Source organism: Mytilus trossulus, chromosome 11 (genome assembly GCF_036588685.1).
Source record: "Mytilus trossulus isolate FHL-02 chromosome 11, PNRI_Mtr1.1.1.hap1, whole genome shotgun sequence".
NCBI lineage: Eukaryota > Metazoa > Mollusca > Bivalvia > Mytilida > Mytilidae > Mytilus > Mytilus trossulus.
The window spans coordinates 66,658,201-66,802,379 of NC_086383.1; the positions used below are offsets into that span (position 1 = coordinate 66,658,201).

General features: G+C 32.3%; 7 protein-coding genes and 1 long non-coding RNA gene across 10 annotated transcripts; 4 read left to right on the forward strand and 4 right to left on the reverse strand.

Annotated features, from left to right (window-relative positions):
• Positions 1-3,343: 3,343 nt before the first annotated feature.
• On the forward strand, positions 3,344-7,159 carry LOC134690251 (uncharacterized). Its single transcript, XM_063550228.1, has 4 exons — positions 3,344-3,741; positions 5,466-5,509; positions 6,122-6,581; positions 7,033-7,159. Exons 1-4 carry the CDS (start codon positions 3,371-3,373, stop codon positions 7,157-7,159), a joined length of 1,002 nt encoding a protein of 333 aa, XP_063406298.1. The 5' UTR covers positions 3,344-3,370.
• A 1,151-nt stretch (positions 7,160-8,310) lies between these two features.
• Positions 8,311-14,923, forward strand: LOC134690561 (uncharacterized). The gene is made up of 5 exons (XM_063550516.1): positions 8,311-8,479; positions 8,977-9,064; positions 10,593-11,031; positions 12,872-13,050; positions 13,452-14,923. Exons 1-5 carry the CDS (start codon positions 8,331-8,333, stop codon positions 14,829-14,831), a joined length of 2,235 nt encoding a protein of 744 aa, XP_063406586.1. The 5' UTR covers positions 8,311-8,330; the 3' UTR covers positions 14,832-14,923.
• A 6,087-nt stretch (positions 14,924-21,010) lies between these two features.
• On the reverse strand, positions 21,011-70,005 carry LOC134691447 (probable serine/threonine-protein kinase yakA). 3 transcript variants are annotated; one of them, XM_063551980.1, is made up of 15 exons: positions 69,884-70,005; positions 65,424-65,524; positions 56,259-56,514; positions 48,958-49,054; positions 48,249-48,315; positions 41,515-41,631; positions 41,062-41,152; positions 40,159-40,234; positions 39,412-39,506; positions 36,453-36,582; positions 35,655-35,737; positions 31,706-31,785; positions 29,969-30,059; positions 23,377-25,301; positions 21,011-21,222 (listed from the first exon to the last, which is right to left on the reverse strand). In XM_063551980.1, the coding sequence occupies exons 1-14, from the start codon at positions 69,974-69,976 to the stop codon at positions 23,388-23,390; spliced, it is 3,291 nt and encodes a 1,096-aa protein (XP_063408050.1). In that variant the 5' UTR covers positions 69,977-70,005; the 3' UTR covers positions 21,011-21,222; positions 23,377-23,387. The 3 variants fall into 3 exon arrangements, with proteins under 3 accessions (XP_063408050.1, XP_063408052.1, XP_063408051.1); XM_063551981.1 differs by having other exon boundaries at positions 21,046-21,222; positions 23,373-25,301; XM_063551982.1 differs by lacking the exons at positions 56,259-56,514; positions 65,424-65,524; positions 69,884-70,005 and adding an exon at positions 51,784-53,991.
• Positions 70,006-73,900: 3,895 nt separating this feature from the next.
• On the forward strand, positions 73,901-77,252 carry LOC134690562 (large ribosomal subunit protein mL53-like). Its single transcript, XM_063550517.1, has 3 exons — positions 73,901-74,087; positions 76,440-76,552; positions 77,031-77,252. Exons 1-3 carry the CDS (start codon positions 73,951-73,953, stop codon positions 77,174-77,176), a joined length of 396 nt encoding a protein of 131 aa, XP_063406587.1. The 5' UTR covers positions 73,901-73,950; the 3' UTR covers positions 77,177-77,252.
• Positions 77,253-80,322: 3,070 nt separating this feature from the next.
• On the reverse strand, positions 80,323-106,931 carry LOC134691449 (tetratricopeptide repeat protein 39C-like). Its single transcript, XM_063551983.1, has 14 exons — positions 106,687-106,931; positions 105,882-105,930; positions 105,141-105,278; positions 103,813-104,368; positions 103,189-103,286; positions 101,674-101,767; positions 99,353-99,407; positions 98,533-98,585; positions 97,231-97,340; positions 95,984-96,107; positions 93,923-94,020; positions 93,268-93,372; positions 86,076-86,114; positions 80,323-85,595 (listed from the first exon to the last, which is right to left on the reverse strand). The coding sequence occupies exons 1-14, from the start codon at positions 106,842-106,844 to the stop codon at positions 85,512-85,514; spliced, it is 1,761 nt and encodes a 586-aa protein (XP_063408053.1). The 5' UTR covers positions 106,845-106,931; the 3' UTR covers positions 80,323-85,511.
• Positions 106,932-106,986: 55 nt separating this feature from the next.
• Positions 106,987-113,921, forward strand: LOC134691450 (uncharacterized). Its single transcript, XR_010102139.1, has 2 exons — positions 106,987-107,306; positions 113,329-113,921. It is a non-coding gene; the product is annotated as an uncharacterized LOC134691450 (long non-coding RNA).
• A 12,629-nt stretch (positions 113,922-126,550) lies between these two features.
• Positions 126,551-128,309, reverse strand: LOC134691451 (neuropeptide Y receptor type 4-like). Its single transcript, XM_063551984.1, has 2 exons — positions 128,038-128,309; positions 126,551-127,699 (listed from the first exon to the last, which is right to left on the reverse strand). Exon 2 carries the CDS (start codon positions 127,696-127,698, stop codon positions 126,562-126,564), a length of 1,137 nt encoding a protein of 378 aa, XP_063408054.1. The 5' UTR covers position 127,699; positions 128,038-128,309; the 3' UTR covers positions 126,551-126,561.
• Positions 128,310-131,248: 2,939 nt separating this feature from the next.
• LOC134690252 (zinc finger MYM-type protein 1-like) lies at positions 131,249-132,178 on the reverse strand. The gene has a single exon (XM_063550229.1). The coding sequence runs from the start codon at positions 132,176-132,178 to the stop codon at positions 131,249-131,251; it is 930 nt and encodes a 309-aa protein (XP_063406299.1).
• Between the last annotated feature and the right edge of the window lie 12,001 nt (positions 132,179-144,179).

Consider the following 144,179-nt stretch of genomic DNA (forward strand, 5'->3'; position numbering starts at 1 on the left):
CTTCAATTTGAAGCTTATGAGTAGAAATACGTAATTTGCATATAGATCTTCTAAAATCAAAGTCCTTAATTAAAGAAAGATAATTTTCATAACCAAAATTCTGCTTTAATTTCACATAATTAAACAGTTTTCCATCAGAAGCTTTATTTTGGCTAGCATACCAATTGCTTATATATTTAGTTTGAATTAATTTGCTAGATATGTTAAAAAATTTATATTGTCCGAAATGTTTTACTTCTTGTTTAATTTCAAAAACTTCTAATACTTTTTTAGCAAATGAGAACCAAGAAGTTATGTTAGATTTGTGAAGCTCTTGGCTGCATTTATAAGCATCTTTCAATAGACTGAATTCAGTTGTAAGATTTTCACAATTTTATAATTGACTTTACAATATCATAATGTAAGGGGAAACGCCCCAGTTCTGACAATACAGCAAAATTGACACTCCTTTTGTGTACACCAAGTACAAATTAAGAAAATTTAAGATGGAGATTCTCACACTTAAGATATGATCTGCTAATTAAACAACAAAAATGCGAAAAGAAAAACAATCTTTCGTGAGGGGTGTATATTAAATAACATGTGACATTATGCTGTTGATCAGGATGGGAAAACTCCACAGGAATCATTCAGTTGCAATCAAATAGACAGTTAAATAAACCTTAATAGATTTTGGTTATTATACATGGGTGCATACAGATCAAAATTAAAGATAATTTTTTTTCTTTTTATTGTCAAATCAAATATTAAATATACATAACGGTGGCATTACAAAAAAGTCACTTTTTACCGATATTTTACTGTGTATTCATAATTGGATTTGACATTCATTGTGTATTATAACATTGTGTGAAGGAGGATTACATATTCAACTCGATCCTTTGGAGGTGTGCCTACATTGACAGAATTTATATTGATACAGATACAGTTACACACAGAATGACATCATCATGACCGAAAGACAGGACCAAATGAAAAATGCTAATAAGTTTTTCATTTCTCAAAGGATTAATCTCAAATTTGAAAGATAATAAGATTTTATCATTTGATATATAGATTAAGGAATATTTAATAAATTTTTTTTCAAGAAACGTGAAAAAAAACGTGACAAGACCAACGCTGATAATGACAGGACCAACATCTACAATGACAGAACCATGCAAATACACAAGACATACAAATAGATTTTTTTAAATGAATTTACACTTTTATTGAATAAAAAAGTGTAATATCTTTAATTAATATTCTTTAATATTGTTATAAGTAGTATATAACACTATAAAAAGTAGCAAAACACCATAAAAATCTTTTTCTCAGGATATATCAGTTTGTTTTGGGGATATAATGTTTTTTTCGTATTTCTCGAGAAATCGTGGTACCGTATTAAGATGATAACACAATATTGACTGGTGTACCCCTATTTTTGAAATTTTTAATCTTTGAGTATGTTTGTTTTGTTGATGCATCGTTGACAATGTAATGGAATTTGATGCGACTGTCATACAAGTGAGAGGTTTAGCTAGCTATAAAACCAGGTTCAATCCACAATTTTCTACATTAGAAAATGCCTGTACCAAGTCAGGAATATGACAGTTGTTATCCATTCGTTTGATGTGCTTGGACTTTTGATTTTGCCTTTTGATTTTGGACTTTCCTTTTTGAATTTTCCTCGGAGTTCAATATTTTTGTGTTTTTACTTTTTATTGAATAAATTGTGTGGTTATAAAATACCTGAATTTTGTTTGTTTGTTTGAAATAAAAACAAAAATTCTGATTCCTGCATATATGTTAAAGATCAATAAAACATATTTGCCCGAAACACATGCTCTGAACCCCTAATCTACAAAACCCTCAAAACAAGAATGATTATTACAAACGTCTTTGAAAATGGGTTTTACGCAATCGTTTAATATTCTTTAAAATTTCCATGAGCTTAGTATAGATTGTGTACAAATATTGATTTCAGATTTCCATTCCGATTTTCACAAAATGATCACACGTTCAAATCATGATATGAAAAAAATGATTGCATAATCTTTCCATGGCGGAGTCGGTAGCAAAGAAAGTTTAAAGATTTCTATACGGGTAAGAAAATTAAAACTGTAGACAGAAACACATACATTTCATTGCAAAGAACTATACCAATATTAGTTTTGATATAAAGAACAATTTAGCAAGAAAATATGTATTACGACCCTCTCCCACCTTGATGAGGGAATATCTGTATGTCTGCTTGAATTGTAAAACAAAAACAAGTTTCGTCATCTGATCTGCACACGTGAATTCAGAATCACTCAAGTAGGACTTTTTAACATCTAAATACATATTTTGAACTTCAACAATTGCCATTCTGAAGCGATCTAGATGGGTTCACAGAGTACGGAATAATAATAAAATCAAATAGAAAATAGAAAAAATACTTATACCTAAATAAGATGAATCTTTGAATAATGTATCTAATGAACCTGTTTCAAAAAGTTATATTAATCAAACAAAGTAAAAAAAGGTTGTAGATAATAATCCACAATTTTCCAGAAATTCAAAACTTGGACATACATCGGAATTTCCATATGCTTAATTTAGATTTTTAAATAAAAATAGAATTTAAATTTCCATTTACCTTTTTTTAGAAATTATCCCTTCATGTCAAAGTGATCTTGAAAGGTAGGCCTTTTATTAGTTAAAGAATGGAGCAACGAAGATTTTACAGGTAAGAAGAATAAAAAAATAGACAGAAACACAAACTATTTAAATTGATTTAACTTTATATAGCAGTAACATTGTATAGTTTATTTTTATTTTTAATATGTTTTATGAATACCTTTTTTTTCTTCTTAAATTATTTGTTTTCTTTTTTCTAAAATATTTGATTTTCTCTCTATATTTTGTCTTTTCTCTTGAAGACTTGCTTGTAATCTCACTTCTATAATAACACGTGTTTTTCTTCTTTTTTCTTCTAAAATAATTCGTTTAGTTATGTTTTCTTCTTCTACAATTTCTTACAGTCTTTGGTTTGAAATAAGATATTTTATGTCTTTGAGGATAAATTCAATCTTGTGAAATTTCTTGTAAAATTACTTATATTTTTCTTCCAAACTTACTTGTATTACCTTAATCTCTTCTAAGTTACTTGTATTACTCCTTTTAATATCTCAAAAGATTTGTTTTATTCTTTTTCTTTTGATTTTACTTTTGTTCTCTTTATTCTTGGATTACCTGGTAATTATAGAAAGTGATGGAAAATACAAATGTTTTTACTGATTGAAACTTGGGGGCAAAAATGTAAAAATAAAAAAATTGTTTCTTAATTAGTTCGTTTATATGGCTTTTGCTATTGCAGAAACTGATTTACAAGGACGACTATTGGATCATGTCAAAGAGAACTAAGAATTTGAACGTGGACCCTAATAATACAGAAAAGAAATGCGAACCATGTATATATTTCGAAAAGAACGTAGCTGCCACCTGCATATGTTTTCAATGCAAAGAGTACATGTGCAGTGATTGTAGAAGTCATCACCTGTCCCAAAAACAAAGCAAATCTCATCAAATTAAATCCTTTGAAGACATGTTGATGTGTGGACCTTGCCATAAGAATGGAAGAAAGGCTGTGGCCTCTTCATTTTGTCAGGATTGTGCTGATCCAGAGGCTCTGTGTACCTCATGTGCAGATCATCATAAAGCATCCAAGATGACAAAAGAACACCGAATATCTTCTGATATGGATACCTATCTTATTCGGTAAAATATTGATAATTAAAAAAACCTTAAACAGATCAATTTGATACACCAAGTGTCAAAAGAAGACGACAAAATATGACCTGTAACACGTGTAAAAATTAGATAACGAAAATACCCAACAACTCCAAGGAAAATCAAAATTTCTTTAACAAATGCTAAATCAAAATCTCAGACATCAAACTACTGTCATATTCCTGATTTGGTACAGACATATATTATTGTCAGTTTCAAAACGAGTTTTAAAAGATAATTAAAATTAAAACTAAATGATATCATCAAATATTGAAAAATAGAAACCAAACAATCTTTTCGTTTCAAATTTGATTTATGTAGCAAAACAATAATTTCTATTTAAAGCTGGGGTCACACATTCACGATTTTTACTACCGTTCTTGATAGGACCATTCCCGATTAAAATTTATTAAAAGTCTGATCAAGATCCTGTGAATCGTGGATGGAAATTCAAACTTAAATTAAAATTTGTAAAAAAAATAATTTGATCACGACAACAATCAGATAGTATTCAGGAAGCACCGATATTCAACCGTTTCTAAGCGAATTAGTCCCGATAATACCGTTCTGAATCCGCTTCTAATCCGATTTGTATTTTTCGCCAGGTAAAATTCGACCGAGTCTGTCACGACTGCGTCCCGACTCTACCGAATGTTATCCGACTGAGATCAGACAGTGACCGGACAGTGAACCGACGCTGACGGAAGTTATCCGTTCGAAAACTGTCGGCATATTCGGGATGATCAAGTACTGTCGGAACGTAATCCTATCATAGTCCGCTCTATCGCATTGCAAACGGCTTTGTCTGGTCTCAGTCGTATTGTATTCTGTAATTGTCGGGACTCTGACGTGGGTATCATTGACGAATTTCGTATTAATAACGGGACTGTTTCGGAACGGTTTCGGCAAAAAACGGTTCGCAATCGACAAGATCTGGATGCAATCTGGACTCAATCGGCAGAAAAACAACTATGAAAAATTACTCCGGACCATTCCCGTTCCACAGGACACCGTCCAGAATACACAAGACATTGTTCGGAATTCGATCCGATACAGCAGAATCTGTCACGACATAGCCACGATTGTAATCCGACTAGACAAAATCGGCTGAGTTGCCCCGAATGTTACGGGACGCACCTAACTGTCGGGATGCTTTGCCGAACTATTCGGACCCTTCCCGATCCGTAGGAATCTGTTACGAACTAAAACGAATGCGTTCAGACAATGATAGGACATTCCAGATAATTGAGGATACTAATCCGACTTTTTCACTTTTCGTGTCGTATTGCTGTCTGATCTCAATCGGGAGCAATAATCGGCAATGTGTGAACCCCGCATTACAATGGACATATGTCAGTTGATTATACATAAGAGACTCATTAAAAATTAAACTAATGCATATTTATCTAATATTATTATACGTAAAACGAAAATACCCTTATTTTAAGATTTTGAAACGACAATATTACAGAACTACCGGAGCAAAACTAACAGCATATTCTTCCTATAGAAATACACCCTACTATACTTTATTATGGTCGTTTCAACTTTATATTCGAACACGTCACCGCTGAGTATTTTGTAGACAGTTAGCCTATCTGGCGTGCATAATTTAAATCCTGACATCTTTGATGAGTTTATATTTACTCTCCCCGATGACATGGATAAAATTCGACTTTTGGTATATATATATATTATTTGCTTTAAAATAGATTTCATCTACAAGAGGACCACACCAGAGATGTTATATTATCAGGTATGCTACTGATCTATATGATATCTAAGCAAAAACAAAAAATATTTACTTTAAGGCTCGGTTGTCTCTGCCTTTGTACTGACATAACTCAAGTGATCCGAAATGCACCATTGAATACTAATTAGGAGTCTAAAATACATAAGATTCTAACTCCCTCAGGCATAGTTATATTTCGTTTACTGTTATATTTACGTTCCCTTTCGTCATGTAGCTCCTCGAGTATTCAAATATTTGTACATTATTCGCTTCAACGTGTTTGGATAGATTTCACAAACATGCAATATCAATTATGAAAGTTATGCAACCTTCTACATGAATCAAAGGAATATGTATCATAAAACTATAATATTTATGCAATTTCTATGATAAAATTAATCAAATTGATATGTTGATCAAGCTCGTATCAATGAAATAAAAACATTGCAACATATTAGAATCATTAAGAACATAGATAGGTAATATTCAAATCAACACCTTATTAAAAATCCCTTTAAAAAATATAACTGAAAATTACAACAAGCGATTGTTTTATGCTTGTCTCTACCAATGAGCATTTTACAAAGTGAAAATGATTGGTAAATAATGATACTATGGCAATTTTTTCTGTTACAGATGGAGATGTAAACCAATCACTTTGTGAGCCATGTGGAAGAAAAAATGAAACGAAACAAACTACAAATGAATGTAAAAGATGCAGTACTAAGTTATGTCAGGTCTGTTATGAACTTCACGAGTCGCTTAAAAAGTGTCCAAACGATGGCAGTAAAGACACACAGGAGTCATTGAAACGCAAACGTGACAATGAATCTGATAAAACAGATATAAAGCAGGACGAGCAAGATAATAAAAAATCCAAAATATCAGGCGATACCACAATTATTACACAACAAAGTAAGCGCCACAGTGGTTTACCATGCAAACGTTGCAGAGATGAAGATAAAACACAAGAAGCAACTTTTTATTGCACTGACTGCGAAATTCCTCTTTGCTCAGAATGTTCTGATATCCACAAGACTAACAACAAGACGAAACATCATTCAATATCCAATGATGTAATAAGTTGCATACTTATGTAAGTTTATATAACAATCTATATGAAAACAAAAATGCTTTTCTCCACATTTTAGTAATGCAATGGAATTATATGCAACTGTCATAAAAATGAGAGGTATATATAACTTTAAAGTAGGTTTAATCCACCATTTTCTACATAAGGAAATGCACGAAGCACGTCAGGATACTGACAGTTGTTTTCCATTCTATTGATGCGTTTGAGCTTTGATTTTGACAAATGATTTTTAGGGACTTTTGTTTTGAATTTTCCTTCGAGACGAGTTTGGTTTTTGTGTTATTTTACTATATATCAAAATAATTAATCATTTATACGTATTTATGACATTAAAAAAATACACAATTGTTAATTTTGTTACCCGTATTACAATCTGAAATCTCAAATAATTCCGATAATTTTTTTAAACAAGTATTCTTTGTCACGGTTAATGAAATCTATTGTTATATTGTAGGTCAGAAAAACGCAGAAACGAAGGTGAACAGTCGAAAGCTATAGAAGTAATTCCGATGGAAATAGAAAGTGATGCATGTACCATCACAAGTAATGGCATATCCTTATGTCTTTTATTTCTTTACTAAAAATAAACCTACAACTTCGAACTTTCAATGTGTTTTAATAAAATACAGTATCATTTTTTTCATATTTAAAGCACATGAATTTTGTTTGTTTATCTTAATTTTAATTCACCTTGGTTTTTTAATTATGAATGAAATGTTGAGGTGAGTTTAAAGAAATTATGATTTGTACATATCTTGGATTCCACACGTTTTTCTGGATTTACCTTCACCAGGAACGCTCAAACCTAAAAAATACTTTTAAGATTGTATGGGTGTCTTTCGCCATTATGGATTGTAAAAAGCAGAGAATCTAAGGTCCAGATTTTCAATCAAGTAAGCAAAATTTGCTACAAGAATATATAAAAAATGTGAAAGAAAAAAATTATAAGATTAAAATTCATAAATATTAATATTTTTACAAGTGTAGACTTTTTTGATTGATTTTCAATGTTTTTAAATTGACTTTTAAGGGGAGGTAACTTTAAAATAGTGCATTTCTGAAGGAATCTACATGGAATTTTGCTATTTTGTATTTTAGCTAGGAAAAAAAACACACGTCTTTTCTTTTGATATTCTCAAAGCATTTTTTTTAAAGCTATCTTCTAGTATAAAGTAAAATCTTCTAGTATTTTATTTTACAATTTTATCATTTAGTTTAGCTTCTAATCAAATAATGATGTTTTTTTTTTTTTAATTTCCTGTTGAATCCATACATAATGTGTCAATTTATCACAACCTTGAGTAAATGTGCGGTGACCTATCATTTGTATTATATTTTTTAACATATATCAACTTGAACTACGTTTTGGAAAAGTATAATCAAATTCAATCATTTTTTTATTATACCACCTTAAACCAGGGGTATGTATACTCGTAGAAACGTTAGGAGCTATATGACATAAGAAGACATATAGTTCTTTTATAATTTGTTAATGTATCAATAAACGATGAATATTTCATTAATACGATATCTTAATTTTAAGGTGCAGAAGGTGTGAGTATTGAAAAATCAAGCGATTTGTGTGATCCTTGCTTTTACCAAAAGAAAGAAATCAAAGGCTCATATTTCTGCGCAGATTGTGACGAAAGGTTTTGCGAAGATTGTATGAAATTTCACCAGGTAGAAAAGAATAATGCCAACCATAAAGTCACGAGTATATCTAAAGTTATAATATATTGCGTCACATGCCGAATGCTTGAAAAGAATATCGAAGCTTCAGTTTGTTGCTTAGATTGCAAAGATTCCAAGCCATTATGTAGTCCATGTGCACAAAGGCACACAGCGATGAAAACAACAAGAGGTCATAATATATCATCGGATTTGGACCATCTTCGTTTAAGGTAATTTAAAAAGTATTTAAAAAATCGTATTGTCTGTTTCTCTAAGTAATGGAAACATACCAGTTCAGAGAATGTAAAAATATAACGGTGTACTAAATAAATTATTACATAAATTACGCACATCACCACGAATTCAGGGTTTCAACATGATAAAAGAGGGACGAAAGATACCAATCAAACTCATAAATCGTTTACTCATAAATTCAGCATACATCTGTTCATCTTCTATAAAACAGAGACGAAAAAAAAAGGATATTCCAAGTTGAAAACATACTGACAGTGTTTTGGAAGGCGAATAGAAGCGAGGTTGCATTTGCATTTGGGTAATTTGGTATGTTCGAAAACAACATAACAGATTGTTAAACATGAATAAAAATGCATGTTTGTAAATGTAGTGAACGTTTCATTTTCATTATGAACAGTTAATGAATATAAATCAAACGGAGCATGGATTTAATTTGAAACGTTGTAAAATGATTTTGATTTTTTTTTTTAAGTCTAAGGCAGATGGCAAACCCACCAGAATGGATGGACGTCGTGAAAATGGCATTAGACTCAAGCCTTATCATACAGACAACTCAACCGGTAATGGAAATATATCATAGATACAATGACGATTTTTTAGAAAATATGAACAAAATGATACTGTCAGTTCGAATACTATTCGTTTATTACATTATTAATTACGAAGAGGTTCATTGCAAGGCTTTAAAAACAAGTCACATAGAGCTTCATATTTGACGAATACATTGAATAATTATGTAAATATAAATATAACGAAGCAATGCTACGAAATTACATACATGTTGACAGCATCTTCCTCGGTTATGTTAATCAAAGTCGTAGCCGGTTAAACTTCACCACTAAAAGATTATTAGCAGTTGAAGGCATGCATTGGTTGAGTTTCTTGATTAGATTATACATTTAAAATACTCATTTGCATGCGGCTGTCATACAAGTGGGAGGTTAAGTTGGATATAAAATTAATTTTGGTTTAATCAACCGTTTCCTGTACATTTGAAATGTCTGTACCAAGCCAGAAAACGACAGTTGTTATCCATTCGACTTGTGTGTTTAAGCTTTTGATTTGCCATTTGCTTACTAGGGACTTTCCGTTTAGAACTCTCCACGGAGTTCGGTATTTTTGTTATTTTACTTTTTTCATATAACATATATAACTATCGAAATCTATAACAAAGTAGTTTCGATTTAACATTGTTTTTAAACAACAACAACAACAACAACAACAACAACATCAACTTCTACATAGACAATAGTTACTGTTTAGTGTCTTTAAATATTAGCTGTAATTGTACGAGGCTAAGAAACAGGTGTAATGCGAGCTTTAGCGAGCTACTACTCCTGTTTCGAGCCGAGTACAAATACAGCTGATATTTAAAGACACTAACTAGCTAGTGTCTCTATCCTGCAATTAATTCTGTATATTGTTTGTGATTTGAAAGACACAAACACTCACATTTTTGACATTTATTTTCGATTTAAAATCCCTTGATGCTTGCGTAGTAATATTAAAATCACACATTCAGCTGAAGACGGGTTCGCAAAAAAAAAAGAATCTCGAATGGTCAACAATAAAACATTTGCATATGATATGATTTCAACAGTAAAAACAAATAAGAGAACATTGTCCAATTTGAAACAGAAATGTACAATGTGTCCTACGTTTCAGAATTTTGAACTAAATTTGACATTCACTTAACATGCATGCTGAAATCGACATGATTGAATTTGTTACACATGTAAACTTTCAAGTTTTGAAATCGATGATTGTCATCTTAAAAAATACTGCTGTTCAAGTTAGTCTGTGATCAGAAAATTAGTTTAATTCTGATTGCTGTAAAAAAAGTTTGAAAACAAACAGAATGTATAAAAGTAAACCTTTATAGTTCGCATTAGAATGCTAATGCAATATACATTCTGAGGTCACGCAGGTTCATTCAACACTAGTTCGGCAGTGGGCGGAGCTTTAAAGCGATATCTGTATAGTATGCAGATACAGCATAGCGATATCTGTAGGGCTGTATCTGTATAGTAGGACACCCAATTGCAGGATAATATAATTTATTAGAGTCTCACCTCTTTATAATTTTAGGTAAAACCAACAAAAATTAACAAACCACCATATTCAACAGAATGCAGATCAAACAGAATATCACTTCAGTGGCTAATGACTGGGTCATTGTTGGACCACGAGACGTTTCAAATAATTTTTAAAGAATCCCCCGAGACCCAAAGCGCTATATGGAAAACTTACAACACTGAATCATGCTTCCAACCACACATCGAAATACTCGGGCTTACTCCAAAAACGTCGTATATATTCAAAGTAAGGATAGTTAACAAAAGAACAGGAGAGGAATTCCCATTCACAGACGAAAGTGAACTTATAAAAACCCAAGAATCTCCAGCTAAGCATGTTTTAAAGAAGGCAAGAAAAACGAAAGCAGGTTCACCTGCAGTTTACACACTACCGATAAAGGAAAACCGTTCTGCAAGGAATGTGAAAGCGAAAACAAGAAAATTTTATTTAGGTAATCATTGCTTTTTATTTATTGTAAAATATTTTGACTCAGAAACGACTCAAATTGCTCGTGAATATTTGATTACTGCAACAGAATAAACAATGCTTTAACTACTGTAAAATGTTTAACCATGTTTAGTTCAAAGTCAAATTAGAAGCTAGATTCATTTTTGACGTTTGGGGACATACTTTCTATCCCGTTGATATCGCTTCCCTTGTCTTGTCACAGCATGGTTTTTCCTAGCCATACTTCGGGTCAGATCTATAACGCGAAGATGTCAAGTCATAAAGATGGCATATTTTTGTATTGATATTGATCACTCCATTGGGTCTTTTCATCGGAAATGAACACATTTATACTAAAACCAGTTGTTTGCATAAAATGGGTTCAGTTCTTCTCACATATTTCATGATGGTATGTTACTAATCACATAACGGGAGGGATTGTGCTTGATTTGCATATGATGAAGACACAATCTTTCAATCGGTTTGATTGAGGTCTGGGGATGGCTTGTTAGTAACTGCTTGTAGTCCTTTGTTAATTTGTGTATCATTGCAATTTAGCTTAGCTTCTTTTGTTACTTATTTTGACATTGGAGTCGGAATTTTCTACATAGCTAGATGTATAAGTTGATATCTCACTTAACCTGTTTAACCCGCCACATTTTGGCGCTTGTCCCAAGCAGGAGCCTCTGGCCTTTGTTAGTCTTGTATGATTTTTTTTTAAGTTTTAGTTCATTTATATCTTTATGAGTTTAGTATGACGTTCATTTTCACTTAACAAACTCACATTTCTATTTAGGGGCAAGCTGAAGCCCATCTCCAGGTGCGGGATTTTCTCGCTTTTTGAAGACTCTTTGATGGCCTTTTAATTTTATGATTTGTGATCGGGTTGTTGTCTCTTTAACACATTCCATTCCCCATGTCCATTCTCAAATGGAACACATCGTGACGTCATGTAGATAAAAGCTTCATTTCATATGACGTCGTTTAAAGATAGTTGTTTTATAGTCAAGTACGCTAGACTTCCTTTTTTCTAACTACGGCTCATCAATGGTGCTCAAAATATACAAGATTGAAAGGCCAAATTAATAACGAGCTTTCAGAGAACTAAAAACAAAACAATAAATCATTAATGGCTGCCAAACATGGTTCAAGCGGTCAATTAATTGAGGATAAACACCCTATATATCACAAATCATATGAGCCTGTAAAAAACATGGTATAAGTAATTGTATGTCAGCATATAAGTATTATTTTTTTGTACTTGAAAGATAAAGTCCACCTGCAGTTGCATGGACCCAGTGGTTGCAAAAATTCCATCAGGCATGTCAGGAGACTGTGATTAAGTGGTTGTCGATTTAGCTGAGTTGCATGTTTGATTTTCGTTCATTTTGTTGAACATTTATTAGACAGTTAATTAGTTCTCTCGTTTGAATTGTTTTTACATATATGATTTAGGGTCCTTTTATAACTGACTATGCGGTATATGCTTTCCTCATTGTTGAAGTCCGTACGATGCCCAGTAGCTGATAATTTCTGCTTCATTTGGTCACTTGTGGGAGTTGTCTAATAGGCAATTATACCAGATCCTCTTTTTTATGTATAATTTTAGATTGTAATTAAGTATGAGAGTAACACGATGTTCAAACTATGTGCATGGGTATGTTTCTATGATAAAAGTAGAGGAGGGAAAATAGATAGAGAGTGCATGCGCTAGCTAGTATATTTCACGTTTCATATTTTCTACCTGATGCTTTGCATAAATTATAAACGAATACAAACTTGCAATGCAAGTTTATATTTTGTAATTGTTGGTTTCCTTAAAAGCTTATAAAGTATAATTGCAGGTACAGAAAGCGTTGGTGTTGCTGAAAAAACGTTAATGATTGTGGGCGCTACTGGGTCTGGTAAAAGTACTCTTATAAATGCAATTGCTAACTATATCATTGGTGTGGAATGGGAAGATAATTTTAGATTCAATCTAGTTGATTTAGAACCTGAAGAAGAGAAAAGGTCAAGAAACGAGGTATTAGATCAAATTTGTTATTGATTTTGATATGATGATTATTAATAACGAATGATTAAAATTTTTTAGTCCGCTACTACACTTGATACACATTAAATCCTTCTTACGTAAATAAATGAACATATGATACATATAGATACTGCAATTGGACTTTTTTCAAGAGTAAAAACTTATTCATTGTATCTATAATTCAACTTTGTACTGGTTTGGCCTTATAAATATTTTGATATGAGCGTCACTGATGAGTCTTATGTAGACGAAACACGGGTCTGGCGTACTAAATCATAACCCTGATACCTTTGATAACTATGTACAAAATATACCCAAAATGGAAACTTCACTATGATTCTAACTAAATAAACGTACTTAAAAAATATGATTAAAGTTTTGTTTATTTGCAGGCCCAGTCACTCACTCAATGGGTCACATGTTATACATTGTATAGCAGTGTTTCTGATCGAATCAATTATACAGTTAATTTAATTGATACTCCGGGATTTGGTGACACCAGGGGCTTAGACCAAGATGCAAAAATTGTAGATCAAATACGCGAGCTTTTTACAGCAAAAGACCAAAAAGGAATTTCAACACTTGACGCTGTATGCTTCATCGTAAAGGCACCAGATGCAAGACTTACACCAACGCAAACATATATATTTGAGTCCATCTTATGCTTATTTGGAAATGATATCAAAGATAACATATGTACCCTCATCACATTTGCCGATGGACAAACACCACCAGTTTTATCAGGTATAAAAGCTTTGGGTGGAATACCATTGCCATGTGACATTTATTTTACTTTCAACAATTCTGCTTTGTATGCTGAAAATTCCGTGGGAGCAAATAACCAGATGTCATCCTTTTTCTGGCAAATGGGAATGAAAAGCTACCAAACTTTCTTCAGCCATGTAACAAACATGCAAACAAGAAGTTTATGGTTGACGGCAGAAGTACTCGAAAAGAGGCAAAAGCTTGAGAATACAATACATAATCTTCACCAGGAAATTGATGTTGGCCTTTCCAAAATAAATCTGCTGGAAGGAGAGGTAAAGCTGTTTTCAGAACATTCAAGGGACATTCTGGCAAACAAAAATTTTGAGTATACCGTGGAGGAGGATTATCAAGAAAAAATAGACTTGCAAGGTACCGGACAACATACAACCAATTGTCTAACTTGCAATTTCACCTGTCATGAATACTGCAGAATTCCAAACGATGATAAAAAGGCAGGATGTATAGCAATGAATAGCGAAGGGTCGTGCATGGAATGTCCAAAGGGATGCCATTGGTCAGAACATCATAACACACCTTTTGTCATCAAATGGTTTAAAAGGAAAGTAACAAAGCGTTATGAAGACATGAAAAGAAAGTACGAAGAAGCAACACAGAAAACATTGACCCAGGAACAAGTTTTAGATGAAATGAATCAAGACATCACAAAACAGGAGCAAGGAATACAAGTTATGCTAGTATTTATTTCAAAACTAACCAACAGACTGAAGGAAATTGCTCTACGGCCGGATCCGTTCAGCACTGTGGAGTATATAGATATCATGATTTCAAGTGAGGAAATGGAAAAGAAAAGTGGATTTGAAGGCCGAATAAATGCACTGAAAAAGTGCAGACAACGTGCACAATATGGGGATTCCGTACAAATATTTAGAGACAGAATTCAAAACACAAGGCAGTCGATTGCAGCGAGCGATATCGCAGAAGAATTGTTAGAAAGCGATACGTCGATTATAGGAAGAATCAAGCGTTTTTTTAGGCAGCAGTAAATGGCTGGTAGATACAATATAGTTAAAATACATTCCTGTTAATATATTTCTATTCGATTTCAGTACTTGTATACATGTTTTACGTATCTGTAATAATCGGTATATAGTTCTGCACCAGTGTGGTTAGAATGATAAATTGTAACACTTGTAAATATAAATGCTTAGTTGTTTAATTATGTGATGTTTACATATCATTTCATCAAAAATATGTTGTTATTTCGCTAGCTTTGGTTTTTGTAGCACACAGGTGTTGATGTGTTTTAGTTTTCTGTTTTAAGATGTAAGTAGACCAAATAAGGGTTGTACCAGTAACACGTGGCATGCTTACTAATCGCTTTATCGCTATTTACTACTTTTATGACATTAAGTGATGTAAGAGAATAAGAGTTGTTTGATTAACAACAAACGTTCGAACTTTAACTATAAAAAATTCATACCGGCCGTAAGGCACCTGTATAAAAAGCACCGACATGACAACTAGTTCATACCTATCCAAACGAAAAAAAAACACCCTGATTAATGACAATGCATAAACAAATAACAAGTAACACTTTAAGTTTGGTATCTTTGATAACTATTTACCACACTGGTTCGATGCCATTGCTGGTTGACGTTTCGTCCCCAAGGGTATCGCAAGCCCAGTAGTCAGCACTTCGGTGTAAACATGAATATCAATTATGTGGTCATTTTTATAAATTTCCTGTTTATAAAATTATGTATTTTTCGATTTTGTTTAGATTAGCCGTATTTAGCATAGCTTTTTGGAATTTTTGGTCCTCAATGCTCTACAACTTTAAACTTGATTGGCTTTATAACTATTTTGATCTGAGCGTCACTGATTAGTTTTATGTAGACGAAACGCGCGTTTGGCGTAATGAATTTTAAGCCTGATTCCTTTGATAACTATAAACAGACAGCAAGAGAACTGGTTCAAGTCCTTAATACTATTTGATCTTATTATTCAATGCATTTTTTTTTATAGATTGTTAAACAACATGACCGCTTATTTTCATTTTTTTTCCATGTACTTCTGATATATTCTGTACCAGTTTTGGTAATCACATGACTTGTGATAACATGCATTATAAAATTGAATTCTTTAATCAAATATTAATTGTCCACCCAAACTAAAAAGCGAATTGTTTGGATTATTATATAATCATAAGAAATCACTGATTTTATTTTTTGCGTTGATTTTCAGTTTTTACATACTTTTGAAGTAGTTCAAGTTGATGAAAATCAAAATAACCTGAATAGATTAATTGGCTAGTCCTTTGTTTTGGTTTTGCTGTTGTTCATGTAAATAGTTAGACTGCAGAATAAATCTTAAAATTTTGTTTTTGTTACATTATCAATAAAGATTGAATCATTACTGGAAAGTATCTATGAACATAAATTGCTTAATTGTTATATTGATAAATTGAAAAAAAAAAAACATTTGTCCTTGGAGTATCAAATAAACCATTTATTGCTGCTATGATCTGTCCTTGCTATCAAATAAGGTGGAAGTGTCTTCGACTTCAACTTGTTCCATCGTGTGTCCATATCGGTCTGCTATAATGTACTCAGTACATGCATATGAACAGAACAAGTGCATGACCCTATTTACAGTTTTTAAATTAGTACTCTTGCCAAATGGATATTCAACACAGAAACACATACTGCAGATTTGTATTTTCAAATAAAACAGGCAATATTTGGAGATAAAGAATACAAAACAAACAACAAAACTGTATATTAATAGATATAGGAAGATGTGGTGTGAGTGCCAATGAGACAACTCTCCATCCAAATAACAATTTAAAAAGTAAACCATTATAGGTTAAAGTACGGCCTTCAACATGGAGCCTTGGCTCACACCGAACAATAAGCTATAAAGGGCCCCAAAATTACTAGTGTAAAACCATGTTAAGACTATAAATGTTTTCAGAGTTCGGAAGCTGCCCGCCCGACGTAAATCCTTAAATCAATAATCGAATTTTACTTCGACTGTCCGGTATGCCAAAATTAATTTAGTAAGTGGCTGGTTACATAAAAGATGCAGAAAAAAGAGAGAGTGGAACATGGTAATAAAAGGCAATAGCAGTATACAATAGTCATAAATTGGTCAAGCAAAAACAAATCCGGGTCAATTTAAAACCGAGGGAACACCACATCAACTATAAAAGGGAAGCAACGAAACAGAAAACAGAAATAAAAAGCAAACATACAGACATATACACGCACCTTTTTTATAACAATTTCAAACTGCAAATCTGTTGATAATCAATTATGCAGACCTAGCTGTCAGAGATGTTCCTTGTGTACCACCTATTCAAAACCACTGTAGTGTATTTTATTTCAACCGAACAATGTACCTATACTGAACATATATTTCCTTTATATATGCCAATTTTAAAACTAACCTTAAGAATTTGTTGAAGTACTTAAGAAACACGCGTGTTGCTTAGGAGGCTTCAATGTGACGAGAAAACTTCACCATTAACAGTTACATACAATTTTGCAGTAGGCTTTTAAATATTTCTCTTTAGAATCAGCTGTGTGCACGAACTGAAAAAGTGTCACCTGCTTTATCTAATAATGAATGAATTGTTATAACGTAAAGGTTCTGTTACAGGTATCCATGAAACCATCCATCTGAATAATCAACGAAATGGGGTCAAGGTTAGGCTGATCTAGCCAGTTCATATGTAAATCTACAATCATTATGTCCTTTAATACTGTTGGTATATAGAATTCAGCTTGAGATGTTGACATTTCAGGAAAACTTCTCCATGACCAATGGACCAAGTATGTGCACAAAAATCTTACAAGAGGGAGTACTTTGATGCAATGTTATCAAAATTGTCGTATTATTGCTCCCGCAACTAAAAGTTGATGGCAAACTGTTTCACCCTGTCCCATTATGGGTGTATAGTAATTCGAAAGTGCTTGGAAGTTTTCGCTTTGTTGGCTGTTTGTACGTAATTTTATATTGAAGGTGTGCATGTGGTCAGAGTTTTGAATTTTATTGATATTAGCTCTTTTGGACAATAGTTGAACTATACTGCTTTTTGTTTCCTGATTACTCCTCCTACAGTGAACCATAAACCTGTGTGCTCCATGCTCAATATAGTTTTTTTTAAACAACACTTTGCTTCTCCCAGACACAATGATATCTCAAAGAAAGTCTCCAAATGACTTCGTTATAATAGTTCCTTTTAGAGTGGAATGCCCCCCACCCTATCATTGTGTTGTTGTTATAGTGTTCCTTATTTTGTTATCTTGGGACTTATAATAGATTACTATACACTATGTTGATTTTCTCATTGTTGAAGGCAGTACAGTATCCTGTATTCATTTAATTTCTTGTTTATTGGTATTTGGAAAAAAAGTGCTAAAATCAGACTTCATTTACATTTGTTGTTAGTCAACCAGCTCATAGACATAATTTTGGCATGTTCCATAAGAATAAATATTTCAGTACAAGTTCCTTACGGAATAAATGGTATAGAATATTCATTCCAACAGGAAAAAATATTATTATAATGTTTATAACAAAGTTTCCAGTGGAACTTCTGTTAGGTGGAACAAATATATGTTGACAGTTGTCCAGTGAGCTCAACATTTTTATTTGTTTATGTAGTTAATGAACATTTGCATTTGAACATTAGTCTGGCTTACTAAATTATAATCCTGGTACTTTTGATAACTATTGCACATAAGGATGAATTAAATAGACTCAAACAAAAACAACGAAGTATTTTGATATTTTAATAACTGGTTCATACCAGCAATCAGCACATACATAGGTCACTTGACCAATGAAAACACACAGTTTAGCACAATTACATTAAAGATTGCTGAAAATAAAATATTGCAAAAATTGTAATGAAAATGATGCAAATGACAAAACACTTTATAATGATTATAAATTTAAATGCCAAAAATTCAAAATCTTTCACATAAAATTACACCATAAACATGAAATATACCTGTGCTTCTGTTAATTTTTTTGTTGTTCAAATTTTAAAAATACCTTCTATTCTTATTGTTTCCAAACAGATATGTAGAAGGATTCTTATTTTTAAAAACGTTTATTATTAAAATCCGTGAAAAGATTTTATTTTTTTAGGGATATATGCAAATACACATTTTTTTTAATTTTAGGTCTATAATATAATTTCTATTGTATTTGATACTTTTGAAGAAAATACAAAACATAACGTTCTTATAGTTGTAATCCTAATTCTATTAAAACAAGAATTATATATTTATTTCATCCAATCAGAACTTTTCAAAAGTTGCATATGATCACCAACTCTCCACAACATGAAAATCCAGAACATCTATTATTTTTTTTCAACATAAAACAGAAAATTCTTAAAATGAAAAGTAATACAAAACCTTGCAAGGCACATTTAACTATGTTTTAAGATTGTTCATTCTATGGACAATACTTTTGTGTTTTAAGACTGTTCATTCTATGGACAATACGTTCGTGTTTCAAGCACCTATCAAAAGATAAAGTTTCACATTCCCAAAAATAATTATTCCAAAAGATACTCAACCCTATTTGTCAACAAACTGATTTGTAGATCTACAAATATGTCGAAATAAATGGATACTGGATCTAATTATTAAGAACTGGTTGATATGAGTTTTTTTATAGGACAAAATATTCAGTAAATTATAAGTTTCTATTATAACCAGTTGTCTGTCTCCTCTTAATATAGAAAAAAAAAATAATCTATAATCAGTTCCATTTATGTTTTATACAATCTAAAATGTCAAATAAAATATTTTCCCAATGAGATATGTATTTAAAATCGTAACAATCATCATTAAAGAACAAACACATTACAATTATTGGACATTTTTTTTGGTAAAATATAATTTTAAAAAATGACATTCACAATTAAAATCTTACCAATAAATTAAATATCACATTTAAGTTTCTTTTAATCCTACTTGAGGAAAATTCATGTCCACTGTATATCTATACGAGACTTATAACCTCTTAAGATAGATATTCAGCCATTTTGTATTTTCTAAGTGTCACCTATTTACATATTTTACACTAATTACAACATAGTGACATCGAAATATTTGTTTTATACATTTTACACATATTTACAATAAAAAATGTGCTACAAGTCTTTGTCATTTATAGATCAGTTTTGTTTCCCCTGTTAATGCCCTTTTTACAAGCAAACTATTGTGTGGTTATATTGTGACTTTGATGATTGAACCAGGGTTTTAAGATTTTTGCTTTCCTCTTTGGTAACAATTAAACATGAAGAAAATATCTTTATATTACTATCACCAAAACTGTTACTGTTCATTTACTTTCTAAAACTGAATCATTTGATGACAGTTTGACATATTGGACAAAACAATAAAAAATAAATGAAGAGCAATGTGCTATGACCCTGTTCTTAAATCAAATGTACTAAAATATATCATAAACGTTTTGTTGTCCATGTTATCAAAGTTTACATTTAAAGTCACTAGTGTATTGAAACTAATCATGAATTCAACACATTTATTTGACCTTTCTTTTATAATAGAAGTATGGGATTCATCTGCTTACATTATTTCTAAATTTGATCTGAAACATGCATTCAGCATATTTATTAGATCTTCATTTATAAATATATATAAATAAAATGAAATAATACATATGGGACACCGCTGCTTGGATTATATCTACATTTTGTCTGAAGCATAAATAAAGACTGACAACGGGACTTTAAAACACACAGTTATACCGTTTTATGGTTAATACTAATTTTGTGTGTAGTTAGCCTCTATACATTTGTCCTAGCACCATTAAACACACACTCTCTCTGTATTTACCAGTATTTTATATACTGGGCAGGGATTGTCGTTTAGGGTTCTATACATAGCACCTGGTAAATATGACCTCTTTATACCCAAAGCCAAAGCTAAAACCTGGGTTTACACAACCTTCAATAAATAAGGACTACAAACTAGGCCAAAGCTTGAACCAACTTTCATTTTACAATGTAAAACCAGACTTCAAACTAGGCCAAAGATTTAACCAACTTTCATTTTACAAATGTAAAACCACAAGTACAGGATGTTTAATACATAGAGCTCTAGCCAGCCTCACATCAGCCAAAGTAACCAGTCATTACACAGACTTGTTTACTGTCTTTCTGCCTTGCTATTGACTGGTTCCCTATAGTCATCTACTGGTACTATGTGACCTGTCTCGTTCACCATTGTCATTGTCTGTGGCTTGGTCTGTTCTGAAGTAGGGGGAGAAAAAAGGTTGTCTGAAAGCCTCGGGTAATGAGATACGCTCCGTAGGGTCATACATTAACATGGAGCTGATGAAATCGAAAAATTCTTGATGTTCTGGATTCTCAGGCTGTCGAATGTAACGCTGAAATATATAATTATAAATATTAAATTATCTTATATTCAACATAACCATATGCAATTAAATTATGATGAACAGAAAGAATTGTTTGCATGATTGTGAATTTTTTTTGCTGTCATAATTTACATATTTTCTATAATGTGTGTAATAAAAAAAAGACTGCTTTTTTTTGTTTGGTAGTTTAATATTCTAATAATTTTTAATTTCTAGTAGTCCTCCCTTTTCTTCTTGTCAACAATTAAAGGGATGGAACTATTTTTCACATAATTGTAACTGTACACCCAACCCTCCCTTATAGAAAAAACCCCAATATGAGATGATCAGTTAAAGAGAATATACCACTTACAGTACATGCATCTAAAACGCTAAGTAGTAATACTAAAGGTAAGTTATATGGTGAAGCCTGAGTTAAATGACAGTGACCTAAAGCATATTTACTAATAATGTCTAATGATTCACAATATAAAACGATCAGCAATGTTTGGTATATGCTGATACTTCACTTCAAGCAATGTCAGCAGAACACATTTTCAAAACAAGATACCCAAATGATCACTGCGACCAAATTTTCTTAAATTTTCTTAAATTTGGCACAGTAGTTCAATAGTAGATTTTTGTAAAAATTAAAGTAAAACACCACTTAGTGATGAGAAAAGCTAAGTTGACCAGTGAGCTAAAAAGTCGACTATTCATGAAGATTTTGAGTGTTTTTGTTTAGTAGTGATTATCACATTCATATCAGAAAGAGACTACGTCAATGTGATATAAATATGAAACGTTGTACAAGACTAACATGCTGTGTTTAAATTTTGTAAAACATGCTTATTCAAAGGGTTTGAGTATGCAAATGCTTCATGTGTAATGGAGAAGCTTCAAATTCAAGCCCAGTGATGTAACAAATAACTGCTGGCACTTCAAGTCGGCTAGTGAACAAGAGACCACTTATGATTTTTGGTCAATAAGATGCAAAATACAAACAATAGTCCAGAAAACTCTTAATGATACCTAAAGATTGAGCAATATGAACCCCACCAAACTCCTAGAGTAGACTAGGGTACTTTTGAAAAAGAATCAGTTCCTTCTATGATAATTGCACCTCACATGTTATTCATTCGAAATGACAATTTCCATCTGAGCAATGGTGAAACAGAACAAGTTTCAACTTACTATGGCTGACATAATACAATGATTGATTGAGAAGTTCAAGAACTTTAATGAAAAATATTTTGGAACCCAGCCTTAAAGATCTTCTACACTCCTTAATTTTATGTACAAACATGAAGGGCTTTTCTTTGCTAACATGAAACAATGGCTAGTAAATTAATTCTTATTCTGTGAACAAAGAATAAGAAACAAAATTAAAAATATCAGGCAAATTATTATAAATATGTAACTACATACAAACATTTTGTTATTTTAGTATACAAGCTTTTTTATACAATGAGGAATTCATGCATTCAGATCTCTCAGAGGAATTCGTGCATTCAGATCTCTCAGAGGAATTCGTGCATTCAGATCTCTCAGAGGAATTCATGCATTCAGATCTCTCAGAGGAATTCATGCATTCAGATCTCTCAGAGGAATTCATGCATTCAGATCTCTCATTCTATCAGTGTCCATGTTGTAAATCTAGCATATACCATAGTGTTTCATCAGTATCATTCCATGCACTCTATTTTGGTACTGGCAATTTTAGTTTACTAAAAGCATTCATTCTATTTTAATATCAAAACATTCCATGAGAAGAGTTGTCTATTTTTCAATATTTAATTAGCCAATAGTCCTGAAGTCCTGTTGAATTAATAAAGAGTTTTTGAACAGCGGTATACTACTGTTGCCTATATTTACAAAAACAGTTTATTAACAACTTACTTGAGACTATATAATCTTATACCAAGTCTTATTAGTTATTACATGTCAAGACAATATCATTAGGGGTAAAATTATCTATTGATTCCCTCAATCTAAAAATTAATTTCGAATAAATTTTCAAGACAACTCTCCTAAATGATTATCATGATTAAATAGAACTTATACAAATTAAGAAAATATGATACAAAATGCAATGAAATGATGATTCAACCAGAAAACTATAAATAACTGTGATGAAACCTCCATGCATTAAAACACACTGTAAATCATTCAAACATCACCTACAATGAAAACCATTAGCTATCCACAGAGTCTTCAGTTTGTAGAGATCCAGGAAATTTTATAATTTGTGTTGGCACACACATGAAAGCGCTAGCAGAAACATTGTCACTGTTTTCAATATTATCCTTAGATTCGTTTCCCTCAACAACTGTGATATCATTTTGCGGTTCGACCCTGGAATTGTTTTCTTCTGTCAATGTCACATTATTGTCCACCTCATCCACTGATATCAAAGTTGTGTCTACTGTAGGTCCATTTTCCTCAACATCAGCCTCCACAGTCACAGATATCAATGAAGTGTCTTCTGTAGGTCTGTTTTCTTCAACAGTCGCCTCCACAGCCACAGATATCAATGAAGTGTCTTCTATGGGTCCATTTTCTACAATAGTAGCCTCAACGGCCACAAGTCCGCTTTCCTCAACATTAGCTGCCACAGGTCTATTTTCTTCCACAAATGTGGTATCCAGCGTCTCTGTGGCATCATCTGTTCTGGCTTCCATTTCTTCAGCTGTATTATCACAATTTGTTTTACATTCTATGGACAACGGATTTGTCGATTCTGAGTTTTCCAATTTGTCAGTTTTAACTGAAGCACTCTTTTCTTTGGGACAGTGATCCACAAATAAATCAGGATATAGTTTGATGGGTTCGGGGGTTGTTTTTTTGAAAAAGTCAAATATACTTCTCATACTGATCTCATTTTTTTTAGGTTCTGTAGGTGGTTCTTGCTCCACTACCTTTTTATTTCTACGGAGTCGTCTTGCTGCTGCTCTCTGCTCTCTAGTCTCGCTTGCCTCAGTATCATCTAAGCTAGAAGTTTGAGACGTTTGAGAGACATCTTGACTATCTGTATTCTTCTTTAGTCGAGCAGCTCGTCGTGCTTCAAGTCTGGCATCAAGATCTGTCGCCTCCTCATTGTCGAAAGATTCAGCTTGCGCGTCCTGCCGATGTCGTCTATTTCTCCTCCTTGATGATGTGTCGTCAGCATTCCCTTGTTCATCGTCTTTAGAACTTGATGGACTACAAGAACTTCTCATGTGGGCCAAGTCCTTCCTTGCTACAGCAGGACTGATAGAACCTTGAGGACTTTTGTCTGATTTTCCCCCTACTGTCGGAGTCTGTAGCCATTGCCTGACCATCTGTGTTGGAGTAAGATTTGCCTCTACCATTGATGCATCACTCAACTTTTGATGTTTTGGTTTTTCCACAATTGGTTTATTTTCTTCTTCTTTTTTCCACACATTTTTACTGGCAGAGGCAGCTTCCACATTTTTTGGATCTGATTTTGATTCCATCTGAAATTCTTCTTTGATATGTCGTAATTTCATATTTAACAAATTCATCTCAGTATCAAAAATGTCTCTTGACCTTGTTTTACATGTTTCTTCTGATTTTGGTTTCTCTTTTTCTTCATCGTCAAACTTTTTTGGTGGTTTTAAATTGTTCAAAATCTTTGGCTCAGAACGTGATTTTTCCTCCTCTAGAGCTGGAAGATTGATGCCATGTTGTATCGGGCTACGCTCACTATCAATTTTTGTCCGAGCTTCCTCATCTTTCAAAATGTGCTCATACCGAACATCATCAACATCTTTTTCATCGATAGACAACTGAGGGGCCAGATTATCATCATCACATTGCATGGCACATGCTGCATCTGCCTTTTTTTCTTCGGCTTTGGCTCGTGCCTCCTCTTCCTTAACTTCCTCTACAATTCGTGACGATCTCCTTGATTTGGTGGGTTTGGCTTCCCTGTCAGGTGTTGGAGTGTATTCAGGGTATCTGTTAGGGTGTTGTTTTTTAACGGGACGAAAGAATGGATGTTTCATGGCATCTTTGAGTTTCATTCTGTCTGTTGGCATGAATTCTAGCATCATTTCAATAATTTCAAGTACCTGTCGATGTTCGCTGCCCTTGTCTCTTATATAACTCTGGAAGAACAAACCCACAATCTTCAACTTCTCATGGAACACATACTGTGGATTCATTATTATTTGTTGAATACCAATTTTCGTGGATTTCATGGGTACAAGAGAACTACGAATTTAAATGTTCAATGAACTACAAATTTTCTAAAGGAATGAGTGAAGACTTTGCCAAAACAAGGAATTTAAATATCCACGAATATGTAAGTTTCCTCAAACCACAAAAATTGGTACCCACGAAAATAAATGAATCTACAGTATTTCACTATCATTAAATATTATTGATTCCACTTTTATTAAATGTTTTCCTTTCTTTAACTTTTAAAATCTTAAATCAATGTTATGTAATCGACCTAATAAGCAAAATCTATTAATTGAATGCATGTTAATAAAATCAACGGTACCAATTTTGTTGCACCAGATGCGCATTTCGACAATACATGTCTCTTCAGTGATGCTAGTGGCCAAAATATTTGAAATCCAAAGTATATATAAAAGATGAAGAGCTATAATCCAAAAGGTCCAAAAAGTATAGCCAAATTCGTGAAAGGAATCAGAGCTTTGCATGAGGGAGATACATTCCTTAATTTATAATAAATTTCAGTATCTGATGGGTTATCTTTTAAAACCCTATTGATACAACATGACTTGGTACTTTAGTGAATTTCATTATGCAACCTCACCTAATTGTCAGTCTGAAGGATAGATTGTCATTCTTGGAACACACCCCAGCTTCAAACTAATTTTCTTATCCCCATAATGCTTATTAGATCGACAACATGTACAAATTTCCAACATAATAACATAGAAATAATTCATAAAGTTGAAAAATACTTTTGTCTTAAATATATAGAAGATACTGTTTACTTATAAATGTCATTGAATCTATTTATTTTTCATTAAAATCTTGAACATGATAAGCAATTAACATGATTAAATTACAAATCACAAAATGTAGAAAAAGTCAAAAAAGTATAAAATGATCACAATATTATATGAAAATCAGTCAGTGGATTCAACAGTCCACATCTCACACACTAATAAACAAACACACCAGAATCAACTCTGTGAAACATAAACTGCCTACTGGGGGCTCACTGACAATTTTTTGGATACTAATTTATAAAATTTAGATTTTCAACTAAAATGTAAAAAAGAAAATTTTAAAGAATTTATCTCATTGTCGATATCTTCTTTGCTTGTAAGACCTATACAAACAAAACTTCTAAAAATCTGGTAAAGATGCCAAATTTAGAAAATCTTCTTTAACGTTTCTCAATTTAAATTTTTAATCATATAAATAGGCATTGCTTTGTTCAAAAGCAATCTCAAAGAATAAAATGTTGTTGCACCCCAAACATCCATACCCAAAACAATAAGTGAGACTACAGCAATTCAATTTACATTTCACTATTATAAATCACTCATTTTCATCACATGCAAATCAGGCAAATCACATGGTATTTATACATAGTTAGAATCTTTGTATGCCACAAATTTCACATAAACAAAACAGGGTGTCTGGTGTAGATAATTTTAATCCTGGTATCTATGATGAGTTTAATATTATAATATATGTGATTTCAAAAAAATAATAGAGTAGGGAAAATAAATGTACCAAATCATTTAAACAAATTCTGATCTTATCTACTAAGGTAAATCTACACTTGTAACAATGATGCTCATATCGACCAATGCCCAAAGACCACTCTGGACAACTGATCATATTGACTTGTTCCAAATTCAATTGTCTGACAATAAAAAAAAATCTGACCTTTCTTTTTGACATGTTGAGCACAAATTATCTAAATAAAAAAGTATCAATGGAAACTGCCACAAATATGAAGTGGAAATAAATTATTGAGTATAACATTACAATCAGAAGGCAAAGCCTCCATAAAAATGTGGCATACTTTCACTATTAGATGTAACATGGTATGGTAAATATAATAATATATCATCTATCGTGGTGGTGGACATGTTATTGACAACAACAAAGCATGCTGGAATAGTCACACAAATCTGCATAAAATACACTAAAACAGGCTACTCATAAATATCAAAACAGATCATGCAAAGTAAAACAAAGATCTGGCCTCTGCACCATATATTTGATGTTTTTGTTTTGTTTTAAGCACCACTTTCTTTTGAGCTTTTCGTTGCAGCCAGTTTTTTATTGGTGGAGGAAAACTGAGTGGCTGGAGGAAACTCAACCATACAACTTTACTAAGTACTCGAAGTACATAATTTATGCTTAACAATCTGATAATTTGATTGGTTGATTTCTGAGTCTGGGTACATAAAATGTGCTCCAAAGTTTTATGATAGTAAGGCCTTGGTTCTCAAACATAATACTTTACTCAGTTCTCGGGTATAGAGCTTGTGCTTGAAACACAATATCCATTATTTTGAATTTTATTTTGAATGTTTGATCTCTAATGATTGTACTGAAAATTTATGACTGCAATGATCTGGTACCTGAATAGTTTGATTTGTACGGAACTCTAACATGACCTGACTGAGTCAAGGTTAACCAGTAATATTAATTTCTGATTATAGATTAGCCTTGGTAAAGAAACAAGAGAGAGTGTATCTGCTCCATTCTCTGAGATGAGAAGTAGGAAAAAACTTCCTCAAGGTGAAGACCATAGGTATATGTTAGTTGCTACTTTCCAAGGTAACATCAACATATTTGATTATGGCTTCATCACTTTCTTTCTCTATTCCACTAAGAAAACCCATTTCATTGTCAGAAGTAATGGATAATTATGGAATAAAAATAAGAAGGTTTAATAAATGCTACTATATACTGGAAAAGGAATTCTTATTCTATCTATACCTTTATTTATTTTTTTAAATTGTGATATACATGTATCATGTGAATTCAAACAAATGTTTAGTGTTTTTTCCATGTTTGCATATCTTTTGTTTTTTCGAATAACAGTTGTTCTCGTTCCATTTATAGGTAGTGTTCATCAATTCTTTTTTTTATTTGGTACATAAACATCAGTGTTAAATGAAATTCTCATGAGCAAAATATATTTTTTGTGGTTGATTGTAATCTTCCTTTCTGACAGCAATATTGTGGTTTTTGTTTTTCTACAACACCAGTCATGTATCAACATTGATTCAAACATTATCAGTGTCTAACAAAAAATTTTTTTTTTTAAGTACAGACGAAAATGCTAACATTATTAAAAGTTTTTGCAATATTATTCTTGGACTTCAAGTCTTGCTGGCCAATATAAAATTGGTGCCATTGCCTATTTAATATTATGTCTTGATATTTAAAACATCCTTTGGAAGTAACAAACTTTTTCATTTCTGAGGTTATATCCTGTCTCTGAATGACTAAATATCTAGAAAATGTTTAATTGTTTGTTGTTCAACAAGTCACTGATAATTTTTGAATAATACCTTTACAAACGCACAAACTAACTTAAGTTCCTACATTTAAAACCTCCTGAAATTTGTGTTACTTTATAGAATAGTATTTTTCTGAACAAGCAGATTATTGACTAACTATCAATCAAGCATCCATTTTTCTTTTCACCCGATTTAAAAAAAAAAATCCTCACTTTTCTACTGTGACGACACAAAAAGAAAATATTTTTTTGCAGATCATTGAAATAAAAGAATTAAATTTGCCAACATTAGAGAAACAGATTCTTTAACCAAATATCATGCAATGTGATAGTTTTGTATTCTCAACAGTTTAATTTAAAAAAAATTATAACTGTCAAAGGGTTAGACACATATCATTTACTCTTCATACAGTTGTAGAATCTTACTTTAATCTATAGCCTGAAGAATCTTTTTTTTCATTTAGAGCCTACATTCAAATTAAAATCTCTAATTGGCTTTTTTCCCCCCATAAATTTAAACATATAATGCAGGAACTTTAGTAGTTTGTGCATTTCTAAACAAACATGACTGGATAATACTTCATACAACTCCTACCTTCAGCGGTCTACAATTTTCTCTGACATAACGGCCATTCTTATTCTTTGAGTCCCAGTCAAGGCGGCCATGATAGAAGTACTTGGTTTTCCTAGACAAACAAAAGCTTTAATAGACAAACATGCTTACTACTCCATGCTAAAAATGATATCAGTTTCTCTCTGTAAAGTATGTCTGCCAAAGTCTGCTGGACCTTTTGACCTTTCCACCAAGATTCAAATTTCCCCAAAAACTGACCTTTCACTTATAATACAAATGCTAAATCTGGAACGTTACACAGATTTTAAACATTTAAATGCAATTTATTTGGTAAACTTTTTTTCCCTTTAAGGATTGCTACTATTTTTCATTTTCAATTTCTTTATTAATACCTGTATCACTAACATTTAGTTTTTGAAATTTAATTGGTCCTTTTTTTTTTAAATTTGTACAAAATGGTAAATGATATTTGACAATTCAACACCTATATAAGTTTTTGAAATTTCATTAGTCAATTTGGTTAAATTTGTTTTAAATGGTTAAAAAAAAAATTGAAAAAAAAATTTTTTTTTTTTTTGACAATACAACACCTGACACAGAGAAACACATATCACAAAAATAAAATATCAACTGGGCATGCTCATACTTCAAAAGCAAAATGATTAATGGGCTGCCACTCAGGCCACAAGCTGCAGGCAGGCAAGGTCAGGGCAGACAAGGCTAGACATACTTACATAAAGAGGCCTACAATTTTCTCTGACATAACGGCCTGCATTGGTTGTCGGGTCCCAATCAAGTCGCCCATGCCAGAACAAGTCTGGTACTCTTCATAATTTAAACAGAAAACGGGGTCATAATTGGTGTACACTTTTTAGGTCGATCTGAACTTAACAATTTATCAAATTACAACAACAATTGGTGTTCACTTTTTAGGTCGATCTTTACTTAACAATTCATCATATTACAACAACAATTGGTGTTCACTTTTTAGGTCAATCTTTTACTTAATAATTTATCAACATTGCAAACAAAGTAAAATCTAACTGGTCATTTTTGTGTGATAGAATAAATAATGGTCAGAATCTTACTGGGTATTTATTTGAAACATGTACTGCTCTTAAATAAATTTTGTTTATTTAAAACAATGTTGTTTTATGGGCGTAAAGATAGTAACTCATGGATTCATTATCATTCTTGGGATACCAATTTAAATTGATTCCAAAGGTAAAGTTGAATCATTTATTCAAAAGTTCAATGCTGTACAAGATTTCTATATAAAGCTTGTATGAGGGGGGATAGGAGGGGTCCTGATCCCGAAATCCCAGGCTAAAAAACACGAAATCCCGAGGTCCCGAAATCAGAAAAAAAAGTATTCCCAGATCCCAGGGTCAATCCCGAAATCCAGAGCTTAAAAACACTTGATCCCGGAGTCCCGATAAAGGTCCTATCCCCCCTCTTGTATGCAGACTATGCCAAAACCTCAAACTTTGAAAAAAAATACATGAAAAATACATTTTTCCCTTAAGCCACAAAACTTGTTACCTACTGAAATAAATCTGTCCACAGTTTTTTTCCCACCAATATTCTTTGTATGACAACTTTTTGTTTTGTAAAATATAATTTTTAAAAAAGATTTTTTTTCCCCCCATGAAAACGGTAGATGATCTATTAATAGCCAAACTATGAACAGGAAAACCCCACGGAGAGAGAGACAGAGAACAATTTGGTAAGATTGGTTTCAAATACAAAGAAGGGAAAAGTGCTTGTTCGTTCATAAGTTTACATATTCAAGGTTTACAGGGAAGAAAAATACAAAAATCATTGCAGTAATGAACATCTACACAAGAGCCAATCTTTGTTTTGTCTGTACATCTATTTTGACATCAATCTTAGATTTTTTATAACTTGTTTAAACAATTTCCAATAATAATAATAAGCAGTATTAATTTATTCAATTAATTTTCAGAAACAAGCAGAAAATATCATTGAAGTATTGAAGCTGCAATCAATTACTTAATGATTGCCAATATTTAAGAATTGCAAATTGATGGAATAATAACCATTTTAGTAGCAGTTCCTCAATGGTGTCAAGCTTGATTTAATTAAGGAGGAAGACCTAGGTTAAGGGAAATAACTCTTTAAATCATCAGTACGTTTGTGTCAACCATTTTCATAAATATATTTTAAGCTTCTAGGTTACATAGATTATTTTCAATCTGTTTCAGGTACATGCTTAAAATACATTGATGAAACGTGACTTTTACAAACACATAACTGATTTAAAGAGTTATCTCCCTGAACCAAGGTCTACCATCTTAAATTGTAGTAATTAACCAATTGTTTTCTTCCTTTAAAACTTAAAGTTCACAATTTCTTATCTTAAAAAATTCAAACTTTTGAAACTTTTTGAAAGTTTTATTGTTCGCCAAAACATAGAAGAAATTAAAATGAAACAATACATTAGTACTTACTTTGTCTTCTTTATCATTCTGTACGGTAACGTTCCTAATATTCTCTCCATCATAGCTAAATGTTCTTTATTATCATGTGTCTGTAAATAAACAGGTAAATTTATTCGTTCAGTGTATGTTCACCTGTTTGATTGAGTTAAGCCATTCCAATTTATATTTTATAGTGTCTTTTTATGTTGTGATGTTACACTATTGTTTCAGATAAGGGTGAAGGTACCTATTAAAACGTTTAAACCCATTGCATTTGTTTGCACCTGTCTTAAGGAGGCTCGCGGATAAGATTTTCAGCAAAAAAAAACCAACATTTATTTTTTCATTACAAACTTTATCAATTACCTGAACTAGTTGTTACTTTATCATATCGCACAAAATTATTCCAAAAAGTCAATTCGTGTTGGCCCCAAGTGACTTTGAAAATGTAGATATCATTTAAAAAGCTCCAAATTATCTCCCTTTGGTGCAGGCCTCTACATTATCATTTTTTCTAACTTGTCCCTTCGGACAAGTTGCAAGAAAATCAACTTGTCCGAACTCTGAACTCACTTGTCCGAATTCTTAATTGAAATTCCTCCATATTGATAATATATGTTATTTGCAATAATAACACTTGCCCTTTAACTGTACCTAATAAAGATCAATAAAGGGGGCATTTTATTATGTTATATGAATACCACATCAAAATTCATTTTGTTATTTCAGACTGAAGGCTTATTTGCAAGTATGAGCTCTCTGACTCATTGTCACTATCATGTGTCGATCATTAAATCATATCTCTTTCCATACCACTAGGTTCTCCTATTCATGGACCTATATTCATTCTGAAGTAGTGGTATGGTTTAAACCAAATACACCTGGCACCTTTTTATAAATAAACCTTTTTAATTTATTGATGGTGCCAAACAAGATTTTACAATTTATTTTGATTTTTATATACATTGATATACATGATATATGATAAGGAAGTACATAAAATATTTTAGTAAAAAATTTGCCTTTTTTAGATATTTTTAAATTTTTACATCTTAACTTATTATTTTAACATATAGATCTTATTAAATAAAACCTTTCTTAATTTAATATTATGCCTAAAAGCAAAATCAAATGACACAAACTTTAATTTAAAATTTTAAAGTTAAGGTAAACAATGGTAGAACTCCATATGAGTCATAGGAGGTGCTCCTAATTCAAGGAGCCTTATACTAAGAAGAAACATTAACATTGGGTTACTTCCCCTTACTTATTTCCCCTGGTCAATGGCTGCCAGCATGTTCAAATACGTTCAATCAGAGACATATTATACAAGTTTACATGTCTCTGGTTCAATCAATGAATATTTATTTCATTTTGTATGATCAATAAAACAATCATTCATGTTTTTAGGAATGTATAAGTCTTGAATTTGATCTATAAACATCTGACATCGATTTTTTCACTTGTCCCATCGGACAAGTAGTATGATGAATCTACTTGCCCGACACCTATTTCCACTTGTCCCGGACAATCGGACAAACGGTAATGTCGAGCCCTGTGGTGCAAAAATGCCATTTTTTGGCATTAAAATTGAAATATCTTTTTTAACTCATCGGTGACCTATATTTCTTATTGTTGTTTTCGAATAAGCTGTACACAAACTAGGTAATTGAAAAATTTTAGCGATTTCTGTAATTTAGTTCTTTTTTTATTTCGATATTACCGATATTTCTCCTATTAGTTCAACAGAAAAAAAGGACATTACCAAAAATGCATGCTTCTTTTGGAGGCAGATTTTTAGCGTAAATGAACGGTGACCCCATTTTTTTATTTCATTTTTCTATTAAGTATAAGACAAAGTTCATTTATAGAAAAATATATCGAAATCCTATATTAAATAAAAAATTAGATTTAGACCCGCGAGCCCCCTTAAGTCAGGAATCTGACATTCAGAAGTTGTTGTGTGTTGATGTGGTTTAGTAGTGTTTCTAGTTTTTCATACATGGTTTTCATGTTTGAATAGTTTTACACTTGTAATTTTTAGTGCCCTATATAGCTTGTTGGTGTGAGCCAAGGCTTCATGTTGAGGACTGTTTTACTATTACCTGTAATGGTTTACTTTTACAAATTGTTACTTGGATGGAGAGTTGTTTCATTGGCACTCATGCCACATCTTATATCTAGTATTGCGCACCCTATTGAGCCTTTCCATAGATTCACCTGATAGTTACCTGTCCATTTAAACTTTTGGCAGTTATATTGTCCCATCTAACAAATACAACAGGTTTTGTTCTCTGTATAGTTTATTCAATGGGACCTTTAAATTTCTTCTAAGAGAAATCTATCACTCATTGATTAATTTACCTGAGCAAAAAATGTATCTGCTTAATTGATGGAAATAACATGTTGACTATAATATTAAAACTGTATATGAGTTTGAATGTATTATATTTTCAAACTGTTGAATGTAAACACTGATTCAAAAATTAATAAAAGTTATATATATTACTATTTCCAAAAAAAAAACAACCTAAAAATGGTGATTTTTATATACATGTATCAAGGCCTTCTTTAAAGTATTCTATAACTAAACAATAACTAAAAGATGCAAATTTTCATACGAACAATACTTTTTTTTTAAACAAACTTTTTATGATTAAATTTTTATCTATTTTGAACAGATTGAAAAAAAATATTATAAATGTTTAATAAACATGAAATCACAAGCATTTTTTTTTTTTATGTGAAACATGGTATTTCTATCAGTTTAGCAGATATTTTTTTTACTCTGGTAGATTAATCAATGAGTGATAGATTTCTCTTAGAAGAAATTTAAAGGTCTGAGTGAATAAACTATACAGAGAACAATACCTGTTGTATTTGTTAGATGAGACAATAGAACTGCCAAAATTTTAAATGGACAGGTAACTTGCAGGTGAATCTATGGAAAGGTTCAATAGGGGTCGCTATAACAATTAAAAAAAATAACTATAATTCTTGAGAAAATAAAAATCATGAGTGGGTACTTAAGTATTGCTCGGTTCAACTAAAGGCATATTCAACAAGTGAAACTGCGAGCTACTGCTCACTGATGATACCCCCGCTGCAAGTGGATAATATAAATAGTGTAAAAATATGCAAGTGTTCGGTAAACAGGAAGTTGTCGAGTGATGAATCTGAAAACGCATCACACGGTATAGCTGACTTATATAAATCCTGAAACCAAATTTCAGAAATCCTTGTATTGTAGTTCCTGAGAAAAGTGTGACGAAAATTTTCAACTTGGCTATTATGTGTAAAATCATACAAGTGTTCGGTAAACAGGAAGTTGTCAAGTGATTAATCTGAAAACACATCACACAGTATAGGTGACTTAGATAAACCCAAATCCTTGTATTGTAGTTCCTGAGAAAAATGCGACGAAAAAATAAATAGTGTAAAAATATGCAAGTGTTCGGTAAACAGGAAGTTGTCGAGTGATGAATCTGAAAACGCATCACACGGTAAAGCTGACTTATATAAATTCTGAAATCCTTGTATTGTAGTTCCTGAGAAAAGTGTGACGAAAATTTTCAAATTGGCTATCATGTGTAAAATCATACAAGTGTTCGGTAAACAGGAAGTTGTCAAGTGATCAATCTGAAAACGCATCACACGGTATAGCTGACTTAGATAAACCCTGAAACCAAATTTCAGAAATCCTTGTATTGTAGTTCCTGAGAAAAATGCGACGAAAAATATTCATGGGACGGACAGACAGACAGAGGTAAAACAGTATACCCCCCTTTTTTAAATATCAACTTAATAATTACTTATTCTTCATTAGAGTTGACATCTATTTATTTAAAATAACCTTAACTTTCTATCAAAATGCCTAAAAGTCTTAAATTTGAAAAAAAAATCAGATATCCAATAAATAATAAATTCTTGAACTCTAAACTTAATAAAATAACTCATAAATGAAATTTAAACAACTTACTTGAAATAATGTAAAACCAGTATATAATTCAAATATAATACACCCTATACTCCACACATCACAAGGTTGAGCCCAGCCAAGTTCTGAAAACATAAAAATATAATATATACATCTACCAAAATTTTACCTGTTTATTTTTGTAACTACAAAGATTTTCTTTGCTGTGCATTCCATAATATATAAATTTGTCATTATTCAAAAATACATCCTGATTTTAGTAGTACAGAGATGCACACACCTCTGATACAAATCAGTAAACATTCTCTGCAATTTTTCCATTTGTAAACAGGCATATCTTTAGAATGTTGAAAGTGACTACCAAAATTTATACTTGATCTGTATTTTGTGATAATAAGCATTGTTTATAAGTTTCATAATATTGGTTGAGGCACACTAAAGTTAGAGAACAGAAATGAAGAATTCAGCATATTTTTCATTTGTAAAGGGAGGGGCATAACTCCAGAATTATTAAAGAGATACATCCAAAATTCAATCTTTATCTGTGTTTTGTCATAAGCATTCTGTATAAATTTTATAAAATTTGGTGGGGTCAAACTTTAGTTTGAGAATGGAAACTAACTTGGGGATGTACAGAGAGACAAGGGAATCCCCCCAATACAGGGAGGGCATGTAAATCTGTATCATTGTAAGTTTATCAATTATGACTTTTAATCAAATAAATTACTGATAACACTTCAGGAAAATGTGATAATATTGGTCTTCAGCCTAGAAGTTAAAAAAGATATTGGTGCAGACTGGCCTTGACTAAATTAACTTACTTTTGTTTCCAGGTCTTACCTAATATAACTTCAGGAGCTCTGTAATGCCTTGTTGATACTATAGTACTATGGTGTTCGTGATCGAATGTAGCTGAACCAAAATCTATCAACCGAATGTCTGTACATTTAACTGTTCTCTCATCTCTTTTCTGAAAAATCAAAAATGTGCCACTAGACATAATCTTCTTACCATATTCCTATGTAAATAATGTGCCACTAGACATAATCTTTTTACCATATTCATATGTAAATAATGTGCATTATCATATACTTAGACTAAATAACATATAAATTTTACCGTATGATAATAGCATTAAATTGACGAAAATTTCATATCTTTCCAATTGGGGCTTAGCGGGCTGATATGAAAAGTTTATCACATGCTTCTATTGTTATCACATGCCTTTCCGTTACGTTATCACATGGCATTCCGGTGATACTCAGCCAATTCCAGAAAATACACTTCAATGCTACGTTTTCAGTGAAAAACATTACAAAGTAGTGTACAAAACAATTATAATGGAAAGTATATCGTGTAAAATAATAAAAATAATTAAAATAATTAAAAAACAATCAAATTTTTAAATAAATGCATTTTTTCATTTTTTTCTGAAACATAATTTAGAAAGCTTCTTAAAAAAAAATTTGTAAGGGTTCCGCGGAACCCAGTGTCTCGCCTACTTTTGCTGTAAATCGCAGGCTCAACAAAAGTGAGGAAAAAAATCAATAAAAATATTCCACTTGATACTATCTTATGATTGTAAGAAGCTTCTGTCCAAGTATGGTAAAAATCTAGGATAGTTAATGAATCTAATAAATGTTTTGAAAACTTTAACTGCAGACTGTATGTAATGTAAACTGGAAGAAAATCTAAGTCCATTTAAAAGTAAAATACGGAAAAATCTTTTTACAAAATTTACTTCTGGATACTATCTTATGATCATAAATAAGCTTCTGTCCAAGTTTGGTACAAACCCAGGATAGTTTAAGAAAGGTGATAAAATTTTAAAAACTTTAACCACAGAGTGAATGTAATGTTTCCCCACAGAAAAACTAAGTCCATTTAAAAGTAAAATACGGAAAAAATGGATTTATTTTTTTACAAAATTTACTTCTGGATACTATCTTATGATCATAAACAAGCTTCTTTCCAAGCTTGGTACAAACCCAGGATAGTTTAAGAAAGTTATTAAAATTCTAAAAACTTTGACCACAGAGTGAATGTTATGTTTCCCCACAGAAAAACTAAGTCCATTTAAAAGTAAAATACGGAAAAAATGGAATTTCAATATTACAAAATTTACTTCTGGATACTATCTTATAATCATAAACAAGCTTCTGTCCAAGTTTGGTACAAACCCAGGATAGTTTAAGAAAGTTATTAAAATTCTAAAAACTTTAACCACAGAGTGAATGTTATGTTTCCCCGCAGAAAAAACTAAGTCCATTTATAAGTAAAATACGGAAAAAATGGAATTTTATTTTTACAAAATTTACTTCTGGATACTATCTAATGATCATAATCAAGCTTCTGTCCAAGTTTGGTAGAAATCCAGTATAGTTTAAGAAAGTTATTAAAATTTCAAAAACTTTAACCACAGGGTGAATATTTGTGGACGCCGCCGCCGCCGACGACGACGGAATGTAGGATCGCTTAGTCTCGCTTTTTCGACTAAAGTCGAAGGCTCGACAAAAATGACTTTTCCAAACAATGTTCATTATTTATATTGTTGAATTATTTTTTTTGTCGATTCGTTTATATTAAACTGTTGTTTTTCTTCTCTCTGTTGAGACATATGATAGAAAAATTTCATATTGAATGTATCAAATTTAGGGTCCGACGTCCGTGAACGTTTTTACTCTTTAAACCTCGGGAACCACGTAAAAGGATCTGTTATTTTTCTTTACTGTTGAAGCATATGATAAAAAGATCATAACATGTCATTTTTCATATCACTTGTATTATCAGCCCTCGAGCCATGCGGCTCTAGGGCTGATAATACATGCGATATGAAAAATGCCATGTAATAATCTGATATTATTGTACTCTATAAATTGTGTGGTTTTGATAAAGGCAAATAATGCGACTTGGTGAGTATTGCAGTAATAAAAACTTGTATTCCTATATCCAGTAAATGTAACTGTATGCAGATAATAATGAGATTGCAAAAATTAATCTTGCAATTTTGCTCTTCCTTAAAAATTACAATAATAAATGCAGGCAATAGTTTCTGAATGTACAGTTCTTCGTAGTAAATACAAATAAATTGTGCAAGACAATCAGTCAATGTCAATCCTACTTTATGCATTACATCATATAAAGTCAAAAATCAACTTGAGACGAGGACATATATCGTTTTAGAAATTTTTGATTTTTTTCTTAAATGAAGTGTATATGGCTTTTACAATATCCCTCATGGTATCAACCATTATCCAATATTTATAGATTATCATTGATTATCTCAACGAGATTGATTTTCTCGCTTGAGCTGGTACAGCGAAAGTGAGAAAAGCAATCCAGTTGAGATGACCAATGATAATTTGTTTATCGCTATTTTACCTATGACGATGTTGTCAATTTCAATCTCAATTTCGTTAGCAACACCACATGGCCTCCTTAGTTTCTAGCGATAATTTTTCCATCTCAAGCGAGAAGCATGATATGAAAATTATCACAAAAAAAGATCAAAGGAAAAATGCACAAAATAGCGATAACTTGGGTGTCTCAGGTTGATAAAGATGTGATATTAATTACGCCATATGATATAATTTATTAACAATATGGCTGAAAGTTTTTTTCCTATTGTTTTGTTGTTTTTTTTCTATTTTTTTGTTAATTTGAGGAGTTTTTGCTTTGTTTGTTGTTGTTTTTCTGATGTTTGTGCAAAATAAAGATATCCAATTATTTCCCCAAAAAGTAGGGGAAGGGCAGGCACAGGCCCCTTTGCTTTTAATCCGCCTCAGTTAAAATGACTTACCTTTTTAGGATTAAATACACCGGTAAAATCAGAGTTTACAAATAATATATTTTCTGGTTTCAGATCTGTATGTGTGAGGTGGTTTTCATGTAAAACTGAAAGTACACAATAATAAACAAAGTTGATAGACATATCAAAATGTAAGGTATGTTTCAACATTTTTAGTCTCAGAGCTTTTCTTTTAATAGATATTTCTATTATCATAGATACAGCCTTGTCTACTAATTTAATGTAATATGTATATGTTTATCTATCATGATTTCCGATGGTATTCTGGAAAAAATGTACAGTGCATGGGGATTAATATCTCAAATCTATTCATCCATTCCTTTATTCATGCATTTTATTTGTGCTCAGGACTATTGAATATTACATGTCTACCTTCCACTTGAGGAACTCTTAAAATTTTAGAATATAAGTGGGAGAATATCTGAATTGTTTTCTATAAATGCATGGAATTTTTCAGCTCATTTCGAACCCTGAGAAAATTACTTCTTGGATTGTTTAAATGTAAATGTCTCCTTCTGAATGGAAACTTGGACAACCATCGCCAAACAAGTTTTTATCAGAAATTATCCCATAGTAAATAATTAGGTTAACATTATTTTTTTATAGACTGTCTGACTGGTAAGCAGATTTTCGTTGAACCAAAAAATAAAATGTCCATGAAATTAAATGAATTCACAGCATCACAAAATTTAATGAAAAAAAGACACAAATTAATACATTACAGGAAAAATAACTTACAGTTTACTGCGTAACACAGTTGATATGCTATGTGTCGTACTTGATCTAATGGATAAGGTATATAATGATTATCTTTCTGCAAAATAAAAGACAAAATATTAACATCATAGGTCTTCACATTATGACATATTGGCAGGAAGATACCCGCATTTAAGTCATTTTCATTTATTTATTTATTTATTGTTGCTGTTTATTGCCACTTTGACCTCATTTTCAAGGTTCATTGCACAGTGTTAAGTTTTTGTATTTTAGTCTATTTTTCTTCAACTATAAGTAATAAGTCATCTATATATGTTGTATAGAAGCATTGTTAGCTGTACATGTCTGCCTGGCATGGTTCATCTGACCTTGTCTGACTTCCTTGACAGAGTTATGACCTTCAGCAATCCTAGTCAATGAAGATAGAATCTAAAGCATCTACCACACAAGGGGTTCAAACTTGTCTTAAATGCATCAGACATTCATTATGTAACATACCAAAATTTGTGTAACATCACATCACCTTTAACTGTTACTAGGGCTTTCTAATACATCTATCAAATAGTCAAGACATCTTCTATTCTATATGTTTTCTTAGGCACTACATATGACTATAAATTTTCACTTCTGTTTCTCATACTTTGAACAACAAAATTATTTATTTTGTAAAAATATTTCTGTTCTTCCCCTTAATGAAAAGTATTTTTTTAACCTGTGTACAATTTTCAATTTGAAGGCAAGGTTATTTGTTCAAGGTTAAGGTTTACTTTTCTGTAGTTATTTAACATTTCAGTCTGGGCCAAGGCTTTGTGTTGAAGACTGTACTTTGACCTATAATGATTTTTCTTTTACAAATTATGAAATGGATGGAGAGTTGTCTCATTGGCATTCATACCACATCTTCTTATATCTAAGTAAACGTACCAGAAAATCAAATACACTGAGACCTAACATATCAAAAGCTATACACATGTGACCATGGTAGTCAAACCATTCCATCATCTGAACACATAGGCTGAAAAAGAAAAATACAGTGAGTATATATATATATAATCAAATTTGAAATCAAACAAGGATAATTAAGAAATTTTTCAAAATACACAAATTTTGTGATAGTAAAAAGCCATGATGGTATATCATTAAATATGAAATTTGATTTATTTTCTGAACAACTTGTATCTGAGAAAGAGATACAACAAGTCTAAGAATATCTATGGAAACTTTTTAATTTGCACAAATATTTGGCCAAAATATGGGCAAGACTGACAATATTTACTTAAGTCTCAAACCGCAATAAATATGACCCGTGGATTTAAAAATATGACGAGATGACAGTAGAAGAAAAATTATAAATTTGGTCAATAAATTTGCACTTACTATCTTCCTTCAGGATCTTTTTCCCGTATTTTTTCTAAGACATTGATTTCTAGTTTGGCGGCCTCTCTGTACTTTTCTATGTTTTTGATGATCTTCAAGGCAATATGTTCCTGATTTCTACAATAAAAGAAGAAAATAATTATTTACACAATATATATATATATATATATATACTACATTCATGACATTGTGAATTGATGGGCTCAAATTCACAACCTGTGATGTACCAACTTGATATTTTTATTTTTGGTGTTTTAAGCACCGCTTTTGGACTATTTCCTGGCGGCCAGTTCTTATTGGTGGAGGAAGCTGTAGTGCCTGGTCAAAACCACTTACCTTCAATATGAATCCTAGTTAATTAAGATTGAAGTCAACCACCCGCACGAGCGTGTGATGTGACACAATGCACGGCATAAAATAAAACAGCATCATTCATTTCATTTGACTTATACTAACTAAAATTGAGAATGGAAATGGGGAAAGTGTCAAAGAGACAACAACCCGACCAAATAAAAAAAAACAACAGCAGAAGGTCACCAACAGGTCTTCAATGTAGCGAGAAATTCCCGCACCCGGAGGCGTCCTTCAGCTGGCCCCTAAACAAATATATACTAGATCATTTCAATCTCTTAGGAACTCTTTAAACTCATATTGTCTTTTAATAAGTTTTTATGCACGGTTTGGTTTCAGTCACATAAACAAATATCCGACATGTTTTGTTCATAACAGTGTAATTTTTTTTCTTCCCGTTATGCCCCCTTTCAGCCTCCAAATTCATGAGGTTATCAATGAAGGGTCTTCATGCCTGTATTTTTTTCATTGCAAATAAAATTATTTTATATAAACCCCAATCATGCCCCTCAGTTCATACTTCTTTGTTATATATATGCTGTAGCAGGAGTTATCAATAGATAAAATATGAATTATTAAGTTTAAACTGCAACAAAAATTTGATATTTAATTGACTTTTTATCAAAACATACAAAGCTGAATCTTGATAACAGATCTTTTACAACAGTTTGGATTTTACTGAAGCAGGTGGCTAACAAATCTCATCACATGATAATTATTTTGTTAACATTAAAATTTGGATGCTAAACATTTTGTTCATTTTATCAAAATTCATCACAAGTGATTTGGTTTTGATGTTGATTTTGTTATAAAAATAAAAAGATTTAAACTGCCATAATAGAAAATTCAGAAAAAGACCATCTGAAGACTATAGCAACATTGCTAATTTATTCACAGACACTGGACAATGTTCTAGATAAGATAACAATAGGGAGATGTGGTATGATTGCAATTAGACAACTACAAAAATGTATCCACCTAGGTTCAAAGATCTACAGACTTCAACTTGGTTCTAGTTCTATACATGTATGAAATATTTTCCACTGGACATTATTATTCAAATAACAATCAATCAGTCCATCCCATTTTCTATTAACTGAATAAAATTAGGAATTTTCTTGTCTAATAGAACAAGTAATCACTGTTATCAACCATTGTAGGTCAATACAAGACTTATTAACTTAATATGCTTAAAGCAAAATACTTATGGCACAAATTCAAAACGAATTAAAAATCTTAAATCTAACACCCTGCTTCAAAGCCCCCATTAACTGCTTGATAATCCAGTAGCCCCCTTGCTGAGCTCCCCATTAACACTGCATGATAACTAAGTCAGGAAGATGACAGTTGTTGTCCATTCCTCTGATGTGTTTGAGCTTTTGATTTTGCCATTTGATTAGAATCTTTCTATTTTGAATTTTCCTTAGTTAAAACATATTTATTTATAGTGGATTGGGAAACAAGTTTTGCAACTTATATTAATCCCTTTCCACTTTGCGGGTGCGAGTGCTGCCTTGTAGTATCATTAGCCTACTCTTTTTCAAAATCTACAAGGGTGTCTTTAACCTGCAAGAGATATGGCTCTCTCTTAACACGGATCAGCCATTTATCGCCCCCTTCTGACGGACTTTCATTGTTTCCTCAAAACCACACTCGCAAATGGTGTCAAGGGAGAGCAGAAAAATTGAGTTCAAGAAATTTTCCTTGGAGTTCAGTATTCTTTAATTTTACTGTTTAAAACCCAGTTACCCCTTGATGAGCCTCCCTGTCCCCATCAAACCTGCCTGATAATCCCCCCTCCCCTGTTGAGTCTTCCCACCCCATTAACACCATGAACACTGCCTGATAACCCCCTTTACTGAGCCCCTACAGTACTAACTGATGTCTTTTTCCTAATTTCTGATTGATATCCCATGTATCAGTGATAAAACTTGTGAAGAATGCAGCAGGAAATATACACATTCTGTTTAGATAACAGTTACCATGGTAACCACTACTGATTTTTTCATGACCTTAAGTCTATTCCTAGTCAGGTTGGTATGCACGTAGGCAAAATAAGTTAGGATATTACCATGACATTTTTTTTTATTTATATAACTGAAATCTATAACTGAGATCAAGTACCTATCCCACTTCAGAAAAAATTGTTAGTTCTACTCTAAAAAAAACTTTGAAAATAAACTGAATGAACTGGGAATAAAATTAAGTACTGTAAATTTAAGAAATAATGTGTGTGCATTTATAATTGCTACTTAATGAATACTGGTAAAACTGTGAGATGTAATTAAAATACAAAGGGAAATTCCATTAAATGAAAATGCACAATTTTCAAGATCTACAGTTTGAAGCCAAAATGCACCACTTATTGATGCCAGATAGTAAACCTATTTATATAATTGTGTTTATAACAGACTGCTAATCATGTTTATAAACATTTGGCCTTCTAGTGTTAAATTTTCTTCATTAAATATTCTATGAATGGAATGTTTACCCCTTTTAGCTTATGCAGCCAGAGATTTAACTTTCCCTTAGAGATATTTATAGATTATCGTTGATTATCTCAACGAGATTGATTTTCTTGCTTGAGCTGGAACAGCGAAAGTGAGAAAAGCAATCGAGTTGAGATGACCAATGATAATCTGTTTATCGCTATTTTACCTGTGACGACCTTGTCAATTTCAATGTCAATTTCGTTAGCAACGCCACGTGGCTCCTTAGTTTCTAGCAATAATTTTTCCATATCAAGCGAGAAGCATGATATGAAAATTATCACAAAAAAAGATCAAAGGAAAAATGCACAAAATAGCGATAAATATGTATATGTAAGTGGTTATCCTCTCTAAGAACTGTGGTGAAAACAAACTTCCCAACCTTATAACAGTGAATCATTGTTAATTGAAGCAGTGATTGAACATCCTCTACAAACCACAAACTTCTACATTCTATCAGCATTACTAAGGCTTACATAATATTCTACTAAAATCTAAAATCAAGTTTTGATGTAGTTTTGTTACTTTTGAAAGTATTAAATGCACATTTCAATGTTTTGTGGTAATGAGTGTTGTGTATGAGTTTCACAACATTCAAATGAGACAAAACTAAAGTTAGAGTAAGGATAAGTAAAATTGTAGCAATTTATCCATTTGTAAATTGGCATAACTCTAAATTGGTAAAAGTGACGCCACCAAAATTATAACTTGATCTGTGTTTTGTGGCAATAAGCATTGTGTTTCAGTGTCATGTGTCATATCAATTGGTTGAGGCAAACTAAATTTAGAGAACAGAAACCAATTTTTGGGACATATGGACGGCATTAGTTGTACAGGAGTCAAAACTCAATGCCCCTTCCCTTCCACAGGGGCACAAATATCTGCCATAAAAGCCATATTAAGTTTTGGAGGGGGGAGATGGAGCAAGAACCCTAATTTTGAGACAATGTAACAGAAAAATAAAAATTTTGGCCTAATGAGCATTATATAACAAATCAATTTCATGCATGAAAACTAATATCAAATATTTACTCCTTATTTTCTATAAACAATCAATGAATAATTGATGGTATGCATAAAATAGTTCTGATGGTGTAATGATATGTACAAGTCTGTAATTATCATCCTACAGGAAGACATCTGCCAAAGTCTGGTGGATAATAATTACCTCAATATATGTCAGATGTACAGATCGTCTGATCTCTAAACAATAAAGTCAGGAAGTACTGCCAATAGCAAGTTGTGATATCTTTACTTTTAAATATCAGAAGAAGAAAATAGATTTCAAAATATTGAGTGTTAAATAAAAATACAACCGATGGCAAAAAGAATTTGATTATTTGTTTACATACTCTTCATATTCCTATATCCAGACTGACTTTGGATTTTTTTTTTTAAATCCCAAGCAAACTGGACAAATTGTATATTTTCATTAGTTGTCTTGATATATGCATGAAATATTTGCCACTGGACATTCAGCAAACACTAGTTTTATTATAAATCCTACAACTACAGAACAGGGATATGTATGTCAATTAAAATCTTGTCAAATCAATCCTAGCACCATTATAAAATACAATCATTACTTTGAAACCCTTTTTTGAAGAAAAAAATATGAACTACATCTGTAGGTACATTTGTAAATGCATATGTCATCATGTAAGCCTATGCCAGGCATTTTCTTATTAATTCAAATAAATCCAAATCACGAAACCAGCTAATGACTTGAATCATATTTGATGGACACATTGGATAATGTTAGTTCAAACCAAAAACCAAATGGCTGTGTTTAAAAAGCCATCAGTGCAATTAATTTACTACTTAGTGAGACTGCATCTTATGTACAAGAATACATGTACATGATTGATGACTACATCTAATGTACAATGTGTGTACACACACAAATATATGTGTAATGATGCCACTGATGACAAACATCAGACTAATTTGTTGGACAGTTGCTGTTAGTGTTTCTAATGATCTGTGCAAAATATTGGCTCTGTTTTCTATGGAACATTGTGCCTAAAACACACCCAGAACTTGTGATGATAAATCCAGACAATCTATTTTTATACTCAAGTAGAAATATATACAAGATAATTAAACCTAACATCAAATTATGTTTTTGTTCTATTTTCAGCTTCTATTATATACAGTTTTAGAATCAATCTGCCTAATTTTCTGTAGTGGAATTTTTCGTAAATTATAGAAAACAAAATACTGATTATTATAATACATTTTATGAATGAAATATCGATGAAATAACTCTTATCCACTTAAGAATAATTAGAGGGATTGAATTTTGCTCGATGGTATTGGATTTCAATAACTGGCATTAAACAGATAATACAGGTTAAATCAGAGAACAATATATTGCTTTATCATTTTATAGGATAACCAAGGGGGCAACCTACATAATTTTGCAGATGAAAACTTGGTTCAAATATACTTTCAAGTTTATCAGGTAATCCTATATGGCAGGGAAAAATAAAAGAGTTAAAAATAAGCTTAAATTGTTTAGCTAGCCAACACCAAAAGATACCAGTATTTTTTGCTTATTCAATGCTCATAGTTTATGTGATACCAATCTTTGCTTTTTTTTAAACCATGTATTTAAATGTTAAGTTGAGTGAAAATTTCAAAAGGTTACAAAGCAGAATTAAACCAAACCAACAAATTACAATTTTTCCAAATTTCCAAAAAAATTGTGATTCCTGTCCTTTCAATGTTAAATATCAATTCTACAACAAGGTTACCCCCACCCCCTTTTTTTATCCTATTATAGGGACATGGATTTTAGAAAGATCTCTATTCTATTATTCAACATAAACACAAGAAAATAAAAGATAACAGCTTCCATCCAACAGATTGCAATGCAGACACCTAGCCAGGGATTATCCAAGAAATATTTACAAAAGTTGGGGATTATCCAAGAAATATTTACAAAAGTCCTATCTTCACAAGATTAACGTCCCATTCCCCCTTTCAGGAACATGGGTTTTAGAAAGATCTCTAGTCTATCAAACAAAATAAACAGAGAAAGCCAAAGATAACAGCCTACATCCAACAGATTACATTGCAGACACCTAGCCGGGGATTATCCAATAAATATTTAGAAAAGTTGGGGATTATCCAATAAATATTTACAGAAGTCTTATCTTCACTTTCCATCAGACTTAAGATTTCATTCATCTTGTACAAACAGTAAAACAGGTGTTTAATATCACAAAACTATGGTGGTTAGAATATTTCTCATCACTTACAAATCATTCTTAGCCTGAACACAAAGAATGAATAGTTTGACATGGTATAAAATGAAGGGAACAGACTGGGGCTGCCTATAAACATATCTTTTATTGTTTTGTTGACCAAGAAATGTCCAATGTGAAATTTGAAATGATACCAGACAAGAAATATAACTTTAATACAGAAAGGGGTGTGTTATATTTATAGTATGTGTATAACCAGTCTTCACACAAAGAACCACATGCCCAGGAGCCCAGGTTGGTAAAATTCCTTTCTGGCCTGTAAAAATCATCTGTAGTGTACAGGCATTGAAGATTTTAAAGTTTATTGTAAGGACTGTGTGGGATCTCAACAAACACTTCAACATCTAACCGTCAAGGAAATTAGTAAATTTTGGTCAATAAATTTGCACTTTTTTAAGTCACAGTGGGCCAAAAAAGACCCATGGCCATTTTTTTTATAGTCTAAAAATCACAATATCACAAATCTCCCTTCTTTGAAAATTAATCATTCTATGATTTCATCTTTTGAACAGGCTCAATGTTTATATCATTTAACATATCATAAGCACTGCAGGAAAAAAGACTATTTTGAAACTCTTTTCACAGATATTATGATACTGTAGTTACTTGTAAAATCCAGACTTACCTGTGCACATCTTTGACTTCGACAACTTTTCCAAAAGTTCCTTCTCCTAAGGTGGATGCCACTTCATCTGAAAAAGTCAACACAGCAGATAAAATCTGATCTAAATGGCAATATATGCCATCTCCCCCCAACCCAAACTGGGAATAACAACTGCATGTCTCTCCTGATTCCTGTTTATAATGTGGTCATGACGACCCAAGATGTTTTATGTTTGTGTGTAAATTGTTGAGTTGTAGCAGTAGTACCTTTCCCCTTTCCGTTGCCCTATCCCATCCCTGAGAAAGTCATTCTCATTTAACCCCTTTGTGCAGCATTTTCATGAAATTTTCACCCTCCTGAATGTATCGTTGTACAATGTAAATTACAATACATAAGGGCAGGTAACTCATCTACCTCCAATTTTGAGAGATAATTAATAAACATAATGTGCAAAGTCCTTCCACATACATATATCTCCCCAAATTTCTTTCTGATTAATAAATAAATGCTAGTATTGTGAAAAAAAAAGAATTAAAAACAAACACAAGCACAGCTTTGGTTGAAAACTGTGCTACAAATAAAGAAAGCAGTAAAATCAGGGGACATAATTCTGTCAAAATCAAAGGGAGATAATTCTGTAATAAAACAGAAGGTTACATTAATGGTCCAAAGAGCAGGCACAAAAACATGAAATATAATTCTAGGCTAAACATTACGAAAATGGAAGTACATCTAGCTTGTAGCAAGTCTCCCGCTTGATATATCAGGTGACCATCGTCGTCGTCTGCAATGCATGTTCCCTGTTCACTTGTATCTTTCTGGTCTTGCTGTAAGTACACAATCCCAATCAACAATCCACCAATGTCCGCCACACACACAATCACCAAGGCAACCAAAGGTCAAGGTTCATCATGTTTGATGTTTCGTTACAGCCCACGATAATTTATGTGATCATTCAGGATGGACCAGCAGAATAAAATGTTTGGAAGGAGACAACCAAGTAAAGATTTTGTCACATAACAACAATTTACCAATCTATACACATTATTATTATTATTCAATTTACGTCATTTATACTTATTTTATTTGCTTGCTTTTTAATGTGAAAAGACATCAAAGACCAAGATTCAGCAAACAGACTTTTTAATCTTTCTAACAAAGCCTAATGCATAATTTCAGAGCCCCCCCCCCCTCTCAGAAAAATTTGGTTGATTATATAGGGAATCACTGAAGCATGATTAAAGCGGGCCTCCTTTTAGGTAATCAGTGGGCCCACATTTATAAAAAATTCTGGATCAAACACTTAGTTATTTTTTTGTCTGGCATTATGGGTTTTTATATTGTTTACTGTGCAGTACATGTAACTAAATTAAATAAAGTGGAAGTTATGGAGAATTGATTCTATGTTTACAGTGGTTTAACGTTGCACTTAGTAGAAGGACAAGGAAGTAATTAACTGTACATGCAGATCTCTGTTTTTTTCTTATTTCTCATTCCATAAATCTTCTCCACGATAAATAACTTTACTGCTTCTTCCTGGTGAGATATTTCTTATCATTTTTTTATCTTCAGTCTTACCCACTTAAATCATATCTCCCTCAGCCAACGTACTAAGAAATAGGAAAATACATGATCACAAATCAAAGGCAATTTATTCAAACATTGATTTATTATTTAAGAATATCCCTGAAAACAAATGACCAATTGTATCATAATGGACTTAAACAATCAATATAAATTAAACCATTGCAGAAGGCATATAGAGAACTTAACTGGTGGGAACAACCAAATACTAATTTATCTGATTAGGGTTTCCATAATTACATTTAACTGGGAATCTTTGTGCTAAGCTAAAAGTTTTATAAATATTTATTCATCCCCCAGAAAACAATTATTTTTTTATTTACATGAGAATGTTTCTCAACAAAACAGTTATTTATTCTATTAGTGTGGAACCCTTAAACACATACTTTTAAGGTGTCTTTAAAGGTTAATTTTCCATTGAATTAAACATAGGATGTAAGATGTATTCAAAGTTGGGTATACATAAAACAATACAATATAAGCCCTGTAGAAAACCTTTCTTTTCTTGTTTATGTTTAAATCTGTAGCTGGCATCTGATGTCTCTTCACATATATGGCAAGTTTTTACCTACGCGAGATGTGTGAACATAACATATTTATTTTCAAAACGAAACTTCAACTGATTAATTTATCTATCATCATTCATCTTTGCACTTTTTTCACTGAAGATATAAAACAACTTTATTTTAATAATCAAATTAAAGGCTGAATAGTTCATCAACAATTACCTATATTTGAAATAAATACATTTTTTCTGTACAGGTAAGCAATTTTTTCTAGCTCAAAAATGTCAATAAGTTATTTTTTTAACTTCCATTATCAGAATATCAAAACAGAACAAACTTTATCAGTTAAATACCTATTAAAATAATTCAAGATGAAAGAATGCATCAGGAAATAGGGATCAGTGACCAAACAGGTGATTTTGACCTCTATCATTCTAACCATTAAGGAATTTATTTCTGTTTCCCATACTACAAAACTTGTTAACCAAAGTACATCTAAGTACACTTAGTACACTTGACCTGGCCAACCCCTCAATGACATGTAAACAATATACATGTATATATATATATATATGTATAAGTGTCATGTTTGGTAACAATTAGGACACAAAAATCATATTGTTGAAAATTTTAACATCAAAGGAAATGTCCTTTTAATATCAGTTGGGCCTATAGCTAATCATTGATAACTAAAGTAGTTTCTAGGAAATTTTGATTTGAAGAATTTAGTGACTTAATGAGATCTAGTTCTTTTCCAAAACACATGTGACATTTTTGTGGTGTTGAATGACATCTTAGAAACAATGAAGTATACATTGATAATTTAGAACAAAACAGAATAAATAACTTGCATGATTACATGAAGTTCGTAAAAACTCATCTTATAATAAAATTTGATCAAAATCAAAGCAAACTTTTAAGTTAATCCTCTTTATCTTAGGAGATTATGAGATTTAAAACATCTGGGGAAAATCAGGTCAAATAAACTACTGTCTGCACCAAAACAATCATAAAAACTTATCTAACAGAAGCTCTGGAAGTGCTACTACACCTGGTAATCTTAAAACATTCATCTGATTGGAATTTTCTCATACTTTAAATCCATAAAAAAATATTCAAAGCTACAAAAAAGTATATCCAAAAACACTAATACTGCAAGTTAATTCCACTTATATTGAAAGCTGTTTGGTCACTGATATTTTGTTTATAAGAAACAATCCCTCATTTAGAATCCTCAATTTCCATACAGATCTTTCTGATATAACGAATAAATATTCCAAAACACTCAGTAATTTAGAGAACAATTAAATCCAAATCTGAATTTCAAATACTTATTCTAAATACTTAGATACTTATAAGCAGAAATCATCCAGAAGTCCGAACTAAAATTCCCAGCCAAAAAATCACAGAATTTCACTTGAATTTTTCTCTCCCTAAAACTTAATAAAAGTTGACAAAAAACTCACAAGAAATCGACTACGATATGAGCTTTGGTAAGAGGTTTGTCCAGTGTCATATTTGTAACTATTGTAACCGGTGCCAGAAGGATTATAGTGTGTGGCCGGCATTTTCCCCCATTCTTTGTTGCTGTATATCCCATCAACTCTCATTCTCTACTGAATAGTGCCTCTAGATACTTCCCTCAAAATAAACCAAAAGAGCCAAGGAGTTCAGAATGTCTGAGGAGCAATCAGCATCCAGTATGTTTAGTGTGTAGTATCACTTTACAAAGTCTGACAAACTACTGTAGAACAACACACGTAAAATAGGCTGCTGTGAATGTGTGTGTAATAAATGTGGGGCCTCCCACAGGATATCACCACTTCATTAAATCATCAATGACTCTACCACTCTATTGTGAAATTTATCAGTTAACGAGGCACTCTAGGGAAATGTAGAAATATGATTTTTCAATTACATCAATTTCATGTAATAACATTTAACCGTTTGTTCATATTCCGTTGACCTTTCAACATTATCAAAGTTTAACTGTCAAACATTCAACTATATCAATTATGTAAATGTTAAAACATATCCGCACTTTTAATGATGAAAATCAGTTTATTTTTTTTTTAATATTCCATTTAGAATTTAACTGTTTCTTGGAATCTTCCACAAAAAACGCTTTCAGTTAATAAAACCAGTCTTTTTCTATCTGCATAGTTATAAATGTCTCTATCATCTTTCACTACCCCTGCAATCCTTTCAATCTGCACCCCCTAGGGTCCAAGATACTGTAATTAATTAACTGACCAATCATTAATTACAACCAGATGTTCTTTCCCTCATATTCATCCTGATCAATATGTTTATTTTATCTGTCATCATGTAAACCCTTTATCTACAGTCTTGAGTTAGGAATCACTAGAGCATGATTCTTTTTATAGTTTGTCTTTCTGATTTAATTTTTTTTATCCTGTGGTTTTTTACATTATAACATGTCTTTAGCTCTCAGTTCATCAATTATGTTATTTTTATCAAACTTTCACTATATATATATATATATCACTTGCTTTGCTCCATCATTCATGAATTTATTGTCATTTAGACAAAGCTCTGGAATAACTATATTTAATTTTCAAAATAGGTCTACTTTTCATTTCATCCAACAGTCTGTCCAATACCAATTATGAATTAATTTAACACAAATTCCAGAATTGGAAAAGTTGATATTTTAACACGACTTTAATATTGTCTCTTCTATGTTATTTATCAACAACTCATTATTTTTATTGTTATTAACTTTGTCGAATTATGTTATTGTACCAGATTTGAAAATTAATCCTGTTTTGTTCCAAAGAAATTGTTTTCTGCTTCCCCATTGGAATTAAATAAATATTATTTGCCTCTGTCACAGTATTGTAATAAAAAAATGTACGTTTATCTAAATATTCAAACCAATGCAGGACTCAATCAATCCTACAGTATTGTTAATTCCATGTTTTCCCATTTAAATCTAGACATTTAACATTGCAAAACTGTATTCAGATCTATAATCAATTCCTAATAGATGTTTCTCACTCCTTAACCACTTAACATCAGCATTCGGACATCACAATCCTATACTACACACGGAACACGAAGACGAAACATCACAACATTGAATGTGACAACATGTCTGGATAAATTTTAAAGAAATGATGCTTTTTACTGCACATTCATCCCATAGTAATGGACAAGAACAAAGGACCTTAAAACTTAATCAGAATGTTTTTCTCCGAATAGATCAATATTTGAAGAAATTACCCAATATGCAAAGCAAGCAAGCAAGCGGTAGGAATCATCTCTAAAAAATCAATGTCATTGCAGTTTTAACGTAGCGTAATTAGACCCAAAGTCTTTTTCAGATGTTTGTCTGCAATTTCCTTAATCCATAAATGTATACAAAGATCGTAAATTTAAAAAGCATCATGAACTTTATAGGCCACTGAGGCTTGAATGCGGAACAAAGAAAATGGTTATTTTTTAAAAGTCAAGGGCTCTGATTCATTTATTGATTGGAAAGCTTTGAAAGAATTGTTTGTCATTGTAATCAAATCTTCATTCAATTAGTGACTAACTGATATCAAACGTATTCTATCAAACAAAAGAAATGAACCAACTATTCAAACCTTTCATCAAATCTAAACTCAAAACTTTTTTATTTTTTTTTTCCTTTCACAGTTGACAATCGAATAAAATTAAACTCTCCTGTCAAAGGTACAATTTATTTCCTATATATATATATAATATATATATTCTTATATATTTCTTCAAATTTTCAAAGAATTTGTACTTTCGAAACAATATTATATCAAACAAAATAATGAACCAATTATTCAACCTAAATTCAAAAATATTTCCAATAAGCATGTCAACTCAATTTATACTTTTTTCACATTTTCAAAGAATTTCTAACACAAAAAAATAATGGAAAATCAATTTTTGATCTCGATAGGAACAAAGATAGCTCAGTCCCTTCAGTGAAAATAGTTTAAAATATTCATGAATCAAAATTTTTATGGATTTTAGAATTATAATTGGTATTTCAGTTTTTTTAATTGGTGCTTTTACATATTCAATAAATTAAAAGTCCTTTTATTGAATTAGATATAATGTCAAAATACCAGTAGAGAATTGGCTTGCCCTGTACATGTACATGTATAACAATATTTCAAAATTGATAATATTAATTAAATGTTACATTGTAATTACGGTATAAAAACAATGTATGTTCACACATAACAGTAGAGAATTGGCTTACACTGTACATGTACATGTATAATAAGTACATGTATAATAATATTTCAAAATTGATGATATTAATTATGTTAATTACGGTATAAAAACAATGTATGTTCACACATCTCAACGGTAGTGTAATATTCAGTTATATTTTTACATAATTATGTTAAATAATGTTGTTTTTGAATGGCCCATAATATCATCAATCGTGTAATTGTCCAGAAATTGTTTTTTCAGCATGGTTATAAATTTGATAATGACAACAATTTCTGAAGAATTTATGGATGATGAAAGAATGATATTATCAGACCATCAAAAACAAATCTACATTCATATACTGGTAACAAATAATCATAGCATACTTTTATACCAGAGATCAACTTATAGAACCACATTAAGATTTAACTTAATGTTTTTTTCTTAAATTGTCTCCCCTGCATATATCAATTATTGCCCTTTATTTCAACTGGAACCCCAAGATAAATATATCAGCTGGCTACAACATAATATGGATATACGAAGATGTGGTACAAGTGTCAATGAGACAACTCTCCACAATTTGTTTTTTGGTAAATCAATTGAATCAAATACGTTTATTTGCATGTTAACCCTGTAGTTTCTTAATTACAATGCTTTCTTTTGAGTTCCTTCCCTTTAATTCTCAAATCCCTCTTTGAAAGTCTCAATACTATGTTTTCATCGCAGTAATTTCCCTATGAAAGCCGCAATAATCTTGTTTTCATCCCATTAATACAAAAATTCCCCTTTGAAAGCCTCAATATTCTTGTTTTCGTCCCATTAATTTTAAAATTCCCCTTTAAAGCCTCAATATTCTTGTTTTCGTCCCATTAATTATAAAATTCCCCTTTCAAGCCGCAATATTCTTGTGTTTGTCCCATTAATTCTAAAATTCCCCTTTGTAAGCCTCAATATTTCTGTTTTAACCACTTGATGCAAGGTTCTTAAGCATTTATAATTATGTCAATTGGATATTTCCCTTATATAATGGCCCTGGTTGATTTTTCCTGCCTTTTAATATACATTCATATAACTTACCTGTTCCTGGCATAGCTGGGGAAAAAATGAAAACATAGGACCAGAAATCAAATATCATTTGTCTGCCATTGTCCCAAAGACCCACAAAATTCAAATGAACTTAAAATTGTTAATCAATATGATCATGATGATCATAGTTTTGTTTTTTTTATAAATTTCTAGAAGAATTTTTTTTTTTCTAATTATGATTTTTTTTTAAATTTCTAATAAAAATTATTTTAGATTTCAAATTGTTTAATAAGAAATATATAAAAAGATAGTTCATATTAATTTTTCAGGGTCAATTGGGACGTGAAGCCTACAGAAATATTTCATCTCTGGCCTGGTTTATACTCTTATTGGGGACCTTGATTCAAATCTTAATACATATCAAGGTCCAAAACCTTTACATGAATGGAGATTTTATTAATTTTCGCATTAAAATTTTAATTCTGGAAACAGTCAGTTATGTTGAGTTCCTTATCTATTTTGTTTTTATGTTTCAAAATAATCATATTAATTGTTACCCTAAAAACATAACTAACATGACTGTCTCAATCTATCTACATTATAAAACAAACATGACAAATTCCATTCTTAAGTGCAGATTTTGAACCTTTGATAGAAAAGCAATACTGAAAAGGCCAAAATTGGACTTATTATCTCGAGAACAAAAACTAACCCTGTTGCTGGAAGACGAGGTGAAGGACGATCTCCGTCTGTGACGATAACTTCTACGTCTTCCCTGTCGTCTGGTCCTTATCGGATCTCTGTTGCTGTTTCTATGACTACTGTGTCCCCCACTCTGGTCCCTGTATCTGTTATTGTGGGAAGCCTCATATCTGTTACTACAGCGACCATGACGATCAGGGGTGTGAGATCTGTCTCTGTAATTGTCCACTGAGTCGTCTCTTCTTCGCGGACGACGTCGGTCACTACTGAAAAATATATAAAAAAAATACATAAATATTAATTTTCTTTTATAATGTCAAGTGAGTTTTAAGAAAAGAGACACACAAAAATAACTTTATTTTCATATTATGTTTAGAATCATTTCAATCACCTTTTATAAAGTTAAATGCAATAAAAGATTTAACTAAAAAAAATATTGTTGGACTCGATGAATTTTTCTTTTGATGATGGTGTTTAATTTATAACACATAGATCTCCAGTGCAATCATATACAAGTACATGAATGCCAATTATGAGATTTTTAAGAGGAAATAAGTTCACAGTTTTTTTTCTATCAAAGAAGCTCTACTCATGACCACAGAAAGAATTATAAGGAATTTTATGCATTTCCCCATATGTTATGTATCTCTTATAAATGTACTTGTGATGTACAAAGAAACTTAAACTTGTTGGAAATCAGGATTATCTACCCTTGGACTTTGTGTGCATTTCCCCATATGTTATGTATCTCTTATAAATGTACTTGTGATGTACAAAGAAACTTAAACTTGTTGGAAATCAGGATTATCTACCCTTGGACTTTGTGTGCATTTTCCAATAGGATATGTATCTCTTATAAATGTACTTGTGATGTACAAAGAAACTTAAACCTATTAGAAATGAATTTATGTGCTGTATGCGGAAAGTATTTGAAAGATTGTGCATTAATTTTATAAAGGAGATTTTGTATAAGTTGTAAGTTTTGTATACTATTGCCGTGAACCGGTTTGGCGGTCAGTATAAAAGTAAATTGCATGGTTTTTTTAGTTATCGAGGACTGTGTAGTGACCACATACACGCATATATATGTAGGTAGAAGTTTATTTTCATTTTTTTTTGTATACAAAATATTTGTATTCAAGTTTTATATAGAACGGTATTTAAATGTGTTGTATTTATTTTGTAGATTATTTTGTTGCAGAACAAATTGTCCAAGATTCTGACATCTTGTGTTTTTGATGAGACTTTTATTATTTTAGTTGGATGGACTAAACATGCAGATCAGATACATTTTGTATAAGAAATAAAATTTAAGAGGTGGTCACTGCGCCATTCAGTATCCAAACTTGTGTTTGTTTTATTGTACATGTATTTAGAAAGTAAAGGCTAATGTTGAAGTGTAAATAATTGGATGTGCTCAGTTATTTACACATATGTTCAAAATAGATGGAGCATTTTAGCACATAAATACTTTATCATGTTTATGTTTGGTTAAACAACGTGCATTAAAACATAAATCAGGTTTGTCTACCCTTGGACTTTGTAAGCATTTTCAAATAGGATATATCTGTATCTCTTAAAAATGTACTTGTGATGCACAAAGAAACTTAAAACTTATTGGAAATTAGGGTTATCTACCCTCGGGCTTATCTTTCAGATCAAAAATATATAAAAAAGAAACAAATTTGAACCAAAAGGACAATGAACCATGAAAGGCAACAAAGATTTGAATGTATTGATGATTTTTTTTATCTGTCATGAGTGGGCAGTGCCCTCTGAGACTAATTATAAGATATATTTTGAAGCAATATATCAAGATATGACACAAAAATATATAAATCGGTAACTGACATAAGACAAAGAAAGAAGGAACTTGGTAAAGGGCCATTTGGCATAGATAGATCCAACTTATTCAAAATATATTATTAGACTGTAGAAGATTTAGGACTTGCCGTACAGCACTGAGGGCTTGTCAGTTGTTGAAGAAACATCTAAGGATTGTTAACCACTTTAAAATAATCAAGAGTGGACGAACATGGTTCACATTTTTATTTAGCTGAGGACCACCTCTGGGTATGACATTTTCTCGCTGTAATGAAGACCCATTGGTGACCTTTAGCTGTTATATACTCTTTGGTCTGGTTGCTGTGTCTTTGACATATTCCCCATTTCCATTCTTAATTTTATACTACCGATACATAGATGCCAACCCCTTTTGACACAATCAGTAACAAACTATCAAATTTTCTGTATTTTTGAAAAGTTTTAAGTAATCATTCATTAACTTGCATTTACCAATAAAAAACTGACGAGTGGTTGCAAAATGATGTGCACTAAAATTTGTCTTTCAACATGTTGTCTGTAGTATGTATTCCATTCATTAATTGTTCAGATGTTCTCGACTCGTACATTTTCGTTTTGTCAAGGAGAAGTAGAGAAAGGGGGAAAGCTACTTCATAAAGTGCAGGTTTGCCTCTTCGGAAGTCAGTTAGTTCCCAACAATAGGTTGATCACTCCCGAGAAACCGGAAGCATTATATTGACGTTTTCTAAATACCGGACCAGGACGGAGAAGTAATGGATAAAAATCCGCGTTTTACAAAATTGAACGGCGATGATTGGGAATCCGTAACTATTCAACTTTGACCGTAATAGCCTAGTATTTATCGCAAAATCGGAAAAACTACGGAAAAATCGTAATGGTTGGCATCTATGCCGATATTTAACTTCAAGGGGAAAACCAAACAAAATATGGTTCTATTCCTGCCCCTTACATACTCTAAATTTCTTGCTAGCTGTAACACATTTTGGTTAGCACCAGGGAAGTCCTCACACATTTTGATAAAATAAAAAAAACAAATTAAAAATTTCAGACCATTTCCCTTTCAAATTACAGAATATTTTTCAAAAGTAAAATATATGGTATTAACTATCTACCTGTCAAGTAACAAGGGTAAGTTATTGTAGTTAGTCACTAACTTAGTGTGCATGATGGTTTTAAGGATTTTAAGGAACATATGACAAATAAATAACCATTATTTAAGGGCCAGCTGAAGTCTGTCTCAGGGTGTGGGTTTTCTTCCTATGCTGAAGACCCATTGGTAGCATTGGGCGGTTGTCTGCTTTTTGGTCGGGTTGTTATCTCTTTGACATATATTTCCCGTCTTCATTCTCAATTTTTTTCTTCTTCAAAACTTCCCCAAAGTGATCAATGTGTTTTGATTAGGATCACTGCATCGTGACCTTAGACAAAGACAGTACATCCCACATAGAAATGAATTATTTGTTTACAATGCGTCAGAAAACATAGAAACATCAGGAAACTAACAGAAAAGTCAAAAACAAACATCAACATAAATATCAGTCTAGGAAAATAATAGAAAAGAAAAGAACAAATGTCAACATAACAGATATTCTGCCAAATGAGCACAATGACGACACAACAATGTTTCTTAATGACGACAATCGCATGACAGAACAAATGCATAACTGGCACATGTACAAACACATGTATCTATTTGTAATTAGCATCTATCTTATGAGGTCATAATGATGAAGGTCTTAGGATAGTCAAAATACTTGTGGTTTTGGAGCACTGTAAACAGTCAGTTATCAACAAGAATGTTTCCCCAGTACATGAAAATATCATTTTCTATGTTCAGTGGACTGTGAAAATGGGGTACTATCTCTAATTTGGCATTAAAATTAGAAAGATTATATTATAAGGAACATGATTTATACTAAGGTTCAAATTTTATGCATAATGAAATGTGTGAGTTTTCAAATGTCATACATCTACACAGAAATAGTTTCAAATCTTTAAGCAGATACACAACTCCCATCAACTTTAGCCAATCTAGAGACCTACAGCGTATTTAATTTAGATTTCTTACATTAGACAATTAAAGAACCTTAGTGAGCACGCTCACATACCCCACGTCCCCACATTGTCATTGGAGAAATTAAATAAGTGAAAGAAAAAAAAAATTGTATAAAAAAAATTAATTTCCTGCCAATATGCACATCTAAATAGTGTGTCCTTATTATCTACAACATTTCATGAAATTCTGTTGTGTGGTTTCAGAGGAGTTGAGATGACAAACTGTTGCAGAAGTACATTGAAGCAAATAAGTTCAAAGGGGCACAACTCCTAGAAAAAAAATTGAATCGCAATTTCCCATCAATATGCACAACTACATAGTATGTCCTTATTATCTGAAAAGGTTTCGTGAAATTCTGTTTTGTGGTTTGAGAGGAGTTGCGATGACAAACTGTTGCAGTAGTACATTAAAGTAAATAAGTTCAAAGGGGCATAACTCCTAGAAAAAAAATTGAATCGCAATTTCCCGTCAATATGCACAACTACATAGTATGTCCTTATTATCTGAAAAGGTTTCGTGAAATTCTGTTTTGTGGTTTGAGAGGAGTTGCGATGACAAACTGTTGCAGTAGTACATTAAAGTAAATAAGTTCAAAGGGGCATAACTCCTAGAAAAAAAATTAAATCGCAATTTCCCGTTGATATGCACAACTACATAGTATGTCCTTACTATCTGAAAAGGTTTCGTGAAATTCTGTTGTGTGGTTTGAGAGGAGTTGCGATGACAAGAAACAGGACTGACGGACGGAGAAACGGGTCAAAAACATTATACCCTCCGCAACTCGTTGCGTGGGGTATAAATATGTTATTAATATATATATCATGTACATCATTGTACATGTATATAGAATAATATGGCATTCTTTTGGAAGGAATATAATAAGATCAGATGATAACTATGAATATACATGTATAATATATGTCTACATGTATATATATCATGTACAAATAACATTTACAAGATGAGTCATACAATGAATATTCAGAATGATTCAGTGTCAGAGCTCATTATTTGTTATATTCTGAGGAAAGGGAAGTAACTCTAGTAGTTTTATAGTTACATTTTACATTCTATTGATCTTGTTTATGTTGTCCATAACAATCTGTCTGGGATTGTTTACAATCAACAGAGAACTTTATGATTTGTCCAGAATACGATAAACAATATTGTATACTAAATGTACTTCAGTAAAAATGGGTGACACACTTAACTCTGAAACATATGAACAATCAAAAAAATTTAAACATCCACATACATTTGTAGCCTTGGTAATTTGTCAGTTATGTTAACATAGTAGAGTTGTACATGTCTGCCTTACTTTTTACATATATATTGATTTTTTCTTTCGAGACTGTTAATATGCATTTGATTCCTTTGATCTATATTTATAACAACAGTGACCATGCTGGTGTAATCAACATTCATTTAAACTCAATCGCTGAATTTATTGATTTTTTCTTGCTTAACGTCAATTATAAAATATTTTATGTCTTTTAATATAAGAATGATATCAAACAAGTGAAACTGCATGCTACTTCTCACTGATAATATCAAGTGTTTCTAAATGAGTTACATGCCTAAGCCTTGTTATTACAGCTTAAGCCTTGTTATTACAGCTAAGATTATCCCTTATGAGGGTTGTCTCATTAAATTTCCCTGGTGAATGAAAAATGTAGTAATTCAATTCAAAAATTAATCAAGGCTATGCATTTAGTTTCTGCGCACAGTTTCAAGAGTTCCCTAGAGCCCACTTAAAATAGACAAGGCCAAAACAAAAAACATGTTTGTTTCCCCTCGCCCCGACAGGGTAAACCAGATGCTCCGCAGGGCGTAGCTTTATACGACCGCAGAGGTTGAACCCTGAACGGTTGGGGCAAGTATGGACACAACATTCAAGCTGGATTCCGCTCTAAATTTGGATTGTGATTAAATAGTTGACACAGCATAGGTTTCTGACACAGAATGAATGTATTCAAATGAACTTTTTTGTTTTCTCTTAGAGCAATTCACTATGCTGTTGAATATTAATCCTCTCAAAAAAATGTTTGAAGAAATTTTCTTTTTATTTATGAAATTTTAAATGAGAAAAATTGAACCCAATTTTTTAATCACATCCCCATTTCCCTTATTCCAAAACTAATTTCAATTAAAATATTCTAATGGAGTTTGCAACAATTACTACTCATTTAAATACATCATAAAATATTAAGATGTAAAAAAAACCTCACTGAATGGTAAAGATTATTTAAATTTATCAGTTGGTAGTAAAAAGTGAATATACATTGTATATTGTATATAACAAAGATTTAAGTTGATTCTGTACAAAGAAAGATAACTCCAATTAAAAAAAAATCTTGCAGATATTTCTTGCTTACTATACTGGACAAAGAAAGATAACTCTTTATTAAAAAAATATTAGCTATTTCACAATATTGTGAAATTAGATATTTCTTGCCATTGCACAATACTGTGCAATTGAAAAGACTTGCTATTGCACAATACTTAATATAATAATTTTAGATCCTGATTTTGACCAAAAATCTAAGTACATGTTTAGATTCAGCATATCAAAGAGGCCCAAGAATTTAATTTTTGTTAAAATCAAACTTAGTTTAATTTTGTACCCTTTGCACTTTAATTTAGACCAATTTTAAAACTGGACCAAAAATTAAGAATCTACATACACAGTTAGATTTGGCATATCAAAGAACCCCAATTATTCAATTTTTGATGAAATCAAACAATGTTTAATTTTGGACCTCGATTTGGGCCAACTTGAAAACTGGGCCAATAATCAAAAATCTAAGTACATTTTTAGATTCAGCATAACAAAGTTTAATTTTGGACCCTTTGGGCCCCTTTTTCCTTAACTGTTGGGACCAAAACTCCCAAAATCAATACCAACCTTCCTTTTATAGTCATAAACCTTGTGTTTAAATTTCATAGATTTCTATTTAGGCCAAAAAAAAAAATAGGTGTGTTTCCTGTTGCATGCCCCAAAAAATAAGGGTCGGTAGGTAGGGATTTTTTTTTTTTTTTTTTTACTGGCCTGCTTCGGTTGTTTTTTGTGTATTTTTATAATCAGTTTGTCAATTGTGGCCATTTTCCAGCAAAAACAGAAAAAAATATACCTTGTGCATGAAACAGATGAAAGGCCGGGTGGGGGGTAGATAATGATGAAGGTAGAATTCTGGGACAGACAACATTTATCGAGTATGATGTCATGAATTCTACCCTGAAAGATATTGGACTAAAGTTATAGATTTCAATTGGTATACTCTACCTTCTTGATTTTAATGCTGGGAAGGATCTTCCCCCAGCCATCAACAGTTGAAAAGCGTTCACTGCATGTTATTGATAACACACTTTGACTGATGGCCATAGCAGAAGCCATGCCGTTGTTTGACTTCAATCTGTATCACACAAATGCTTACTGTATTAAAATTGTATTTGAAATCAAACGTTTAAAAGATGCCATTCAAAGGCTATACTAAACAAAAACCGTTTCCGGAAAAAAACGAAAAAAATCCGGATTTTTTTTTTTTTTTTTTTTCCGGGAAAAAAAAGTTAGGGTCGGCGCCAAAAATTTAGGGTCGGTCGGGCGACCGGAAACACACCTATTTTTTTTTTTGGCCTTACTTATACTAACGCTATGGTGCGAAAACCAAGAAAAATGCTTATTTGGGTCCCTTTTTGTCCCTTAATTCCTAAACTGTTGGGACCAAAACTCCCAAAATCAATCCCAACCTTTCTTTTGTGGTCATAAACCTTGTGTCAAAATTTCATAGATTTCTATTTACTTTAACTAAAGTTATTGTGCGAAAACCAAGAATAATGCTTATTTGGGCCCTTTTTTGGCCCCTAATTCCTAAAATGTTGGGACCAAAACTCCCAAAATCAATACCAGCCTTCCTTTTATGGTCATAAACCTTGTATTAAAATTTCATAGATTTCTATTTACTAAAGTTAGAGTGCGAAAACTAAAAGTATTCGGACGACGACGACGACGACGCCAACGTGATAGCAATATACGACGAAAATTTTTTCAAAATTTGCGGTCGTATAAAAATAAGCCCCTGAGTCAAAAAATTATTTGCCCCCAAAAAAATCGATTTTTTTTATTCCCGAAAATAATTCGTTTCCATTCGGGCATTGGTTCCGATATTACCGGAACTCTCTGGAGTTATCTATCAATTTAGCGGTATGTATCAGCGTAAACTGTCTGATTGAAAGATGGGCGAATTAAGTACAAGGACGTGTCAAAGGTGTTACCCATCATGGTGAAGATTATACAGCTTTTCAAAAAGGTCCACATGGAACGATGTGTTGAACAATTAAACTACAGATGATGGTCACAACATAGATAAATTCACTGAGATGAAGTGACAGTTTCTGTGTCTGATGAGATGACTAACGACTAAGGCCAAAATAAATAATAGGTTTGTTTGTCCAAACGCTACCTACCCAGAAAAAAGCTGCCTCCTCAAATTCTTTTATTGTCCTGATATGAAGAAGTTTTTTTTTAATCAAATAGATATGAAGACTAATCAACATCTGATACTTCAATTTCTGTTTTTGAAAAAAAAAAAAAAAATGCCTACCTACTTACCCACTGTCTCAACCTTTGGGAAGGGTTTGGGCAAACCAAATTTTTTTTAAGTGTGGCCTACTAGTAATGCACAAAATGCATTTGACGTCCTAATGATAAAAGCTAAACTCAGGCAAACTCGAAAGTGCCTTCCAAACTTGATGAAACAGCACCAAGATTTACTTGTAAGTATGTTAAAATTATTTAAGGTAAGAATTTTCTTTATTTTCTTGAACTGTTGAAGGCTTGAGATGGTGTATGGTTCATGTCATTATTAATTAACCTGCCCCACACCAACTCAATTTCTATCTACATCCCAAACTTTTGGCCTGGAAAATGGTGTGGGAGGGGCTAAAATGGTAACTTCCTAGGCGAAATGCTGCCTTAATTTTTTACAGGTATGGACTTTGTCATTATTTATACCCCTCCACACGTAGTGGTGGGGTATTATGTGATACCCTCTACCCTCCTCAAATTTTTAAATGCCTGGTCTGTTTAAAAAGAGTAGACCCGATGGAGGGGAAACAGTTATTCTTTTAAATGTGGCCCAAATCATAAAATTATCTGTAATAATACATGCAAGATATGTTTTGCAATAACACAAGCAAGATATCTTTTGTAATAACACATGCAAAATATGTTCTGTAATAACCGTATAGAATTACATCCCTGACTGATCAGTAATATATTGTTATAAATCTATTTACCTTCTTGATCTTCTTTCATAATAATCATTTCTTCGTCTTTTGCTTCTGCCATCATAAGATGTTGACCTACTGTGTGAACGTCTGTTGTATGCTCTAGGCATCTGTAAAGAAAATTAATCAGATGTTAACTGAAAGCAGTACAGTCTTCACTATGAACTCTTAAATCTACAGGCCCTGAGGTCAATTTTTGAAATTTTATAGTTAGATTATGTTGGCCTGTAGATATGATTTTTACGGACTGGGAGGAATTTTACCAGCCTGAGCTGACACTCAGCGCAAAAACTGCTAGCATGGAAAAGTCTTGCCAAAAAATGACACTTAACAAAGTACATGATGTACAAATGTGAGTGGGCAAACAGTTGTCCACTGACAAGTTGGGAGATTCACCTTTTTCTATGACAGAGGGACAAAACTCTAGAAAGGTAAAAGTGAGGTGATAATGTTCAAACATAATCTGTGTTTTAAGGTACCTTTTAAATATTGTGCATAAGTTCAGTTTTGGTTTTGGGACTGATTAATATATTTTGATGTCTGTGAAAATTTCAGGGTTAAATGTTTACTCTCATTCTGAAGTATGTTCAACTGCTATACTAGTCTGAGATTACTCTGATGTCCAATGGCTGTATCACCAGACAAGCTATGACCATGGGACGTCAGAGCACGTCCCATATCAAAAAGTGGATATTTGCCAGGGATGATTCTACTATATAGTTTAGGGCCGCTTAACGACCCTAAAATCGGCCAGCGGCCCCAAAATAATTAATGTGAATTGAAATTCCCAATTCAGAAGAAAAAATTCGTAAGGGTTCCGCGGAACCCAGAGTCTCGCCTACTTTTGCTGTAACTCCCAGGCTCAACAAAAATGAGGAAAACAATCAATACTACTGATACTATCTTTTGATTGTAAGATGCTTCTGTCCAAGTTTGGTATACATTTCAGGATAGTTTATGAATCGAATAAATGTTTTAAAAACTTAAAGTGCAGACTGTATTTTATGTTAACTGGATTTATTTTTTTACAAAATTTACTTCTGGATACTATCTTATGATCATAAACAAGCTTCTGTCCAAGTTTGGTACAAACCCATGACAGTTAAAGAAAGTTATTAAAATTTTAAAAACTTTAACCACAGAGTGAATATTATGTTTCCCCGCAGAAAAAACTAAGTCCATTTATAAGCAAAAAACAGAAAAAAAGGAATTTTATTTTTGCAAAATTTACTTCTGGATACTATCTTATGATCATAAACAAGCTTCTGTCCAAGTTTGGTACAAACCCATGATAGTAAAAGAAAGTTATTAAAATTTTAAAAACTTTAACCACAGAGTGAATGTAATGTTTCCCCGCAGAAAAAACTAAGTCCATTTATAAGTAAAAAACAGAAAAAATGGAATTTTATTTTTGCAAAATTTACTTCTGGATACTATCTTATGATCATAAACAAGCTTCTGTCCAAGTTTGGTAGAAATCCAGTATAGTTTAAGAAAGATATTCAAATTTTAAAAACTTTAACCACAGAGTGAAAATTTGTGGACGCCGCCGACACCGACGGAATGTAGGATCGCTTAGTCAAGCTTTTTCGACTAAAGTCGAAGGCTCGACAAAAAACCAAAAAACAATAGTTTCGGAAATGTTTCCGTCACTGATTTAGGCAACTATGATTTTTCATAGTTTGTCGTCTAAGCGTTTTAAAATCTGGATGAGAATAATGTCAATGTTCACGTTTTATTAACAACGATTTAATTATGTCAACATGTGGTAAACGATTTTGCAGCTGGATTCAATTGATGGAAATGTAAAAGTAGTATTTGACTCGTAAAAGTAGATCTCCCGGCCGATAAAAAGATGCTTTTTGTCAAAATGAGCCCCATTGAAGCAGACCTCAGCAGAGAGCAAAATTCCAATTAAGATACTAGTATAACATTGATGAATAAATCTAAATGGGTGCCGATCTCGTAAAAGCAGATCGCCCAGCAGAGCGGGTTATATAATATGATGAAATTTTTTTTTTTAAAAGTAATTAATTTATATTTTGTCAGGCTCTATTTCCTCAAAAGACAAACGTTTGAGAGTTTTTGAAAATACATGTGGATGATAGATCATTCATGAAATGAATGTCAACATCATGGAACTTTTTCAAAAGTTGTGAAGTCTGAAGATGATCCAAAATGTAATAATATTTAAACACAATGGTTCAATGCTTTAATTTCCTGTTTCTTAGGGTAACACCTAAAGTAAAACTATACAACCTTCTACATACTAAACAGAAAGCAAAAATTACAAAAAAAAATCTTGTCCAATAAGTACTTGAACTTTTGTAATTGCTTTTCGAATTCTACAATTGACCAGTTAAATTTGAAATCCATTTGAATCAAGGTAAATTTATAAAGATGACCTGCTGTTGAAAAAATTACCCAATGGATGATTTTTTCATTGGTTTATGTTAGCTGTTATATATGTAAAAGGCCCAGTATAATACCATAGCTAAGAGAAGATAGTGCATCATGTGCAATGATCTTCATGTAACAACTTCCCTGGTCTCAATCCAATGAAACTGTCAGGCGACCTAGTAAGCATATACCGGTATATCATAATCAGTAGCCTGTCCAGGATTATTCAAAATGTTACAACTTATTACAGCAGTCTACAGGTGAAACCTTAAATACATTTTCCTTTTTTACAGGAATAGAATGTTATTTCGTCTTAGATTTTAGGCATAAAAAATTCCCTATTAGGATGAAAATTCCCAATTTAATGGTCAAGGGACCCATTCAAAAACACCTGGAATCATCCCTGTTTGCCCATCCAAAATAGATGTGCTGCTTCGTCGCTTCTGGTGCCGACTGGCGGCCTTGAAATTATATAAATCGGACTTCAATCTGTTAATTTTTCACATTTAGTTTCTGCGCAGTCTCAAAAGTTCCCTAGAGCCCACTATAAATTAAATAATTTTATAAATAACAAACATATGTTATTACAGATTAAGAAAATTTAAGGAATAAAGAGTAGCTGTAGACAACTCATGAAAGTAACTGTAATAACACACGCAAGTTATTTTCAGTAATAACCCTAAAGAGTTATAACTTTGACTGATAAATGAAGAGATAAATGAACTAGAGGCTCTCAAGAGCCTGTATCGCTCACCTGAAACAACCTGGGTTTTAGAATTCATAAAAAAAAAGATAAAATTTGGCTTCAAATTAACAACACTTGGCCAGAACCTCAAAAGGAAAGGAACATTTATGCTATGTTCGGTTTCATTCAATTCAGTGGTTCTCTTAAAGAAGAAATTTGTATGTACTTCCCATAGGGTCCTATGTTAAACTAAGTCCCCCCTATGGAGACCATCTAGGAAGTTGGATTGGCGACAAAGTAACAAAACTTGGTCGGCATCTCATTAGGAACATTCATGTTATGTTTGGTTTCTATCCATTCATTGGTTCTCTAAAAGAAAACATTTATATGTATTTCCCTTATGGCCCTATGTTAAACTAAGTCCCCCGCTGGCGGCAAATCTTGGATGATGGATCGGCTACAAAGTAACAACACTTGGTCAGCACATCATAAGGAACATTCATGCCATGTTTGGTTCCATTCCATTCAGTGGTTCTCTAGAAGAAGTTCAAAATGTAAATTGTTAACGACGACAGACGCCAAGTGGTGAGAAATGCTCACTTGGCCCTTCAGGCCCTTCCAGATTGATGCCGATTTATATAATTTCAAGGCCTCCAGTCGGCACCAGAAGCGACGAAGCAGTGCATCTATTTTGGGTGGGCAAATAACTACTTTCTTCGTCTTCTTCCAGGTAAGAAACTAAATACAAATTTTGAATGTATGAGGTCCCACGAAAACTAACACTTTTTGATATGGGACCAGCTCTGATGTCCCATGGCCCCAGCTTGTCTGGCAAAACAGCTGTTTTGTTTTCAGAGAAAATATCTACAACAATGTCTGACCAAAATGTCAAACAGAAGACAACACTGCCACTGGCAAAATTATTAAAACTTTAATTACTTGTAAAGATAACCAGCCTCTACTTCTGAATTCAATGCACTATATTTATATTGAGCCATGCCAATTTTTGGCTGCATGGTTGAAACGTATGGATGTACATGTACACGTAGCTTGTTACTCCGGTGTCTGCGTGTATTCTATTTCATTATTTCGAGTTACCCAAATTATGTTTTATTCATGGTTCTTTTTTATTTGCAGGATTAAAAAAGTACCAATATCATCTAACAAAGTTCATTTCTACACCTATAATTTGTATTGTGTGATGTCAACCGTATCACGGTTAATTAGTAGACTAACGGAGATCAAACTGTCATGATTATCGTTGAAAATGGCGGACGCTCCTTTATTTACAAACTATTTTTCAATGAAAAACAGCTATGTCAGAAGTTTATTTATTATCGGTCAATGTAAATTTGTTGATTGAGGTTTTAATGACATAACTTACTTCTGCTGATGGGTTTTTTACTCGATTTTCCCACAAAAAATCTAAATTAAATGTACTGGCACACTTCGACACAAATGAGGTTATTGCATCCATTAGTTGTCACACCACATTGGATTGGTCAAAATTTAAACCAATCAAGGTTGTGTATTTTTAATAGCATGATAGGAACGTCTTCTTCTAGAATCACTTTTAACATAATTAAAAGCCATTGATGATTATACAACGCACAAACAAAACTTTACAATAGATACAGGTTATAAAGAAAAATTAAAACGGGCACCATAAGAAAAATCTAAGAAATTTTGCAGTCTGTTGGGAATTAGTATCTTATGATTTTTGCAAACAATTTTCTGGTGAAATCGACCCCTAAAGTAAAAAGTCAAATCGGCACCAGGTCATATAGGCATCCGAAAATATTTTATATATAAATAAAAAATAATTCGATTTAATAGTCCGTTTGCCAATTCCCGTAATTGACCCTACAATTCAAGATCCCTTTTTAGCTGTCTCCTTATGAGGGACATTAATTTTTATTTACAATGGAGAGCTAGCAGAAAGAGCAACTTTACATGTGCGTTATATATATAATGTCAGTAACTTTTAAGGGCATACGATACAGTTTTGGTCCTGTATTTACAAGTTCGTGAAAATTTGCATATAGGCTATTTTGTACCCGATTTCATCAAATATGTAATAAAAAGTATACCTTCATGAGCTACTTTTTGAGTAAAATGAGGTCGAAATTTTATATATTTGCTCAAAATTCAGATTTGTGGCCGTAATTTCTTTTTCGAAAGAATGACATAACTTTTTTGTTATAAAAGATAAACACAAATTGTTTTTTGTTAAATAATCGATAATCTCTGTATTTTATAAGTATCATAAAAGATTATGCATTTTTTATTCAGAAATAACTCATATTTATCAAATGTTCATGAATTGAGAAAAATACGTCATTTTTTGCTGCATGTATATCAAAATTTAAAAAAATCCTCTATTTACAGTTTTATAAAATTTAGGTCACATAATCTCCTTGCAAAATGAAACAAATTGCTGTTTTGAAAAATAGGGGTCCATGAACTCGTTTTCAAATTAAATCAGTTTGAATGAAAAAAATCAGTCGAAAAGTGCATCTTTTCCCGATATGTCACAGTTTGACGTCGCGAAAATAACAGTTTACGTTAGCAACGTCATTACCTCCCCTGTAACTGTATCGTATGCCCTTAAAGTTTTCCATTCTTTTGATTACATAAATTTGTTGTTATGCTTAATCCATCTGACAACAGAAATATTTTTTTTATAAAAAAAGAACCAGTGTACGATTGACAAAGGGAAGGAATTTGCTTATAAAGTGTGTAATAACAGAATCAAAATAAGTAAAATAAATTTTGGCAAATGGACTATTTATAAGTATGTTTTACAAATTTTGGGGTGGATTTTATTTTTTATATTTAATTCATATATAATTATATATTCATACAAATCCTTGGTTGCATCGTTAAAATGGAAGCAGGACAAATCGTTAAAATCAATACGTTTTATTAAGAATTAGAGACATATTATATATGTATGTGTTCTCTTCCTTCCACAATAAACTTATCATCATGCATATGTGTCCTATAGGTACCATGCATAGTCGCATTTGTCATCCATTCTTATGATTATTTACTTTGGGTTATTATTATACCACAGTATTATATATAGAGACTCTCTATATGATATAGCAGTGATCGCGAAAGAGAAGAATCTTAGAACTAATGGTAATATATATATACGTATTATGATCATAGTATACAGAAACGTGAAAATAATGGAATACCAGTATAACAAAAAACAAAAAAAATAAAGGACTTTGAAAAAAGGGAGAGGGCTTAAAGATATTGTTAAGTCTCCATGTACCTATATGACTTTTGATATCTTGTCTGAAATTCTCTAGAGATATATCTTTTACAAAAAACATGCTGCAATAGTTTACATACTTTCAACCAAGCTTAAAATGCCAGCGATTTCGCGGGCGTCTTTTAGTTATCTTTAATGTTTTATGGTATAAAGGGAAGGGTGAGATCTTACACATTATTAACCCAACTGCATTTATGTTTCTGAGTTAAATGCGACCGTTCATTTTCACTGAACTAGTACTCATTTTTATTTAGGGGCCAGCTTAGGCCCTCTTAGGCCCACCTCCACCAGCCAAGGCACTTAGGCCCACTTCCGGGTGCGGGATTTTCTCGCAGTGTGGAAGACTTATTGGTGGCCTTCACCTGCTGTCTGCTTTTTGGTCGGTTTGTTTATGTCTCTTTGACATATTTCCCCATTTCCATTCTCTATATAATTGTAAAAAGTCTCATGAAATTGATTATACTATCATTTTCCCATAATTATATGTTTTCTTTAATCTATAAATCATTTATTTCTGTTATCAATATCTAATTTTTATTACATTTCATGTTATGAAATAATTCTTTTATTATCCTCAATTCGGAGGTGGGATCAGATGCCGTGTCCCATTTAAATGTATAGTTTATTTTTTGCATTATGTTCATTCGGCAGCCATTAAATGGATATACATAACTTTTAATATTCACCAGCACTAACTAGATATAGGAAGATGTGGTGTGAGTGCCAATGAGACAACTCTCCATCCAAATAACAATTTATAAAAGTAAACCATTATAGGTCAATGTACGGCCTTCAACCCGAAGCCTTCGCTCATACCGAACAACAAGCTATAAAGGGCCCCAAAGATACTAGTGTAAAATCATTCAAACGGGAAAACCAACGGTCTAATCTATATAAAAAACGAGAAACGAGAAACACGTATAAATAAAATAAACAAACGACAACTACTGTACTTCAGATTCTTGACTTAGGACAGGTTCAAAAATTTGCAGCGGGATTACACGTTTTAATGGTACCAAACCTTCTACCTTTTTTTAAACTTCACAACATAGAAAAATTAAATACACGATAAAATATCAATTTGGAAGGCTTAACTCTATCAAAAAACGTCAATTAACACACTATGAACGAATAAATTTGATCTGCGATACCTGAATGCAAATGCATAGATTATAAAATATTAGGGACAAACATTCAAGGCCCTTCGAAAATAATCAATTTTGAAGAAGAAAAAAACGGTTTTAATAATATATACAGGTAAATGAAAAATAACTTTGTCGTTTTGGGTATACTACTTCTCTGTATTTAAAGTACATATTTTTGTTTAGGGACAAGCTGGATTCTGGTATGGGATTTTCTCTTTGTGTTGGAGGACCGGCATTGGTGGTTTGGGTTGTTTTCTGATATTTTGGTCGAGTTGTTGTCTCTTTGACCGTTATGGAATATCCGTTATACAGATGATATCGGATATTTTCCTTTAATATGTCGTAACTACAATACCGTTCCTTTTCACAAAGGTGACCTATAGAATTATACTATTTACCAGCTTTGTAATAACATGAGCAACACGATGTGTGCCACATGTGGTGCAGGATAAACTTACCCTTCCGGAAATCACCCAAAGTTTTTGGTATGGTTCGTGTTGTTGTTGTTCCCCTGTTTGTGACACTTTGCTCACACATTAATGTCAATATAATGGAATTTGATGCGACTGTCATACAAATGAGAGGTTTAGAGCTATAAAACTAGGTTCAATCCACCATTTTCTACATTTGAAAATACCTGTACCAAGTCAGGAATATGACAGTTGTTGTCCTTTCGTTTTTTTTTTTATATCATTTTATTTTGCCATTTGATTAGGGACTTTCCGTTTTAAATTTTCCTTGGAGGTTAGTATTTTAATGATTTTACTTTTTTAATACATTTCCCATTTTTATTCTCATTATGATTAGTATAATAATCAAGGCCGTATTTAAAATATCAGTCCGTCGTAGTGTATTTATTTTTTAATTTAATTGAAATGATTAGTGATATTTATTATGGTTCTACAACAGCTTTATTACAAAATTGACTTACATCTTAGTACGATTCCGATTTTTAAATAAGTTCCGAAAATTTTACGATCATTTGGAAAACCTTTGACTTGTACCTTATGAAGAAGCCTAAGCATGGCAGGGTTTACAAGAGCAGGCTATAGTCGGGTTATAAATCCTATGAAGAAGACTTTAGAAGCATTTCACCTGAGATCAATGAAGTCTATAAAGTTCACCTTTGACCCATACCATCCAAATGTCAGATCAATGAGGTGATTTGATGAAACAACAATCAACATCGATACAAACTTGAAGTTGATAGTGGCACTGTCGCCAGTGTCTGACAGTGACCGTGACTTTCTATACTAGCACTAGTTATTGATTAGTAACAGTATAGACAGTCCCTTTGTGATGGTTAATCCAAATAATTATGATGTCTGGAAAGGCTATTTTATTTTTTTCTGGGACGCCTTCCTACATGGGTATCAGGATTGTTCTGATTACATGTTTGCCCTAGGTTCGTTCGCACTGAGTTTGTTCGCCCTGATAGTCCGTTCGCCCTATATTCATTTATGATATGTATGCGTTACATCAATGAACGAAAAATTAAAATTTACGTATATCTATTAAAAGTTAAATAAAGAATATTTGCCAAATTTATATTAATTAAATAAAATTTTTGGCTGCATTGTTACACTTTATTTTATTTATAATTACTTTTAATTACTGTTGATTGAATTTTGATTGCTGATTAGGTGTCATTTGAAACCTTTGATATCACTGATTGTTATATAAAATTCCCAGAAACTTATTTCCTAATAGCAGAACCACAGAAAACATCATAAATAAATATTCGGTGAATATGAACTTCAACATATTCAATTACATACAAATAATTTAGTCTTCAGTTGTTTTACATTTAAAAACACAATGTAGTGCTGAAATTCACAGAAACTTATATTTCCTAGTAACGTAATTACATATAGATACAAACTTAGTCTTCAATACCTTGAAGTCACAATATCTTGTAGTCCTGAAATGTACTGAAACTTATAACCTAGTATAGCAGCTAGTTTTAGCCAAGTTAACATGAAACATTGTAAATATTCGACTTCAACACATTCAATTATGTACACACAACCCAACACTATACAAAAAAATAAAATCAGGGCGAACGAACTTGGGGCAAACAGGTATTAGAGTGAACAGAAACTAGGGCGAACCAGAATCAGGGCGGACGGACCCTGATTCTCCTACATGTATGTGGGTCGTAGGAAGGCTTCTCAGATTTTTTTTAGATATACCATATCGGATCCTTTATCCTGGCTGACATGGTCGCTTGAACTTTTGACGTCATACACTATCACTTTTCCATTGTGGCATCAGATATTTTGTTTTATGACGTCCAAATTTTACGGGATCCTGTGTGATATCAAGAAATGGCAGACAAATAGCGATAAGCCTTGCCAGACTTCATAATTATTTGGACTTACCCCGACTAGGTACTGGTATTCATGTACTGGTTCTATGGAGAACTAGACCAAAATAGAATATTTAATCTACTGTAGTCTTTAGAAATTATATGGGCAAATGATGAAAAGAGCAGATCTAAGAAAACTAATCATGCTCACAGTCACAGTTCATGAGTTAATAATAAGAAGTGATAAACAGGTTGGGAACAAACCCTCTATATGGTTAAGTATCAGGCCCGAACCTAGTCCAAATAATAATGACATCTTGAACATGTTGAAAGGCTATTACATTTTTTTCTTTGACGCCTAACATTGATGCAAGAAGGCGTCAAAGCAAAAATTTAAAATAGCCTTCCAAGACGTCATAATTATTTGGACTAGCCCAATACATGTTGGCACCCTTCACCTTTGCATCTCACATGTTTGCCTTCTACAACACTAACCAAAAAGTGATTAAGATTTATTCAACACACAAATAGCGTTGTTAGTATTTCACTTTGTTTTTGAAACGATTTTTACCATTAAACTTGCCAAAACTTGATTACAAATTACTCAGTGCAAACTTATGGGGTGAGAAATTGAAAGGGGGCATATCAATGGGTGCAAAGGTGTTATTGGGCGATTTCATGGTGCATGGAGGGATATATTTGTTTGGACTGGAGGGTGGCAGTAACCTGCAACCAATTGATGCACTTAATTTAATATTCACTTGTCCAGTTTACTGCTTTACTGACTGAATATATAATTGTTTATCATAATTGAAAGCTGTGATGATCAGGAAATTCAAATCAGTTATGTCTCAATGAACTTCTATTGTAAGATATATAACAGAAAATGTTACGGTCAACTGTCCCTGATGATGCCGATCAGGTGTTCAGATAGGTACATAATAGATTCCATGCTCTGTATCCTAAGCAGAAAACTGGGCATCTCAATTTTCAGCAAAAAGTAATAAGTGATAAATAAACAGTCTTCACACTTAACCACTAGTCCTACAGACATGTCTTGTAAAATTGCTTTCGGGCTTGTGGTTTCAAAATTCAAATTCAAACTTTATGAAGACATAAAACATGTAAAATACTTTTAATAATCCTTTTATGGTATAAATTTACATCAATGATCATGATTAAGAAATGATATTATATTTTACAGAGAGTGTTTATTCCTGATAAAACAGGCACGTATACTGAAGACAAACCTGAACTGTGCAACAAAAGTTGATGTAAAATCTAACCGATGTGATCCTGAGATCAACATAGCATTTAGTAAGTATAAAATGTTCATAGATATAAGAAGATGTGGAATGAGTGCCAATGAGACAACTCTCTAAACTTTTAATAAGTACATATATGTATGTAGTAGATATGAGAAAAATTAAATGATGGTGATTTTACCCCATAATAAACAGAAGTCATGATAAAGTTACCAGCTCTGGTAGAAAAATATGTCTTGTTACATTCCCGTTCATTTAATATAATTCTTATTTTTGTTGGTAAAATTGCACAAATTGCAATAGTCAAAGATTTATAGTTTTAGCTAGTTTACATACTTTTTTTAAAATTACGTCTGTATTATTGTATGCAGAGTTGATCATTGTTTAGATCCTATTCATGTCTGTATAAAGCAATTAATAAATTATATTAAAAATTTTCCGATAATGTTTTAAACCAGATCTTTTAAAATTATACAGGTTGCAAAAAGTAGTACTTTATAAATATGTATCATATAAATCTATATTTTCAGTTGATGACCACAAAGTCAAGTTTAAGACATCTGAATTAACCACTTTAGACATTTTACAAAGACTTCATGAATTTAGTGATGAAAAAGACCCTAAAAAGAATGAAAAAGTTGTAGTGATGACAAAAGCAAAGAAAAGGAGCAAATAATTAATTTCGTGTGTCAGTTGTTTGTGTCTTAATTGTTTGTGTGTGTGAATCTGTGAGAAATTGTAATAGTTTTATGAATATAAATAAGTATATAAAATCTTCTCTAATTCTTACTTGATTTATCCCTTTACTGATCATGACCTGTTCATTAAATTAATCAATCAACATGTGGTTTGTTTGATCTCAGTTTTTCATTGGTTGAAAAAAAAAATTTATGCATTAAGTTTTCTTGCTTTCCTCTGAAATTCCTATCGGGATGTAAAAAGACTACCATGTCAGATCATGTCCAACAGAATGAACACATATTTTTTTCAGTTTGTTCGGAAAGAAGAATTTTAAAAGATAGTCTGCATATCATCAAAAGTTTATTAGAGAAACAGATTCCACCACCAAATCTCGTACAATACAATATTTATATAACTTTCGACACTTTTAATTAATTTTTTTAGATACATGTATAACAGCTGAAGGACGCCTCAGGGTGCGGGAATTTCTCACTACATTGAAGACCTGTTGGTGACCTTCTGCTGTTGTTTTTTCTACGGTCGGGTTGTTGTCTCTTTGACACATTCCCCATTTTCATTCTCAATTTTATTTAAAACACTCGGTAAGCCTCACGTTTTATTTTTGAAAATCTAACTGTGGAGAGTGGATAAATATCGCAACTCACTTATTTCAGTAGTATAATCTATATTTATCATAAGGTTTTGGTTTTTATGCCCCACCTACATTATGTTTTCTTGTCTGTGGGTCTTTTCGTTCGTCCATCTGTTCGTCCATTCCTTCGTCCCACTTCAGGTTTAAGTTTTTTGTTTAAGGTAGTTTTTGATGAAGTTGAAGTCCAATCCACTTGAAACTTAGTTCCAAATGATATGATCTTTCTAATTTTAATGCCAAATTAGAGTTTATACCCAAATTTCACGGTCCACTGAACATAGCAACTGATAGTGTGAGTGGGGCATTCATGTACTTGGGACACATTCTTGTTTTTTCATAAAGGAAAAAGGAGTTACAAATAAGGATATTAATCTAGAATAAAACATGTCACCATACTAAAATATGACTAAAACCAATAATCTATCCAACCAGTAATACATCTAAACATACAACGAATAACTATGGCAAAAAATGATCCAACATGAATAAAATAGAGTCAATAAATAACCTACAGAACTTTAAAATATTTGGCATACTTCTGTCAATATTCTTATTAAAGGGCTGTTCCATTAATATGTATGTAGGAGGTTTGGAAAGGACTTTCAAAATATCCCTACATTTAATGTAGGGCCTACAACCAAGAACCATTTTTTATATTATTTTGCATACTACATGTAGTACAGTAATAGACACATACTGAAAAAAGACCCATGACCCACATTCAATAATTCAACTTCCCTTCCTTCCCTCCAACATACATTTTAAAGGAATAACCCTGGAATGTTTTTTCTAAATGGTTTTTGTTGTGCATGCAAATTTTGTCGCAGAAAGCTGGACATAGGGATCTAGTGATCCAGTGGCAGTGTTACTGGTAACTAACTTCTTAAAAGCTTTATATTTTAGAAGGTAGAAGATTTTGGTGCTTCATACTTTGTATATACCGTAGATGCCTTATGTAACGTCTGTCACATGTCCATTGTCCTTGACCTCATTTTCATGGCTCCGTGACTATTTAAAAAATAAATCCGATTTTTTTTGTAATGTTAATTTCACTTTTGTGATTAATAAGATAACCATATTTCGTATGTGCATACCTTGCAAGGTCCTCATGTCCATAAGACAGTTTTCACTTGACCTCGATCTCATTTTGTGGATCAGTGAACAAGGTTAAGTTAAATCCATATCTCGAATACTTTAAGCAATATGTCTAGTATATTTGATGTATGGAAGGATTGAATGGTGTACATGTCCAACTGGTAGGTGTCATCTTTTCAAGGTTCAGTGGTTATAGTTAAGTTTTTGTGTTTTGTTTGTTTTTCTTATACTGTTTGCAGTATATTACTAAATTTGGTGTATGGAATGATTGTAAGGTGAACATGTTCAACTGGCAAGTGCCATTCTGACCTTGACATCATTTTCATGGTTGAGCAGTAAAAGTAAAGTTTTTGAGTTTTGGTCTTTTTTTCTTATACTATAAGCAATAGGTCACTATATTTGGTGTATGGAAATATTTTATGATGTACATGTCAGTTAGGCAGGTTTAATTTGACCTTGACCTTATTTTCATAGTTCAGGTAAATCTCGTGAACATTTTCAAGCATGTGAGAAAAATTTGGCCAGTGAAGTTTGTAAAGTGTTCTCTATAATTTCCAATACTTGTTTATGCCAGTGTCCTGTAGCAAATAAGGTACTTTCCCCATGGGTGACCTTCAATAAAATTAATTAAGCATACTTCTTGACAAGGTGTGTTTGCTAATAAAATTAAGGTGGTACCTAACACTACAGGGAGATAACTCTGTAAAGTAAGCTAAACATTTTAATTACGTTGTATTGTAAAGGGAATATTAAGCTTCACAGTGATCAAAATTGGTGTTTGTCAAACTGCTATTTAACCAGTGTAATTTTTCTGATAAAATGGTTGGTTCAAAATTTTTGAAATTTTTCAATCTCATTAAAATCCGATGTTCTGATATGCTACCCTCCACTAATAACTAATAATTAGTGGAGGGTAGCGTATCAGAGCATCAGATTTTAATGAGATTGGAAATTTTTATATTTTTGTTAAAGGGTCAAAGTAGATACTTTGTCAAAAGGTTATAAAAATCAAACGAGCCAAATTAATTTTAGTGAAAGTGTTGGGTACCACCTTAATCAATCATTGATCATTCTAATTATGAGAGTATATTTATTTTTATTTCTTGACCTTTGGTTAATGTGGCTGTGGTTTGTGAAAAATCAACTGTGAATGCTGCATGGTTAATTGTAGTGTTTTACATACTCCACATTTGGTATTTCAAGCAGGTGACAGCACATTGGCAATAATACCATCTCTCCTTATCTTAATATAAAAAGGAACATTTAATAAACTACCTCTGATTGATGAGTCCACTACAATGAGAAACAAAACAAAATATAAACATTTTTTAATAATTTTTTTAATAATTATTTTATTTCAAACATTGAATAATAAAAATTTACAATATATAGTGAAGAAAATTAGTTGATTGATTCTGATAACAGCAAAAATAGTAAACAAGGAAATATAATAAATAACATAATGCTATAAACCATTGACAATTAATTATCTGATAAGAGATCAATTTAAGTGTGTAGTTACACTGGTTTCTAATGAAATACTGAACCAGTTTCTGGCACTGGTTTCATAAAGATTAAACCAGATTGTTAGCACTCATTTCCAAAGCAAGACTGAACCAGTTTTTTGGCACTGGTTTTCAGAGTAAGATAGAACCAGTTTTCTGGCACTGGTTTCGACAGCACAATTGAACCAGTTTTCTGACACTGGTTTCTTATAACGAAGGATTAAACCACTTTTCTGGCACTGGTTAAGAAAGAAAGATTAAACTCCTTTCCAAAACACCTTCTTTCCTTGTTTGCCAGATAGTCTATAGTAATAAGATTTCAGGTTCAAGATCCGTAATACTGATAATAGAACTCTAATCTAACTGTGTGAACAAGTGACAATGAGTAAAATATTTAACTAGAAAAAAAACTCACACATTTCTACATAATGTAATTGGAATCCCTTATAGTTATGAGTTTCAATTAACTTATGTTTTTTGGGGAAATCTTTGGTTAGGGGGTTACATTTTTACATGTGTTAACTCAAAAGTCACATTCTATGCACAAAACAGTGATTTTAAAATGCATATTGATTAACCTAAAAATCTACACAATGAAAACATCGTCCATCAAAAATTCAATATGGTCATTCTTTTGGGCTTGACCACCTTTTCAGCAGCAAACGATTATTGAAAAATAAATAATAAACAGTAATTTACAATTTTACGCTACACATGTCTAGAATAAACTACTTGAGACCATCACATTCATGATACCAAAAGAACATGCGCCATACCACACAGGGTTGCTCCAGACTAATAGGAGAGCCTGCCACATTTTAAGTGCATGCTCTATACCAAAAGGGCTAGCCCCAATTGAGTTAAAAAAAAGCATGCTCCAGACGAAAGAGCCTGCCACAGTTCAGAGGGACATGCTTTATACCAAAAGGACTTCTCAAAACTATTCCTGATTCAATGGATTCTTCGTTTTATCTGAATTCAGTGAGTATAAAAGGGATAAAAATGGGTCAAATCATATGTCCCCATTCAAATACATTGATCGTCTAAAAAAAAGGTGGGTTTCAACCCCCCAAACTCTCCCTTGGAATTCCCACTGTATGCAATACCTTTATATTTGTAGGTCAATCAATAGTTCGTTATCATAAATACCCAGTAATCTAAAAAAAACAATTCTTATCACTATTTGCATTGATAACATGTAAAACAACAAAACCCTGAAATAAGTTACAGCCATACCAGATTTACATTCAGTATGGCTTAATATTTGGTCCCAATCAATGTGAATACAAACAAAAATGATTACAACAGCAACAAATATCAGTTGTCACAGCACAAAGTACAAACCATTTAATAAACACACACAATACAATATATTCTGTAAATTCAGAAATTATTCTGAGGTTTTCATTACTGCATCTAATGCCACGGAGATAATCACAATAATAACCTCACATTCTGATATCTGATACTTATAGATTATCTTGGTTATCTCAACAAGATTGATTTTCTCGCTTGAGCCAGCATGGTGAAAGTGAGAAAATCAATCTTGTTGAGTTGACAAATGATAACCTGTTTATTGCTATTTTACATATGACGACATTGTTAATTTCATTGACAGCCGCAAGTGTATGCAGATTTATCTTAAATTGCAATAACATTAATCTCACATTTTTGTCATTTTTTCAAAACAAACGCAATAATAAATACAAGTATAAATTTTCTGAATTTACAGCATATTAAGTTTGAAAGGTTTTACTTGCAAAACCCCTATTAAAAATTACAAAGTAATACAGATTTAACATATATATGAGGGCTTTCAAATCACATAACAACTCCATAAATAGCCTTACACCTTCAACAATTAGTACAACATATATGAGCAATAAATAGGTCTATAAATAAACTAATTAAAATAACTAGAAACAATTGCATACATAAGATATATAATAAGATTATATTAGTTTGGCACTAAATTTAATAATCAGCATTCAAAGAATCGAGAGACATTTGATTTTTAGAGGGAAAGGGGGAGGGGAGGGGGAGGTTAGGATGAAATTTGAAGAAGAAAAAAGATATGACAAGACAGGAGATTTGAGTAAAAAAAAAAGGCTGGAAAACCCTCGAAATCTGCCTCTGGGAAACAAATTTGATAAACAGTTAAATTACTTCAGCTTGTAAACAATTGAAATATCTAAAGCGATTTATATACAGCTGTTAATGTTGACACTTTGATATGTGTTATGTAAATAATGCTTGAAAAATCAAAACTATTATCAAATCTTACTATAAACATGATAAATATTCCATCAAAAATATTTGGATTCTGTACAAAATTCCGGTGGGAGTCCGTGGGAATGACAGAGTCCATGGGACTGAGGATATTGTTTTTATAGGCAAGACTCAATTACAAAAAAATATTGCTCTTGTGAAATTCAATGGAAATATATAAATGGTGAATAAAGATGATGTAAAAAAAGTTTCACTACATCTAATTTACTTTAAAAGAGTTGGCACATGCTAAATAAATAAACTCCACGGAAATAAAATATGAAATGCTAATTTAACATCATTCCTATTATCATGTAACTGCTATTAGTGGTTTTCTATAAATGGACATAATCACATACTAATACAATGTTGATATTGGCAGCAAAGCTGGAAACAGCATACCTTTGCCTTGCTTTTAATAGAATATGTGTGAGCCTAGGCTCCACGTTGAAGGCCGTACCTTGACCTATAATGGTTTACTTTTATAAATTGTGACTTGGATGGAGAGTGGTCTTATTGGCACTCATACCACATCTTCCTATATCTATCCATCAAGACGAGATATTTTTTTATTAATGACCAATAGTGAACTCTTCAGTATGAAGGTTTAAAAGTCAGAAATAATTGCCCTCATTTTTTTTTATGATTTGATTTGTTTATCAGCTCACACACAAGTAAGATATATTTTCAACAAATCAAATTGTGATTTCTAAATAAATTTTTCTCAAAAATGAAAAACATCTCTAAAAAATTGTAAATTTACAGTGATTTAAATGCTGTGAAAAACTACTGACAAGGTTTTAATACAAAATAAATCTACTCTACTGTTTCTAAGGGTTCAAAAAAATATTTTCTGTAGGTCAAAGGTCCTGGACTTATCAATCTTAATTTCTATGCTTTTCTATCTGTCATAAAAAAAAATGGTCATCTTTTCTGCTTCTCTTCTTTAAATTACAAATGAAAGTTCAAAGCTTATTATCAGATATAGATAAGCTCCTATGGTGTTAATTTTAATTTGTTGTTTTCACAAGATTGACCACATTCAATTTGCAATGACTCTTTTTGCACATCATGTTTCGATTTCTCCTGGTGGTCTATACTAAATTATGATATTCACAACAAAATCAAAATATGGAATGTTATGAGTTATGAGACTTGGGAGGTATTAAAAAAGGCTTAAAAAAAACCTCACTAAAACATATAACAAATTTGAATTGCATTTTTAAATATGAGGTAAATTTTAAACTTAACAAATTTTCAAGCTACCAGATTTTTTCCAAAAAGGTGAATCAAATCAGGCCACACTTAAAAATATTTTGGTTTGCCCAAACCCTACCCAAAAGGTTGAGACGGGTAGGCATTTTTAAAAAAAAAATTTTTTAAAAGAAATTGAAGTATCAGATGTTTATTAGTCTTCATGCCTATTTGATTAAAAAAAAACTTCTTCAAATCAGGACAATAAAAGAATTTGAGTAGGCAGCTTTGTTCTGGGTAGATAGCTTTTGGGCAAACAAACCTATTATTTATTATGGCCCCACTGTTAAAATTTGGATTGGCTCATATAATATATAACAGGTCCAGGACCTTTGACCTTTGAACCCTATTTCTACATTTGTGTATCACATTAATAAATCAAATCACAGTCTATATATGGTTACTACACACTGATCATGTGACATCAAATTTTAATCTCATAATTGTCAAATAAAACAACATGGCCTTCTGTACACATTTTAGAACAACTAATCAATGAACACCTCAAAATTAGTTTATAAACATCATTCCTCTGTGTCTAAAAATTGACAAAAAAAATATTTCATGATTGTATGAATTACTACAGACAATAAATGTATAGCTTATCAGGTATAAAGACTGACAATTTTCCTCTAGGGTCCAAACCTGCAAACATGTGAAAGATAAACAGAAGAATTTTTGATTTTCTCAGCTAAAATTTAAGGACCCAGGTAAAAATTGAATAGCCTGCGAAGTCTATTTGGTTCTTGGTAATATTTTTGTCCATTTTCATTCTTTTTTACCAAGTTCATTCAATTTGTGCCAACATCCAGTCCTTCAAAAATATATAATAAAATCAGAAAAACATTTTGAATCAAATTAGTTTTTCTTTCATTGTAAAATGTTACATCGGAAAGTTCATTTTAAGCATGTTTGTGAAGAATTGTTCAGTTTCTACAATATCTTGACAAAAGTGATGGCTCAAATGGAATGAATTCTGTCATAATCATGATAGGTTAATTTATGGATGTCTATTTCTAAATTTTCTGACTTAGAATAAAAGTTATGCCATGGCTTCCATAAATTTTCATTCTATTCATGTATTCAAAATGTCATCAAAATCAAAAATAAAAAAAATTACTTCATATTCCATGTAGATTATAAAGGAAGTACCTGCTTCTAAGAAAGATAACTCTCATGTAACCAATGCCTAGCACTAAAACAAGAAAGATAACTCTCAGTAAACCAATGCCTAGCACTAAAACAAGAAAGATAACTCTCAGGAAACCAATGCGTAGCACTAAAACAAGAAAGATAACTCTCAGGAAACCAATGCCTAGCACTAAACCAAGAAAGATAACTCTCATGAAACTAATGCCTAGCACTAAAACAAGGAAAATAATAAATTACAGTATAACAATTTTGATTCAGTGTGTAGAACTGACTATCAACAACATAAGAGACAGTTTACTACTATAATGACTTTAATCTCAGTTCTTCCTCTTTGGTTATTAGATCTATCCAACTTATCCTCTATAATCTCAATTCTTCCTCTTTGGTTATTAGATCTATCCTATTTATCCGCTAGCTTTTAACTGCCTTAGAGCATTATTTACTCTCACGGTAAGTCTATTCTCAAAGTCATAGTCTTTATAGTTATCCTGAAAAATAAATAAAATGCAAAAATTTAATGTTGGAAAATTTAATACAGCAACCTCTTCAACAATATAATAGACAGTTCAAAAGGTCTCTGAAATTTAAATGACAAAATTATCATTTGGGAAAATTTAATGTTGGAAAATTTAATACAGCAACCTCTTCAACAATATAAAAGACAGTTCAAAAGGTCGCCGAAATTTAAATGACAAAATTATTATTTGGGAAAATTTAAGAGCACTTTCTTCAACAATAAATAAACAATTCAAAATGTCTATTTATGAAATGACCAAAAAAAAATCAATACTAAATCAAATTTAAATACATTTTGTATTGACAATACTAACTCAAATTTAAATTTTGATATTTTTTTGTCATTTCAAAAATATGCCAATTGAATTATTTACTTTTGTAAATTTTGGCTTTTAAATGTCATGTTATAAAACTTTCTTACATAGATACTATTAAATCATTTAGTAACAAACCTTTATTTTCTGTAAGAGATCTTTTGCCTTTCCTTTCGTCTGAAAATATGAAGAATATGTATTTAGGTCATTTAAAGTTAACAAAATTATTTATTCTCAGATGTGCGAATTTTAGAAAATTTAGATTTCACTTTATTTTCTTTCATCTCACTCTTACTTTTCGAAAGATAATACAACTGAGTCATTGACCGGAAATTTAATTACACGTGTAGTCACTACTAGTGTGTGATTAACTCTTCAATCTAGTTAAATCCTGGAGGTCATTTTTCACATATGTGTGTTCGTTCGAGATAAATAATGAATTTCGAATGCTTTTGTTAACCTTGGGACTGTAAATTCAGTTTGACTTAACCAAAATTTTGAATCATCAAGAGTCAAAATAAATACATACATTTAAATGAAACAAAGTTTGGTTGGTTGGTTGGTTGGTTGGTTGGGGGGGGGGGTGTTGAAAGATCAATGCATTTGAATGGGAACATATAGTTGGAACCCCCCGAAACTACATTCCCATTATTTTTTAAGTTAATAGCACTTCAACGTTTCAATTCTACCTTGTCATAAAACTTTAACTTGAAGCGGGACAGACAAATGACTGATGGACAAAAATAAACTGACAGGGGAACGAATAGAAGAAAGTATGGCTGAATGAACAGACGCACAGACTAGAAAACATATTGTCCATAATTGGGGCATAATAAATGCGATATATAGGGCATAAAATTTAAGAAAAGCCTGGGAAATAATTTGGCGTTTTCACTCGTGAATATAATTATGATACTAAATATATAACAAATCTATTTATCATTTAATTTCACATTTTCATCGTAAAAGTTATTTATACCACTTTAATCACTGAAGGATTAATTTGTTTTTGCAATTTTGTAATATTTTGAATAAAAAATTGAATTATATTTTACTAGGCAATAACAAATAAGTTGGAGTTATCTTTCATCGTTTATGATTGTACATTTTCAGTTAAATCTTGATGAAAGAAAATTTTGAATAGTATGTTAAATACACATCTTATTTGTATTGAAATATCAAGACATTGACTGGATAAGACCAAAATAATAAATGATTCTCAAAAAACATCAATGACACAAGTTGATTAGCATTTCTTATAAAGAAATTAACTGACTTTCTTTTTTTTAATAAAATAAATTTTACAAGGGGTTGGTGGTTTTGTCTGAATTTACAAGGGGTGGGGCATGTCTGTATTCTATCTAATATACAGAGACTTACCTCGGGAGATTTCATTTTAATGGAAGCTATTTCATACAAAGTAAGGGCTGGTACATGGTTGTCTTACCTCGGGAGATTTCATTTTAATGGAAGCTATTTCATACAAAGTAAGGGCTGGTACATGGTTGTCTTACCTCGGGAGATTTCATTTTAATGGAAGCTATTTCATACAAAGTAAGGGCTGGTACATGGTTGTCTTACCTCGGGAGATTACATTTTAATGGAAGCTATTTCATACAAAGTAAGGGCTGGTACATGATTGTCTTACCTCGGGAGATTTCATTTTAATGGAAGCTATTTCATACAAAGTAAGGGCTGGTACATGGTTGTCTTACCTCGGGAGATTTCATTTTAATGGAAGCTATTTCATACAAAGTAAGGGCTGGTACATGGTTGTCTTACCTCGGGAGATTTCATTTTAATGGAAGCTATTTCATACAAAGTAAAGGCTGGTACATGGTTGTCTTACCTCGGGAGATTTCATTTTAATGGAAGCTATTTCATACAAAGTAAGGGCTGGTACATGGTTGTCTTACCTCGGGAGATTTCATTTTAATGGAAGCTATTTCATACAAAGTAAGGGCTGGTACATGGTTGTCTTACCTCGGGAGATTTCATTTTAATGGAAGCTATTTCATACAAAGTAAAGGCTGGTACATGGTTGTCTTACCTCGGGAGATTTCATTTTAATGGAAGCTATTTCATACAAAGTAAGGGCTGGTACATGGTTGTCTTACCTCGGGAGATTTCATTTTAATGGAAGCTATTTCATACAAAGTAAGGGCTGGTACATGGTTGTCTTACCTCGGGAGATTTCATTTTAATGGAAGCTATTTCATACAAAGTAAGGGCTGGTACATGGTTGTCTTACCTCGGGAGATTTCATTTTAATGGAAGCTATGTTGAATAATCTAAGTAAATCATGCGTTGTGTTTTCTATACGTTTAATCGTTGTGATAGCTAATGCATATAATATAACGTCACACAGTATAGCGTTATGGTAACAACGTTACAATAACGTAATGTTAGTACTTCGCGTATTTTCCGACATTCTGGGGGCCGACAAAAGTGAAATATGTAACGACAATTAAACAAATGTAAAATTCACAATACAGATAAATAATTTAAAATTAATGTCCATCTCAAATAAAATAATCTAGTTCCATAACCTTGACTGAACACAATTACAGTTTATCTTTTAGTCCATTCATGGATGTTCCTTCTAGCACACACGGTAATTTCAGGCTCAGCTGTAAATTTCTTTCATTATAAGTTTCTGTCCTGTATCTATGTGGCTTCTTGACTCCACCAGTTGAGGGTGTGTTCGTTCGGGCGGTCTTGGTAGATAGTCACTTCCTTGGATGTTTTCCTCAAAGGGTCTTCTTTTGGTAACGATCATATCTGAAGGTACATCATCTTGATGGTTATGTTTCTGAGATAACTCTTCTGTGGAATTGCCTTTCTCGTTATCAATAGTTGTGTTCTTGTGTGCGATGACGTTTACAAGAACTGTTGATGGCTGGTTGATGTTTCTGTTGATCGGTCCTGATAATAGATATCCGATCTTTGACTGAACAGCGGTGGGTCCGTTTCCTCTAATTACTTTGTCCTCGAGAATGTCCCAATAGTGGTCGGTGCCTATGAGAAAGTCAATTACGAAACGTTCTGTACTTTGCATAGAATGTGCAAGTTTAAGTTCTCTTAAGTGTGGCAAGCTCCTTGTAGTCAGGGAAATATTGTTCTTAATTGGGACGGCAATTTCTGGAACAATGAGTGTATTAATATGCACCTTTTCTCCTGTGTCGGTCTGTAGTTGTATTGTTGCAGTGTCTAAGTTACGAACTTTCTGAGATAAATTGGTACCTATATGTACGAACTTGATTGCAAAATTAGACAAATTCGGAAATTCATTAAGTCCTTTGAAACAAATATAATTTCGCAGAATACTGCTGGTTGATAGAATCTATTGCACATGTGTTCATATCAACTCTAGCTTCGGGTGTGAAATTATATGCGTCTGGGTTAAGTCTGCTCGTTGAAGGACCAACAGTATCATGCGAAATTATATTTGTTTCAAAGGACTTAATGAATTTCCGAATTTGTCTAATTTTGCAATCAAGTTCGTACATATAGGTACCAATTTATCTCAGAAAGTTCGTAACTTAGACACTGCAACAATACAACTACAGACCGACACAGGAGAAAAGGTGCATATTAATACACTCATTGTTCCAGAAATTGCCGTCCCAATTAAGAACAATATTTCCCTGACTACAAGGAGCTTGCCACACTTAAGAGAACTTAAACTTGCACATTCTATGCAAAGTACAGAACGTTTCGTAATTGCCTTTCTCGTTATCAATAGTTGTGTTCTTGTGTGCGATGACGTTTACAAGAACTGTTGATGGCTGGTTGATGTTTCTGTTGATCGGTTCTGATAATAGATATCCGATCTTTGACTGAACAGCGGTGGGTCCGTTTCCTCTAATTACTTTGTCCTCAAGAATGTCCCAATAGTGGTCGGCGCCTATGAGAAAGTCAATTACGAAACGTTCTGTACTTTGCATAGAATGTGCAAGTTTAAGTTCTCTTAAGTGTGGCAAGCTCCTTGTAGTCAGGGAAATATTGTTCTTAATTGGGACGGCAATTTCTGGAACAATGAGTGTATTAATATGCACCTTTTCTCCTGTGTCGGTCTGTAGTTGTATTGTTGCAGTGTCTAAGTTACGAACTTTCTGAGATAAATTGGTACCTATATGTACGAACTTGATTGCAAAATTAGACAAATTCGGAAATTCATTAAGTCCTTTGAAACAAATATAATTTCGCAGAATACTGCTGGTTGATAGAATCTATTGCACATGTGTTCATATCAACTCTAGCTTCGGGTGTGAAATTATATGCGTCTGGGTTAAGTCTGCTCGTTGAAGGACCAACAGTATCATGCGAAATTATATTTGTTTCAAAGGACTTAATGAATTTCCGAATTTGTCTAATTTTGCAATCAAGTTCGTACATATAGGTACCAATTTATCTCAGAAAGTTCGTAACTTAGACACTGCAACAATACAACTACAGACCGACACAGGAGAAAAGGTGCATATTAATACACTCATTGTTCCAGAAATTGCCGTCCCAATTAAGAACAATATTTCCCTGACTACAAGGAGCTTGCCACACTTAAGAGAACTTAAACTTGCACATTCTATGCAAAGTACAGAACGTTTCGTAATTGCCTTTCTCGTTATCAATAGTTGTGTTCTTGTGTGCGATGACGTTTACAAGAACTGTTGATGGCTGGTTGATGTTTCTGTTGATCGGTTCTGATAATAGATATCCGATCTTTGACTGAACAGCGGTGGGTCCGTTTCCTCTAATTACTTTGTCCTCAAGAATGTCCCAATAGTGGTCGGCGCCTATGAGAAAGTCAATTACGAAACGTTCTGTACTTTGCATAGAATGTGCAAGTTTAAGTTCTCTTAAGTGTGGCAAGCTCCTTGTAGTCAGGGAAATATTGTTCTTAATTGGGACGGCAATTTCTGGAACAATGAGTGTATTAATATGCACCTTTTCTCCTGTGTCGGTCTGTAGTTGTATTGTTGCAGTGTCTAAGTTACGAACTTTCTGAGATAAATCTCCGAATGCAGACAGTTGAATGCTTACTTTTTCTGTGGGTTTTATTTCTAATTGATCAGCTAGTTTCTGAGTTATAAAAGAACACTGTGCTACCTCGTCAAATAAGATGTTACATTCTACTTCTTGGTCGTTATATACAACTGGTGCAATTGCTGTTTTCAGGAGAATGTTGTGATTCTGTTGTGATGAATACATTACTCTAGTCTCGTTTGGTGTTTCAACTTTGTTTACTGATGACTGTTGTGTTGTATGCTCCGGTGTCGTACCTGGAATTACCTCTTTGCCTCTACATATGCTAGTATGATGCATTCCGTTACACTTTTTACATCGTTTAGTAGACTTGCATGCGGCTACTCGGTGTGATCCTAAACAGTTAAAGCATAACTGTTTCTGTTTTACGATTTGATTTCTAGCGTTTGCGTCTGTTACTTCAGAGCACTCCGTCGGATAGTGCTCACCTGAACAGAAAATACATGTACGTGTATTTGTCTTCTGATGTGTGTCTGTGAATTTGCTCTTGTATGAATGTGATTGCGTACCCATGAAAAATGCAGTAGCGTACAATCTGTCTGAATCTGTGACTCCTTCTCCAGCTTCGAGTATGTCGATCTCTTTAGTTATAGATTATCGTAGATTTTGCAACATCAAATTATCTCTCCCGTGTTCTCTTGCAATAGATTTTCTTACGTCAATCGGTAACTTGTCCAAAACTACAGGTACCAAAAGCGAACCATACATCTCTGATGTTTGACCAAGTGACTCTAATCCTCGTACGTATGATTCTAATCTGTCTCCGTAAGACCTTAAACTAAAAGCATCATTTGTCGGTGCGGGTAAATTCATGAGTGCTTTCATGTAAGCATGTATCAGTTTGCTAGGTTGTCCGAACCGATCTCTGAGAAGGTTGACTGCGGTTTCGTAGTTACCATTTGTCAAAGCGAATCCCTCTACTGTTTGCGCGGCGCTTCCCTCCAGCTGGGCCTTCAGATAATTAAACTTTTGGATTGGCGTTAATGTGTCGTTGAAGTGTATGGATGACTCGAAACAATCCCAAAATGTCTGCCACTTGAGAATATCTCCATTAAAATAGGGTAAGTCTAACTTTGGAAGCCTATGGTAATTAGATTTCGAAGATCTCGGTTCTGACGGGACTTGAAACATGACATTCTCCGACGGACGGGTATGAACTGCAGGGGCGTGCATTGAATACTGCTGGTTGATAGAATCTATTGCACATGTGTTCATATCAACTCTAGCTTCGGGTGTGAAATTATATGCGTCTGGGTTAAGTCTGCTCGTTGAAGGACCAACAGTATCATGCGAAATTATATTTGTTTCAAAGGACTTAATGAATTTCCGAATTTGTCTAATTTTGCAATCAAGTTCGTACATATACTCATCTGAGTCGGTGATTTCCTGCTCCAGATTTTCCTCCGATGTCTGTTCCAAAAGTCTGTTATTCAGGTCAATCAATCTTTTCTGTTTCTGCGTGACGGCATCATCAAGGGCTTTCACTTCGTCAACTTCTGTGTCTGTTTTTGACTTTAACTCGTCGAATTTCACAAGAAGCTTCGTGACGGCTCCTTTGTGTCCAGCACGAACTGACTTCAGCTTTGAATCCATATATATCCAAAGGTTACGGCACCATTAAATGTTGAATAATCTAAGTAAATCATGCGTTGTGTTTTCTATACGTTTAATCGTTGTGATAGCTAATGCATATAATATAACGTCACACAGTATAGCGTTTTGGTAACAACGTTACAATAACGTAATGTTAGTACTTCGCGTATTTTCCGACAAGCTATTTCATACAAAGTAAAGGCTGGTACATGGTTGTCTTACCTCGGGAGATTTCATTTTAATGGAAGCTATTTCATACAAAGTAAGGGCTGGTACATGGTTGTCTTACCTCGGGAGATTTCATTTTAATGGAAGCTATTTCATACAAAGTAAAGGCTGGTACATGGTTGTCTTACCTCGGGAGATTTCATTTTAATGGAAGCTATTTCATACAAAGTAAGGGCTGGTACATGGTTGTCTTACCTCGGGAGATTTCATTTTAATGGAAGCTATTTCATACAGAGTAAAGGCTGGTACATGGTTGTCTTACCTCGGGAGATTTCATTTTAATGGAAGCTATTTCATACGAAGTAAGGGCTGGTACATGGTTGTCTTACCTCGGGAGATTTCATTTTAATGGAAGCTATTTCATACAAAGTAAGGGCTGGTACATGGTTGTCTTACCTCGGGAGATTTCATTTTAATGGAAGCTATTTCATACAAAGTAAAGGCTGGTACATGGTTGTCTTACCTCAGGAGATTTCATTTTAATGGAAGCTATTTCATACAAAGTAAAGGCTGGTACATGGTTGTCATCTTTCATACCTTGGTGTCTGGCTAGCGATTCGTCTAAACACTACAACATCAGGTCAAAGGTTAGAATCATAGAAAATTGTCAATAAGTATATCAGAGACAGTTAGGGCTTGTGATCGTATTCAATGTTGAAGATCTACAGATCTGTTTTGATTGATTTGTGTTGCAGGGTAGCTTTCTAATTAAATAAAAAAAATGTTTTCTGCCTTGGGTTGGGTTGTTGTCTTTTTGACACATTCCATATATCCATTCTCAATTTATAATACCTCTTTTTTGTATGCAGTAAGCTTCTTTAGTAGATACAAATTTAAAAAATTGCACAAGAATTTACGTCTTACCATTTTTTTTAAATATACTGGTGTTTGACTTGAATTTATTTCTAATAATTTAACAAAAAAAATTATACAATGATATATTCTCTGGTGAATATTCTTTCGATTAACGAATAAAAATAAGTGTTTCCAATAAATTGGCAAAAGTCACTGGGTTAACATCTGCTTAATAATAAAATTTCAAGAAAAGATTATTTTTTTTAGGAAAGACCCTTAAATTCTCTTCTTCAAAAGCATATTTCCTCATGACTAAATCTTACTTGTAAAGCATATTCATCTTGACCCAATTCTTTATATATAGCGCCCTCTAGTAGACACTTTAGGTGGAATACGTTTTTGTCTGTCTGCATATCACACACTGAAAATACAATAAGAAGATAAATATCTCATTTGTAATGCAGGAACAATTTATAGATTATCGTTGGTTATCTTAACGAGATTGATTTTCTCGCTTGAGCCGGTGACGGCGAAAGCGAGAAATTCAATCGAGTTGAGATGACCAATGATAATCTTTTTATCGCTCTGTTACCTATGACGACGTTGTCAATTCATGTCAATTTCATTAGTAACAGCCACATGGCTCCTTAGTTTCTAGCGATAATTTTTCATCTCAAGCGAGTACATTTGTAGCATGATATGAAAATTATCCCCAAAAAAAGATCAAAGTAAAAATCAACAAAATAGCGATATTTACAGTTATAACACATGTTACAGCTATGTTTGTATCCTAGATAGTTTTGAAGGTTTTCTGGAGTCTAATTTTAAGTCTAATTTGATACTTTAAATTCAGAAATCATTCATGCATTTATTATTGCTATTGTGTGATTTAAGACTTGAACATGATTAATTTTTGTGTCAGATACACATGTATTGAGAAAAATCTTGTTAAATTCATATAAAAATTTTCAAAATTAAAGTTTTATTTATTGCGATTATTACCCTGTCGCATTTTTGCCCTATAATAAAAACATCACAATTATTTATGAATTTACAGTAGACAAACCAATGAAGGAAAGCAAATACACAATATTCAATAGCATTTGATGAAAAGGGAAATAACTCATAAAATTTAGTGGTACTTTATCTTACCCATTTTCATAAGGTTACAAGAGCACAATTATTCGTTATGTATTTTCCATAGGGTACCACTAGTGTTCTGTATTTTTTCTCTTGAAGACTACACAAACTAGGGAAAAATGGGTTGCAGTTCCTGTTACTAGAAATGCCAGTGTTGCATTACAACCAAAACAAAAAAATATATACCGGGTAGCTTCATGCTGCTCAAATTGACTTTAAATGCAGTTGAAAAAGGTCGTCTACTTTATTCGCTTAATGAAAAATGCATATTTTTAATGGCTCTGACGTGCAGAAATTGAAGATATTTTCTATATTTCGTAAAATGTGAATATGATTTTTGGCAATTTTTAAACCTAATTGGATAAGCTTTCGATTAAATATAATTCCAATCCTGTATCAACTAATCAGAAGCTGTATAGCCATAGGATTCTATTCTGAGTACCATCTTGGGGTAAAAAACTTGCCGGTAAAATGTAAACAAATAATTGGGCTCTTGTAACCTATAGTCAATACAATCTAAGAAAATATACTAGTTTACAGTTAACACCTTTTATATGCAGGAAAAGAACGGGTAAGAGGGACAACAATTACAAGACCTGTAATTTCTTTTAATTATCATATAAATTGTAATGATTTTATGTTTCTGGTCCTGCCTGGAATAAAATGTATGTGAATTTTATAGAAGGGAGATAATAACATGTCTGAACTTTTTTAATGTTTCATTTCAATATATATAAATGTTTTTCTATCACAAATTATAATGTATTGTTTTAAGTGTACATGGCATGCTGCCCACATGCATCAAGGGCCCTTGATTGGAATAATAAATATTCTTATTACATTGGTTTCAATGAATTACATTGATTTCTCAGTTAGATAAAAACCGATAATTTCACATGTGAAATAAACGTGGTTATTTCACTCTCTGACGTCAAACAACAATAGGCGTTGTCAAGACGTCAATAACGTCAAAACAAAACATGTGTAGGAAAAACATATAGTTCCTTACATTTTCTACATTAATTTAAAAAAAAAAAGCAATTTGACAATGTAATAAAAAGTATAACTAATCGCCGTATTTGAATATAAAAAATAAGACAACTTGTGACCGAACGCCGCTACAGATTAATCTTGTGCTGCGCACTCGTTTAATCCATGCGTCGTTCGGTCACGTGTTGTCTTATTTTGTGATATTCAAATACGGCGATTAGTTATACTATAATTATTCTTATAACTTTACACACCATCTAAAAATGGTTTAAGTTCGTCCTCTGTACATGTAGGAAGAGCGTGCCACAGGAATATAAGTTCTAAACTCAGCAGACGACAGATCTCCTGGGTAGGAGGGTTCTTCTTCATCTTCTCTGCCTAGGATAACAAATAATATTCAAATTAAATTTTCTAACATTCAGTTCAACCTGATTCTTTATGAAGTATCTCATATAGGTGTAAATGAAGATAAAATTGATAGTATAATAAATTAGTTAAGCAATGCAAATAAAACGTCTGTTGAAGAAAAGTCCTAGGAAATAAAATGATATTCAAATATAATTTTCTAACATTCAGTTCAACCTGATTCTTGATCAAGTATCTCATATAGGTGTAAATGAAGATAACATAGATAGTATAATAAATTAGGCTTAACAATGCAAATAAAACATCTGTTGAAGAAAAGTCCTTTAACTTGAAATTAGTGTAGTTGTAAAAAAGCTTATGTTCATTTTCTATCTTATACAGTTTACAGAGTTTAGTATGACGTCCATTATCACTGAACTAGTTTACATATTATTTAGGGGGCCAGCTGGGGGGGGTTCTCGCTACATTGAAGACCCATTGGTGGCCTTCGGCTGTTGTCTGCTCTATGGTTTGGTTGTTGTTGCTTTGACACATTCACCATTTCCTTTCTCAATTTTATTCTTTTGTCTCAATAAAATCTTCTGAGACGCAATTAATTTGCTAATTTGTCTATGAGTTATTCCAGATTCAATTGTAATATATATTGTGAATTCAGCATTATTAGTGGCGAACCCATTTTCATGATTTTTGAGTGATTGGTGAACCACAAATAAAGTGTACAATGTAGTGTAAGTATTTAACATGTTAAAGGCAATTAAACTGTGGCAAAACGACATAAAATACAATCTTTCCTCAGTCCAGGAAAATAAATGTATCCACAGTATATATACAAACACTCCCACAAAAGCTAAATTATTTTTGTATCATTCACAATATATTCTTTTTTCTTAGAGGCATGTTATCTAACTTATCATCCGACAAAATTAATTTGTCGATGGGCTTTACCATAATTTATAATTGATGGGATATTGAAAGACACCTAATATAAATATAATTTTAATATATTCACACAAAAACACATATTTTTTTCCCAATTGTACTGTTGGAGACCATGGGAAAAAGTGCCTTCCAACTCCCCATACTTTTAATTTGGGAATAGCCCTTTCCTAAAACACACTTTCTATTTATAACTTACCCTCCTAGAAACAAAAGCCTCAATCTGGTTATTTTTCTTTTTTAGCAGTCCTGGGACATCTTTTAGTGTGTCCTTAGCACCTTTGACATCTCCCATAGCACCAAGAGATACTGGAAAAATAAACATATATAGTCATGTCTTACCTTATATACTGGGAACTCATTACATGTATTACTATACCAATTAATATTTATGAGTAGAAAAGTAATGCAAATACAAATAAATTGAGAATGGAATTGGAAATGTGTCAAAGAGACAACAAACCAACCATAGAGTAGAAAACAGACGCATGCACCAATGGGTCTTTGTATGTATGTTAACAAGCATGTGTCGCTAGTACATGGATGCCCCACCCGCAAATGGTCATGTTCAGTGGAACGAAAAATTGGAGTCATAACTCTAATTCGGAATTAAATTGAAGAGATCATATTAGATTCAATTGTATTGTTGGGTTGCTGAAATATTGTATTTTTTTATAGATATTTGATTTTGTGGTTTCACTGATTATAAATAAGAAGATGTAATATGAGCTGATAACAATGTTGTACCATCTATCAGTTGATTAAAGTCACACCCATTCCACATACTAATATTCCTGATCAATGATAGCACTTGAACTCTCTTCAGTGTGAAGGTGAAAACACAGTGGCAACAAACTTGGTGAAGCAGGAAACGAAAATATACATTGACATTTCAACATTTGTGCAAGTAACATACACAGGAACTTATTAGTTGATTAAGAACATTTAAATTGTCACTTAACATTTTTCTTATTATGGTCATATGTTTTGAGGTGTAAGGACTTGTTGCACAATTAGCATGTGGCAATTGTTTTACCTACATTTTCTACATTTACAGGTAACTATGTGTATGTGCTTTTTGATTAGATACAGCCAGTAACAACTGCAACCAATGAAAATCTTTACCCTGTCTCCAAAATTTTATCTCAATCCGCCAAGGGTGTAGAGGAGGGAAGTGGATCGTAACCCTTGGCTAGCAAAGATGACAATTAGCAAAAACACTAATTGAATGCTGTTTTCAAAGTTTAGGTGGACAATTAAAAAAAAATTTACAATACACTGTTTTTGCTTTTTGTCTGCCATTACTGGACATAACAAATATTCACTTTAAAAAGATTGATGTCAATAGAAAATGTCTTACACAACAAAAGAAAAGTGACATCAATATTTCAAGTGACCAAATTATCAGATCAAGTGTCACTAATTCAAAAATTGCAATATAACAAGATCTGTTGAATTTTTTTAGTTTTTCTATTTTATTTTACTCTAGAGCTTTCCTTACCTCCCATTAGATATGTATAATAACACTTGGACCATTTAGTCTCATCCTTTAACCTACAAAATATTAAATATTTGTTAATCTTGTTCTGGCCAATATGTGTAATATACCTGAATTTATTTAAGGGACTAAAAGTAAGGTTGAAAAATCCTATTATTTGGTTGCAATATTAAAAAAAGATAATAACATAGTTACATCCATACATTGATAACGAGTAAGACAGAACAGATATGAAACATACGAACTCAACATACACAATTAAAAAAAAAGAACAGTACCAAGTGCACATAACTTGAGGTTCTTATGATTTCGGATTTTTTTTTTTTTTATTGAAAATGAGTTGATTTAAACAATACTTTATTATATATTATTCAAGTACATTTTAAACGCACTTAATTACATATAGATTCCACAAATGCAACAAATGTATTACGATATTTCTCCACTCGAGACAGTTAAATTTAAGTAATTAAAATTTAACTGTTGAGAGTGGAGAAATATCGTAATACACGAGTTACAGTGGTGGAAAGTTTCTCTAATGATTTTTATCCTTACTTTTCAAAGATTTGAAGAAAGTTGTGTACTTTTGATATGACTTTACCAGGCATGGTCACCTTTTTTCCTGACGTCATAAGAAAACAAGAAAATTCAACGTCACAATTAAATTTTAACCAATCATTTGCCGAGAACAGATTTTTCACTAGTGAGGAGAAATATTTTTCTCACACCGGTCAGGAAATGTGAAAATAGCACAAAATTATAGAAAGGTATATACAGATATATTAATAAATAGAAATAAAATAAATCACTGGAGTATATGTACCTTGTGAAAGCTCCAAGAGACTCTCTCCAGTTTAACTTCATAATGTTACACCAACCTATTTAAATATGAAAATATAAAAGGAATTTATAATAAGTTAAATCATAAGCTTCTTTATAAAATACTGTAAATACAGAAATAATGGCATGCATTTATAATTGCGTATATTATGTATATAGAATAGTTGTATTCTTAAAATATAAAATTTATTTGTACAAGGCTTAAAAACAAGTGAAGCAGAAGATATTTTCAAGCATTTCTACCTTGTTTTTAAATAGAATACCTAATATAAAATTTCATTATACCTGTACTTCATGTTAAAATGCCAGATTTTGATTGGCTTATACAAGGGAGATAATTAACTGTCCCTTGGTTCATCTGGATATAATTTTTAGAATGTCACCTTCTTGTGCAGACCATTCAAAAATTAATAATATATATAACAATCAATTAAAATATAATCTAGAATTTTCAAGACAATGCTCAATTTCTGCATTTTGGCCTCAGAATTTTATTATAGATAGCCAAAATAATTTTAACATTTCTGCCGGTTTTTTTCTAATAACATTATGTACATATTGTCAAAGTAAGTCTTTTTAATTTTAAAGGAGTAGGTCCGGTAAGGACCGATTTTGGCCTCAAATTTCAGGTTCATCTGACAAAAGATTTTGACCACCTTTCAAACTCTTAAGTGTCTATTTTATTTCATTCAATTAGTTTTTGTGAAAGATTTTAACTGATTAAGTAATTAAAAACGACCCAATTCAAGCTCAAATTTGAAAAAATCTAACAAATATGCCGAAAAATGTCATTTTTCACATGGTTTTTGTCAAAAATGAAAGTGGCCGCATCCGTGTTCATCCTCAACCTTTACATATGTTATGTATTATCATCAAATACAACTAACATTTCAATATCAAGGATGAACACGAATGCAGCCACTTTCGTTTTACACGGAAACTGTCTAAAATTTAACTAATATGCTAGAATTGTGAAGATTTCAGACATAAACGATTCATTATCTTTAAAAAAAAAAGAGGTTGAAGCATTGTCTTCGCAGTGTAAAGCAGGTTATTTGATAAAAATACAACATTTTATCACTTCGTGCATTTCCGCAAGTTCCGGTGCTTGTTACTCGAAAACGAACATCAACCTAAATTTCAGCGGCAAAATAAGTTTGTTTCTTCATTTAAACGTGATAAAAGTTGCCTCCAGTAAATGTCTAATCCATTTATTGCATTTAAAACGTCATGTTCCTTTCCAAATAACTTGTCAAACATCGTTTATTTTTGTAAATTTTCTTGCATTCGTCCGCCATTGACCGATTTCTAAACTAAGGATCTGAACCGGACCAGCTATGACCGAAATCTGCACTTATACAATAATTGCTACGGACGCACGGATGGAACAGCTGACAGAAGAATATTGATTCCAAAGGGAAAAATTGCGCATTCCACACGCATTAAGAGACTTTTGGTTACATCTAATTGATTGGTGTATATAATTCCCTATATTTTTTATGGATTGTTTCAAACTGCTTAACTCTGAGACTATTATACTAATATCAACATATTATGGCCCAGCTTAATAACTTTTATATTTTTTTTATGAGAAACACTGAATTTCATACACAAGATAGTTTTTAATTAAATTGTTATTGACATATTATAATTTCTTTACATTTTTTAAAATAAAATTTTTTTTTTTTTTAGTGCTAGATATTTAGTTTGTAGTTTCTCACAAGAACCTTAGTAAAACTTAAACAACTTTTAATTTGAAATGTTACTTTAATTGTATACTCAGATATGAATTGAACAATATAAAAAGAACATTATTTACATATGACCCTTAATACTATTGTAAAATCCAAACATTGTAGCGCCCCTTGCGAATGAGCACTTCTCTTTCAAATCTCACCACTTCTCCCTATCAGTTTCAAAAAGAGAAGTCACTTCTCCCTATAATTCTGAAGTAGTGTGAGCCCTGGGTCTTACTGAACCTACTCCTTTGAAAGACAAGAAGGATAGTCATGATAGTGCATTCAGTATAATATATTTAAAAACATACATGAGAGGGTTAAAGAGCAGATTGATACCCCTTTACAATCAAGTTAATTGTATAGAGATTCCACAACTGCAACAAGTTTGTTTTGATATTTTACCACTGGAGACAGTTAAATATAATATTCAAAGTGCCAGGCTTAAAATTCAACTATTGAGAGTTGAGAAATATGGAAATACACGAGTTATAGTGGCGGAATCTGTTTCTCTAATGATTTTTGTCTTTTCTTTTCAAAGATTTGAAGAAACAAACTAGTTTATTACCTATTTCATACAAATTCATAAGTTCCAGTTCTTTCTGGCCTTTTGCTGCCTCCAAAGCTCTTCTGTATAATTCTAATGACTCATCTGTCTTTTTCTACAAACCAAAAGAAAAAATTCATACCTCAAAAAAGATAAAATAATATCTCCTTAAAAGTTGCACTTTGTAAATACAGCGGTTGGACAAACCATGCCGTTTTTTAGTAGATATATTTATTTAGTTCCCCCCCCTCTAGTTCCCATGAATAATCTCAATGTTTCATCTCATAGAGACATAACTTTGTAATGTTAACAGTACAAATCATATACATTGTAGATGGTGGCAGCATTGAATTCTGAGGAGGACCCAAAATGAAGAGAGGGCAGTACAGAATTTTAGAAAAAGTTTAAATTCTTAGAAGTTCAGTGCCTATATATGTGTTAAAATATGACACACAGCACTATGTTTAGCCCTTTGAATAAGATAATAGTGCATATCAACTTTCAGTTCTTGGATATCATTTTTTATGAAATCTATAGTAAAATTGGAACAGTTTTAGCCATAAAGGCAGAAGAAAAACATAAAAATAACTATATTGACATGTACATGATTGAGAAAAATAGAATAATAGGAAAAAATAAAAAAAACCTCATGGTATATATAACATGATCAGTCTCAGCTACCTATATCTTTTATTTTCCAAGACCTGTGTTTGCCTTTAACTCATTTAAGCCAATTTCCCTGCAATTCATATTTACTCTTTTCTAACTTTGTCATGTTTGTTTGATACCAGATTTAAGGATGTTTGCTCCTCTATTTTTTTGAATTTTTGCCAGATTTTCGGAATCCTCTGGTTTTATCCATGTATTAACATAAAAAAAATCGGCCACTAACCCATTCTTTTCTTTTCATTTTTTTATTACATATTGATTAAAAAGCCATATTTCAAATTCTTATGAAATCCTTGTTATTTTTTCATAGTTTTTTAAACAAGAAAGTGCCAATGTTAAGTGAAAGAAAAATCTAGAGAGAATTCTTTCCCGCCAAATTTTCAATGACTTATATCTCGAAAACAAGCACACGGACCCTCCATTTTTTTCTGCTTATTTAGTTTCTCTATTTATATACTATCAATTTATAACAGTCTTTAAAAAAGCTTGTTATTTCAAAACCGAGTAGCGAACATCCTTAAGTTTGACATACATTGTATTTGTGACTATTTATTCACATTGTTCTTCTCAAAAATACAATATGAGTTTACAGAATTCTTCTTTTAAGGGGCCTCAGTGGCCAAGTGGACAAAGTAGTTACTACTGTAATCCCTAGCCAGTCAACACTGAGGTTGTGAGTTAGAATCCTGCTCGTGTAGGTTCACATGATTCCAATCTTAATTCACTAGGATTGTCAGTTTTCCTATCGAGGGTCAGTGATTTTCTCCAAGCACTCCGACTTCCTCCACCAATAAATATTGGCCGCCATGAAATAGTCTAATTGTGGTGCTTAAAAAACACCAAAATTCAAATTTCATATATATTTACCCTTAGTCGTTGTATTCTACCACGGAAAAATAAAAATAATGCTGAATTTTCAAATTCTGATTCTTTCTCTGCAATGATAACTTCTGCATCATGAGTACCTGAAAGAGGGAAAAAATAGTCAACATTTTAGGAAAATATAATTAGACCAATACCATTTATCATAAATATAATATTCATATTAACAAACTGTCTATCCTTCAAGAACACCTGGTTTTTGGTTGGGTATGTGTTGCTGTCTTTAGTTTTCTATGTTGTAATTTGTGTACTATTGTTTGTCTTTAGGTTTCTTTTCCACATGCATTTTGTGAATTTTTTTTCATATTTTCATGGATACTTTAATTTAAAGTTTTCCCATGACACATCATCAGTTTTTTGGTTGTTGTTTTTTTTCCACTTAGGAGTTCGAATGACCCTTTGGTATCCATGATTCACCTTAAGGCATTACAAATTAGGGTAGGTATGGTAAGGGGAAACGCATGTTTTATATGTTTGTGCCTAATCATTAACACCATCAAAACTATGTCATGCATGTATAACAAAGGTAGGATAAATTTACCTGCATCATAATCATGATAATAATTAGCGCCATTTAACCTTTGTATAACAAAGATAAGATAAATTTACCTGCGTCGTAATCATTAGCACCATCTAATGCAAAGAACGGTCGTAATACTGTATGGTACCATAGCAACCCCAGTGTAGCCAATGGGGCTTTCATATCCTTGCTATGATTGGTAAAATCTAAGGCTGCAAGTCCAGCCTCTCTATCACCTTCAAATCCTAGAAATTCTATCAGTTTTAAAATCTTAGGAGGTACCATTGATATACACAACTGAAAGGTTCCGTAACCAAAGTTCACAGCTCCTAATAAACGTGAAAGGACGTCGTGAGTGAGTTCATTATCGTTGCTGTCGATTGGTCCATCTGAGCTGACTGCTGACCCGGCACTAGTTAGACTGTTTTGAGACTTGCTCTGTTTTAATTTAGAAGCAGCAATGAGCTGATTTACATCTTTGTGAAGTTTTTCGTAAATCTTGTATGCTTTACGAAGATACCAACCCCCTTTGATATAACTTGAAATGTCCTGATTTGTGAATATCAATATCCCCTGATATAAAATGGAATCTGCTACTATGACTTGTCGTTGTATTTTATCTTCAATACTTATGGTTGTCTCTCCCTGTAAAATATGTAAAGAAAAGAACCGATAAAAAAATGTTTAGCGTCCATGAAAAAACTTGCCTTCTATTGCAAATTTTTTTTTTTAAATGAATGAAACAAAAATAATCTGATTTTGTAAAATACAGACGTAAAAAAGATAAAATACATAATATTCTATATAAAAATGAGTCTTACATGAATTACATATTTCTCTCGAAATTTGTACATTTCATGAAATATCAATTATGATCTGCTTTATCAAAATCAAAGAAGAAGGACCTTAATTGCTTTCTTTATTATTTTTTAAATTTGTTTCAAGAAATATGTGTGTTTTTAGATTACTTCTAAAAGTTTATATCTGTTTTTAAAATGTACCTTATATACATATTTATAAACAAAGGGAGACTAGTCTAGCACATCTACAGTGAAGCTTCCTTTTTAGATAATGCCTACATCACATTGATACATATTACTCTTGAAATTTGCACATTTCATTAAAGATCTATACAGATAATGATCTGCTTTTTCAAAATCCAAGGAGGAAGAGGCTTCCTTTATATGTACCGGTAATATAATGCCAACATCATATAGAAAGATTGAAATTTTGCTGAAATTTTTTTTTCTCCATATAAGAAATCGGATCTGATTTTCTTATGAATTAATTGTGTTATATATATATGGACATGACTGATGTAATGCTATTATTTCTAGAGACAAGCTTTCAAAATTCCATGTTTACCAGGATTCTATAAGAAGTGCCTGAGAACACAGACATGAAATGTTTAACAAACCTCCTTTTTCTTTTTTGATTTTAATTTCTTTTTCAGTGATTTGAAGATACCAGAATCAGTGTCACATAATTTTTCTGTTTCTTCTAATTTTTTCAAGGCTTCTGCCATCTTTTCATCTTCAAATGAAATCAATGCTGTCTGAAAGATAAGGGCATATTCAATAAATAACTTTTTAAACAACATCCAAATATTTTTTTTAACAATACAAATACATGTTGTGAACTCCTAAGACAATCAGATTTCTCTATATTTATATTCATTTAACTTTGCTATTTCCTTCTAGGCTTCCATACATCTAATGCAGTACATAAAACTTCAAGGAGATAACTCTGTTAAAATCAGCTTAACATTTTAATCACAATTTGTTAGAGTCGTAATGAGGGTACCTTCATGATGAATAACAGTAAATAATCTTGCCAAATAACTGAATAATGTTAAATGTAAATGTTGTAGCATGACAATAAAAATGTACACTTTCTTTCAGTCATTAAAATAATCAACTGTCAGATTTTGAAGAATCACACTTATTAAATTATATTTTTAATAATGTGATATCATTCAAATAGAAAAACAAGGGTACTATATAAACATTTCATGGGAATTTGAAGAGAGAAAAAAAAACACTTTAAAAGACAATTTCTACATCAAACAGATACATTTTCAACAAAATCTATATCTAAAACATCCTAATCTGAGTCCTAATCTCCTGATTGTAAGTTATTTGACTTTCTGAGTACTAACCATAAAATATACAAAGCTGTGGCCAGCATGCATCAAAGAACTGTCATTTCTGAAAAATATATTGAAATACTTAGTCTACTTTAATCATTAGTATATAAATGATATACAATGTATGCAACAGTACAATGTAATACCAAGTCTTGAAATATGTCATTTAAGTCATTTCATTAAGTGTTCAAAAATATTTTATGTAATTTTTCTCTATGAAATCTTTATATTTATTTTTTGAACGTTATTCTCTTTTCTAAAGCTTGGTGTAAAATATCGACAACATAATGGCTACCCATGTTTAATCTGAGACTACTATTCACAGCATTCAAAGTACATAGTAGCTTCAGACTCAGAGCATAGGTGTGGATCCAGGGAGACCCGCCCCCCTCCCCTTTTCGTGGAAAACATTTGGGTTGATTATATATGGAATCACTGAAGCATGACTGGAGCAGTTCCCCCTTTGGTCAGTCAGCAGGCCCCCCTTTACTAGGAAAAGTTCTGGATCCCCCACTACAGTGTAAATCAAAATGAGCATGGAGCATGACATGAAGGAATTATATCTTAATTTTAATCTGGGACAACTATCATATTTTTATCACACCTTTAAGATCCTGCAACTTAGTGTATTATGCAATGACAAATGAATGATCATGAGGATCCATACCAAAAAATATAGATTGCAATACAAAGAAAGCAAGTGTAAAAAAATGTTGTAAGTAAGAAAACATAACTCCTCTTTTCAGGCAATGAGAAATCTTAACGACAGAACATTATTGGTGTGTACGTTTCTAATGAAAACAATAAGGGGGCGTACTTGTATTTGTCAAAAAGTGCTTGTGCCTCTTCAAAACCATTGTTAAGTAACATCCTTATTCCTGACAATGCAAGTTCAGAGTCATCTTGGCCAAGAACACTTTCTGATTCCGAACTACCCATATCTGTCATATCTGACATTTCAGATCTTCCTGCCATTTTGAAAATTTGTATAATCAGCTGGGAAGTTTATTTTTCAGGGTCATGTTCTGTAACGATGTCCATAATTTACTACTTCCGGTTTGATGGAGAACCGAAAGGAATTTTAGAAGAAATAATTTCAGAAATAATCAGTTAAAATTTCGAATCCATATCAACGTGAATCGGCTGATAGTAATGATATTGTTTTGATTTGAAATCTTCGACTTATATTTTTTAGTTCTTAAAATACTGTATCAAGTAACTTTTTAAAATTAAATAATCGAAAACCAATAGGCCCTTCCGTTCCCCGGAAGTTAAATGAATCCACCGGTAAACAAAAAGTGACGGCACATGTTGACAAATTTTTATCATTCTTCCAAAAAATACGAGGCACAATCGTAAAAGAAGATTTATACGGATTTGCTGCAACCACAACTTTACCAACAACGCGTTTAAAAACAAAGGGTATAACAAAACTGGGTAAGAATTACTTGACGTCGAGATTTGTTGACGTTGGTCGAAACAGCTAAAGTTCTTTAAAAAAAATAAGACTAAATAATTGATGAATCTGTTGCGAAGATAATACAGGTATATTGCCATCGACTTTTAAGAGCATCACCAATCCTACAAGGGTTGTGGTCGTTCCGTCCCCATGTCGATTCGGCCCCAAAAATAAATAAAATGTTTCGCTGGGCATAGTCCAAATAATTATGACGTCTTGAAAGGCTAGTATAATTTGTTTCTTTGACACCTTACTTCGACTATGCTGGGCGCAGCCTGGTATGACTGCAGAGGCCTATCGCTGCACAAACCCTGTGAAAAAAATAATTTTGACAAGTAAATATGAACATTACATCCCAATTTTTTTTTTTTAATAACCACTAACCCAAACTTTTTTTATAACTGCAAAGAGATCCATACATTTAAAAGTTATTGTCGGGAAACTGGGTTACACTCAAGACCTGAAAGTGGACCTGAAAAGACCTGAAATTATACAACTTAAATTATTCAAATTGCAATAACTTTTTATTATTATATGGAATTTGTTGAAGTTGGAATTTTATTAATTGTAGATATCCAATCATATTTCATTGAAATTTAAATGTTTTAAATTAAAAACAAATTTTTTAAGCAAAAAGTTGGACCTGAATGAACATGATGAAGAAATGAAAAGACCTGAAGGGACCTGAAAATCTATGTTCGGACTAATTCTAACTTCAATAACCTTTTTAATATTCAGTGGATATCTTTCAACTTTTGATTTTGTGAAACAAAAAGATCAATATATTGATAATATAAAAAAAATATGTGAAAAATATCATTTGGGTGTCAAAACTCTGACCTGAACGGAAAATTAAAAATCTGCATGAGCCTAAACTAAAATTCCGCTAATATTTTTTTTAAAACGAAAATAATAAACATAGACAATAAATATGGTTGTTAACATTTCATGTTCGATGTCATTTGGTCTCTTGTTGAGATCTGTCTCATTGGGATCCCACCCCATCTTCTTTGTAATTTTTATTGATGGAAGATACTAATATGATAGTTCATGTAACAATATATAGTGATAATCCAATTAAAAGATTAAAGTGAAATGTGTATTTAGACTAATGATCCAATTATCACCTAATATCAATACAAGGTATGAATTGCAACCGGCACACGTGCATGTAATCAAAAGATTCCAATCGACAAATATGTGTCTTTAAATAAGACATGATTGATGGGGAAGCAATACTTTTATTTTCATTTGAAGTTTAAGACCTGGTTTAATATATATTAATGCAGTTTAAGCAAGTTGAATTAGTTTGAATAATTTAAACAGGCAATCTTTTTTTTTTTTCATCATTAACAAGGTATTCAAATATGTTCCTGTATAAATATCTAGTCATTCGTTCTCTTCCATAGATTTTTGTCTAAAATAAAAACAAATTGAAACAACAATGTTGTGCGAGTTTAAATAAATCTACGTTACATGTACCCCTATGATCCATTCATGTCTTTTAGTTCGCCGACAAGGCCCGAATTTTGAATCACAAACATTTTATTTTCAATAAAATTCTTTATCATTTCAATGATCAATATATTATATTATACCTTTCCTATAACAAAATTCATATTTCAATGAGATTGATTGAAAACAGTTAAAGAACTTGAATCACTTTTGGCATCAAAAATTTGTTTTTAATTTAAAAAAATAAAAAATTTAATGAAATATGGATCATGTGGATATTTACAATTAATAAAATTCCAACTTGAAGAAATTCCATCCAAAAATAAAAAAGTTATTGCAATTTGAATAATTTTAGTTGTATACTTTCAGGTCTTTTCAGGTCTTTAGTGTATCCCCTGGAAACTACAAAAAATATTCTTTTTAGCTCTAAATGTTTATCTGTTGATGCCATAAATGTAACCCACAAAATCAAAATTATTTTGGCAATTAACCTTCTGGTAAAATTTCATAGAGATCCATTCATTTAAACTAAAGAAATTATAACATGTGTTAGGAAATCACAGTGGCAGATCCAGGAATTTTCATAAGTGGGGGCCCACTGACTGACCTAAATGGGGGCCCGCTCTAGTCACCCTTGAGTGATTTCCTATATAAACAACCAATTTTTTTCCCAAAAAGGAGGGGCCTGGGCCCCCCCCTGTCATATAAATCATCTGTAAGTTTTCAGTATGATATACATGTATACTCTCCACTTTTGTGAAAAGTGCTACTGTAGCATATCACAACAGGGATGATTCCAGGTGTTTTCAAATGGGTCTCTTTAACATCAAATTGGGAATTTTTATCCCAATTGGGAATTTTTTATGCATACAACCATGACAACCTAAAAAGAAATAATATCATTTCCTGACCTGTAAAAACGGAAAATGTATATTAAGTTTCACCTGTACACTGATTGAAGAAGTTATTGGATTCAGACCAGGGAAGTTGTATTACACGACTACCATTGCACATGATGCACTATTATCTTAACTTTGGTAAACAAGGCATATATACCAGCTACCATAAACCTATGGCAAGCAGTTTAGCTATTTATTCGAATTTCAAATTATCTCAAATCATCTCATAATATATAAGATATCTTATATAACATATAAGATTTTTATAAGATATCTCATTTAATATATGAGATATTTTATATAATTTATTTTTTTAAAGCTATCTTATGTATTATATGAGATCTTATATATTATATGAGATATCTTATTTATTTAATAAGATATCTTATATATTTTATACTTAGATATCGTATATAATTATAAGATATCGTATATACTTATAAGATATCGTATATACCTATAAGATACAAATGCATCTGATATACTTTATAAGATATCTTCTAAAGTTTATAAGATATCTCATTAAGTATACGAAATATATCTTATAAATATTTGTTATACAAGATATCTTATATAGTTTATTGAATATCATCTTAAGAAAATTATATAAGATATATTATATGAATTATCTTATAATTTCTATACGATGTCTCTAATAATATATCTTATATGATATGAGCCAGTCCATTCGAAAAGGTACAAAAAGTCCTTTTGATAAACTTTACAGGACACGTTATCAAAGTTTGTTATAGTATTTTTGAAAAAAGATTTTATCCAAAAAAAAAATACATTAATGTAAACATTCATAAGATTGTCAATTCTATGCCGATATTGTCAATTAAAACAGAAAAAAGACGTAGAAATATCTGAATTTTTTGTATTTGAGCACGTGTAAAATCATTTGTTCCCCGAACTAATGCTATACCGACCAGAAACTTAAAAATTTACAACACTACAGAGACAAAAGTCAAAAATTTAAAGAAAGTAAGACAACATTCATTTGACATTAAAACATGATGAAAAATACAAAAACTATGACATCTTGTGTTTTAGAAATTGAAAGTTAAGTTAAGTTAAGTTATTAAATATTATATTAATTTATTAAATATTATATAAACAAATGTATAAAGCAACCTTAATTTAAGTTAAGTTAAGTTATTAAATATTATATTAAGTTATTAAATATTATATAAATCAACCTTAATTGCACGGGATTCGAACCGTTGCCCAGTTAGATTGCATTGATATCAGCATCGTAAGCGAGAGTATTATCCCCACTGTTAACATTATCAATTGGTAAATCAAGTCATTTAAACTATACTTTGAAAATGATTGGAATATATGAAATAATTCATTTAAAATCTTGATAAAACTAAGGGAGGGAAGGTCTCAACACTTACAGGTGCGTGTAGCTCTCAGCTTAATGATATGAGGAAAAGTAAATGTGTTTTATAAATCACAAGCCTACTACCAATAATTATGCACACTTTTTAGAATTTTGTAAATTTTTCGTTTTTGTACCTTTTCGCATGGACTGGCTCATATATAAGATATCGTAAATAATCTTTTTTATAAGATATCTTATATTAATTAATTACTGTCTTTTGGTGAGGTAAATGTGTGGTTTAATTGACTTTTGAAAAACTGATATTCACTGAGGCCAACGGCCGAAGTGAATATCAGTTTTTCAAAAGTCAATAAAACCACATATTTACCGAAACAAAAGACAGTAAATGTTTTATTCCAAACTCCAAGAGAAAATAGTGTAATGTAAAGTTTTTATACCAAAATTATACACGTAAAAGCACGCGACGTTTTGCGCGGTGAATATTCTTTTTCCGCAGGTGAATATGCTTGTTTATTCAAAATCCCATTAATATAGAAAAACCTACTAAATTTTTATCAATATGGAATAAAAATAGATGTCTTATATAATAAAGAAGATATCTAATATCGATTATAAGAAAACTATATGAGATATCTTATAAACTATAACAGATATCTCATAAGTTTTTTAACATATATCTCATGAACTATCATGTAAGATATCTTATAAACTTTAAAATTATTTGGATCATTTTTATATCTTTTGAAACAGTTCCATAATGGTGACATTGTATTTCAGGGGGGGGGGGGGGGGGGGGCTCATTTCATGAATGGTCTATCATCAATATTATTTTCAAAAACGCTCAAACTTTTGTCTTTTGAGGGAATAGAGCAAAATATAAAATAACTTCTTTTACAAAACAAGTTTTAATCAAGTTACATAACCGACTCTGCTGGGCGATCTGCTTTTATTAGATCAGCGATCATTAAAATTTGTTCATCAATTTGATATCAAAATTTGAATTTGTTCTTTGCCGAGGTCTGCTTTGACACCAATTTTGACAAAAAGCATGTTTTTGATCAACCTGCTGAGCGGTCTTCTTTTTTAAATTCAAATACTCCCATGCAATTTTATTCAATTGAATCCGGCTGCTAAAATTGTTTACCTCACGTTGTCATTAAATCTTTGTTAATAAAACAGTCAGAGCTCAGACATAAATAAGTCTGAATCTGCTTTTGACTCATAGAGGTCTAAATTTGTAAGTTTTAGGATTTGTCTCCCTTTATTGTAAGACAAAATACGACTTGAATAAGTCCAATATTGTTAAACAAGAAATAATTGACCAGAATCAAAAACTTGCAAATATCGACTCCTACAAGTCGATGAGTGATCAAAATTGGTTAACTTCAAGACCCACGCATACTTATAAGGAGGTCATGCATCTAAATCAAATAATGACAACATTGAAAGCCAATGCTTTGTCTTCTAAAGAAAAATATGAATGAGAGTCTAAAAAATCGGAGATAATGTTAATTAACCTTACAATGCAACCACCTGGAATCACACTTAATGAGGTAAAACATCTGTGTTTAGTAAGGATGTTCAATTAGATAATTAAATATAGATAGCTCAAGTCCTTGTGAACTCTCATACAGGTTTTTGCTGTCATAGGTGGTGTAGTTTGGCCACAAATTAACATTAAGTTTTTTCACCAACATAAATAGACCTTAACAAGTCTGTCATTTTCTGACTTAGATAAGTCTAAAATTGAAACTACATTTTTATAATAAATACATGTTTCGACTCATTAAAGTCTAAAACAAAAATCGACTTGTTTATGTCTGAGCTCTGACTGTAAAATGCGATCGTAGTCTGACAGCATTCTTATCCACATTTTACTACGCTTTGACGACAAACTATGAAAAATTATAGTTGCCGTAATTGGTGACTGAAACTTTTCCGATTTTTATTTTATTTTCCTGAATTGGGAATTTATATTCACAAACATTTTTTTGGGGCCGCTGGCAGATTTAAGGGGCCGCTAGGCGGCCCTAAACTATATAGTGGAATCATCCCTGCACAACATAGTATTTTAATCAGTTTGGATTTTAATTTGAATATTGATGTTAAAAATAAATAATTGATGTTAAAAATTAAACATTGATTTAAAAAGAAACAAATAAAAAACATTTTATTCTGGCCTCAAATTATTACATGATTAGACCCCTGGTCACCCAATAGTCATGATAGTAATACATTGTAAGTGACTTTGATTTTGATTTCATGTACAATGTAGAATAATTTCTTCTTTTATTTCAGAACTATAACAACAATGAACAATTCGTCAGTTACAAAACAGGAGCAGAGGACTTTTTTACGTGAAAGATTTCTTCGTCTTCTATCCCATTTATCAGGTCAAGACGCCAAAATTAAGATGCATGAGAGGACATCTGTGTCATGTGTTTTAGGACAAGTAGATATTGATATCCACCATGTACAAGTCTCCGATTTAACTACGCCAATGGGCAACATCCCAAATGCTGTACTCAGGATGTCAGATGTGATTTCCATTGAAGTGCCTGATCTCAATACATCTAACCGATGATTTAAATGATGAATCTCTAAGGAAGTTGTTTTCCTGATAACAGATTAGGATGTTATCATGGTAATAAAATGTATCATAGATGTGCTGAATTGGCGCAATAATCTTATACAAAATAGTGAATGGATATTAAGCATGTTTAGTGAACATGGTGATTTTCATGTCATCATACAGATGCATAGGCAATTGAAAAGATTTAATGCTGAACGACTTGAATATTTATATATTGTTAAAATCTAGAAACAATTAGAATTCTGTGTTGAACTTAAGATTTTGACATTTTTAATACAATTACAATTGATAAAATAAATATTTATAGTTTTTTTTATGCAAAATGTTTCCAGGTACAGTTACAATACTGTTTTGATCATGTTGACCATACGTAAAAAATGTTGACATTTTAAATAGATAATTAACATAAAAAAAATTACCGAATACAGAATAAAGTTTTTAAGCCCCACCTATGATAGTAGAGGGGCATAATGATTCTGGTCTGTGTGTCCGTTTGTCCGTCCGTCCGTTCATCTGTCCCGCTTCAGGTTTAAGTTTATGGTCAAGGTAGTTTTTGATGATGTTGAACATGTTGAAGTCCAATCAACTTGAAACTTAGTATACATGTGCCCTATGCATGCTATGATATGATCTTTCAAATTTTAATGCCAAATTAGAGTTTTGACCCCAATTTTACGGTTCACAGTCACTGAACATAGAAAATGATAGTGCAAATTTCAGGTTAAAGTTTTTGGTCAAGGTAGTTTTTGATAAAGTAGAAGTCTAATCAACTTGAAACTAACGTAAGGGTACCCAAATTGCACCGAGTACCCAAATTGCACCTATTTAGAAAAAAATAGCAACAGAAATCTTACAAGATTTCCTAGAGACTTAACAATTTGTATTTTTATGATTTGATACTATGCACGTCTTTTAACATAGGTAAACATATTTAGATATACACAAAACGTTCACAGTATTTATCAACAGATGGACTGTTTAATGAAAAAACAAAATGTACGAAAACGTCATCATGCGACGTCATCAAAACGTCCTCTTTTTAAAATTAGCAAATACAATATATTATAAGTATCCATTTCGTAAAATATGAAGAGTAAGCATGGACTAATATCCAATTGTTCAAAATATTTGAAGAAATTAAACAAAAGCTCTGTTATAAGACTTTTGACGATGTGAATTTAAGCATGGATGCAATTTGGGTACTCCTCATAACAGAATCGTGGACAGTTTGGAGGTTGATTCAAATCCATTTTTTTATGACTCAAAATGGGATTAAAAAATAAATTGGTGTACCTATACAACAAAGAAGGATAGGGCTACAAAATAGACTCATTAATGACATTTATTTCTTGATCATAAAAAATCGTAGGTGAAAAAACTGTCAAAATAGGTGCAATTTGGGTACCGTCACGTTAAGTATACATGTTCCCTTTGATAAGATCATTCTAATTTTAATGCCAAATTAGAGAATTTATTCCAATTTCACGTTCCACTAAACATAGAAAATGATAGTGCGAGTGGGGCATCCATGTAATGTGGACACATTCATGTTTTTAATACAAAGTGTTTTCACAGTTCAGTATGTAAGACTTTAGTAGAACAAGATGCCTCACAAAAAAATAATAAATATACTTTTTCTTAAAATAAAAAAATAAAAATATAGTTTTCAAATTTAATACTTGTAGCATTTTCCTATGGTTGTATTAAAAGCATGGTCAGCATAAATCAACTGACCAAGATAGTGACCACTTTCTTGAATTGTTTATGCGATAACATTGATCCCTATTAATTTTGAGATCATGAAGTGAAAGGCCAAGGTCAAAACTACTAAATTTAAAAGTAAATTTTGCTAAACATTATAATTATATATACACATATACATTTTTTGTATATGTATATATGTAACCGTCTTTAAATCATAACAAAGAATCCAAAGAAACACTTTGTTATTTTGATCTTTGAAATTTTCAGGTTTTGTTCATTTACTCAATACTGGTAGGTTCATAGATATAGGAAGATGTGCCAAGTCAAGTGTCATGTATCTTAATATAAGTTTTCATGAAATACATGTAAGCAACAAAAACTGCAACAAATCAAAATTCAATGTTTTCAATCCCCCCTAACCCAGATCTTCTTGTATGGAGAAGGTAAAGTAATGACACAGGCCAGTGATGTGAAAATGGAAGGGAGATTCTAGCTATGAAAAAAAAATCACTTTAATGAGGCATGCTAAAAAGTAAAATCACAAAAATACTGAACTCAGAGGAAAATCAATTTGGAAAGTCCATAATCACATGGCAAAATCAAAAAACAAAACGCATCAAAAACGAATGGACAAGAACTGTCATATTCCTGACTTGGTACAGGCATTTTCAAATGTAGAAAATGGTGGCTTAAACCTGGTTCTATAGCGCTAACCCTCTCACTTTAATAACAGTCTCATCAAATTCCGTTACATTTACATGATGCGTTAAATAAACAGTCACAATCAATAAAATAGTCAAAATATGGGAACATCAGTCATCATCGTATAACAATTTAACAGGACACAACAACATCTACTATCTACGAACACATGGATTGATTTGAGTGTCTGACGTCAGAAAAATTATATACGTCACATAAATTTGTCGTTCAATGTGCATACAATAGTTATCCAAAGTATCTGGATTATAAACAATTTTAAATTTTACATAGGCAATGAGCGCAGACAGGGTTAAAAAATCAAAAGTATGTAAGAATAAATTACAGAAATCAAACTAGTCCAAAAGTTATACATAGAATTTATGAGAATCCAAAACTTTTAAAAGGAACAATTTAACAGGACACAAAAACCTATCCACGAACACATGGATCTACTTGAGTGTCCGACGTCAGAAAAATTATATACGTTAAAATAGTGTACTTGTAATTCCCTGTCTGTATATATGTTTGACAACTATGATGAATATTAATGGCTCAGAAAAAGAAGTCAGAATACATGTAACTTAATTTGGATGTTTTATGGCTTGATTCCATTTACATGATTTATTTTTAACCAAAACATTACATGTACTTTCAACTAAATGAAAGAGAGGCAGTAGAAATTAAAGGGATACTCTTTAATGACCATGTTAGTGATAAATGAACTTAATTCCATAATGCAAAACTCGAAAAATGACCAAAAGATAAAACATTTGTGACAGTATTATATAATAGCTTCAAATACAAAATAGAAAACTATTCAACAAGAGGGCTGTGCATACTAAAATGTCTCACCTTCTTTACTATGCAATGAACTATGAAATCGAGGTCAAGGTCAAATCAAAAGCTGTGTAACTTACATGTACATCATAAAATATTTTCATACACCAAATGAAGTTGACCTATTGCATATTGTATTAGAAAAAAAGACCAAAAACATAACTTAAGACCACTGAACCATGAAAATGAGGTCAAGGTCAGATGACACCTGCCATCTAGACATGTACATCTTTCAATCATTCCTTACACCAAATATATGTAACCTATTGCTTATAGCATCTGAGATATGGACTTAACTACCAAAACTTAACATTGTTCACTGATCCATGAAATGAGGTTGAGGTCAAGTGATAACTGTGATGGGCATACATGTATATGGACCTTGCAAGGTATGCACATACCAAATACAGTTATCCTATTACTCATAAAAGAGAAATTAACATTACAAAAAATCTTATTGTTTTCAAGTAGTCACTGAACAATGAAAATGTGGTCAAGGACAATAACAAGTGACAAACATAAACTTTGAATCATAAGCATCTACACATGTATATACAAAGTATCCACCTTCTAAAATACAAACATTTGACAAACATGACAAAGCTTTTAAGAAGTTGGATAACACTGCCACCACTGGATCACTTTCCCTATGTCAAGCTTTCTGCGACAACAGTTGCAGGCCCGACAAAAAACAAGCAATATAACCCATAAAAAAATCTGGTAATCTCAGATTTTCAGGTCTTGCTCCACATTTGACACTTGACCGTCGACTATCTCTGCTGTATCAGTTTTGCTTTTTATACGACCGCAAATTTTGAAAAAAATTTCGTCGTATATTGCTATCACGTTGGCGTCGTCGTCCGAATACTTTTAGTTTTCGCACTCTAACTTTAGTAAAAGTGAATAGAAATCTATGAAATTTTAACACAAGGTTTATGACCATAAAAGGAAGGCTGGTATTGATTTTGGGAGTTTTGGTCCCAACATTTTAGGGATTAGGGGCCAAAAAGGGCCCAAATAAGCATTTTCTTGGTTTTCGCACTATAACTTTAGTTTAAGTTAATAGAAATCTATGAAATTTAAACACAATGTTTATGACCAGAAAAGGAAGGTTGGTATTGATTTTGGGAGTTTTGGTCCCAACAGTTTAGGAATTAGGGGCCAAAAAGGGACCCAAATAAGCATTTTTCTTGGTTTTCGCACCATAGCGTTAGTATAAGTAAATAGAAATCTATGAAATTTAAACACAAGGTTTATGACTATAAAAGGAAGGTTGGTATTGATTTTGGGAGTTTTGGTCCCAACAGTTAAGGAAAAAGGGGCCCAAAGGGTCCAAAATTAAACTTTGTTTGATTTCATCAAAATTGAATAATTGGGGTTCTTTAATATGCCGAATCTAACTGTGTATGTAGATTCTTAATTTTTGGTCCCGTTTTCAAATTGGTCTACATTAAGGTCCAAAGGGTCCAAAATTAAACTTAGTTTGATTTTAACAAAAATTGAAACTTTGGGGTTCTTTGATATGCTGAATCTAAAAATGTACTTAGATTTTTGATTATTGGACCAGTTTTCAAGTTGGCCCAAATCGAGGTCCAAAATTAAACATTGTTTGATTTCATAAAAAATTGAATAATTGGGGTTCTTTGATATGCCAAATCTAACTGTGTATGTAGATTCTTAATTTTTGGTCCAGTTTTAAAATTGGTCTAAATTAAAGTGCAAAGGGTCCAAAATTAAACTAAGTTTGATTTTAACAAAAATTAAATTCTTGGGCCTCTTTGATATGCTGAATCTAAACATGTACTTAGATTTTTGATTATGGGCCCAGTTTTCAAGTTGGTCCTAATCCGGATCTAAAATTATTATATTAAGTATTGTGCAATAGCAAGTCTTTTCAATTGCACAGTATTGTGCAATGGCAAGAAATATCTAATTTCACAATATTGTGAAATAGCAAATTTTTTTTTAATTAAGAGTTATCTTTCTTTGTCCAGTATAGTAAGCAAGAAATATCCGCAAGAATTTTTTTTAATTGGAGTTATCTTTCTTTGTCCAGAATCAACTTTAATCTTTGTTATATACAATATACAATGTATATTCACTTTTTACTACCAACTGATAAATTTAAATAATCTTTACCCCTTCATTGATAACAAGCAGTTTTTTTTACATCTTAATATTTTATGATGTATTTAAATGAGTAGTAATTGTTGCAAACTCCATTAGAATATTTTAATTGAAATTAGTTTTGGAATAAGGGAAAGGGGGATGTGATTAAAAAATTGGGTTCAATTTTTCTCATTTGAAATTTCATAAATAAAAAGAAAATTTCTTCAAACATTTTTTTGAGAGGATTAATATTCAACAGCATAGTGAATTGCTCTAAGAGAAAACAAAAATTTTAAGTTCATTTGAATACATTCATTCTGTGTCAGAAACCTATGCTGTGTCAACTATTTAATTACAATCCAAATTTAGAGCGGAATCCAGCTTGAATGTTGAATCCATACTTGCCCCAACCGTTCAGGGTTCAACCTCTGCGGTCGTATAAAGCTACGCCCTGCGGAGCATCTGGTTGATATTTGATGTATGTTGACATACCCTTTGTAAAAATGTGTGTGTATCTCTTATTTGTTTTGCATATCTTAGTTGTTGTCTTATTAATGCCTTCTGGTAACCTTTTGGTAGGGATATCACATACCTCCTTTTATTGTGAGTTTAACAAGTCCAGATAGATCAATAAACTGATACCAACTTGTTTATAAAACAACAAATTTAATAGCATTTACATGCATGACATGCATTAAATTAAATACAGAAACTGTTCACATGTTTAAATGATATTCTGCAGTACAAAATGTACATGTACAAAAATGTATATACATGTATATATTAAATGTATATATATGACATATCATGTAACAGTTTATATTTTAAACATTGACAAAAAAAAAAGCAAATAAATATGATAAATGATGGTCAGAGAAATAATACTTCATGACAGATGAAAATGTATCACAGAAACGATGGAAAAGTTTTCAATACACACACTTTAATAACCAGAAATTACTTCTTATTTCTAAAACAAAAGTCTGAAGTCAGAAGTACTGTACATGTCCAGTGCTGTCCGATTGCACATTTTATTACTTCCATCACGTTGCACTTTTAAAATTCCATCCACCAATGGCATATAAGGGAATGCCTTAATGATCATTAAAATTCCAATTATTTCAGCTAACGATTATGATATATGTTTTGTAGTCAAGGACATTGTCTATGATCTAGTTCTCCGATTTATTAAGTCTAGTCAATGATGATGAAAATGAAATGCACATATTTAAATAATTCAAAACATGAACTTGCATTGGTCATGACGGTGTTCGTGCTACATGAACAAGGTTCATGAAAACATCAAAAATGGCTTTTGACAGTAACATCCAGAAAGGAATCATAACGTATTTGAGGTCGATCTGTGGATAGTATTGAAGTCTCATACACAATAACACTTGAAATGAAAGTTTTAACAACACTGCCATCATGTAAAGAACTTTCTTTGAAACAGAAATGTTTAAATCGGAACGATGATCAAATCCATTCTTACAATGTACTATAATCTTGAATGTTATGTAGATAATTACAACAGCATCAAAAACCCACATCGGTATAAACACTAAGAACCAGTTCCAACTGACTTTTTTGTCAAGGCGAAGTACCATTAAAATAAGGAACACAAGCACAATAAACCATGTAAACAGTGCTCTTTGAATGATCGCCATCGAATTTTTACTTCCTCAATGTCATTATAGTGCTTTAAAGTTATTAACAGGTAGTTATTATATCAGTATTCTTCAAACGTAGTCCCGACCTATCAACATAAAGAAAAGTATATACCGGAACAGATAAGTATTTTTTTCGTAAAATTGTATCGCAATGAAATACACAAACAAACTGAACACAATACTTTATTCACGTAACTCGAAACTTCAAAAAAATAATTCTTGGGAAATAATGAAATCTAAGAAGGGTGCTAAAAGAAAAAAAACCCGGTCCATTCCAGACAAAGTATTAAAAATAACTTTTTTTTAGTAGAAGCTAAAACTGAAAACCCATATAGCAACGACAATTTTCAACCCACACATTTAATGAAACGTACACTTCCTATCTCGAGCCTCCTCATTGGACATTTGATTATGTGATCACTGTGCCGTTTATAGTGATTATTTGATTACCATGATTACCAGACCAAATAGTTCATGATTATTTGATAATCTAGGAAATTACTTTTGATCACCTGGTTTAAACAAATAATAAAATGAGTATGTGTTTATATGAGTACACATTTGTGATTATGTTATTACTTTGACACCCTCATGAGGGGGGGGGGGGGGGGCTTCAACTGTCAGGGTGACTGAAAACAACCAGAAAATACAACATTAATAGAAGAGATTAAAAATTTCCATGCAGCAGAAGAAAATAATTCCAAATTTAAGATGTCAAAGGATAAAGGATAAATGTGAACACTATATATGATCTAAACCTCAGTTTTGTATTAGAAATGAGCACGGTACGAACTCGTGCACCCAATTATCCAGCGGAAATAATGTAGAAACAAATCTTATTCAAGAATAGAGAAACTCATATTTAAATTTTCCGTTATATATTACCTGCATTACCTTCGAGATGACAAAATCAGTGGCGGATCCAGGGGTTGTAACCCCCTTTTTTGGACGATCAATTCAATTGAATGGGAGCAGATAGTTTGACACCCCCTTCACTCTAGGTTGGGAATCCCCTTTTTAAAATGGCTGTAAATCATGAAGTTTTTATTGTTTACCGGCAAATGAAATATAACCTTGTAGCGCAAATGCTGCGAAAAGCCGATAAGATTTGTTTCTAATATGGACAAGTTCAACTGAAATAGCTATTTATAGTTTACGCAGACGTGTAGATTGCTATTTATTTTTGCGGAGAAAGTTAAGGACAGTTTTGCAGAAGATATAATGTCAAAGACTCATATCAATGAAAACTGCAACAAATTTGTCGACTACGTCACGTATAGCAAGGATTTGTACTATATATATACAAATCCTTGGTAAAAAGAGTTGAAATTCCAAAAGAATTTTGGACGACTGTGCCTAATGAAAAATCAAAATATACCAACTATAGGCTATATATATAGAGAGAGAGCCTTTCAGAATAATTATTAGGGTATTTTACCACTCGCTTTCGCTCCAGATAGAATAATCAAAATATTAATACCAGACATATCATGGTTAAATAAAAACAAACTTCGGCTGCCACAAATTATTTCTTAAAAATAACATACATGTATAAGAAGTAACAAAATGTGAAAGACAAATACCAACGAGATAACTCATTTAAATAACAGTGTAGAACATCAATCTCGTTTTAACAGTTAAAGAATATACATGAAAATCTTCGTTAAAAACTTTGTTGTTTGAAACAATGAGATTCATGGATTCAGATCTCCATGGGGCAAACACTTGCATTTTACGATTAAAGGGAGATTTCACACACCACAACTCCTAATTTCTATATTTACAGTGAACCCTGTCTAAGCCGAATCTTACGGGGCGCCGAATGGGACTCTTGTGGTTTTGTACAAAGTTCAATTTAAAATAACAAAATCATTTTTGTCTAACAAAACTATGCGATACAGACTTGTTCTATGAGAACTTCAATTTGTGATGACAAAATTTCTTTTTGTAGACAAAATTCATTTTTTTTGTCAAAAAAGTATGCAAATATAAACTTATTTGCATACAAAATTGACTTTTGTTACCAAAGTTACCTGATATGGAAATTGAAAACACAAAGGTCAATTGTGTGAGACAAAATTGACTTTTATGAGACAAAGTTGACTCTTGTGAGACAAAATTGACTTTTGTGAGACAAAATTGACTTTTGTGAGACAAAATTGACTTTCGTGAGACAAAATTTTGTTTGACAAATGTAATTTTTGTCTCACAAAAGTCAATTTTGTTTCATAAAATTGAATCTTGTCTCACACAATTGACTTTTGTGTTTTTAATTTCCATATCAGGTAACCATATGGTAACAAATTAGTTCACAGAATCCAAACTAAACTAATTTGCATACAAAATTGACTTTTGTCGCCCAATTTTGAAATAAGGTAACAAAATTCAAGTCTGTGTAACAAAATATGGCTATTTATGTGTATTTGTCATATTATAGCTCTTCAACATTACTGTTTCGCGGTTCTTATGTACATTTTCGACTTTCAAAATTTAACGGCTTTGAACGTTCATGGTGATGGTATTTCCAAAATAGCACTTCAAACGCATGACAATATGAAACGTCTTTGTTTTCTATGTTTCATCAAATAAGAAAAAAACTAATAAATGAATAGAATGATGATGTATACGGAAGAAGCAGCGACAAAAGGCATGTAATCATATGAGACCGGGATTTTTTTCAAATTCATTTCCCAAGAACTTGGTTTTAAAATGAATGTGATCGCTGTGAAAATGATTTCCGTTTCCTGAATGAAAAGAATCCAAGAAATTCCGTGAATTTAAACAAAAATTGACATTTCAAGAAAATTGAGAGTGGAAATGGGGAATGTATCAAAGAGACAACAACCCGACCATAGAAAAAACAACAGCAGAATGACGGTCATCAACAGGTCGTCAATGTAACGAGAAATACCCGCACCCGGAGGCGTCCTTCAGCTGGCCCCTAAACAAATATATACTAGTTCAGTGATAGTGAACGCCATACTTATTTCCAAATTGTACACAAGAAACTAAAATTAAAATAATACAAGACTAACAAAGACCACAGGCTCCTGACTTGGGACATGCAGGCGCAAAAATGCGGCGGGGTTAACATGTTTATGAGATCTCAACCCTCCCCCTATACCTCTAGCCAATGTAGAAAAGTAAACGCATAACAATACGTCCATTTAAAATTCAATTCAAGAGAAGCCCGAGTCTGATGTCAGAAGATGTAACCAAAGAAAATATACAAAATGACAATTATACATAAATAACAGCAGACTACTAGGAGTTAACTGACAAGCAAGCTCCTATGCTTCTTATGTATATTCAAGATCCTTTTTCATAAATTTTAATTAAATGTTTCTCTTAAAAATATGAATCGTGCATATCTTTCACTTTGTAAATAATCAGATGTGTCAAAGATTTCCAAATATATGTTTACTTCATAAAAAATGATTTCATAAAAATCCGAAATACTTCCCTTTAACGTGTACTTTGCCCTTATTTTTTAAATAGTACTTGGATAATATAAAAAAAGAAGATGTGGTATGATTGCCAATGAGACAACTATCCACAAGAGACCAAAATGACACAAACATTAACAACTATAGGTCACCGTACGGCCTTCAACAATGAGCAAAGCCCATACCGCATAGTGCTATAAAAGCCCCCGATAAGACAATGTAAAACAATTCAAACGAGAAAACTAACGGTCTTATTTTTGTAAAAAAAAATGTCGAAATACAAATATGTAACACATAAAAAAACGAGAACCACTGAATTACAGGCTCCTGTCTTGGGACATGCAGGCACCTACATAAATAATGCGGCGGGATTAAACATGTTAGCGAGATCCCAACCCTCCCCTAACCTGGGACAGTGGTATAACAGTACAACATAAGAACGAACTATACAAATCAGTTGAAAAAGGCTTAAGGCTGTTGTCCATAGAACTTAATTTGAGATCTGAAAATGTGTTTCTGTGAAATATTTCCCCAAAAAAAAACACCCAAAAAGTAAGAAAAATCACGAATACTGCTAAGCTTCCGGGGAGTTGGACAATCCAAGACCAATGCATATTATAATACCTCATATTAAACAGGTTCTCATTCACGGATTAAAGGCCCTTTTTAAAGGCTCTCCCTTGACACCATTTGCGAGTATGGTCTTGAGAAAACGATGATAGTCCGTCGGAAGGGGACGATAAATGGCTGGCCCGTGTTAAGAGAGAGCCATATCTCTTGCACGTTAAAGACACCATTGTAGATTTCGAAAATGATCAGACTAATGCCGCTACAAGGCAGCACTCACTCCCGCAAAGTGGAAAGGGTTTCCCAATCTACTATAAATAAATATGTTTAAACTAAGGCAGCAACCATTCGGCAAAGAACAATCTATTTTTTTAGCGACAAACCGAAAACAATTTTTTTCTTTCAATTTTAGCATTACATATAGTGGCAGCTGAGGGTGAAACAAACATTTTTTTTTCTCAGGGTCCAAAACAAATTATTTTTTTCACCAAAACCTGGAAACAAACTTTTTTTTCCAAAAAAACCCATAGCCCCCCCCCCCCCAGAAAATCAAATGGTTGCTGCCTAAAGGCCCTTTTTACAAAAAAAGTATATACCGATCTCGAATTTTGCGACTATCGTTGTAGGCGAGACAAAAATCAAAAGCTGATCCTCATCTTTTCGTTTAAAGGTGCCAGACCACCAATTCAATACCCCTTTTTAACTAAACAACTTTGAATTACTATGTAAAACAATGCATTTTTTCGACAAACCGAAATCTGGTTACAAAATTTACTGCATTTAAAATTGACCTCGTCAATTATCAGCTCGAACGCTGAGTGAAACATTCTTAGAAATCGACCAAATAGCCTTATTTTATAGGACAATCGTGTAACGAATATCAATATCATGCAGAGCGTCTGTGTGTTTCTGTATTCTACGAGGTACAGAGGGAGAGTTGAGATCTCACTAAACATGTTTAACCCCGCCGCATTTTTGCGCTTGTCCTAAGTCAGGATCATATCTGGCCTTTGATGGTCTTAAATGCATTTTAATTTTAATTCATTTATATGTTAAAGATTGAGTATGACGTCCATGTTCACTGAACAAGTACATGACATACGTTTGTTTAGGGGCCAGTTGAAGCCGGCCTCTGGGTGTGGGAATTTCACGCTGTGTTGAAGACCCATTGGTGGACTTCGGGTCTTTTCTACATTTTGGCAGTCGGATTGTTGTCTCTTTGACACATTCCCCATTTTCATTTTTAATTTTATCACACCAATCCAAAAAAATATGTGTCCTAGCGTGCACATTTACACATCATTAAATCGTATTCATCTCAACTCGGCCGATTCCGTACCCTCATCTAACGAATAGAAGGCAGAGAGAAGCGAATTCTACCGAGGTTTACCGAATGCATTAGATCGCTGGAATTTTGAATTTAGAACAATAAGTATTATATTATAATAAAGCGTATCAAACGTGTATGATGCTTAATTTCATCTGTCTTATTATCACATTTTAAGTCTATGTCATTGAATTTCTCCAAAGAATTAACCATCAAGGCGGCAGAAAAAAATATCCAAACACATAAAAGTTATAGTTCAAACGAATATATCTAACGGAAAAAGGGGCCAACGTTTTGAATTAAAAAAGAACAAAAACGTGTCCACAGTACACGGATGTCCCACTCGCATTAGCATGTTCTATGTTCAGTGAACCATGAAATCGGGATAAAAACTTCAATTTAGCATAAATCATATCATAGGGAACATGTGTACTAAGTTTCAAGTTGATTGGACTTCAACTTCACCAAAAACTACTTCGACAATTAACCTGAAGCGGGACAGACGGACGCATAGCTAGACCAGAAAACATAATCCCCATAAACGGGGCATAAAAAGAAATCAATGTTTTAAAAATGTTACTCTTTACCAGCAGAACATGACATTACAATACTTCTATAAAACTTTTTACATTCAGTCCTAAATCGTTGGTCCACAATGAAGTAAATAATTGGATGAACAGAACTATGTAAATAATAGCCTCTAACTAAAACAGAATATATTGACCGGACGCCTTCTAATGCGTAAGGTTTTATTGTTATTCGTAGGATAACAGCAGAGACATGTAGAATGAAACCAGCGAAAGACACACCGGTTGCTATCAATAGCATAATAGTCATAGTTCTCGAGTCTTTGTAGCGCTTTTGTCGCGTCTTTCTTCTTTGTATTGTGGAAGTGAATTGGTCCCAAGCTTCTGGAGTAAGGCTCTCTGATCTGGTCCTTGGCCCAGGGGATGATGGTTCTTCATTGTTAGACATTCCGTCTAAATACTGTGTCGTTCTGTTCTTTTCTGCCCGAAGTTGTTTTCGTATTACATTGACAATCTGAATATAAGCGACAGCGCATGTGATGAATCCAAATAAGCAGATGACCAAAACCAATATGGCGTAGGTTGTTGGCATCGATGTTTGCTTTCCTTTAAGAAATGTACAACCTTTATCAAACGTTTTTTCATAATTCACACCTTGTTCTGAAAAGCCATATAAAAAGATTGACGGTATAGACATAAAAGCACATACGATAATAACAATTATTCCTAATATTTTCGCTCTTTCAAGGGATAACTGCCACTGGAATGGCGCGCATATTTTTTGTCGTCGTTCAACTGATATTATTATTAGTAAGACACCAGCTGTAAAACTCGTATAATTAGTAAGAAAACGAGTAAATTTGCATAACACATTTGATGGATATGTGTATTTGAAGCGTATCTGCACCAGTTCTAGAGGAATACAGACGAAACACGTGACGAAATCAACTACAACCATCCATAGTATTAGAATTGTAACAGGAGATACTGGGTACCTACGAAATATGACAATAGCATGGAGATTCCCGATAACTCCAAGTAACGAAAGAACACTTAGAATAGACGTTACTGGAATGTCGTTGTTTAAGAAATTCTGGAGATCTAGTTCCACGAGATTGGTACTGTCTGTTGTATTTAGTTGATATGAGCTGGTTGTTAAAAAGCCTCGAGTAGTGTTGACCTCCATCCTAGATATCAAAAATAGAATACAAACATAGTTAAAGATCAAATACAATCAATTTAAACAGACTTTGAGTCTGGTATCCGAATAACATAAGCTACACTTTGCCTGGAAATGGTTGTTGTTTGTATTTAAAAAACAATTTCAAAGGTAAAGACAAACTTTTAGAAAATTTGCCAGCAATGTGTATAATCACAATTTTTGATCAGCGCTATTTTATTAGTCATCTTAAACAGATTATTTCAAAAATATTTCCATCATCAAAACTTAAACTAGGAAGAAAGGTTAGTAACTTAAATGTAAAAACATAAAACCCAAAGAAGTATTTTTTCTAATAAAACTTACCCTAAGTAGTTTTATAAATCTGATGGTGAGAATAATGATAAATGAAAGCTGATTAAATAGGATGAAATATAACAGCACTTGACGTACGTTTCCTTCCTACTTTGTATACGACCCATACTTCCTTGTGTGGTGTATGGAGTAAATAAACACATCAATGGATTATCTTTTGGACGTCATCTTTAACATTGATTAACGGCTTGTTTTTTTTGTTTACATGACATTAGGATTATATGGTTAGACTATTGTGTCCTCCCCCTTTTACACCAACTGAAAAAAAAACCAACAAACATTCGATATCGGTAAAAGAATGATAACAGAAACTATAAACTATTAATAAATACTAAGGATTTATTGGGGATTTCTACTGCAGTAATCAATGACTTTATCTGGAAAAACCTTTCGGACTTTTGGGCCCTCGATGCTCTTCAGAGTCAACAAACAGTGGCGGATTCAAGGGGGTCTGGGGTTGGAACCTGTTTTTTGTACGATTAGTGCATTTGAATAGAGACATATGGTTGAAACTCCCCCTTTATCCTTGGTTAGGACCCTCCCCCTCACCCCCGTTTGAAGATTACTAGATCCGCCACTGACATAATTTGTTTTATCAATTAACTTTTTTTTAATTCGAGCATCACTGATGAGTCTTTTGTAAACGAAACGCACCTCTCAGTTGCGTACACAATTATAAGCATTGCATAGCTAGGATTAGTTTTTCAACTCGTTCTTCTTAGTTTGTTCCATATGTTTGTTCCATATATTTGTTCCATATGTTTGTTCCATATGTTTGTTTCATATATTTGTTCCATATGTTTGTTCCATATATTTGTTCCATATGTAGTATTTTATATATTATAATGTAACATTATGTGGTTTCATAAGGGAGCTACCATTTTTTTTAGAGGGGTGAACATTTTTGTCCTGGTAATCTCTGTCCTGCCTTTTTACTTTTCACTCTATTCGGTCCTGCATTTTTTATTTGCATACAATGTCATTCTGCCTTTTCTGGTGCCAAAGTTGCTCATCCTGCATGCCTTTTTGACTCAAACCTGATTTTTAGCTCACCTGGCTCGAAACATGGCCAAAATCATTATTAGGGTATCTTGTTTAAAAATTGTGTCCGGTGACCCGGCCAACCAACCAAGATGGCCGCCATGGCTAAAATAGAACATAGGGGTAAAATGCAGTTTTTGGCTTATAACCCAAAAACCAAAGCATTTAGAGGAAATCGGACAGGTGTAAAATTGTTTATCAGGTCAAGATCTATCTGCCCTGAAATTTTGAGATGAATCGGACAACTCGTTGTTAGGTTGCTGCCCCTGAATTGGTAATTTTAAGGAAATTTTGCTGTTTTGGGTTATTATCTTGATTATTATTATAGATAGAGATAAACTGTAACAGCAAAAAGGTTCAGCAAAGTAACAAATAAGTCAACAGGACCAAAATGGTCAGTTGACCCCTTTAGGAGTTATTGCCCTTTATACATGTAGTCAATTTTTAACCATTTTTCGTAAATCTTAGTAAACTTTTACAAAAATCTTCTCCTCTGAAACTACTGGACCAAATTTAACCAAACATAGGCAAAAATCATTATTAGGGTATCCAGTTTAAAAAATGTGTCCGGTGACCCGGCCAACCAACCAAGATGACTGCCATTGCTAAAAATAGAACATAGGGGGTAAATTCAGTTTTTGGCTTATAACTCAAAAACTAAAGCATTAAGAGCAAATCTGACATGGGGTAAAATTGTTTACTAGGTCAAGATCTATCTGCCCTGAAATTTTCAGATGGATTGGACAACCGATTGTTGGGTTGCTGCCCCTAAATTGGTAATTTTAATGAAATTTTGCCGTTTTTTTGTTATTATCTTGAACATTATTATAGATAGAGGTAAACTGTAGACAGCAATAATGTACAGCAAAGTAAGACCTAAAAATAAGTCAACATGATCAAAATGGTCAATTGACCCCCTAAGGAGTTATTATCCTTTATAGTCCATTTTTAACAACTTTCATAAAATTTGTAAATTTTCCACTGAAACTACTGGGCCAAGTTCATTACAGATAGAGATAATTGAAAGCAGCAAGAACGTTCAGTAAAGTAATATTACAAGCACATCACCATCACCAAAACGCAGTTTTGTCATGAACCCACCTGCTTCCTTTGTTTAATATTCACATAGACCAAGGTGAGCGACACAGGCTCTTTATTATATATGAGCCTCTAGGTAAGTGGTAATCTCTGTCCTGCCTATTTATTTTTCACTCTACTCGATCCTGCTTTTTTATTTGTTTATCCAGTCCTTTTTTGGGGAAAAGTTGCTCAAATTTCACCAAAGACTCGCTCTAAAAATCAAATGGTAGCCCCTTCAGTTATAAATAGAACAAAGCATACATGACACAGTGACATACAATCGGAGAGGTCGGTACACGCAAGTTGGTACACGCATTGACATACTAAATATTGTATTTTCAGGTACAAATAATATATATACAATTCTATTTTGCAAGTATTTGTATAAACAGTGGGGAAAAAAATGATTAACACATCGTATTAGTTCATAAGGAAATTAAACTATGGGAAAATATGTTGAACTATTCGTTTTAATTCATTATATATACTAATCATTTAGTTTCAGTTTCAGACCAGGACAATTGTATTTGTTAATGGAATTTATGACAGCTGATTATCTCAGTATGTGAATCGATTTTCTCTGATATTTTATTAACACCCTTCCCTTTCCTAGAAGTGGATTGTTATTTCAATTGTCAATATAGTTCTTTTTAATGTTGGTTTTTATTTAACTTTTAATGAATGACCGTCGTTAGCGTAATAAATGAAACATACGTGTAAAAGTGTATATGTTTGTTGATATGCTTATATTTCAAATATATATGTATATGCCTCTATTATTGTAACCGTTGTTGTTTCCAATTATGTAAATCAATTGTATCTGATTTTATGCCCTTAATGGGCCCTGTAATTTGGGAAATAAAAATATTCTATTCTATTCTATTCTATACTAATACTATACAGTTTACTGCTTGTCCAAAACTTTAAAATTGGCAAATACGCCATTTAATGACCAAAATAAAATAAAATAGATTTGGGTCATTAAATAATTATATAATTAAACTTTATGACTTTTTAAGAAAAGAATTTTATGATAATATTTTAATAGGTTGTAAAAATTTTCCATCGTGCTATCTCATCATCAAATTCTTTTTTTTTCACCTAAATCCGAACGGTAGGAGTTGTAGATTTTGTCTGCTTTTTCTGGAGTCAAGTTCCCTAATTTGGCCGGAATGAAATAAGAGGAAAGGAAGCGTTCCTCGTTGCTAATCAACCGCTTTGTAATCTTGGCAACCAAGTGGTCGAGAAACACGTAGTATAACGAAACTCTGAGGCTCCAATAGTCTGACGGCTCAAGAATTGGATGGTTAGCTCTGTGTCGTTGACGTCCAGCCACACGCGGAACTGATGGCTGGATATCGTGTTCTGCTGCAATATATGTTGCTCTTGCAAACAAGGACTCCCAAACTGTATCATCACCTCTTTCATCGGAAAGCCTTTGAATTACAATTTCAGCCTCTGTCAAAGATTCAATCAAATCAATATCGGTTTTCTGTAAGTAATTTGTCAAGGCGACTGTTGCGCTCAATATGTGTTCAGCAACAACAAGACTAATAATAAATTCAAATCGAAGTATCGCATTCATACTCTGTGCTGCTTTGTCATCGTTGTCGTCTTTAAGTGAATTCAGGGAAGAGACAACAACTTCAAATGCTGTTCGAAATGTATACAGCGAATCTGCCCGGCTTGACCAACGAGTTTCACACAGTGTTCTCAATTTTGTTCGGCGTTCTAGTTGGTCTTGAACGTTTTCATTTTCTGACAGTTCTTCAGTGAAAGCAGTCAAGCTTTTAGCCGAATAATCAAATTTGAATGCAATTTCTTGTACAGTCGACATCATGTTTCTAACACAAAGTTCCTTACTACTATGAACGAGTGCAATATTTAGTTGGTGTGCCTTGCAGTGGATGTAGGAAGCTTCTGGTGATTGCTCTAATATTTTTGCCTGCACACCATTATACTTGCCGGACATATTCGCGGCGCCGTCATAACACTGGGCACGGAGATTCATTATATCAAGGTTTACATGTTCAAGAAACTCAACGATCGTATTAGAAATGGCAACACCTTTTACACTTTTGTCATGTTTAAAACCAATAAATTCTTCTCGTATGCTGATGATATCGTTTTTCTTATCTAAGAACCTAACACACAAAGACAATTGCTCTTTCGTAGAAACATCCGTGCATTTTTCCAGAGGGGGTATAATCGGCAAATTTATGTATAGGCACGTGCCTAGTCGAGCCTTAGGTAGCTTCGCCCCTGTGACATTGTAATGAATTGCTTTGCACTTTATGGGCCCTTTAATTGGAATACGTTTAAATTGTAAAATTGAGAATGGAAATGGGGAATATGTCAAAGCATGGAAGTTAAATATTACTTCCATGGTCAAAGAGACAATAAGCAAATAACAATCGAATGACACCAATGGATCTTCAATGCAGCGAGAAAATTGCAACCGGAGGCGTGCTTCTACTAGCCTCTTATCAATAATGTAGATTAGTTCAGTTATAATGGACGTAAAAAGAGGGGAGGGGGTCCAACCCAGAGTGAAGGGGGGTTCCAACTATAGGCTCCCATTTAAATGCATTGATCGTCCAAAAAATGGGGGGTTTTAACCCCCGGACCCCCCGGATCCGCTAATGGTTATACTCCGAAATAGATAAAAGAAACTGAAATTAAGAATCAAACAAGACATACAAGACTTAACAAAAGCCTGACCTAGGGTTAATTTCTCGGTGTAAATCTATATATGCTCCGTGTTGTAGACCTGAACTTGACCTATACTGGTTTACTTTTATAATTGTTATTTGAATGAAGAGTTGTCTCATTGGTACTCATACTACATCTTCCCATATCTATATAGTCAGTTAATCGACTTTCAAAGGTAATTTTGAACGCACTGTTGTAATTCTTCCATTATGTTGAAAAAACATTCATGTAGTAAGTTTGAAAAGTATTACAAAATTACATGTCCTGCCTGTCACCGCCTTAGTACAAATTAATGACATCTATTTTATAAATAAAGTATGAAAAGCCAACAAAGCAAACCAATAAGCAAGCAAACAATTATATGATTTCAATAATAAACTGTTGAGACAGAGAAAAGTCTCGCCGTTAAGTAATTATATAATGTAATGTAAACTGTTGAGACAGAGATATGTCTCGTCGTTAAGTAATTGTATAATGTAATGTAAACTGTTGAGACAGAGATATGCCTCGTCAGTAGTAGGGAGAGGGATCTTTTAGGCTCCCCAAAAACGCGTGGCGGCTGTGGCGCATCCAAATATGGTTAAACACCGCCAGCGGAAGTGACGTCACGGGTGAAAGGTTAAACAATGAATCACGCCTAGGGACGCCGGAAATCCTAATATGGCCATGACGGTCGTAACCTATGACTCATACCATGCGACCATGAATCATCAGGATGCAAGATCAGGACATGACTCACTACATGACGATACCACGATATACGTATAGATTAGACCGTTGGTTTTCCCGTTTCAATGGTTTTACGCTAGTTATTTCGGGGCCCTTTATAGCTTGTTTTTCGGTGTAAGCCTCCGTGTTGAAGGCTGTACATTGACCTATAATGGTTTACTTTTTTAAATTGTTACTTGGATGGAGAGTTGTCTCTTCGGCACTCGCACCACATCTTCCTATATCTATTAGTTGAAAAAAAATGATAATGCCCAGACACACAACATAGAAAAGTTAAGACTGTGCAACACTAAAGCTGGTAGTGATACCACCTGGTCCTGAAGGGTATGCAGACAATGTTAGACACCAAAGCTGATAGTGATTCCATCTGTTCCGGATGGGTATGCAGACAATGTTAGACACCAAAGCTGGTAGTGATTCCATCTGGTCCGGAAGGGTATGCAGACAATGTAAGACACCAAAGCTGGTGGTGATTCCATCTGGTCCGGGAGGGTAAAAAACATTATAGAAAACATAAAGACTGCACGTGCAACATTACCCCCTCCCACAAACTGGGAGTGTTCTCATGTGTTCGGAAGGGTGCGCAGATCCTGTTATACATCTGGCACCCGTCGCGTTGCTCATTTAATTACAAACCCGGTGATAAATCTATAATTATATCGGATATATTAGAGGAAAAGGGGACGAGATTGTCATTACGATGATTGCAACATATCCCTCGTCATCTGTGGAACAGATTAATTGATTTGGTAAAAAACAGATAACAAGGAATTGAAAAGGGATAATAACAGCTAACAGTAAATGAAATATGAAAATAAATCTGTCCAGGACCAATCCAGTAGATGACTCGTAGATCTTAGTATATAACTTGTGGTATGGACCTAGAAAATTGTAATTTGTGTAAACAAGTCGTTTCGGCCGTTGAGGCAGTTCTGCCTTGGTTGATTTTTTTATAGGGATGTTTTTAAACTAGGGCATTTGAGAGATCAATTTTTAATGATTTAGGTTTTTTATTTAATTTTTGAAAATAGTGCAGCCAGTGACACTTTATTATCAATTTGATTTTTTTTTTTCTGAAAAGCAATATATATACTTTACAAGTAATAAAAAAAACATTGATGCACAATATATTTTTTGTATTTAATCTCATGATAAAACTAACTTATAAAATACAAAAATACCCAGATCAGTGGAGACAGGACATGTAACTGAAACACGCATGCCAGTTATGGTTATTCTGATAATAGAAATTGACTCAAGTGACAGTTCTCATAGTATTATAGAAATTGGATCTAGTGAAAATTTGGATGACACCAAGTGAAACACCAATCATGTATCTTATATGAAATTATAGAATATGGAAAATTTGGGTACAGCATTGGAAAAGCTGTAGGATTTTAAAAAAGGATATTTGTCGAAAAATTAAACTGAAGACACATCTGTTTTTGCATCGATGGTTTCTGAGCTTCAATTTTCTCCATGTGGAGCACTTAAAAAGCTTTTAAAAATATGGTGGTCAGGGTTCTCTTTCATGTAAATGAAAAGAGAGGGAGTAGTACTAGATAATATAAATGCTAAAAGAAAAGGATGTTGTATAATTCCCAAAGCCACAATTCAAACCCACATCACTTAGTATAATGTGTTACAATTCAAAAGAGAAAACTATAACTGCTAAATTTGTCCACAAAATAGTGAATGAGAAACTTAGTAACACAGTAACAAACTGCAACCACTGAATCCAGGTTCCTGACTTAGATATAGGCACATACAGAATGTGACTGCATCAACTTTAGCATGCTAGTTGGTGTCCAATCCTTCCCAAATCAGTGACAGTGGTCTAATAGTACAACATAAAGATAATTATGTGGTCATTGAATAGAAAAATCTATAGGATGTACCAATGCTTTTTTTTTATAATAAAATCCATACTATAAGTTATTGTACAAGTAATAAGTGAATGATAATTTGTACAAAATGCTAGATGTTCACAGACAATGGAATTTATTACAAAAGATAATAATAATATATAGTGGAATGGTCTTGGGTCCAATTGATTTTATATGTTTATGTGATGTATGTTACTGAAATTCTTCTGCAAATACAGGACCACCCGAGATTACCAGTAGAAAGACCTATGATAGATATACATTGTAAGAAGATGTGGTAAGCGTGCCAATGAGACTATTATCCATTCAAATCACAATTTCCAATTATCTTCAATTTCTACGGAAGATTGGCTGTCAAAATGCTAACATTCCATTTTTCAATAACAGTTAACAGCAAATATATTCTCACAATAACAGATAACAAAATAGATAATAGTCCCATAACAGCTAACAAAGAATAAGACAATAACAGCTAACAGTAAATATATTTTCAGAATAACAGATAACAAAGAATTAAAATGCCCCATAACAGCATAACAGTTAAACCCCTTGACCCCCTCGTTAACATACTCGTAAAAGTCTAAAGAGACCGTTCCGAATATACCATTTGGAACTCTTGGAAGCTTCCTTGTGAGCAGCAACCATCAATGAAAGAAATCATGATAGGAAATGCAAGATCTAGAATATCGTACGGGATATGTAAATTCATAGCCCAGTCCAGATGCCTAAAGTGCCTTGTGTATGGAGATTTATGTACTCACTTCACGTTTGAGGACTGGCATTAAATAAACTCTATGAGAGGTCCGTAGATTACTGAGTTCAAGTCAAAATGTCTGCCGCCGTACTCTCTTTTCCAGTGGCAATTCACGCCCTTCATTCCGATCGACTGCTGCTTTGTACAACCTTTTGTTTTGATTGGTTATTTTTACCCCGAATGTGCACAACATAATTGCCATTGGGTGTTATGCAAACAACAATCAATCAATCAAATCAATGCGCCAACCAACATCTTGATATAGACGTCTTAAACAATAGAAAATGGGTGTTACATCTGTCAAATTATGAGTCTCATCATTAGAATCAATCATAATGACATTAAGAATAGACCCATTAAAGATGTCTATTCTTTGTTAGCTGTTATAGGACTATTATCTATTTTGTTATCTGTTATTGTGAGAATCTATTTGCTGTTAACTGTTATTGAAAAATGGAATGTTAGCATTTTGACAGCCAATCTTCCGTAGAAATTGAGGATAATTGGAAATTGTGATTTGAATGGACAATAGTCTCCTTGGCACGCTTACCACATCTTCTTACAATGTATTTCTATCATGGGTCTTTCTAATGGTATCGGGTGGTCCTGTATTTGCAGAAGAATTTCAGTAACATACATCACATAAACATATAAAATCAATTGGACCCAGGACCATTCCAGTATATATTATTATTATCTTTTGTAATAAATTCCATTGTCTGTGAACATGTAGCATTTTGTACAAATTATCATTTACTTATTACTTGTACAATAACTTATAGTATGGATTTTGTTATAAAAAAAGCATTGGTACATCCTTTAGTATTAATATAATGATGCAAAAATGCGTGATATTTAAAGATAATTTTTATTAATAAATTACAAGTAAAGCTAAGTTAATGAGAATATTTATCATTTAATTGTAAAATTAAATAAAAGAAAAATAAACGTAAATGAAACAAATTAAAGAAAGTTTAACTTGTTTATAGAACAATTTCCTATAAATATAAATGTAAAGTGTTTAATCTTTTAAGCATATTTGATAACGTTGTCTCAAAAATGTCCCCCAGCTAATTGATAAATGTGTCAGCTTCGAAGGCATAAAGATAATTGTATATACTTTTAAAATTAATAGACTTGAACAATTAAGATTAAGTAATTCTGCCTTTAACCGACAAAATCCATTGTTTATTAAAAGAGATCAGAGAAAGCTATTGTAATGAGTAACAACATATTACGTGTCAAATTAAGTCCAGTCTGCTATATAAAGTCGTGCAAATCTATTTGGTTCACTAGACTGTGAACCAGAATAAAATGTTGTTAGCAGACTGGATTGTCTTTTAAAGGTTAGTAAAACTGTTAAATTTGTTTAATTATAGTTTATCTTATAAATTTTAGCAGAAACGAGTTTAAAGAATTAAATTATGTTTTCCAGTAAAGTAATTTTAATCACATTCACAAGTAAAATCATGGTACAGTTTAAATAAATAAGAGGCAAAGTTTGAGATAAAATTTAGGTAAATGATTTGTATTAACTATTCTTAACATATAAAAAAGAAATTAACTTATTCGTATAGATAACTTTTGAAAATACAATTCTCAATTTGATATTTGTTTGAATATTAAAAGTAAACGAAATAAGGGGAGATAACAGATTACATGACTGTTCATTTATGGCGCGTATACTATTGTCGGGTTTTGTATCATTGTTCGATTGATATCGCGAAATATTTGATGTATAACTATGATGGAAAACTTATGTAATCTTTTTTGTAACTATTGTAAATATAGACTAGGCTGTGAACCAGAATAAAATGTAGTTAGCAGACTGGATTGTCTTTTAAAGGTCCCGTTGTCATGCCGAATCCAAGCTAGTTCCCAAACAATGTAACATCTATGTGAGCAGTTCCCCGCAAAAAGAATCGATAAAACCATGAAAGAAAGACTACAACACGAATCACAAAGACGGGACCAAGTTCCCGCATAATAATTGGACACCAACTAGCATGCTAAAGATGATGCAGTCACATTCTGTATGTGCCTATATCTAAGTCAGGAACCTGGATTCAGTGGTTGCAGTTTGTTACTGTGTTACTAAGTTTCTCATTCACTATTTTGTGGACAAATTTAGCAGTTATAGTTTTCTCTTTTGAATTGTATTACATTATACTAAATGATGTGGGTTTGAATTGTGGCTTTGGGAATTATACAACATCCTTTCTTTTAGCATTTATATTATCTAGTACTACTCCCTCTCTTTTCATTTACAGGAAAGAGAACCCTGACCACCTTATTTTTAAAAGTTTTAAGTGCTCCACATGGCGAAAAGTGAAGCTCAGAAACCATTGATGCAAATACAGATGTGTCTTCAGTTTAATTTTTCGACAAATATCCTTTTTTTTTAAATCTTACAGCTTTTCCAATGCTGTACCCAAATTTTCCATATTTTATAATTTCATATAAGATACATGATTGGTGTTTCACTTGGTGTCATCCAAATTTTCACTAGGTCACAATATCTATAATACTATGAGAACTGTCACTTGAGTCAATTTCTATTATCAGAATAACCATAACTGGCATGCGTGTTTCAGTTACATGTCCTGTCTCCACTGATCTGGGTATTTTTGTATTTTATAAGTTAGTTTTATTATCAGATTAAATACAAAAAAATATACTGTGCATCAATGTTTTTTTTATTACTTGTAAAGTATATATATTGCTTTTCAGAAAAAAAATCTAAAAATCAAATTGATAATAAAGTGTCACTGGCTGCACTATTTTCAAAAATTAAATAAAAAACCTAAATCATTAAAAATTTATCTCTCAAATGCCCTAGATTAAAAACATCCCTATAAAAAAATCAACCAAGGCAGAACTGCCTAAACGGCCGAAATGACTTGTTTACACAAATTACAATTTTCTAGGTCCATACCACAAGTTATATACTAAGATCTACGAGTCATCTACTGGATTGGTCCTGGACAGATTTATTTTCATATTTCATTTACTGTTATCTGTTATTATCCCTTTTCAATTCCTTGTTATCTGTTTTTCACCAAATCAATTCACGGTTTTGCTGTTATGGGGACCCCCCTTTGCCCCCCTTTAAACGATGGTTTATTTTTTATTAAGAAAATTGCTTGTTTATTCTAAAATATTTACAAATGTATTTCTACGTGTTGGTGTTTTAGATAATACTGCATGCTCATTTCGTCATTTAATTGTTTAGGTATTATACTTTGACCTCATGTTACACATTTATGTGTCTGAGCGTTATCAATAAATCTTGAATCTTGAAACTTAATTGCCAGGGTCACACTAGTACACTTCAACTAATATCCCTTATAATCTCGCTAAATGAACAAAAGGCCACTGAAGACAAACTAATAGTTATGGGCGTTTTTCAATAAAAGCGTGACTTTCAGACCTAAAAAAAATCAACTTGTCTAAACTTTTATTTCAAGAAATATTTTGAATACCTCTATTAATGTAAATATAACGGAATTTGACGAGACTGTCATTAAAGTGAGAGGGTTAGCGCTATAGAACCAGGTTTAATCCCCCATTTTCTACATTTGGAAATGCCTGTACCAAGTCAGGAATATGACAGTTCTTGTCCATTCGTTTTAAATGCGTTTTGTTATTTGATTTTGTCATGTGAATATGGACTTTCAGAATTGATTATCCTCTAAGTTCAGTATTATTGTGATTTTACTTTTTATAGACCTGTTTGTAAACAAAAAGTGCAATCTTATAATACTCTTTAAAATTATGTCATTTTCATAATGTGTGCAGTTTCACTGTGAAACTACTTTTAAACACACATCTTATTGTAATTTCAAATGTCTTCTATAGACATTCCAGTTTGTTTTGTACTTTATACATGTTATATATATATATTAGAAAGATCTCATTTTTTTCTAAATTGGAGACCAATTTTTTATCGATAAAGATTAGACAGTACTTCACATATATTAAAGTACAACTCATGTTACGTAGTGGATATATTGGTGCGTTTCGTAGTCGACATCAACCCATTTCTATATTAATTAAAACATACTAAAAATTACCTGAAACTAACCCTTGTTATTTTACACGGAAAAAAGAGTAAAAAAAGACTGAATGGTAGTGGCAGTGTCCACTACGCTGAAACGATTTTCTCCCATACTTGTTTCGTGTGTGACCGTTTCCTAGGGGACATATTCACATGTTTTATCCTACCCCCCAACAATCCCTATATTGCAATAGTAACAAGACTGATTGTATTCACCAAAGCATGTATTAAGCTGTATACTGATATTTTTTTCATAATTTTTAAACCAGATACTGAAGAAGATTTGACACACACCGTGTGTCGTAATGGACATTATTAAAAATACTGTATAACTCCATTTGAAAAGTAAAGTAATTTTAATCACATTCACAAGTAAAATCATGGTACAGTTTAAATAAATAAGAGGCAAAGTTTGAGATAAAATTTAGGTAAATGATTTGTATTAACTATTCTTAACATATAAAAAAGAAATTAACTTATTCGTATAGATAACTTTTGAAAATACAATTCTCAATTTGATATTTGTTTGAATATTAAAAGTAAACGAAATAAGGGGAGATAACAGATTACATGACTGTTCATTTATGGCGCGTATACTATTGTCGGGTTTTGTATCATTGTTCGATTGATATCGCGAAATATTTGATGTATAACTATGATGGAAAACTTATGTAATCTTTTTTGTAACTATTGTAAATATAGACTAGGCTGTGAACCAGAATAAAATGTAGTTAGCAGACTGGATTGTCTTTTAAAGGTCCCGTTGTCATGCCGAATCCAAGCTAGTTCCCAAACAATGTAACATCTATGTGAGCAGTTCCCCGCAAAAAGAATCGATAAAACCATGAAAGAAAGACTACAACACGAATCACAAAGACGGGACCAAGTTCCCGCATAATAATTGGACACCAACTAGCATGCTAAAGTTGATGCAGTCACATTCTGTATGTGCCTATATCTAAGTCAGGAACCTGGATTCAGTGGTTGCAGTTTGTTACTGTGTTACTAAGTTTCTCATTCACTATTTTGTGGACAAATTTAGCAGTTATAGTTTTCTCTTTTGAATTGTATTACATTATACTAAATGATGTGGGTTTGAATTGTGGCTTTGGGAATTATACAACATCCTTTTCTTTTAGCATTTATATTATCTAGTACTACTCCCTCTCTTTTCATTTACAGGAAAGAGAACCCTGACCACCTTATTTTTAAAAGTTTTAAGTGCTCCACATGGCGAAAAGTGAAGCTCAGAAACCATTGATGCAAATACAGATGTGTCTTCAGTTTAATTTTTCGACAAATATCCTTTTTTTTTTTAAACTTACAGCTTTTCCAATGCTGTACCCAAATTTTCCATATTTTATAATTTCATATAAGATACATGATTGGTGTTTCACTTGGTGTCATCCAAATTTTCACTAGGTCACAATATCTATAATACTATGAGAACTGTCACTTGAGTCAATTTCTATTATCAGAATAACCATAACTGGCATGCGTGTTTCAGTTACATGTCCTGTCTCCACTGATCTGGGTATTTTTGTATTTTATAAGTTAGTTTTATTATCAGATTAAATACAAAAAAATATACTGTGCATCAATGTTTTTTTTATTACTTGTAAAGTATATATATTGCTTTTCAGAAAAAAAATCTAAAAATCAAATTGATAATAAAGTGTCACTGGCTGCACTATTTTCAAAAATTAAATAAAAAACCTAAATCATTAAAAATTTATCTCTCAAATGTCCTAGATTAAAAACATCCCTATAAAAAAATCAACCAAGGCAGAACTGCCTAAACGGCCGAAATGACTTGTTTACACAAATTACAATTTTCTAGGTCCATACCACAAGTTATATACTAAGATCTACGAGTCATCTACTGGATTGGTCCTGGACAGATTTATTTTCATATTTCATTTACTGTTAGCTGTTATTATCCCTTTTCAATTCCTTGTTATCTGTTTTTCACCAAATCAATTCACGGTTTTGCTGTTATGGGGACCCCCCTTTGCCCCCCTTTAAACGATGGTTTATTTTTTATTAAGAAAATTGCTTGTTTATTCTAAAATATTTACAAATGTATTTCTACGTGTTGGTGTTTTAGATAATACTGCATGCTCATTTCGTCATTTAATTGTTTAGGTATTATACTTTGACCTCATGTTACACATTTATGTGTCTGAGCGTTATCAATAAATCTTGAATCTTGAAACTTAATTGCCAGGGTCACACTAGTACACTTCAACTAATATCCCTTATAATCTCGCTAAATGAACAAAAGGCCACTGAAGACAAACTAATAGTTATGGGCGTTTTTCAATAAAAGCGTGACTTTCAGACCTAAAAAAAATCAACTTGTCTAAACTTTTATTTCAAGAAATATTTTGAATACCTCTATTAATGTAAATATAACGGAATTTGACGAGACTGTCATTAAAGTGAGAGGGTTAGCGCTATAGAACCAGGTTTAATCCCCCATTTTTTACATTTGGAAATGCCTGTACCAAGTCAGGAATATGACAGTTCTTGTCCATTCGTTTTAAATGCGTTTTGTTATTTGATTTTGTCATGTGAATATGGACTTTCAGAATTGATTATCCTCTAAGTTCAGTATTATTGTGATTTTACTTTTTATAGACCTGTTTGTAAACAAAAAGTGCAATCTTATAATACTCTTTAAAATTATGTCATTTTCATAATGTGTGCAGTTTCACTGTGAAACTACTTTTAAACACACATCTTATTGTAATTTCAAATGTCTTCTATAGACATTCCAGTTTGTTTTGTACTTTATACATGTTATATATATATATTAGAAAGATCTCATTTTTTTCTAAATTGGAGACCAATTTTTTATCGATAAAGATTAGACAGTACTTCACATATATTAAAGTACAACTCATGTTACGTAGTGGATATATTGGTGCGTTTCGTAGTCGACATCAACCCATTTCTATATTAATTAAAACATACTAAAAATTACCTGAAACTAACCCTTGTTATTTTACACGGAAAAAAGAGTAAAAAAAGACTGAATGGTAGTGGCAGTGTCCACTACGCTGAAACGATTTTCTCCCATACTTGTTTCGTGTGTGACCGTTTCCTAGGGGACATATTCACATGTTTTATCCTACCCCCAACAATCCCTATATTGCAATAGTAACAAGACTGATTGTATTCACCAAAGCATGTATTAAGCTGTATACTGATATTTTTTTCATAATTTTGAAACCAGATACTGAAGAAGATTTGACACACACCGTGTGTCGTAATGGACATTATTAAAAATACTGTATAACTCCATTTGATGTGCTCAATCTTTCTTACCAGCTATTAGACTGCCGATTTAAAAGCATCACTTGTTTTGTAAGACCCTAATGTTAATATATCATGCAAACAAAATTACATTTATTTTATCATGTTTATATATAAAACTGTTTATTATATCAAATTTTAATGACTTCGTTTCGTAGTGGACATTTTGTAAGGGACACACCTTCTGAAATTAAAAATCCTATGTTAAAAGCTGTTTATTTAAATATGTTGGCTGTAAACATACGTCTGAATTTTTAAGGAACTTGTTTAAACTAAAATTGTAAAAAGTAGTTCCATCAAAACAGATATAAAATAATTCATTATCCATCCGCATTATATAATGTCCCTTCCTGAAATCCAAATAATCGTATACTCTACTGAATTATGTCGTTTGGCAACTCTGCTGGAACATCAAGTCATTTAAAAATAATACATATATCGCCATTCAAATGCATTGCTCGTCCTAAAGAAGGCCGGGGATTTTCTCTTCCATGACCCCTCCACAATGTAACTTTATGTTTTAAAATGTTTTTTTTTTTTATTATACACTGATTTT

Excerpts from the sequence above, each read along its gene's own strand:
- LOC134690251 (XM_063550228.1), top strand. The coding sequence starts at position 3,371 with ATGTCAAAGAGAACTAAGAATTTGAACGTGGACCCTAATAATACAGAA. Across the intron at positions 3,742-5,465 it reads ATGGATACCTATCTTATTCG|ATTTCATCTACAAGAGGACC; the intron begins GTAAAATATTGA and ends GCTTTAAAATAG. Across the intron at positions 6,582-7,032 it reads GTAATAAGTTGCATACTTAT|GTCAGAAAAACGCAGAAACG; the intron begins GTAAGTTTATAT and ends GTTATATTGTAG.
- LOC134690561 (XM_063550516.1), top strand. The coding sequence starts at position 8,331 with ATGCTTGAAAAGAATATCGAAGCTTCAGTTTGTTGCTTAGATTGCAAA. Across the intron at positions 8,480-8,976 it reads TTGGACCATCTTCGTTTAAG|TCTAAGGCAGATGGCAAACC; the intron begins GTAATTTAAAAA and ends TTTTTTTTTAAG. Across the intron at positions 9,065-10,592 it reads TCATACAGACAACTCAACCG|GTAAAACCAACAAAAATTAA; the intron begins GTAATGGAAATA and ends TTATAATTTTAG.
- LOC134691447 (XM_063551980.1), bottom strand. The coding sequence starts at position 69,976 with ATGGATGCAATAACCTCATTTGTGTCGAAGTGTGCCAGTACATTTAAT. Across the intron at positions 48,316-48,957 it reads AGACTTGCTACAAGCTAGAT|ATGAAGTGGCATCCACCTTA; the intron begins GTACTTCCATTT and ends TGACTTTTTCAG. Across the intron at positions 36,583-39,411 it reads GTGTATTTAATCCTAAAAAG|AAAAGAGATGAGAGAACAGT; the intron begins GTAAGTCATTTT and ends TTGATTTTTCAG.
- LOC134690562 (XM_063550517.1), top strand. The coding sequence starts at position 73,951 with ATGGCAGGGTTTACAAGAGCAGGCTATAGTCGGGTTATAAATCCTATG. Across the intron at positions 74,088-76,439 it reads CCAAATGTCAGATCAATGAG|AGAGTGTTTATTCCTGATAA; the intron begins GTGATTTGATGA and ends TATATTTTACAG. Across the intron at positions 76,553-77,030 it reads TGAGATCAACATAGCATTTA|TTGATGACCACAAAGTCAAG; the intron begins GTAAGTATAAAA and ends CTATATTTTCAG.
- LOC134691449 (XM_063551983.1), bottom strand. The coding sequence starts at position 106,844 with ATGGCAGGAAGATCTGAAATGTCAGATATGACAGATATGGGTAGTTCG. Across the intron at positions 101,768-103,188 it reads GTAGAATACAACGACTAAGG|AAAAAGACAGATGAGTCATT; the intron begins GTAAATATATAT and ends TTTGGTTTGTAG. Across the intron at positions 85,596-86,075 it reads ATCTCTTACAGAAAATAAAG|GATAACTATAAAGACTATGA; the intron begins GTTTGTTACTAA and ends TTTATTTTTCAG.
- LOC134691451 (XM_063551984.1), bottom strand. The coding sequence starts at position 127,698 with ATGGAGGTCAACACTACTCGAGGCTTTTTAACAACCAGCTCATATCAA.
- LOC134690252 (XM_063550229.1), bottom strand. The coding sequence starts at position 132,178 with ATGAATCTCCGTGCCCAGTGTTATGACGGCGCCGCGAATATGTCCGGC.